This window comes from Phalacrocorax carbo, chromosome 14, assembly GCF_963921805.1.
Source record: "Phalacrocorax carbo chromosome 14, bPhaCar2.1, whole genome shotgun sequence".
Classification (NCBI taxonomy): domain Eukaryota; kingdom Metazoa; phylum Chordata; class Aves; order Suliformes; family Phalacrocoracidae; genus Phalacrocorax; species Phalacrocorax carbo.
In genome coordinates, this window is record NC_087526.1 from 13,450,980 (window position 1) to 13,589,492 (window position 138,513).

At 50.2% G+C, this 138,513-nt stretch overlaps 5 protein-coding genes across 14 annotated transcripts; 4 read left to right on the plus strand and 1 right to left on the minus strand.

Moving 5' to 3' along the window:
• Positions 1 to 3,465: 3,465 nt before the first annotated feature.
• SLC32A1 (solute carrier family 32 member 1) lies at positions 3,466 to 10,946 on the plus strand. The gene is made up of 3 exons (XM_064465773.1): positions 3,466 to 3,876; positions 6,866 to 7,651; positions 8,780 to 10,946. The coding sequence occupies exons 2-3, from the start codon at positions 7,274 to 7,276 to the stop codon at positions 9,965 to 9,967; spliced, it is 1,566 nt and encodes a 521-aa protein (XP_064321843.1). The 5' UTR covers positions 3,466 to 3,876; positions 6,866 to 7,273; the 3' UTR covers positions 9,968 to 10,946.
• A 4,214-nt stretch (positions 10,947 to 15,160) lies between these two features.
• On the plus strand, positions 15,161 to 34,578 carry SGK2 (serum/glucocorticoid regulated kinase 2). Of its 4 annotated transcripts, none has more exons than XM_064465774.1 (15): positions 15,161 to 15,304; positions 19,149 to 19,317; positions 24,521 to 24,590; positions 25,810 to 25,867; positions 26,700 to 26,749; positions 27,361 to 27,418; positions 28,020 to 28,103; positions 28,427 to 28,558; positions 29,391 to 29,503; positions 30,050 to 30,086; positions 30,647 to 30,733; positions 32,119 to 32,214; positions 32,499 to 32,654; positions 33,033 to 33,122; positions 33,201 to 34,578. In XM_064465774.1, the coding sequence occupies exons 1-15, from the start codon at positions 15,236 to 15,238 to the stop codon at positions 33,354 to 33,356; spliced, it is 1,425 nt and encodes a 474-aa protein (XP_064321844.1). In that variant the 5' UTR covers positions 15,161 to 15,235; the 3' UTR covers positions 33,357 to 34,578. The 4 variants fall into 4 exon arrangements, with proteins under 4 accessions (XP_064321844.1, XP_064321845.1, XP_064321846.1 ...); XM_064465775.1 differs by having other exon boundaries at positions 19,182 to 19,317; XM_064465776.1 differs by having other exon boundaries at positions 15,162 to 15,304; positions 19,149 to 19,251.
• A 427-nt stretch (positions 34,579 to 35,005) lies between these two features.
• On the plus strand, positions 35,006 to 46,760 carry IFT52 (intraflagellar transport 52). 5 transcript variants are annotated; one of them, XM_064465778.1, is made up of 13 exons: positions 35,006 to 35,331; positions 36,216 to 36,303; positions 37,067 to 37,196; positions 38,045 to 38,120; positions 38,181 to 38,279; positions 39,143 to 39,269; positions 41,477 to 41,563; positions 42,289 to 42,357; positions 42,743 to 42,897; positions 43,922 to 44,009; positions 45,110 to 45,218; positions 45,724 to 45,869; positions 46,436 to 46,760. In XM_064465778.1, exons 1-13 carry the CDS (start codon positions 35,213 to 35,215, stop codon positions 46,481 to 46,483), a joined length of 1,341 nt encoding a protein of 446 aa, XP_064321848.1. In that variant the 5' UTR covers positions 35,006 to 35,212; the 3' UTR covers positions 46,484 to 46,760. The 5 variants fall into 5 exon arrangements, with proteins under 5 accessions (XP_064321848.1, XP_064321849.1, XP_064321850.1 ...); XM_064465779.1 differs by having other exon boundaries at positions 38,184 to 38,279; XM_064465780.1 differs by having other exon boundaries at positions 35,007 to 35,331; positions 38,208 to 38,279.
• A 2,410-nt stretch (positions 46,761 to 49,170) lies between these two features.
• Positions 49,171 to 67,638, plus strand: MYBL2 (MYB proto-oncogene like 2). Of its 3 annotated transcripts, XM_064465784.1 has the most exons (15): positions 49,304 to 49,411; positions 52,825 to 52,898; positions 53,910 to 54,003; positions 55,184 to 55,255; positions 55,643 to 55,735; positions 57,473 to 57,693; positions 57,854 to 58,010; positions 58,730 to 58,999; positions 60,261 to 60,647; positions 62,251 to 62,390; positions 63,374 to 63,473; positions 64,116 to 64,229; positions 64,793 to 64,909; positions 65,144 to 65,290; positions 67,353 to 67,638. In XM_064465784.1, the coding sequence occupies exons 4-15, from the start codon at positions 55,199 to 55,201 to the stop codon at positions 67,479 to 67,481; spliced, it is 1,932 nt and encodes a 643-aa protein (XP_064321854.1). In that variant the 5' UTR covers positions 49,304 to 49,411; positions 52,825 to 52,898; positions 53,910 to 54,003; positions 55,184 to 55,198; the 3' UTR covers positions 67,482 to 67,638. The 3 variants fall into 3 exon arrangements, with proteins under 3 accessions (XP_064321855.1, XP_064321854.1, XP_064321853.1); XM_064465785.1 differs by lacking the exon at positions 52,825 to 52,898 and having other exon boundaries at positions 49,171 to 49,411; XM_064465783.1 differs by lacking the exons at positions 49,304 to 49,411; positions 52,825 to 52,898 and adding an exon at positions 53,037 to 53,138.
• Positions 49,784 to 50,977, minus strand: LOC135315748 (uncharacterized). Its single transcript, XM_064465787.1, has one exon. It carries the CDS (start codon positions 50,890 to 50,892, stop codon positions 50,137 to 50,139), a length of 756 nt encoding a protein of 251 aa, XP_064321857.1. The 5' UTR covers positions 50,893 to 50,977; the 3' UTR covers positions 49,784 to 50,136.
• Positions 67,639 to 138,513: the final 70,875 nt, after the last annotated feature.

Here is a 138,513-nt window from a genome sequence, read left to right on the forward strand (position 1 = left end):
AATGATGTACCTCACTTTGCCCTTTGGTTTTCCTTACAATAGCCTCACGCGGCATTTTTCTCAGCTCAGATTTTGTCTGTATCCTTTATGAGGCTTTTATTTTTGGCGTCTGGCAAAAAAACACCCCAAACTAATTGATGATACCAGAACGCAGAGGCTGCCCACCCAAGTCCTGCCCCTGGAAACAGCAGCCTCGATGCATGAGGCTCCACAGAGAGATGCGGGGGCCGGGTTCAAGACCCGAGTGCAATTTTGCTGTAGCACCAGACCCTGGCTTAGGGGTACCCTGTTTGTGTCACTCCAAAATATTGAGCAAGGTCCTATTAAAGGAAAATACCCAAGCCTGTGCTTGCTGCCTTCCCCTGTTAGCCTTGGCTGAACTGCCAGGAATATCGCAAAGTAGGGGCCAGGTTTTCCCAGTGTGCTGGTCTTGGCTTTTGGGTGGGGCTGGGAGATGTTTGCAAGAGACATGAACAACTGTCCCCATCGACCTGCCTTTATCAGAAATGGACGCAAAATGGAGAAGGGAAACGGACAGATGGGGGATGGAGCTGCCTGAGATTGAGCTCTCCTGACAAGAAACACCCCAAAGGTGAGTTGGCTGCCAGCGCTGTCCCTCTGCTCTGAGAGGCCCTTCCTCACAGCCTGCTCCAAAGAAAAAGAAAAAGAAAAAATAATTTTAAAAAGAGAGAAAAAAACATAAGAAAAAAAATATGGATGATATAAAAACTCTCCAGTACTGAGGTGTCATCTGACCACAGGCTGCTGTGGGAGAAATTTCCTGTACAGACCGGTCATCGTTCATTACAGCAGCTTTTACTCTGTGCTTTGAAGCATCATTTTCCAGCCAGGATACGACCTACGACCAGGTGTGGGAGCAGGAGGAGGCGGGCCGGGTCCAGGCAGCAGCCGCTGGGCCCAGAGGCCGCTGCGTGAGGAGCTGAGCACTCTGCGGGGAGCAGGGCCGGGGTCAGCAGAGCAAGCAAGGGACATAGGAAGCCTTTGCCCCTTGACCGAGCCGAGCGGCCGAACACGCGCCCTCCCAGGCAAGCTCCTCGTTCCTGCCCTGCCCGGGAGTTCGCCAGGCCGGGCTGGGCCAGACAGGCACGGATGCTGCCTGCCCGGTCACCGCCAGTTAGCCTATAGCTGTAGGTGATGCTCAGTTCTCTGCAACATGCGCTTTCAGCGCAAGTTGACTCCAATTGTGTTTAAAATCACAAAGAAAAAGCAAAAAAGAAAAACGCAAACCCAAAAAATATCTTCATGCTGGAGGAAAACACTTAATCTGAGACTGGGGAGCACAATAATCTGATTTTGAGAAACAGCACTTAGACTCTACAACTGCAGCAGGAGAGAAGGGCTTTTTATTTGCAAGTTGACCTTAAAAAGCTTGGCATGTATGAAGTACGCACTTTCCTTCCCCAGTCCATAATCATTTCCTATGAAATATAAGAGCACGTACATATATGAATATTTAATTTGACAGTGATGAAGCTTTATATATAAAGTCAATGAAAATGCTGTTAGGCTCATGGGAACAATACTACTAATGTAGTGAGCTGGGAATTTGGCATCACAAGTGACCAATGGCTATCACTTAATTTTTATGTCACCACTAAAGACAAACTATGAGTTAAATTTGATTCCAACTTATTGGAAGTATGTTTGAGACCATGTCATGGTCAAATTGCAACTGAATTTTTAGTTTATAGGTGATAATGGTTTATCAGAATCTTCCCTTCTGGGAAATGAAAATCATAGAAATGAATGTACAAACTGTCTCGCAGATTACAGATCAGAACTCGTCTATTTTAGGAATAGGGAGCTTAAATCAAGAAGCCTTTATTTAGTATTCATGTATTCTTCAGGTGAATTTTCTTATTGCAACACACGTTCATCTAAAATTATGATATTCCCATTCCTTTATATGCCCTGTCTTTGTTTTTATGTCTCTATAATTTAGGCAGCCATTTTGTGTTCAGGAAAAAAATTCAATAAGGGGGGGGACATCTATTGCGGTCTTTCTGCTGGAAACTTTGCTTTCGGATTTTACTCTGCAATGGTTATCTTACTGCAAAGTATCTGTCATTCTGGCCACAACTGTCTTTGTCTTAACACCACACTGTGCATGAATTCAGCCTCAAGATTTCGGAGCACTAACCGAACAGCAGCTTGAGCGAGAACTGGTTCTATATCCAGCGTTTTTACTTCACAGCCTAAATGCTGATGGCAACCTCTAAACATGGGTAGAAAAAGGAATAGGTGTAACCCAAGGCAGGGATGCTTGCTACACTGTGGTGGGGCTGCTTTCCCGGGGCGTTTCCAGGGTGCGTGCTGCAGACTGCAGCCATTCCTCCCCGCCAAAACCCCTGCACCGCATACTGACACCGATGCTGTCTCCTTCCCTCCCGAAATTCCCAGAGCTATTAACTAGGTCACAAGAGCTGGTCCCAGTCCAGCAGTTTATCTAATTGCCTTTTTATAGTATATTGTGCAACTCTTTATTATCCTGTCAGAGTTCCCCCGCGTGGTGCCGGAGGGGGGAACGGGGAGGCAGAGGTGGGATGAAGCTCGCTGCTGCGCAGCCACTCGTGATCGAGAGTGGAGGATCAGCTTGTGCATCGCTGGTGCTGCGGGGATGGTAACGGCCTGGGCCATAAACCGAGGAGGTGCTTTGAGCAACGGCTGGGGCAGGTGGACTGCTTCTGACTGCTGCGATCACATCTCTAGGTACACATGTACCTGTCTGGGAGGGGTGGCTGCTTCCCCAAGGGCGAGTGTCTGGGCTGACCTGCATTAGGTCTGCTCTGGGCAGGCTGGTCTTCAGGCAGACGTGGCCGGGGAAGCTTCTCAGCCGGTTAGGAAGAAGGTGCCCCCCCCCCTTCTTTGCAGCTGGCAGCTCTGCTGATGATGCCCAGCAGCAGGTTTTTAGGGGTGTGGGGAAATATTGTGGCATAAGCAAGGAGGCTGAGCAGGAATCAGAGGGTTACATGCCTGCATTCGGACACCCACGCTTCTCGTGAGTATGACAGAGGATGAGGCTGAAACGCAGGAATTGCAAGTCCCCTTTTTTGTATGGCTACGATTTGCAGCACAGTGTGTTTGAGGCAGTTCATAGCGCATGAGAATCAAATTCTTTGGGGTTTGGGAGCCTGTCTGAGCAGTGAACTAGGAGCAATGCTCGTCCTGCTCCCGAATAATCACACCTTCGTGCACTGCCACTGTACTGTGCTGCCCAGCAGCCTGGAGAGGGGCTGCCGGTGAGGGCTATAGAAAGGCAGCCCAGCCGGGGTTGGCCTTTCCTGCCTGCCTTAAATGATTTTTGAGCATGAATAGCTCTTTTTCCTCAGTTTATTAACCAGAAGACCCAGCCACAACCTCCCCCGCCCCCCGAGCCTGCTCTGCGGAGATAAGGCAGAGTCGCTCCTCCGGCTGGGTCTGCCAGTGCCTGGGGAGGATGGGGGTGTCTGGGCGAGCTGTTCCCCGCAGGAGCAGGGTTGCGCACCCCCAGCCCTGCCAGGGCTGCCTGGGGCGGGGGGCGAGACCCTCAGCCCGCCCCGGGGAGCCGCTGCAGAGGAGGCAGTTAGTGCCAGCACCCCCCGGCGCCAGCCGAGGGCGGAGGGGGGGCGGGGGCGCGTTTGCAGGCTCGCTCGCTCTTTTTAGCCCCCCCGAGAGCCGCTAACCTTTGGATAAGGCTTGGCACCGTTATCCTGCTTGGGTTAATTAGGAGTTAGGGGGAGCCCAGGAGTGACGCGGCTGCATCCATCCGTCCGCCCGTCCATCCGTCCGTCCATCCATCTGCCCCTCCAGCCTCCCCTGCTCGCTCCGCTCCGGCTGCCCGGCGGGGCTGCGGGCGCGATGGGGAGATAAGCAGAGGTAAATGTCTCGACCCTCCTCCCACCTCTCCGGGTTTCGCTTTCCTCTCTTCCTCTGCCTCTTTCCGTTATCCTCCCCCCTCCCCCTTTCTGTGCTGTGTGATTTATCCCCGGTTTTAGCCGCCGGTAGAAGTTCGGGGGGGTCTTTTTTTCCAGCCGCTGCTGCAAAAAGTCTTTTTCTCCCTCCTGTGGACACGGGGCAGGAGCGGGCCGCCGCCCGGGGGCAGAGGGAGGGGTCCCCGGGGGGTGTTTCCAGCAAGGCAGGGTGCTGCCGGGAGCGGCGGGGGGCGGCTCCCAGTTCCCAGCGTTAGAACCGGGCGGGGGAGTCCCGAGTGGGCACAGAGGCACCCTCGGCACCCCCCATTCCCCAGCGCCTGCATCCCTCGGACGCCCTGCAGCCCCTGAACTCCTCGGCATCCCCCCGGCATCCCTGCGCAACCCCCGCATCTCCCAGTATCCCGCTGGCCTCGGTGCCCGCCGAGGCTCTGCCGGGGGTGTTTGGGTGAAGGGTCCCTCGGGCAAGGACCCGGCAGCGGAAAAAAAGATCCCCCGCCCCCAGGGCATCCCTGCCTGGAGAAAGGGTCCGAGTAGGCGGGCGGGGACGGGGGTCCCACGGCCCACGCCGGGGAGACCCCGCCTCGGGGCGCGCCTCCCTGCACCGGCCCGCGCGGCTGGGTTTGTTTTCAATCCCCCTGTAATTTGGGGTGGGTTTTTTTGTTGTTGGTTTTGTTTCCGTTTGGTTTTGCGGTTTTGTGGTGGGTTTTTTTTTGGTTGGTTGGTTGGTTTTGTTTTGTTTTTGTTTTTCGTTTTGGTTTGGTTTGTTTTGGGTTTTGTTTTTAAATTTGGTTGGGGTTTTTTTGTTTAATTTTATTGGGTTTTTTCCTAAGAGATGTCTCCCCAGCCCACACACCCCTAACCCGCTGGATGCTCAGCCAGCCGCCGAAAGCCCGTCTCCTCCACCCTTGGCATGATGCCCGTGCCCGGGAACCCCTTCCCCTCCCCGGCATGGAGGGGTGCTGGGGGCCGGGGGGAGTGGTGTGTGGATGCGGCGCGGTGCCCCGACGGTGCCTCTCTGGGGCTGCCGGGGGGCTGCGGCTGTGCCCCCCCGCTCCCAGCTGGGGCAGGGCGAGGTTTGGGGGCGCAGAGGCGGGGGGGGGTGCCAGGGCGTTCTGAGGAAATATTCACGCACCAGACAGCGGTTTGGGTGAAATTTCGTTCCTTCCTCCCCGATGCCCCCTGTCTCCTTCATGTCTTCTTTCACAATGAACTTGCCTTGGGCTAAATTAAAAAACAAAAAGGGGGGGGGGGGGGGGGGGGGTAGGGGCAGAAAAAAGGGGGGAAAAAAGGGAAGTCGTTGAGTTAAGCCCCCGAGGTGTTCATCGCAGCAGTCGTTTTCCAGGACTGAAGAGGCGAGGCGGCGGCCGAGGGCGGCGGGGGCGGCCCGAGCCCCCCGCCTCCGCCGCCCGGGCCCTTCCCCGGTTCCCTCTGGCCGCGGCGCCGGGGGCGGGCAGGGCGCGGCGACACCCGGGGCGAAAGCGGGCCCCGCTCGCCTTTCTCGACCTATTTGTGCACTGACATGTAATAATTCCTCCGCAAAGCCAAGGATGCGCCCCCCCCCCGCCCTCCTCCCGTCGCAGAGGAGCAGTTGCTATTTAAAAAAAAACATTTTTGGGGGCCGCCGTGCAGGGAGCGGCGGCCGAGACGCCCCTTAGGGGTACAGCCCTCAGCGGGGATTGTTTTTTTTTTGACGCATCTCACCCGCTTTACACCCAATTTCCTTTCGGATTCTTGCAGGGGGAAAAAAAATAATAATAAAAAAAGGTGTTTAAGGGTTTTTCCCGAGGAGCCGGGCTTCGTTCCTCCGTGCCGCATCCCACCTGCAACCGCCGCCCGCTCTCCCTCCCCGCTCCCTCAACAACGATATTAGGAAATAATTCAGCGCTGGCTTTTCCGCCCATCTGTGGTAAAAAAATATATTTTTTTTCACCTTCCAAAGCCGCAAACGAAACACAGATTCCCACCCCTTTCTTTCAGGGAACACCTATTTTTCTTTTTTATAAGACAACGATTCAAAGGATCTCCCCGCAGCAGAGGGGAACGTGCTCCCGCACACACCGCCCGAAATGCCAACGCTCCCCCCGCACCCTGCGCTTGTCTTTGCCACGGCACAGGACAGGGCTTTCTCGTTGCCGCTGCTTGCTGTGTTGGCCGCTCACCTCGGAAATATTTTAAATAAAAAAAATCGTGAGGCTTTTTCATTTAAAATAAGTATCAGCGTTTGGAAGCAAAACGAAAATATCGTTGTTGTTTGGTTTGTTTTTTTTTAAAGAAAGGAGAAGCTCCACATTAGGTCGTGGGGACCAAGAGGGGCCCTCCGCAGCCGAGCCCCCGCGGGCGCCGGTTCCGCAGCTCCAGGGCGGTGTCGGTGCGGGTCCGCGGGGCAGAGCCGCTGCCGCCGGGCCCGGGGGGGAGCGGGAACCCCTTTCCCCCCGCTTTCCGAGCACATGGGTCGTACGAGTCGTTACAGAGCGCTCAGCCCTGGTTCCCTGTGCGGGGTTTTCCATGCACCGCAGCTGGGGCAGGACACGCTGTCCCCGCTGCTGTCCCCAGCCTCCGAAGGGGCCGCACGGTTTTGAGGGGACAAAAAAGAAAAGGCAGAGGGTGCCAGGAAGAAAATTCCGTTAAGAATCTGTCGAGAGCCGTTTGTCCGCCCCTTCAGTGGGGCTCTTTTGTTTCGCCGTGGGGAAGGGGCTGGCGGCCGGGGCCCCGCGGCGCGGGTGTGGGGCAGGGTGTGGGGCAGGGCGGGCAGCGCAGGGGCTGCGGAGCCGGGGGGTGTTGGGGGGGGGGGTCCGCGCTGCGGCGCTGCTGGTGGGGCCGGGCGGGTGTGGGTGGGTGGGGCGGGGGGGGGGGAGGCTGGGCTTGGCCGGGGAGGCTGGTACCTCCCCCAGAAATGCAGCAATTCTCTCCCCTCTCCCTCTTCTCTCCGCGAGGTGGGCGCACTGCGATGGAGACGCCGCGCTCTCTGCCAGGGGCTTGCGCTGCCCGCCTGGTGACAGCCGCCGGCTGCTGACAGCCCCCCGCCCCGACCCCCGCCCGACTCGCCCCCCGGTCCCGCGGCGGGGCCGGCGCTGCGGCGCGGAGCGGCGCGGCCGGGCGGCGGGGCCCGCACCTCCCCGCAGCGGTGTCATGCCCCTGGGCAGCCCGGCGCGGAGCCGCTCGCACTGCGCTGGGACGCGGAGGTAGCGGCTCGGAGCAGCCCCCGCCGTCCCGTCCCGTCCCCGTCCCGCAGCCCCTCGCCGGGCGCTGAGGTTCCCCCCGCCGCCTCGCCGCTCCCCCGCCCCGTCGGGTGTCTCCGTCCTCGAGGGTCCCCGAGCGGCGGAGCCATCCGAGCGGCCACCATGGCCACCCTCCTCCGCAGCAAGCTTTCCAGCGTGGCCACCTCGGTGTCCAACAAGTCCCAGACGAAGATGAGCGGCATGTTCGCCAGGATGGGCTTCCAGGCGGCCACCGACGAGGAGGCGGTGGGGTTCGCCCACTGCGACGACCTGGACATGGAGCATCGGCAGGGGCTGCAGATGGACATCCTCAAGTCCGACGGCGGCGAGGAGGGAGCCGAGCCGCCCCTGGAAGGGGACATCCACTACCAGCGGGACGGCACCGGGCCCCTGCCACCTTCCGCCTCCAAGGAGGCCGGCGTCTGCTCCGAGCTCTCCGGGCAAGGCAAGCCTAAGATCACGGCCTGGGAGGCGGGATGGAATGTCACCAACGCCATCCAGGTACGACCGCCGCCACCGCTGGGCACCGGGGAGCGCCCCCCGCTCTGCTCCCCGCTCCCGGCCCCCGCCCCGCTCCCCGCAGCCGGCCCCGCTCCCCGCTCCGCTCCCCGCTCCCGCTCCCCGCTCCCGGCCCCGCTCCCTGCTCCCGGCCCCGCTCCCCGCTCCCGGCCCCGCTCCCTGCTCCGCTCCCCGCTCCCGCTCCCGCTCCCGGCCCCGCTCCCCGCTCCCGCACCCGGCCCCGCTCCCGCTCCCGGCCCTGCTCCCTGCTCTGCTCCCCGCTCCCGCTCCCGGCCCCGCTCCGCTCCCCGCTCCCGCTCCCGGCCCCACTCCCCGCTCCCGACCCCGAGCCCGGCAGCCCCGGGGTGATGACAAACCCGCTTCAGAGAAAAGGGTTTAAAAACCAGCTGAAAATAGGAAAAAAGAGAAAGAAAAGAAGGAAAAAAATAGGGGGAGATAGAGAAAAATAAAAATAAAAAGAGAGGAAAAGAAAAAGAAAAAAGCGTCAAAAAAGGGAAAGACAAAAGCGTCAAAAAAGGGAAAGGAAAAAGCCCCAAAGCCAGTGCTCTGCTTTGCCACCCGCCCCGGGACCATGAGGGGTGCTGGGCCCCACGCCCCGTCCCGCTGTGCCTCCCCGTGGGGCCAGGCTGGCGGGTGTTGCTGCCCAGCACATGGGCTGGGGGGCGAGGGGGCCCCCGGGGGGTGCCCGGGCCCGTGGTGGGTCTGCGCAGGAGTGGGCCTGGTCTGGCCCCTCCGGGGGTCCTCAGCTCTGAGGGTCCTGGTGCACTGAGAGGGGCTGGGTACAGAGAGGGTAGGGACTGGGGGCACCAGAAGTGCGCTCGCTGGTTCAGGGTGCTCCAGGGTGAGATTATGCGGGTACGCATGAGCATGCGGGTGAGATTGCGCGGGTGTGCTGGTGGGGGGTGGTAGGTCAGAGAGAAAGCGGGGGCACGCAATTGTGTGTGGCCACGATTGCCTGGCGCGACTGTGTGACCAATTGCGTGGGTGTGATGGTGTGCAAGCGAGACAGTGAGCGTGCGTGTGACTGCGACTGCGTGTGCCCGGGTACCGGCGCCCGCCTGGCCCCCTCCATGAGACGAGCAACACGGTTTCCATTTTGTCTCTTTCTAGGGGATGTTTGTTCTGGGCCTGCCCTATGCCATCCTTCATGGTGGATACCTAGGACTCTTCTTAATAATTTTCGCTGCGGTGGTTTGCTGCTACACTGGGAAAATCCTTATTGCCTGTCTTTATGAGGAGAATGAGGATGGGGAGATAGTCAGGGTGAGAGACTCCTACGTGGACATAGCGAACGCGTGCTGCGCGCCCCGCTTCCCCACCCTGGGAGGCAGAATTGTGAACGTGGCTCAGATCATTGAACTGGTCATGACCTGCATCCTCTATGTGGTGGTCAGTGGGAACCTGATGTACAACAGCTTCCCCAACCTGCCCGTCTCCCAGAAGTCGTGGTCCATCATTGCCACGGCAGTGCTCCTGCCTTGTGCGTTCTTGAAGAACCTCAAGGCAGTCTCCAAGTTCAGCTTGCTCTGCACGTTAGCCCACTTTGTGATCAACATCTTGGTGATCGCCTACTGCCTCTCCAGGGCACGTGACTGGGCCTGGGACAAAGTCAAGTTTTACATTGATGTAAAGAAGTTTCCCATCTCCATTGGCATCATTGTCTTCAGCTACACCTCTCAGATATTTCTGCCTTCCTTGGAGGGGAACATGCAGAACCCCAAGGAGTTTCATTGCATGATGAACTGGACTCACATAGCAGCTTGCATCCTTAAGGGACTCTTTGCCTTGGTCGCCTATCTGACCTGGGCTGATGAGACGAAGGAAGTCATTACAGACAACTTGCCATCCACCATTAGGGCAGTAGTCAACATTTTCTTGGTGGCCAAAGCCTTGCTCTCTTACCCGTTGCCATTCTTTGCGGCTGTGGAAGTCCTGGAGCGATCCCTTTTCCAAGATGGAAACAGGGCGTTCTTCCCCAACTGCTATGGGGGTGACGGGCGGCTCAAATCCTGGGGACTCACCCTCAGATGTGCCCTGGTAGTTTTCACCCTGCTCATGGCTATCTATGTCCCGCATTTTGCCCTCTTGATGGGTCTTACTGGGAGCCTCACAGGTGCAGGGCTCTGTTTCCTGCTTCCCAGTCTTTTCCACCTCAAACTCTTGTGGAGGAAGCTCTTGTGGCACCATGTCTTCTTTGATGTCGCCATTTTCGTTATAGGTGGTATCTGCAGCGTCTCTGGGTTCATCCACTCTTTAGAAGGCCTCATAGAGGCCTTCAGAACCAACGCTGAAGACTAAGGAGGGGCCAGAGCCGGTTGCAGTTAGAGAATCGCATCGAACATCTGCATAGCCAAATAATTCTGCATCCCTTTAATGGAAAGAGTCATTATTTTCGTTACGTGCATCCAACAAATTCTATGTCATAGAACCTGCAAATTAAAGGAAGTAAGAAGAGATGAAAGTGTTCGCCCTGCTGTCTTTTTAAATAAGCTAAGATTTAAATATATTTTTTTGTTATTTAGAATTTTTTGAAGGAAATTATCCGGTGCCCCACTCCTATCTTCTCACTCGTTGCCTGAAGCTTGGCCCCCCACGAATGACCTGTTGGGAGACAGTCGCAGTTTTCAATACTCCTTACAGATATGCAATTCCGTGTTTCAGGAGCTGAAACACAGGTGCCGACCCGATGGGACTGGGTTACTGCGCTCACAGGCGGAAGCCCTGGAACACCAGCCGCGGGGGCTGGGAGCAGGGACCTTCGGTCTACCCTCTGTGAGATGGACGTAGGTGAGACCTAGGTTGTATGACCAGCCCAACAAGTCCAAGCAGCGGCTGATGACCAGCGAGGCCACTTGCCTGCAATGTTTACACCGTAGCCACATAGATGTCAGGACTGCTTAATTCTTCCATCCGAATTCACACTGAGGAACAGCGCTTCCCATCGATGACAATATATTGCCTCTGCTTGAAATTGCAGATGTGGAGTCCACTTCTTGGTAACATTTGTTTTATTTTAACAATTGTTATTTCTAAATTATGAGAAGTTAAAAAGATAATAATATATTGTTGGACTTGACGTCGTTCAGGATACAGGAACAAAACTACGACACGATTCATTCTGTGCCATCTACCAGATCCGTGGAGCTGTTTCCAATGTACGTGTGGTGTCATTGTGGTAAATAAGATGAAAAATGTATATCAGAAAAAAAAAAAATCTATCTTTAACATATAATGTGGTACATAAATATATCGAACAATAAAGAGAAAACATAGTCGATGAGGCTGGTCTGGTTCGTGGGGAGCTCGGAGGAGCTGGGCAGGGGCAGAGGGGGGTCCATCCTCCCCGCACCCACTTGCATCGGGGGGTGCAGACACCCTCAGTGGTAACGGAGGGGCAGCGCTGGGTTGTCACGGATGGTGGCGTTAAACCATTTGCAAGGAGAAGGACACTTGCATTTTGGGAAGGCGTTGTCCCAAGGTTGGGGGGGTGCTGCTTCCACCTCCTCTCCCAGCTTTGCTTTACCCCTTAGTGCTCAGCCCCCAGGGATGGATGGAGTTTGCAGATGTATCCTGAGATTTTTGTCCTTGTGAGGGAGGGGGGAAAAAACCCTTACAAGGAGTGTGTGTGTGTGTGTGTGTGTGTGAAATAAATGAAATAATGGGCTGGGGCTACCAAACCCACTCTGCCCTGCCCACGCTCCACACCCATAACCAAAACCACCCCAATTTAAACACCGATTTAATCACCTCGATTAAACAGTGTTGTCAGCCCTTGCTGCTGCACAGCGGGGATAGGGATGGGGATGGGGGGGACGGGACACAGCCACTGGCACGCTCCCGCAGCCCGGGTACAGCAGAATGCCCTCTGGGGCTCCTCTTATTGCCCCCAGTTCGTGTCAAGCCCCGGTAGAGGCTGGGGTGTCCCCCCCCACCCGGCCGCAGCTGGCGGAGCAGCCCCGACAGCAGTGGGCAGCTCCGCAATGCGGTACCGGGGGGGTTAGCACAAGCCGAGGAGGAAAGGGGCTGCGGGCAGGAGGGGGGTGACGTTCCTTCCCGCAGAAAACAGTATTTCAGGTGTTTTCCTGGGCAGCCTCCAAAAGGCAAGCGCAGGGGACCTGTGGGGTTTATTCTGTGTGGGGACAGGGACATGTGGCATCGTGGGTGAGTGTGAGGGGGCATCGTGGTGGCGCACCTGTCCCCCCGGATTAGCCATGTTTTTGTTCTTGCTGGCTCCCTTTCCTGGGGGTATCCAGCTGTGCCCCACCCCCATTCTCAACCTCATCCCCATCCTCATAATTTTCATCCTTATCCCCCTCCTCACCTCTATCCCCATCCCTATCTTCATCCCCATGCTCACCGTTTTCATCCCCATCCTCACCCTGACCCCCATCCCCATCCCCATCCTGGTGCAGCTGACCCGTGACCACCCGACCCGCCAGCAGGCACCGGCAGCCAAAGCCACCCTCACCCCCTGCCCACCCTCCCGGGGCCTGCCGGCACCCCACGGCCGGGAGCCATCGCCTCCCCCCGACTGAGATGTGGGGAGACAGCCCGGCTGGTGGAGCTGGGTGAGGAGCTCCTCCTTCATGGGTGCCTGCTGCTTCCTCCGCTGCCTCACGGCAGATCTCTTCCAGCTCTGTTTTCTCCCTAGGGTGCTGGGAAGGGACCAGCACGGGAGGAGATCTGGCCCAACTTCTCCCTGCCCTGCGTAGGGCTGAGATAACCCCTTGAATCCTGGGAGTAAGTGGAAAGCTCAGAGCCCTGGCAGGTGAACACACTATTCTGTGGTTTGCATCTTCTTTGCATGCAGTGGTTTTAGGGTCTTTTTCTCTCCGTGTTCCACATTCGGATTGCAGGAAGCAAACGGATGCGGCCGGGACAGCTGCCGTGCCGCAGTGGCAGCGCAGCTTGCTCCCTCTCCTTGCGGGCAGCTGCCTGTGCGTGGATGCGGGATGCCCGCAGACTAACCTGTCCCATGTCTTTGCATTTTTCAGGGGCCAAAGGTTCTCTGGTTCAGGGCACATGATGGTGAAACTGTTTTAGGAAGCTTTAACTTTGCAGAGGTTTTAAACCTAATTCACCAATTTTTTTTTTCCCCTTGTGAACAGAAATGGCTCCTGCTTTGAGTGTATTTGGGGCTGTAAGATGATTTGTGCCTTTTTTGTGACAGTTGGGGGAAAGTCAGGGCAGCCCAGGGCTCTTTGCTTCTATCCCTCAGGATGCAGAGCAGGGGTGCATGAGCAGAGAGTGCCCTCAACCCCTGCAAGGACACCTCAAATCCCCAAGTTCTGCCTGGGCACAGTCCCTCCAAGCCCCTGTTTCCTGGGGAGCGGAGATACCACCTGGCTGGAGCGACTCTGCAAGGCATTTCTGCCTTCCCTGTGATGCCTGGCAGCAGGCTGTGCGGGTCCCGGGGATGCCAGGGCATCTCAGCATCTGGCTCGCTGTAGCGTTCGGCTGTGCTGAAGGCAGCGATTATCCAGAGAGCCCCAATGGGCTTTGTCTCGCTGTCAGTTCTGCTCAAGCGCTTTCCTCCATGTTTCTGCCGGGTGCCGATGCACGCTCGTGGCTGACGTGCGACGAGCTCAGCAAGCTGGAGCGATAAGCCAAGGCTTTGTCCTCTAAACTTGTCCGTGGCTGGAACGAGTGTGGCTGCTGGTGCAAGCCTTGTGACTTGGACTTGAAATACAGGCAGCCCCCTCCAGCCTGCCGCAGCAGACATTTTGATGCTGTGCTGATGCTAGTGAAGGCTTACGTGAACTCGGTGGTACGGGAGAAGCACAGCCTTTAAAACAGGGGATGCGGCAGAGTGAGCAAAATGAAACCCAAAAAAGCATCAGGTTTAACTTGGAAAAAGCAGAAATCTTCTGAAAAAGCAGCACGATGGCAAAGTCTGATCTCTGTTCCAAATGGCTTTTGTCTGCAGCTTCGTAGCTTCTGGTCATGTGCTGCTGCAATCCTCTAAACCTTCTCATTCTGGAAAAACGAGGCAAACAAAGGCCCTCTATCCACTAGCAGGGAGCAGATTTATTTCTGTCTCTGTGTCTTTATGGTTCCTCAAGTACAATAGGGACCTCTATTTGGGTTTGTTCCCCGAGACATGAGGGTAATACCAAATCTCTGGTATTCTCACACACCTGCACAGCCGTGCCACCCGACAGGACCGTTGCTGGGAGCTGGAGTGAGGCGAGGGCTGAGGCTGCTCCTCTCCGTGTGCTGCTGCTGGTGCTGGGGCTCACGGAGGGGCAGGTATGGCTCTGCCTTCTCCCCTTGCACACAGAGCCGGAGACCTTGGCTGCGGTGGCAGTCGGCTCTCGGCCTCATGAACCTTGGATGCTCCAAATCATGTATTCCAGGCTGTTTCAGAAAATGGTTATTTTGATAGCGGCACCAATATTCTCCATCATCTGATTTTATACATCTTTGTATCCATCTGTGTATTCAAATCCTACTGCAGCTCACCCTTTTGCTTTTGTAATGGTCTCACCGTCCAGGGGCCCTTTGTCTTTCTCCTCTCTGCTTTGGGATTCACAGGCCCAGCTGAGACAGGCACGTGCGACAGTGAGAGGTCGGTAGTTTGACAAACGCTTGAGGACTTGTGCTGCCATCCATGTTTTCATTCATGTAGTTACATCGTGGTCCACCCCCATAAGAGGGGCAGGTGCAAAAGTGCTTCTGAGGGTGAAAGAAACCTTCTTGGGTAATCAGCAAATGCCTCCTGTATACGAAGTTTGTTCTTTGGGTGAGGAGCTGGAGGCTCCACCAGGGACCAGCAGTGACTCCACCAGCATGCCCAACCATCAAACTGTTATTTGGGCACCCACCCCTGCAGGGATGTGGTGACCACTGGTGCTGAGCTCCTGCAGAGGGGAAGGGAGAGGAACAGGGAGCAAATGGGGGAGGGCATGATCTTGGCTCCCAGAGGGCTCCTCTGGGCTCTGCTCTGATGTGCCCACGGGATTCGGTCCTCGTTGGCTGCTCAGGTGCTTGTTCCTGTGTATGTATGGCCCAGGATGGGGAGCCTGGAGCCAGAGGAGGGTCACACAGGAGGCAGAAGTGGGGTCGTAGGACTGTCGCACCTGCAAAGTTCAAGCACGTAAAAGTCCCTGGGTCTCCCGCCCCAGATGTAGTGCTGCCCCGGGGCAAGGCTCCACCTCACCCAGCTCCTTCCTTGCTGGCAAGCTCTGTGGGTTGCTGGTGGATCGGCAGTGGGTCATGTCCACATCGAGGAGGTCTTGCTGGCGTCTGGGAGGTGACCCATGCCTCACTACCTCTGCTAGGACTTGGCATGTGACCCGGCACAGCCTCTGGCGAACAGAGCACTTTGTTCTGACCCTTTGCACTTCCCTGCCGGCAAGCTGCCCTCTAATCCCCCCCAAGGAGGGATTTTCCTCCCCTACCCTGGCTCCTGGTGCCTCAGGCCCCTCGGAGACCAGTGGCAGGGTAATCATTTACTTCCTGCCACAAGCCACTCCTTCGGACTTTTCCTTTGACCTTCAGACCGAATTGCCAAAATAAAAACAACGGGACGGAGGTACATGGTACCTGCTGCTTTCCGCAGCTGGAATGCGGCAGTGCCCACCAGCCCTGCTGCCGGAGCCCGGAGCCCAGCTCCCTGCACCTTGCTCTCTGCAGGTAACGCTGATTTACTTTCTCTGGGATATCTCGACTTTCCCTTTTCTTCATGAAGTCCTGAACCTGTTTGAGAGAGGCAGAGGTTTTTCCGCTCATCCCTTGCTGCCAGCGACCCGGCGCACCCATGGGAGAGCTGCTCTGTGGGGGTCTGGCTCAGGGACAGCAGCTGGAAGTGGAGGGGGTTCGAGTTCCAGCAGTGGGTTTGTTTCCCAGCTGTGGAGGAATACAGAGAGGAGATGAACAGCCTCCTTGCTCCCCCTGGAAATATTGTACTAGGTGGAAAGGTTTCTTGCATTAACTGTGCCTCCCCCAGGAAACTGCCATCACCCTGCCTGTGTCCGCAGCCCCGCATCAGCTCACCTCCCTGGGTGAGCTCCCGTGGGGAGCAGCCACAAGAGTTCCTGACCCTGGGTAATTTCAGGAGCTGGCAGTTCAGCAGAAGTAGCTGGTGACTGACTGTGTGTGTCCCCATGTCCCTGAGCCACCTACACAGGGAAAGGAGGCTTGGGCCGGACTGGGGTTTTGCGGCCAGTACAAGAAGGGTGAGGTCTGCACCAGAAATTGCAGGTCGTTTTGGCTGTGGTCTTCCAGACTGTATCTCTGCGGGCAGGCTGGGCCTGGCGAAGCTTGGGGGGGCTGTGTCCAGCATCCCTCTAACGGGGCATCCCTGAGCCCCTCACTGGCAGGACAGGGAGGGGTGCTCCTGCTCGGTGCCAGAGCAGGGGAACAGAGATGGGCTCAGCAGATTTCAATGCAGATCTGCTGCTCTTGCATAGTGGCTCACGGGTCCTGACAACGCTGTGAGCAGGACCTTCAATTCAATCCCTTCAGTGCTTGTCCCAGTTTGGACTGGGCTGCCCATGTGATCAGTATATATAACTCTTCTGGGGACAATCTCCAGCTATGCCAACACCAGTTGCTTATGAGGTTTTGCATGTGGATAAAAAGGGGTGAAAACATGCATGCCATGCATGGAGCTGGAGTCGGCAGCTCTCGGGGATGGGGGTGGCATGGGGACAGAGCAGGGCAGAGGGCAGACATTCCCAGGGATGCTTTGCCCACAAGCTTTCCTAACAAATCCAGCACTGTGCCAGCAGCGAGCAGCCTGGTTTCGGGCAGTGCAGCTCCCTGAGCCGTCTCCAAGCTGCTAAGCCCTGCTCAATCTGGCTGGGAAACTGCCTCTCTGCCCTTGTCTCCACCAGGCTGGTCACACTCAGGGCTTGAGCTGTGAGTGGTGGCCCTGAGCGTGCACCCTACGTCAGACTGACTGCTCTACAGGAGAAAAGAGGCGCTCATCCCCAAAAAAACAGTTGTTTTTTTTTAAGAAAGGATCTAAGACATAAGGTGTAATGTGTCCTGAAGTCCTGCTGGGGAGGAGAGGAGAGGAAAGCAAGCAGGAGAATTGCACCTTCTCCAAAGGCAAGGCTGGCTAGCCAGAAGTGGAAGGGTTGCTTAGGGTCACAATGCTTCCAGCTTTGTGTTATTTATCCACTGACACTGTGCCTACACTTATAAAAATCTTGGGAGCAAGAAAGTCCCAGCTAACTAATTTAATGGCAATAATAAGATCAGGCATTTATTCCTCTGAAAATGTAAAGGTTTTACAAAAGATGGGTAATACTCTGCCATGTTCATATTTGTAGAAATGGAGGCACAGAAAGTTGCAAGAGTTGCTCAAACCCACTTCACCTCTCCTTCGGAATAAACCCCTGATCCCAAGCAGCCTCCTCTTGGCTCCTTTCAGCAAAACATGGGAAACATCCTAGCACCCATGTGGGACTCCTTGGCAAAATCAAGGGCAATGCCTGAGGCAAAGCCCTGGATTTTTGAAGCTAAAATTAAAATGTAGAGAGAAAAAAACCAGGAAAATATTTTAAAGAGCCCTAGTGGTCATCAATAATCTGTTTACTCTTTCATGAATCCTCTTAAGATGAAGAAATAGGCTCTGACCTTTTAAAGAACATGCTATTCCTTTCCCATCCTATCCTATCCTATCCTATCCTATCCTATCCTATCCTATCCTATCCTATCCTATCCTATCCTATCCTATCCTATCCTATCCTATCCCTTACCCAGCAGAGATAACTGAGTAGCCAAACATTTTAGGTCACCTTTCACTGCAGGTCAATGGAAACTTGCCTTGTGCTCTCTAAAGAAATACTTGTTTTAATCTTATCTGGACCCTTCCCTGCAATTCTGATTGCTCAGGGTTACGTGGTTCCACTTCAGTGATACTTTCATGATTACGGTTATGGCTATTGCTAGACAGGGAGATTAAGATAGTACACCTTTCCCTATAAAACAGCATATATGCATAACATACAAAATATTGTAAGAGAGAGGGCGGGGGCACTTCTCTGTTTGTAGAGCCAACAGGCTGGACGTGTTGTCCGCTGGATGTGTCCTGCCCTGGAGAAGTTGCAAATGTGGCATCCCCGGGGTGAGCCAGGGCTGGCACGGCTGGGAGGGACCAGGCTCAGCCATGGAGGGACCATGCAGCCCTCGACCCCTTAAAGGGCCTGGGGAAGTGTAGGCAGCTTTCCTCCCTTGGGGGAAAAGGAAAATATTTCCAAGCGCAGGCAATGTCTGGAGGCTCTTAGCTGTGCCACTGCAGCTGGAAATATCACCTCTCTGTGGCCAGGGATTGCTCCCACCACAGTCTGAACAATTCCAGCCCAGGGAAGAGACATGCAAAGAAGGAGTTAAATTGCCCGATAGCTGCTCATCACCTCTGAGCCCAGGTCCAGCCAGAGGTTTTCCTGATATAGACGTGCCCTCTGGAGGGCAGGGAAACCACCCCTGCACAGAAGGCCAGCAATGCTGGCAAAACCCAACACTGACACCAGCAGGTCTCTGGCTTTACTAGAATTGCTTAATTTTGTTTAGGAGCCTGTGGGTGCTGGGCAGGAAAACGGGCCACGTGTAAGGGGTGCATGGCCACACCTGTAGCACTTGCAGGGATGCATGCCTGCATGCCTATATATGTGCCCTGCAAGCGCTCCCACATCCAGCAGCACCTCCAGCATGGCACTAACGTGTCCTGTCGTGGGCAAGGGGCAGCACTGGCCAAGGGGCAAGAGCTGCTGCAGGCTGCTGCTGGATGTGGCTGTGGATGCACAGAGGCAGGGCAAGGGGGAAAGTCTCACCTCTTGGACATGGGGAGGGGCTGCCCGAGAGGGCAGCACGCTGGAGGCTAACACCGCTCACATTACCTGTCCCGCTCATGTCCTCCATCACGGGGACAACTGCCTGCCCAAAACACCCCTCCAGGGAGACTCAGGGGGCTTTCCAGGGCAGAGTCCTCTGCAGCTGCCGCAGGCATCTGGTAGTGTCTGATGCTGAATCCCCAGGTGAGGACCTGCCCTATGCTGAGGTTTACTGGTGGTTCATGTGTCCCCGTGTTTCCAGGGAAAGTCTTCTGCAGCACCAGGGCAGTCACCACCGGCACAGGGAGGAAGAATTGAGTCTCAGCATTAAAAAAAGAACACTTTCCTGAAAGCAGAAATCTGTGAATTTAACAGTTCTAGTGTAAATTTCTTCTGTTGTACAGAAGTCACACAGCCAACCGGTACCACCCAGCTCTCTTCACGTGCCCTCCATCTGCCAGTCCCAAAGCGCTTTCTAGAGGAGTGCAAAGAAAGGGACAGGGACACCGGAGTGGTGGCAGAGCCCAGAATGGCCTGAGCACCCGAACCCCACCAGAGCGAGCGCTGTGGGTGCTGGCCAGACGAGGGGTCAGGGAGCGGGCCCTGCATCCCAGAGCCCTGCCTGGCAGGCAGGGCTCCCCGGGCCGCGCCCGAGGGCTTGTTTCTCCTCTTTACTCCTGTGTCCTTTGCCTTTGCAGCTGGAGAAACATCTGCATGCTCTCTTTCCCAAGGACGCCTGGTGCCGGTCGCTGAGCTCCTGCCCCAGCTGTAAGGAGAGGGGACTATTTCTGCTGGCTTTATGTACGTGGCCTGGATGGAGCCCTCCTCCACTGCCCTGGGGAAGACGAAGGGTAATGCTCCTGGCTGGTACGGTGTCACTAACCCCCGAGGGATGGTGAGGGCATGGAGGAGGCTTCCCCACGGAGGTCTCCCACCAGCATTGGGTTGTGGCAGAACTGGCAGACGGCAGAGCCCCACTGCATGCCTTCCAGGTGGGCTGCAGCGTGGCTCGTGTCCCAGCACAGCCTCACAGGCTTGGACGGCTGGGGCTCACCCTTCCCAGCAAGGGCTGCACAGAGATGGCTCCCGTGGGACCCGCGGAGGGCCCAGGAGGTGGTTGCGTGCACGGGGGGCAGCAGCTTCACACCACATGCCTGGCCTGAATTACGGCCAGTGTGTGCACAGCCCTTGAGCATCAGCAGCCTGTACAAACAGAGGGGGCAGGATGGACAAAACCAACCCAACCATTACTTTGCCCATCAGTATCTATTACCATTACTGGCCACACTTCAGATTAGATATTGTGTGTATTTTAGCTGGTAAAAGTTTTTTCTTCCAGGTTCCTTATGCTTTCTCTTCATTGGATAGAAAATAGGTTTTTAATTACAGATGCCTTTCTGTAGAAAATAAAATCAAGCAGATATCATTGACAATACAGAGGTTTTTATTGAAAGAAACAAAAGCAGAAGATACTGATTTGAAAATGTAAGTTACCTGCTGAAAGTATTCTGAAACTTAACAATTTCAATGCAAGTAGAGGCAAAATTGGAGCAAATAAAAACTTAATAGGAGATATTTTTAAAAGCTGACAAAGCTGAGGATGTTGGCTGAGCATAAACTCAGGCTCTGACCTGAGAGAGAACAACATTTCAAGCAACGTGCTCCTTCCCCTCTCTCATTACACATGGCAATGACCACATCAGATGTTTTCCTCCTGGTAGCTGTAGTCTGAGGTTAGGGACCTGTCGCACAGCGATCAGCCCCTCTGCTGCCCTGGGGAAGCTGGATTTTCTCGTGCTGCAGCCGCAGACAGGAGATTTTAAAGGAAACAACAGTGGAAGCAAAAAGAGAATGCTTTATTTTTAATTAAGAGAGAGAGAAAACAACAGCCCTCCTCTAATGCCTCCTTTTGCTCAGAGCTTAGCCTCTGGTCTCTCAAACCACTGCATTCCTCCGACACCAGGTTTTTGCCTCCACATGTTTGTTTATGTTTGCATTTAATACTGCTGCAAAGCGCCAGCCTGGCTGCCCTGGGCTGCAGTCTTCCTGGGTCAGAGGAGGACACTGGAAGGAGCAACTTCTCTGTTTGACCTGAGCCAAATGACAGTTTTAACCTTCCTCCAAACCACAGGATAATGGAAAAATTTCCAGCTTACTACCATGAGTAAAAAATTATTCTGAACACCTGAGATGCCACTTAGGATATAATTGGCTTCTACCTACCACCTGCACCCTCATCCAAAACTACCACCCCCACCTAAATTCTTACTCATTGGGTATATCTAGCAGGTGTCGCTTCATTTTTTTTTTTGCAGCTGATCAGCTTTTCCTGCTCTCTTTAAAGGGCTGCAGTGAACCACCAGCAGTGCTGTAATTGCCCTGAGAAGGTGGGGGTGTTTATGGGCTAAATGAACTGCTGCAGGAAACAAAGTTATTCCTCTCTGAGTTTCAGGAGTGAGCCTTGGGCTTCTGGTCTGCCGGGGCAGTCAGTGGCAGGGTGGGCTGGTGTCAGGATGGGGAATGAGGGGTCTCTGTGTTTGCCAACTGTGGACTGCTTCCCATGCTTCAGGACACAGCCTCTGCTGGCAGATGTGCTCCCAGGTGTGTTTGATGTTTTGTTCTCTGTTTTCATGGGATTATTTTTTGAAAAATGCTGTAGGCTTTAGCCACCTGCTGGCTTTTATTCCAGCTTTGCATGTAGTTTTTCTCTAAAATCTGAAGGGTTGTTTGTCTGTAGGCTTTAGCTTGCTTGGAGGCAGGGCTGTTTGGCTGGGGTTCCTGCTCTGGTTTGCAGTGTCCCTGGGGTATAGGGGAAAGGATCCTCAAGAGAAAACTGGATAAGCCAGGAGATCTGCTGAGGGCAGCTAAGAAAGTTTCCGTAAGTGAGGAAGTCCTTTAAAGTTTTCCCTACCTTCTTTCTGGAGTTACTGTGTGCTGTGGTGCCTCAATAGGTATGAAAGTGGAGCTCAGAGCTGGCCTGGAGCTATCTTTTAGATCTGTAGCAGGGGAAAGCTTTCTCTTTTTTTCCAGTAAAAGCATGTATTTGCAGGAGCCCTCCTTCCTACCTCCCCTGTGCTCCTTCTCCAGGCTGAAGCTGGGGCATCTCCCCCTTATGCTGCAGGCAGCCCCTGTGCTGGCTGAAAGCTGTGGGCTGCCTTAGGTGCCCCTCTCTCAACCTTGTCCCTCCAAGCCCTGTGCTTCTTCCAAAACATTGCCTGCTGTCCCAGTGACAGCCTGCCAGGCCTCCTCGCCTCTCCATGCTGGCAACTAGCCCTTCCCAGAGCAGGAGAGAATGAGGCACTCGCTCCGAGGGGTTTGCAATCTAGGTTAGGTAGGAAATGATGCTGAGAGCAGTGACATCAGGGAAGAGGGTGGGAGGCAGCTTTCGGATGACGAGGCTATGAGGTTGCCTCTCCGTGCAAGGTACGCGTTGCATTAGTAATGTGTTTGTAGCAAATAACGCTGGGCCAGCATGGGAATGTGGGTCACTGCTGGCAGAACTGTTGAAGGAAGAGGGAGCTGCTTGTGCTGTGCTGGGAAGAAAACGTATGTTGCCGAGGGATGTTTTGGTTGGGGGGGAGACTTAGCTGCGGTAACTGCTCCAACTTGTAAGTAGCAGCTTTGTGTGAGTGGGTGCCTGCTGCCTGGGGGATGTCTCTGGCCCTGGCATTGGGGTGAAATGCTTTTTGAGGGGGTGTGGGGTGCAGTGGTTTGTTCCTGGTGTGTAAGAGTCATATCAGGAGACTCCTTGATTTACTTGCTGATGCTGTCTGTGGCCCTGGCTGTGTCTGGAGCATCCCTGCTGCCCCAGCAGGCACAAGGAGGGATGCAGCCGGGCATGTATAACCAAGGATTCCAGTGTATTTTCATGACCTATTTCTGATTCTGTTGTTTCAGTGTGTGTGCGCTGAATCTTTGTGCTTCAGGGGGAGTAGGGTTTGTTAGTGATAAGGAAAAGCCTGTTTGACTGCTTAGATTTAAACTAGAAACTAACCTGGCTTTGATGGTGGACTTGGGCTGGGGAAGGTGGCTCTGAGTCCGAATAGGAAGTGATACGGGAGGGGGATATATATGTATCTTAGAAATGTGTGTGGTACTTCAGCACAGAAAAAGACTTGCCTCAGGGCAAATACATTTAATGAAATAGCTTTGTTGGAAAAGGTTGCCCTTGGTCAGCAGGAACCTGAGTAGCCTCACTTCCAACAAAGAAGCGGTAGAGAAGAGTGGAGCTGGTGGAGGGAATGGGCTGCCAGGCTGTGGCCCTGGAAGAGCTGTGCAGCCTTTGCTCAGCAGCAATGCTCCTGCCTAGCTCCAGGCTGTGGAGACCCTGCTAAAGCAGCCTTGTCTAAGCCTGTCAGAGCAAGTCAGGAACTTGTCCTGCATCCTGTGCTGCCAGCTAATACCTCCAAGCCAGATGGATATGTTTCCATGGCTTGGCCATGTACTCCCCAAAATGCTCAAGCTGTGACGTGCCCACCTGTGCCTGAATGGAGTCTTATTTTCCCCGAGTCTGGTATCAGAACAGTGTTTATGGCAGCAAATTGACCCTGGAGCCAAACCCAAGCTTGTAAGTGTTCAGATTTGAAGGGTAGGGCTGATGTCCCTCTGCTGTGACTGTGATATCTGGCTGGTCTGTCAAGCAGCCTGTGGGACAGACACAGCCCCGAGGCAGGCATTGCATGACCTTCAGGAGATCTCAGTGAGCCAGGGAGAGACGGATTGTCAGTGAAATAAGGACTATGCCCAGTGGGAGGAGATGGGGATTGATCTGTCTGGGTGCTGCCTGGCCTGGACGCTGTCCCTAACTGGTGGGTGCCTGCTGGAACAAGCTCCCCTAGCTGCTACAGGGCAAAGTATTGGACAAGGTCAGGGTCTCAGACCAGTTTGATGTTTGGAAGCTCACTCACCGAATGGTTTCTGGGTTTTTCTTTAAATTCTTGCTTTTTCCTCCCTGTCCATTCAGACTCTAAAATGATAGCTGGTTTTTGGCTCCTCATCAAATCTGCCCCCAGGTCCCAGAACGGTTGGTGGTGCCTGGTTTGGTGGCTCCCTGGATGTGCAGGTCAATCCATCTGGCAGATCCCAAGACCTGTGCAGGAAGGGCTCTGTAAATGGCCTTGTGTTTACCTCAAAACTTGTTGTTGTCCTACAAACTCCTTGCCTGGTGAGATGGGCTTTGGCAGCCAGTGCTGCCAAGTCCTTGGTCTGTAGAAAAGCTAATCCAGGATGAAAACTTGCTTGTGTCTACAGAGGCACCTTTTCGGGGTGTGTGTGTGTGTGTATAGACTTCTGTGAATGTTTTGATTCTTTCTCTTTCCTTCCAGTAGCAAAAGTAGGGCTGAGCCAGGGAGTAAAACTGAGTCTTAGAATATTTTTGCTATCTACTCCTAAGCAAAACAAGGAACTCCTCCGTACAGGTTGCACTTCTCAGGCTTTTTTCTTTCTCAGCCTGTGCTGGGAGGAGCAGGCTCAGGGCTTTGCCTCTCTGTGAACGGAGAGGTGATGATGGGTGGTGGCAACCGCCTGTGCATCAGGGATGCTCTGTGGTGGGAATCCCAGCTTTTGGCACTGGCTGCATGTCCTTGGGCAAGTCACTTACTTGCTGTGTTCCCTGTGTGCTGGCTTACCTCCTGCAGGGCCCTGAAAGGTTTCATTCATGTCCCTAATTACTCAGAGTCCTGAATAAAAGGGGCAGTAGATGTGCCAAGGGTATGACGTATCCCAGTACAACATCGTCCTTGTGAGCATTCTCCTTGTCCCTCCTGGGAACCCAGAGGTGGCTCAGGGAGGCTTTGATGGTGGTGCTTGAGCCGGAGTCCCCTCTGCCATGGCAGAGTGTCTGTTTTGTGGCACTTCTCCCTGTCCTGTGAGCTACTGAAGGCTCCTGGCTGGGGTGGGAGGGGAGCTGTCCTGGTTCCTATAATTTCCTGGTTATTTTGGTATGTGGGTGGAAGGGGGAGGAGGGTGGCTGTGGAGAGAAGAGCAAGGTCAGTGAAGAACAAACATGCCTCTGTGCACTTGTGATTGTGCTGCCAGCTAATCGGCTTCGGTGCTCCAACTTTCTTCACAGACCTCATCAAGCACGGCCGTGAGAGGATAGGACAAACCATCAAGGCCTCCGGCTCCAGACTCTGCTCGTAGTGAGTATGAAAGCCTCCCAGTGGGATGAGAGCCCTTTAAAAGCTCAGCCTGTGCCGGCTCAGCGGTGAATGGAGCTGGCTGGCACCAGCCAGATGTGGGCAGTCCGTGGGGACAGCCGCCAGCACCCGCTGCTGCCCAGCATCTCCTACCATGGTCAGCCCGGCTGTGGAGGAGGAGGGCGGCCCTGGGATGGCCGTGGGTCTGTGCCCGGCAGCATGTGGGGGCGGAGAGGGGGAGCACCCACAGGTGAGATGTGGGGAAGGCTGGTGGGATCTTCAAGCCCCCTTTTTAGAAGGGGCAGGGTGGAGGGTGGCTGGGGGGATGGGAGCCTTCAGAGACTCCCTGTGGTGTACGAGAGCTTGGTGGGGCTGAGGGGGAATAGACAAAGCTCTTTGGGGTAGGGAAGAAGGGTACAGAAATCTTTCTTTCTTTTTTTTTTCTTCTTCCCCTCAACACCTTAAAACCAAGGGGAAGAATCCCTGGGGTGGCAGAACTCATCCCCCCACTGATGCTTGATTGGGGTGGGTCTAAACCAACAAATGTTGTTTAAGTCCAGCTTCTCCAGCCCCAGCAGCAGCTGCGCTGGGTAGATGAGAGCCCTGATTTAATGTCTCAGCTTATTGAGCCTGCTTGGGCTGCCATGTCAACAGCTCCAAACTGTGCTGGTCTCTGCTGGCTGTGGGGAACGGCCTCTAACTGCTGCCAGCCCAGCTGGACTTGCCTGGGTGCCCTGCGGGGACACTTGGTTGGCTGCAGGGCTGGGTGCTTCAGCATCCCCATGTGGTGGGGTGGGAGTTACATCTGCCTCACAAGGGGTCTGGCCGTGGCTGGGGTCTGCAACCTCATCTGGCCCTGATACTGTGCTGCTGCTTGGGCAGTGCTGATATTGTGTTGGTGCCCTGACTACTTTCTGCTGTTGCAAACCAAGGGCTAACTGTGGCATGTAATATATTTGTGCTTCAAACCACTCGTGTGCCCAGGAGCCTTTTTTGCCATCTCCTGCTGGTGTGTACCCACTGTCCCCTGCCTCCCCCAGTGCACGTGAACCCCTACCCCTTGGGAGTAGCAGTGCTACAAAGGGAGCAGCTGGGGAACTTGGTTGAGGTCACCTGTGAGGATGCACTGGGGTCTGTGCTGGTCCCTGGCAAGTTAATGGTGAGAAGCTGTTAGTTTCCTGGATTTTGTTTTCAATACTGAGTTGTTTTTTTTTTTCCCAAGTGCTGAACGAGTTGCTTTTTTAATGGATCGTTCTCGGAGCCCGGACAAAAGCACCCAGGTGAGATCATGGCTCTGAGACAGTAAGTCCTCACCATTGGGATGAAGAGAGAGGCTGGTGACTGTAGAAGAAAGGCAAGGAGGAAAGCCAGTGTTAGCCTGCTGGGAGGCTTACTGCTCCCTTGTCCCTGTGGGTGATGCTGGGTAGAGGTAAAGAACAGAGAAACCCTATATAGCCTTTTGGACAAGGCAGAATGCTCCCAGAGTCTGGGGAGGGGAAGATTCCTGGGGAGCAGGAACAGGAGGAAGACCTGTATGTACTTTCTTGTTGTTGCGAAGAGGGCTGGGCACCTCTGTGATGCTACGTGTGTGTAAGGCCACTTGCAAGGCTCCAGACTTGGCAGTTTTGGGGGTTAATGGGAGTGGACAGAGAGCTGCAGGGTTGGGGGAGGGGGGAAGGTGCTGATGTCTTCCTGCAGAAGTGTTCCTCTGTCTCAGAGCTGTGCACAGGACTTCTTGCCTAGCAGAGACAGTGGGGAGAACCTTGCTCTCTTGGTGCTGCAGTGAGCAACTGAGCCACACAGTGCCTTTCTTCTGTGGCAGCACAGCAAGTCTTGAAAGCCTCAAGTCAGGATCCAAGCAGTCTCTTAGCACTTTTTTCTTTGTGCAAGTATGGGATGAGACTCTAGCTTAGTACAGCCTCCAGCTGTTCTACTGCTTTAGTGCATAGCTCTGTTCTCCCTTCCCCATCACTTAGTTTAGCAAGGCATCCACTGTGTCTTTTGCTGATGGGTGTTTCTCAAAGGCTCTGTGCAAGGGATGCTGTTTTGAGGAAGAGAAAACATAACATGCAGCATGGTCCTTGTGACTAATATTATTGTTATCCTCTCTAGCCTCCAACACCAACTGACAACATCAACCTTGGACCTTCTGCTAACCCAAAGTAAGCTCCCTGCAAAAGCCAGGTAGGGTGTGGTGTGTGCAGTGAGGAGATCTGGCAGGGGAATGCAGTTGGTCCCTGTGTCTTGCATCGGTGGTGTCTGCAAAAGTCCCAACAATTACATTACTTGGCCTTTAACACATGTGTACCATCAATGTACCAGCCTTCAAAACATTCAGCTATAGCTGGTCCCTGGTATCATAATCATTCTCTCCTGTCTGTGTCTGCAGCCCCTCGTCCCATCTCCCTTGACAGGTAGCAAGGAAAGATCCTCCTCATTGCTGCTAGCTCTCTGACTATCTTTCTCTAGAAATAGCAATAAACTCTGTCCCTGGAAAGGTGCCACTTGGTCCTGACAGGTGCTCTCACCTGCTGCTGTGTTCAGCAGGTGGGTTGCTGAGGGATTGCTCATCCTCTGCTGTGTGCACTGACATACACGGTGCGAATGCCCTGCTTGCTGACAGCTGGCTGGGAGGGAGGGTCACCCTTCCAGTGCCCTTTAACCCCTTTCACAAACACTCGTGTTTCCAAGAAGGAACCCTGCTTTGATGGTAGTGTTGCTGTTGCATGTTTCTCTCCCAGAAACATTAACTTGCTTCATTCTTGCCCAACAGTGCCAAGCCAACAGACTTTGACTTCCTGAAGGTTATTGGCAAAGGAAGCTTTGGCAAAGTAAGTGGATATTTACAGGTGGGCTGCTGCTCTTTAGAGGCAGCTTGGAAAGAGATTTCCATGCTGAAGGAGTTTCTAACCATCTCCTTTGCTTGCGCTTCTCCAGAGGAGGTTGGCCTGAGTGGTACTGAGACCAGATGAGAACTGAGATGGGGTTTTCATAGTCCATTCTTTGAGCTGCCCTGGAGCCTCTCTAAGGACAGAAGCATGAGGTGTTTCATGCTCAGGGTGGTGATGGTGAGGGGCAGTAATTGATTCAAAATAAGCCTCAGATTTGTTCAGCTAACAAAAGATCTCTTGACAAATCTGTATGTTGTGAGATAGCAAGGATCCACTTTAAAGGGACTATCCCCAGATGCTCCACACCTACTTGCTATTGGGTGTGTAAGAGATGTTTGTAGAGATTGTGTGCCTTTTTCTGGCAATGTGAAAGTGCTGGTAAGTCAGTGGGCTGGAGCTTGGTCTTTAAAACTTGGTACCTGACCCTGTGAAGCTATACTCTGTCTTATAATCGCTCACAAGAGTGTTGAGCTAATGAGGAAACACTAACCAAGTGGCAGAAGGTGAGACTTATACCTGTGACCAGGACCTTCTGTTGCAGGTTCTTCTGGCCAAACGCAAGTGTGATGGGACTTTTTATGCTGTGAAAGTCTTGCACAAGAAAACCATCCTGAAGAAAAAAGAGGTATGTCTGCTCTCCTTGCCTGCATCTGCAGATAGCAGTCAGTATATGAGCCATCCTGGTAATGTAATTGAGGTATCTTGGCGCTGAGTGAGCATTCACATAGACAAGTCCTGTGTTAAACATGGATTTCTTGGTGCCATGGGAAAATGGAGAAGAACTCTGATAATCAGGCTAGAGAGGAGAGAGCGGTTCCCTTTCTGGGGCTGGAGATGACCCCCTAGAACTTCTAGCTTCTACTTGTTTTCAAAACAGCAGCGAGCCCCTACTTCAGGCTGGACCGGACCATTGCCTGAAACTCTAATGCCTTGCTTGCTTTTTGATAGCAAAACCACATCATGGCAGAGCGCAATGTGCTCCTGAAAAATGTCAAGCACCCCTTCCTTGTGGGACTCCATTACTCCTTCCAGACCTCAGAGAAGCTTTACTTTGTGCTTGACTATGTAAATGGGGGAGAGGTGAGTGCACATAAAGGCTTTATTTTAATTCTCTCTTTGGTTATTTCCAAACATGCTGCTTTGTTGCTTAAAACTCTTTCTTGTCAGAAGATAATGATGTTGAAGTATAATGTTGCTTTGACTGCTGGCAAGGACCAGCTAGGAGTGGCTGGCATGCTATATCACTGGTAAGTTGAGTGAAGATCTTGCTGGATAAGACCTGTGTCAGGTATTCTCAAGGCAAGGACACTGAGAAAAAACATGTGCTAGGGGCATCTTAAAATCCTGCGAAGAACATGGGAAACACTGATGTTGGTGAGCTTCAGGCAAAACCCATTTGTGGGCCAGCTCTGGATTCCAGTCTAGTGCTTGGGTCATTCCATTGCAGTATGTCAGACTTATTTTTCTGTCCTGCAGAAGCTCCTCTTTCTTCAGCTGTCTTTTTCTGTGCTATCTCAAACTGGGCGATATTGTTAACATGGATGTCTCTTCCAAGTCTAATTCATATCGGGGATCTGAGTGGGTTCACCTCTGCACGTGCTACTCCTCATGGCCATGCTGTGGGTTGTACTACGGCCTGCGGGTTGTAGCAAGCTAGAAAACTTAACTAGATCAGCAGATGTCCAGTTTTGGGGCAATGAATTAAGTGAGATGGTGACATAAGAGGAGGACAAAAGCAGTTTCTAGAAAGGTGTTTAGATTGCTTAAAGTCATTTGGTTTGGGTTTATTTGGTGCTGTTTATGTGCCACTTGCTGCAAATCGGTTTTAGCTCAAGTAGCTGGCTTTCAGGCTCATTCCAGATATCCTTCATCTTTTAGAGAAGAAATTATCAACCTTGTGATCTGTTTGCAGCTCTTCTTCCACTTGCAAAGGGAGCGCTGCTTCCGTGAGCCCCGGGCCCGATTCTATGCTGCAGAAGTCGCTAGCGCAATTGGGTACCTGCATTCCTTAAACATCATTTACAGGTAAGGCACGTGTGCTGCTGGGGAGATCAGGGGCACAGAGTCTGCCCAGCCAGGCTGCGTGCAGTGCTGGGGAGGGAAAAGACTCTTCTGGGGCTGTGCAAAATGCAGGACTGGCATAGCTGAAGAATCTCCTAACCAGACAAGATGGTACACTACTGGCATTTTATGCTGCAATATGGGTGCTGTCGGCATGGGACCTGATGGGCAATAAATGGTCCCAGCCTGATAGGGGGAAGGAGAATGGCTGGGTGAAAAGATCTAAAATAAACCTGGCACAAGAAGGAAGAAATTCTCTCGGTGCCAATTTATGCATAGATATGCAGGGAAATACAGGCTAACACCTGATCCTGTATGACAGTAGTCTTTCTATATTTGCATATGTTGTATGTCGATACCCAACAGTGATGGGAATCTGTGCTTTGGGAAGGTCTTGGTGAACTGGATTGTGGTATCCTGTTAACTCCTGTTCTCAGCTGATGCTGTTTCAGATCAGGCTTTTCTACATATCTAGCCAAATCTGCTCAAACAGCACTTTTTGTCTTGCAGGGACTTAAAACCTGAGAACATCCTCCTGGATTGTCAGGTATATTCACAGCTCGTGCGGCCTTCCTTATGGTTCTGATGCTTTTAAAGCCAGAAAGAGAGGGCTATGGTTCTGCGAGCTGGGCTATAGCTCACTTCATTGCATGGGTTTTGTATGTACGCACCACTGCATTTCTGTGCAGATCCTGCAAGAGGGAGTGAGCCTGCCCTCTGCAGACTGCATGTTTAGGGCCCTCTCGGCTCGTTCCCAAAGCTGGAACCTGACTTGTGGGCAGGGAGCAGGGCTGCTAAGAGCAAGTCACTGTGGCTACTCTGGTGGTGACCACCATATAAACTGCTTCTGGGATGAAGCAGCGGCAAAGCACAGCAGTGCTGGATCTCTTCAGAGCTATGTAGTTGTAGACAAATTAAAAAAAAAAAATCTAAACTCTTTCTCTATAGGCTCCTATACTTGTACTATAGGATGTCCAGAAGGTGAGGGAGGGGAAGTAGATGAACAGTGGGGAGCTAAAACATAATGAGACGCAATGTTGAAGGTCAATGCTTGGAAATCCTCTTTAGAAAGAGGCAGCCATGCTGAAATTTCCCCCTCTTCTTCAGGGACACATAGTATTGACGGACTTTGGACTCTGCAAAGAAGGAATGGAGCAAGAGGAGACAACTTCTACTTTTTGTGGCACTCCTGAGGTACAGCATGTGCTGGGGTTTCACTGTGGCCTGGGGGCTGAAAGCCTTCAGAGACTTGCTTCTGTGCCTCACACTTGCATGGGTGCTCAGAATCTCAAAATATGGGCTCTGTGAATTAGACTTTGGGCTCTTAGAGGCTGTCAGCCTGAAGCTGGAGTTCAGATAAGGTCTTCCCTACTCAGCAGAAACAGTTTTACCTGTAACAGCTGATTAGTATTATAAATTTGCTGTGCTGTCAGGGACAGGGATCCCTGCACTCAGAAATGGCCACTCTTGTGTAACTAGGGCTGCTCCAGGTGGCTGTGGAGACAACCTTGACCCTGGGACCCCATGAGCAAGCCTGTGAGCAGGCTGTTTACCTGCTCTGATACCCTGGAGCTGCAGAACAGGGACCCTGCTGGTACTGACATACACAGGACCTTGCTGTACCCTTCTACATGTCCTTGGTATGCAGGAGCTGCAAAACACCTTGTGTGGAGGAGAGGACCAGGCTCTCTGGAATGTGAACAGTGCTCAGAGGAGGGGAAACGCCTGTTCTTCAATGAACCTCAGATTGTTTTTTGATTAAAAAAAAAAAATACTTCCAATTGGGCTTATTGGAAGCTTTTTTCTTTTTCTGTGCCTTACTGAGCTGGGGATTTTGGTAGCACTTTGGCCTAGGTAATACACCTGCCCCACTGCCCTTCCTCAGGCAGGTTGAAGAAGGGTCTGTAAACAAGATACTTCTACTGAGCTTGAAAAGGTGTGCAGGAATTTTCTGGTGATAGCCCTTGGCTTTCAGTGGGGACCCACTTATGCAATAGTACAACATGAACCAAGCAGGAATGTTTGAGCTTTGTTTTGTGGTTTTTGGTGTTGGTTTTTTGTTTTTGTTTTTTTTCTCCCTGCCCTAGATAGGGAGCCTGATAGTACGCAGAGATAATCCTGTGCGAGACCAGGCTTGATGTTCTACAGGCTGCTTGAATTTTTCCCTGTTGCTCCTTCGTGGTGGTTACTGGTGGTGGTGTTGCTTTGAACAGACTTAATGGGACTGAAAACAGCAGCTTTCCTGAAACTACATGAGTGCTTCAGAGGTGCAATATGTCAGTGCAGGACAGGTTTGCTGGCTGAGTTGTGGTGTGCGGCAAACCCTTGTACAATCCTCTACAGGAGGAGAACCTTGTGTAACCCAGAAAAAAAAAACACTTTGGGGTTTTGGTAGGTGTCTTTCAAACCCTTTGCTCTAAAGCAAGTAGAAAGTCTATCAAAGCATAGTAGGAAATGCATCTGTGTGCTTTCTAATGAGTGAACTTTGCTTAGCTTGAACTGCAGCCAGGTTTGTGCGCTTATGAGGACAGTCCTTCCTTTAAAACTTGACTTAAATACTTACTCCTGGCTCTTCCTAGTACTTGGCTCCTGAGGTGCTAAAAAAGCAGCCGTATGACAGGACAGTAGACTGGTGGTGCCTGGGAGCTGTTCTCTATGAGATGCTGTTTGGTCTGGTAAGTTTGGAAGCTGTCTGTTTTAACCTATGTGGTGGGGAATTTACTTTCAAAAAATGTGATGAGGTTGGTCTGGCATTCACATGGTACCTGACATGGAGAATCTAGTCCTGAATTAGATGGCCTGTTTCAGTCATACCATTGCCCTCTGAACAGAGATATGTTTCACACTTGAGATACAGCAGGTGTCCCTCATTTACTTGCTGCAGGACTCATCCTGCAATGTGGTGTTCCTTATGGTAGCTCATGTCTTACCTGGCTGCTTCTCATCTCTTTCAAATTAGCCTCCATTTTACAGCCGGGATGTGTCTCAAATGTATGACAACATTCTGCACAAGCCACTCCAGATCCAAGGAAGCAAGACTGTAGCAGCTTGTGACATCCTCCAGGGACTTCTCCACAAGGATCAGAAGAGGAGGCTGGGTGCCAAGACAGACTTTGTAGGTTGCCTCTATTAGGATCAGGAGGGAGGATGGATAGGAAACCTTTCTTTTGTGATAACAGCACTGCTTTGGAAAAAGCTTTCCACACAGCTTGATGTCTCTCCAGCCTCCTAAAAGGGGCATATGGGGTTGAATTGGATTTCCAAAGGGAAAGGTGTAGTGGCAAGGACACCAATGTGTGCTGGTATCATCTCCCTTCAAGGGATTACTGGACCAAGATGCTCGTGTATTAAGATTTGCTACATGGGGCCTATATGGATATGTGGTAGCCCCAAGTCTTGCTTCAGTCACTTAATGCTATGAAACCAGCTAGCAGGTGCTGGAAAAGGAGGGTTGGGAAAAGAATTACTTTTTTCCCCTCCATTTTCTATGCAGCTTGAGATAAAGAACCACGTATTCTTCAGCCCAATAAACTGGGATGACTTGTACCACAAAAGGATTACTCCTCCATTTAACCCCAATGTGGTAAGTGAGTATTCCTGTTATAGTGGTTGGTTGGGGTCTGCTCACTTGAAATGACTGTGTCTTTGCTCCTTGGCTTAGGCCGGTCCAGCTGATCTGCGACACTTTGATCCAGAGTTCACCCAAGAAGCGATCTCCACCTCCATCACCCACACACCTGACCTAGCAGCCAGCAGCTCCAGTGCCTCAGATGCGTTTTTAGGGTTTTCTTATGCACCAACTGAAGAGGACATCTAGGTTTTATAAAGGCTTTGAGAAGCCAGATTTTAACTGATTGGGTTTTATGTTTGGGGTTGTTTTTTTCTTTTTCCTGAAAGGACTGGCACTGTCCTTTGCTCATGGTTTAAGGAGATTGGGATTAATACACTAACGGCTGGGATGCAACAGAGCTCTTAACTCTTGCTGTTTGGTGGATTTCCCTCTAAATGACTTCCTCTGACATGGAAAGTGGGACACTGATGATTATTATTTCCCCCCTGAGTATCTTGTGCTACTTAGCAGGATTGAATTCACTCTGTGGCTGTATTTATGGCAGAGGTGTGTACTATCATTCACATCAGCAGCTCTGTCCCTCTAACTGGCCACGTTTTGTTTTTTTTTTGTGTGTGGAGCTAACGCTGCCCAGCTATGTCCAACTGCTTTGCCCCTGTAACAGAGAAGGGAAAAACTCTTCACGCTTCCTTCTTTTAAGCAGACTGTCACTTATGCCACTCAAACTGTTTCACCTTTGGAGTAATAACTGTTGCTGCAGTTCTGAAAATCCTGAACTGAGCTGTGGCCTTTCATGCCAGCCAGGCCCTCCCTACAGTGAGCGGATCATCCCTCTCTGGGCCAGCATTGGGATGCTGCTGAAGCAACAAGAAGGCTGTTATGGAATAGCCAGTGTGTGTGAGAAAATCGCGGATTAAAAGGGGTGGGGGAGAGGCCAAAGGGCTCGGGCAAAATCAAAATAACCTTACGGCCAAAACCTGCTGGGGGTGAAGGGGTCTTTTCACAGCCTGTGTGTGGTTTACCAGAGGCACACCACCACCACTGCGATGAGCACGATCCAGGGCGCTGCAGCGCACGGGACCGCACGCAGCGAGGGGAGCCTGAGCCTGGCTCCACACCCCGGAGAGGGAGCAGCAGCCATCCTCCTCCTCTTCCAGGCTCTGGCGCCTGCCTGAAACTGCCTGTCACTGATGTAGAAGTTATTTATTCTGCCTTAACTTAAATGCTTGTATAGCCACTGAATGTCACTTTACACTTTTTATTTTTTAAAGTTATTTTGCTGTGTTGCTGTGTGGAGGAGAAAGGGGGCGAAGGGCTTTGAACTGCAGCACAAGAATAAACAACCTGTTCATGCTGTTGGGAAGCTTGTGCTGGAACAACTTTTTTTTTTTAATTGGACTTAATCTTGTACCTATTGAAGTCATCAGAACTGTGATATGGTTTATATTAAAGTGCATACACTGGTGTACTTCCATCTCTGCCCTGTGTGGAAGGGAGGAGGCTAGTGCTAGCTCTAGGCTGTGCCTGAGAGCAGCTGCACCTTATGCGTGGCTGCGTGCGCTTTTCTTGTTTAGAAATTAAATAGAAAGTCCCGATTTGTGATTAGGGTTTTTGCTTTTACCTGGGCCCAAGGCCCAGAACCGTGTTCACGGGGGGGTCTCTGAGGGGACACAGGCCGGCCCTGCTCAGAGGCTGGCCCGTGCTGCCGGCAGCTGGAGGCCGGTGAAGCGGGGCCTGGGCACACCGACGGCCGGGCCCCGGGCCGCGGAGCCCCGTTTCCCCCCTCCCCGCACCCCAGCCCGCCTCAGTGGTACAGTCCCGCCCCAATTCCCTGCCAAGGAAACGGATCAAAACCACCTCTGCGCGGGGGTGGGAGTGTCGGGCTCTGGGCATGCGCCCCCGCGGCCGGCGCGTTGCTGGGCGGGGCGGGTTGTGGTGCCGGCTGCCGTCTCCGCGCCGCGGCGGGAAGGGCCTGGCCCGGCCCCGCCCGGCCCGGTCTGGTCCTTCGGGGGTCCCGCTGGGGAGGGGAGCCCTGGGGGCTCGCTTCGGGTCCCGGGAGCTGGCGTCCTTCGGCGTCCCATGCCGCAGCCCCGGGTAGCCCTATGGAGAGAAGCCCGCGGAACGCCATAGTCTTCAACGCGTCCAAAGGGGAGAGTTTCACTCTCGCCAGCAGCTACAAATCCTTGCGGAAAAGGCTTCGCGGTAACTGGAAGGTGCAGAGGTGAGGGGCAGCTCTCCCCGTGGCTCTCGGCAGCGTATTTTGGAGTGCTGGCGTGGGGGGAGGCCGCGTCTTTCTGCTCGGAGGGTCCTTCGCGGGCAGGGCCGCAGGCACGCTCGGCTCCGGCAGGGAGGGGAGAAGAGGCTCCTCAGCCCGCCCAGGCTGTGCGGGTGCACCCACCGCATCCCCGAGGGAGAGGCCTGGGAGCCTCGCCCTGCCGGGGCCGGGGCCGGGAGAGGTCCTGAATTCTGTGTGTGGTCTGCACTGAACACCCCAATAGTCCTTGGCAACGTGTATCGTAAGCTAAAACGTTGTCTTCGCGTTGATTGCGCTCTGTGGCATTAACTGTACTTCGCAGCTGGATGCTGTGCACAGCTGTCTTTGGAGCTTTCGGCAGTCTTATCTGTGGGAGAGATCGAGCCTTGAGTTATAAGGATGAAACTCCTGATACAGGTTTTTGAGTTTGTCTCGATTTAGAGTTTGGGATAAAAAGAAATCAGCCGTCGTACGTATTGTACGGTCTTGTACATATCCTAATGCATAGGGTATTGGCTATCTGCCCACTGCAAAACGTGTCTAGAGCAAAAGAAAAGAAGAATAAGAGGAACCTCAGCAGGTACGAGGTTTAATAGCAGCTATGATGGGTTCTACCAGTTCTAGATCTGCCACAGTACCCTGTTAGAGGGGCTTTATTTTTTAATGGGTTGAAGTTTGTAAGGATTATTTTCACTTGAATTGTCAACTTTAACCCAGATAAAAGGATGTGAAGTGACTGAAGGATTTGCTTTGTGTTTATCTGCTAGATCTTTAATAAAAGAAAAAAAGTAAAAAAACAAAAGTAGTGATTCAGGACTATATTCAATAACATAATGTTTCTTTATCTGTAGCTTAAAAGATGAGATCACATCTGAGAAGCTGTTTGGAGTAAAACTGTGGATTACAGCAGGACCAAGAGAAAAGTTCAGTGCTGCTGAGGTAAGAAGTCAATAATTGTTTGCAAATTAGTTATGTTTCAAGATTTGTTTAATGCGAAGTAAAAAAGAAAAACACATAAGAACTTATAACAGCACCGCTTTATATGAGTTTACACAAATTGAAATTTGAATGGTTTTTTGATAGGGTCAAGTTCATTGCAAGTAGTCAGAATCATTTACTTCCACAGAATCATAGAATGGTTTGGGCTGGAAGGGACCTTTAGAGGGCACCTAGTCCAACCCCCCTGCAGTGAGCAGGGGCATCTTCAATTAGATCAGGGTGCTCGGAGCACCGTCCAACCTCACCTTGAATGTTTCTAGGGATGGGGCAACCCGTGTCTCTGGGCAACCTGCTCTAGTGTTTCACCACCCTCATAGTAAAAACTTTTTCCCTAATAACCAGTCTAAATCTACCCTTCTTTAGTTTAAAACCATCACCCCTTGTCCTGTCACAACAGGCCTTGCTAAAGAGGTTGCCCCATCTTTCCTATAGTCCCCGTTTAAGTGCTGGAAGGCCACAATAAGGTCTCCCCGTAGCCTTCTCATCTCCAGGCTGAACAACCCCAACTCTCTCAGCCTGCCTTTGTAGGAGAGGTGCTCCAACCCTCGGGTCATTTTTGTGGCCTCCTCTGGACATGTTCCAGCAGGTCCATGTCCTTGTGCTGAGGGCTCCAGAGCCCTTTCCATCATTTCAGTCTAACTTCCTGCAGTCTTGTGTGTAGCTTCTTTCACGTGTTTTTTTCTGGATCTTTGTTGTCTTCTAGTTTTCAGTTCTGAAGAAATTCCTGGAGGATGGTGGAGCCATCCTGGTGATGCTAAGAGAAGGTGGAGAGGCCCGATATGGCACAAATATTAACTTTCTGTTAGAAGAATATGGGATCCTTTTCAATAATGGTAATGGGGATCACTGATACCTTTTATTCCTCCATTTTCAGCAAAAACTAAAGAGCAGGTTCAGCCTTTGTTGGTATAAGCCAAGCAGATCCCTCTCACAAAGTACGTTTTGGTCCAAGAGATGTTTTTTCTTGAAATCTACAGGTACGTGGCAGTGTAATACTGGAGCACGCCAAGGGCTTTCCATGGACACAGTACCTTGATAACAACTTGGTCATCTCCGTTCCTTTGCTGCAGTTGTCAATTTTAATGGCATTTACTAACAAAAATTAATTCTAGTTTCATTTCAAACATTCTTCCATGTGTTTTAATGGATTGAATCACTTCATTCTCACCCTGAATAAATAGTGGCACTTTTCTTTAGCAGTAGGTTTCATTAGGTTTTGTACTGCCAGCGTGGCAAAAACCCAACTGTTTCTCAGCGTACATAAAATATTTTTAGGATTTTTAGTGGCATCTCTAGACTGTGTCTTTTTTTTTTTTTGATTCAACAGTATTGGATCCATCATGCTTTTGGAAGATGTGTAAAAAAAGCATTTGAACCTGTAAAACTTGATCCATACTCTTTTAATTGGATCATCCTTTTGCCTCTTCTGGTTTGCAGAAGACGTGGAGATGTGCTTATTTTTATTTGAACTTGCAAATATATTCCTGTTCTAAATCTGTATGTCCAAAAGGAGACAATAGAGAAGGCTGATGTGAATTCTTTTGGGAGGCACATGCCAGCTTTGTGGTTTTAGAAGCAAGCACCCAGGGAATCCAAGAGCTAAACTCATGTTTCATTGCTATATCTAGCATACTGATCAGCTAAGGTGTAAGTTTCTTTTTTTTTCCCTTCTTTCTCCAAGATGCTGTAGTACGAAATGTGTATTACAAGTACCACCATCCAAAAGAAGCACTAATCTCTGATGGAGTTTTGAATAGGTAAATATTTGGGGTACATAAATCTTTACAGTAAACTCTTACAATCCATATTGTTTTCAGTAGGTTTTGCTTTTCAACATCTTGTAGGGGAATCAGTGAAGCTGCAAGAAAAACAGTCCTTGAGACAACAGATGAAGATGCAAGTGGACATGACTCACAGTAAGTGTTTTGCTTTGAGGAAGCTGATGCAAAAATATTTAGAATAACTCAGAATTAGCAGGCTTGTAATCTAGCAGGGGTATGTTGTGCTTGGTTTGAGGTTTTCTAATGTATTTCTTGCTCCTCAAGGTTATATCTGGAAAGGAGAATCTGTTTCGTAGTGCTTGATAACTAATGAAGGAGCAGAGGGATACGTTTTGAAGGGAATTGTTACTCTCCTGACCAGATCTTCTTTGTCCCTTGTCTGTGGATTAGAATTGGATTCAACAATGTAAATAGGAATAACCCCTAGATAGTGAGTGGTCTGGCTGCAGGCATGAGCAACCCTACATCCTTCTAAAGAGTCTTAATCCAGGATAAAATAGATATTTATTGCAGTTTTTAGCTTTCTGTCCCCCTCTGCTGCAGAGGAGTGAAAAAGCATTGAGAAGAACACAACTTTTCTGTAAATAACTATAAATGTTTGTATTCTTCCTGTAGCTAGTTTTTAGACTAATAAACGACCATGTGGTTGATTACAAGGAAAAATATAAGTGTAAAAAACATTTCAGGTAGTTTTGTTCCAGAATATATATCCGTCTGTGAGTTAAGTATCCCTATCCTTCTCATAGGTACAGGAGTGTGCAAACAGAAATTGAGAGTGTTCTTTGTTATTTAAAGACAAATTGTCAACCTGGAAAAACCTGTAGGAGGAGACTAAAATGTCATTATAATGATCTGAACGTCTGAAAGCGCGCCACTTGGCGTTCCACCACCAGTGCACGCTTACAGTTTGCGGTTCAGGCAGACACACTGAGTGTTATAAATATGTCGAGCCTACCTGATACATGCAGATAGTTACAGAGCCTCTGTATTTCCTGCAGAGCGCTCACTTTCGTGTATCCATTTGGTGCCACCCTGAACGTGATGAAACCAGCAGTGGCTATTCTATCAACAGGATCTGTCTGCTTCCCGCTCAACAGGCCTATTCTTGCTTTCTATCAGCATGAGGTATGACTCTGCATGTAACAAACCACGCATTCTCCCCCTACCCTACACGGGAACTGTGGGTGTATTTTCTGGGAGTACTTACAAACTCACTTCTGTTTTTGATGCACTTGCAAACTCCAGATGAGCCTAGTGACTCCTGCCTCTTTTTATGGAAAACTTCTTCGCGTGGGGTTCAGAGGAGAATTAATTTGTTGGTCAGCAAAGATTATGTATTTGTTTGGTTGACAGATAGATATTTTTAGTTCTTTAAAGTTTCATTGTTCGGGGTTTCTTCCAAAGTTTTAGTGATCATTTAGTAAGTGGGATTGTCGTCAGCTTCATAAATGCGCCGTATTGAGTTAAGGAAGAGGATTGTCACCTTGGAGCTGGTAGATCTTTGTTATCTCACCTGTCCAGCCTTGTTAATTTATAAAAAGAAAAATTTAGAAATCTAGTAGTAGTTGATGGATACAAACAAAGAATATTGTTAGTGAATGTAAACACATTAACACATTTTTTACTACATAGATGAGTTTGTAACACTATTGTGTTTTGTTGATCTCTTTGGTAGGAAGGTGAGGTTTTTTTTTTTCCTGAGGGTGCCCAACTTCATACCCCCATATTGAGGCTGAAATAAACCCCATAAATCAAAGACCATACAGCAGCATGAAATGAACTTACAAGTACACTTACTGCTCACACTTCATCTACATCTGTTGGAGAAAAATATAATAAAATCTCTCCACCTGCACAATATTTGCACATAGATCCAATGAACCCATAGACACATGCCTAGTTTTGCAGCCATGATAACATTGAGGTTATCTGCATTAATGATAGAGTTGTCTTTTTGCAACATAAGTCATCTAAGTTATGTAAAGCTATAACTTTACTGGGATGATAGCCTTGCTGGCTGGTGTTCTTGTTTTGAGGCTGTGCTCATTTATGTGGGGGTCTCATGTGCTTCACCTAATTGATGTGGAGAGGAGTGTTTTCTTCTCAGAATTATAACTACTAAATTATGCTGTAAGTGAAATCCATATAAGTTGCCTGCATCTCCACAAAGTGTTTTGTATGGGTTGATCCCTGAAGTGTGATAGGTTTGTGCAGTGGAAACTGTTACGCATCATACTGATAGCTCTTTCCTTGGTATAATAATACCGCAACATGAATGTCAAATAGATGGCATAATTTTTCCTACCTAGCCCAAGGAAGTTATAGACACAAGGGTAGAAGATGAAGCCAGAGACAGAAGTTATCTCTCAAGCAGAGCAGAGAAACTTCATAGAAGGAAAACAAGATCTCTTGGAGTGGAAAAGAGATACAATAAAGAATAGTAGCAGAGAGTGAAGGAATGGAAAGTAAGAGCAGAGGATGCGACCTAGTTATGCTGTGGCAGGTAAAGCATGTAGAATTCAGGTTAAAACCTTGCAAAACACGGAGTATGCAACATCAGAAATTTGTTAAACAAACTGGAGGTTGGTTTGTTTGTATCTCCAAATTCATTGTAGCAGTCTTCATGGTTATGTTATGCTATGAGTTTCACAGTTGGTGCAGGGAGCATTAGAGTGTTCTTTGTTCTGTCGAAAACTTGCTATTTCTTATGTATGTCCTTGTGGAAGGATTAAGGCATTATCTGGGTAGGGAAGGATGTTTCATGAATGCACTTTCATGCATGTTTAATTTAGCTAAATTAAAATATGATGTGCATATTTTGCATTTTATCTTACAAATAATATAATTACCAAACTCTTCTCTCATTACCTGACATGAATATGTGCTTTATTGACACGCGTGCATGTCACTGGCCTCTGGGTTTGCATTCTGAGCACTGAAGAATGAGTTGCTGGAGGTTAATAATGCATTCACTTAACTTAATTCTGTTTTACTTGATTGAAAGAAAGGGTGTTCTTTTTTTGCAATAGTAGCCTAAGTGCAGCTATTGTTGATGATATTCTCTGTATTTTCTTGATTGCCAGCCCATTGGCCTGTCTGCTCTTATGAAATGCAGACCAGTACTTTTAATAAATTTACGAGCCTTAAGAGCATATACTCTTGCAGTAATGCTGTGCTCTTGTGAGCTTGCCAAGTTTGAAACCTCTTTTGCCACTCCTTATTCCAAAATTTCCTATTTCTTTCAATCACTTTGTAATTAGAGGCAATTGTTAATGCTGTCTAAAATTGCAGTTTGGAAGGATGTTTTGCTATATGTTATTCTTTGTTGTTAGAATCAAGGTGGAAAGATGGCAGCACTGGGATCTTCCCACATGTTCAGTGACCAATATTTAGATAAAGAAGAAAATGGTAAGATCATGGTAAGTTTGCTGGGTTTTTGTTTGTGGTTGGTTGGTTGGTTTGTTTTGGTTTTGTTTTGATTTCTTTTTTTTTAAAAAAACACCTTAGTGGATCATCGCAGCACTTACAAAGCAATCCAAGCTCACTAGCTTCATCTTAGAGCAAAACAGCTATGAAGTGGATTCGGCAGAGAGATTCTAACCCAATATTAACATCTGAGGAATTTGTTAGAGCACAAGTAAGAGGAGGGAGTTCTAAAAAATATAGTCTATTAATTATGTTACAGGTCTCTGAAAAGCTTTTCCTACTTCTGTTCGCCACTTCATTGTTATTAGTATTTAAATATTCAGTAGAGGCTTTTTTGTTTACTACTTTTTCTTAGCTTTTTTAGCATTTGACTATGGCTACGGATTAATAATGAACTGTTGCATACGTAGCTCCTGATACTTGGAGACTGTAATGCACTTTCCAAAGTGAGGTACCTAACATTGTTATGTGTAAGAAGGGGAGTTTCCTGCTGAGGTGTTCCTGAAAGTATCACCTCATACAAAGTATGCTCATTGCCACGAGTCCATATGTAAATGCTAATGAAGTTTGTATTTTCTCCCTAGATGTTCTTTGATTTATTACCCATATTTTTCTTCTTTTTCATGATACGTTATTTAGATTTAGTTTTAATATGAAAGTTTAAGCATAATGTAAGATTACAGGGACCCTCCAGAAATTAAGGTTTGCCCTTTTCCAGGATGTGCTTTTCCAGTGGCTCACAACATCAGATGTCCGTTTAAACCAGATGGATATGGAGGACCCTGAGGTAAGAGAGATCCATCACAAGGAAGTATGTAATAGTGTGATCCAGCAGCACCGTTTTTGGCAAACCGTGTATTTAGCACAAAATGGTTAACAGCTTGATGGATGCTGTTGTTGTTGCAGACCCTTTATTTGGGGTTTGAGGTTGAGTAGACAGGTGGATTAGGCATAAAAATAATTGCATTGTATCTCTGTCAGACTTAGATTGCAATTCATTATCAGATTTCATTTGTGAAAGTCTCTCTCCAATTTTCCCATGTTTATGACATCATCTGCTGCTCCAGTTTAATAACTTTGTACTTCACTCAGAACTAGAAAGAGACTATGTCAATGGGTTAGTCTTTTCAAATCCTAGGTGTGTGTATCTGTCTGTGTGTGTATGTGTTCAGATTTCAGACTATACCATGCTCCCAGATACAGCTGCGCTGTCTGAGCAACTGCGAGTCTGTCTGCAAGAAGGAGATGAGAACCCAAGGGACTTCACAAAGCTGTTTGATACATCCCTTTATCAGCTGGATACAACTGCCCTCCCTTCAGTTATCAAGTCAGCAGCTGTGATTTTTGTAAAAAAATATTTTTCCATTGTGTATTCTGCCTTTTCTGTTTGTGCTTAACTGTGTCCGCTTAAGAGTGGGAGGGTCTGAGCTGTAGGCAGCATTCTGAATATGGATATACCAGATTGATTTGTACAGTGTGACAGTGATATTTTCTTTTGCTTCTTGTCTTAGCTGTAGTTTCTGACATTGTTTTTTCCTTTTTTTTCTCACTACTGCTGATGCAGTGAGCTGCTATTTTTAGTAGAACTATCGTCAGTGATGATGGGTACTTTCTGGAGTGATAAGTGATTGTTTTTCCACTTTGGAATTACTTGGCTTTTATTGAAGCCGCATTTCATTCATCTGTACATTTCCCAATAACTGTGTCTTGAGATTTATCTGCTGCTCAGTTTTACCAGTTTGGTGTTGCTAGCAGCTTTGTCCCAAATAACTCATCTGCTACCCGGATCATGGATGAATACATGGAATAGTAGCAGGCTTAACACGGAGTCCATGAAACTCCACTCTGTTGTGGACACTCTTTCTTCTTACTCTGCATTTCTTGTGCCTTGGCTAGATGTGAATTCATACTGGGATCTCCCTTCTCATCCCATAAAAATAACTTATTTTACAATAGCTTTTGGTTATGGACCTCCTGAAAACCCTTTCCAAAATCCCAAGTCTGCTCTTTTCGAACTGGATCACTTTTTCCTCATGCACATTCATCCCTTTAAAAGTTGCTCGAAGAATTGAGGTGTGACTTCCTTCTCTTTTATCATCTTATATATCCACCTATCATTATCTTATTTTCTGTTATCATTTTAACTAATTTGCTTGCTGTAGAAGTCAGTTATTACTGATACGTAGTTCTCTGGGGCCCTTCTAAAATTAGATGTGCCATTCTTTTAATGCTATGATTGTGCATAATGTTGACCCTGGTACCTTCATAAAAATTCATCTCTATAGCCTTTATTGCATGCAAGTGGAAACGGCTCTTGTACCATTTCTTCTCTCATACTTTCTGTGCTGCAGAGCTTATGAGCAGCTGAACGTGAAGCATGAACCCCTGCAACTCATTCAGCCTCAATTTGAGACTCCACTACCTGTCCTCCAGCCAGCCGTGAGTGATCTCCTTGCTGATACAGCATGAGGAGAATCCTTCTGTTTTATGTAAAAGCTGTGTGACAGTTCCATAGTTCTTAACAAAAAAAAAAAAAAAAAAAAAGTAAAAAATACTGTTGTAATAATTAATTGCTTAGGAGCTGAATACATTGCAGGGACTGTCTTTTAGGAACAAGCACTTATTTATGCTTCTAATTTTTATCAACAGCACTTGAAAATGTAGCATGTGGTACCAGAGCAAAATGCCTTGTGTATATAAGCCTTCAGCTGAGTAGCTGCTCCCAGTCCTGTGAGCTGCTGGGGTACAGCCTTCGCAGAGAAAACAGAATGTGCTATTTCAGAAAGTGGTGGTGTAAGTAATACACTGACTGCTGCCAGGGGAGGAGCCAGTCTGTCCCACCCCTCCCTCCCATAGCCTTTGGGGAAGTAGGAAGTGGAGCATTGGTCGTTTACAGCAAGGGCTGGCCAGACTTTTACCAGCAGAGGTTTGGGCTGGCAGCAGCAGCACAAGCTACGGCTCTGTCAAACTTATTTTGAAAAGGAGGTATCTTTGCGTTTTCCATCATGGCTCCATCCTTCTTTACCTTGGCCACCAAGGAAGCGTTACTGGGATCCTTATAGCTGCAGGGGTGCAACTGAAAGTAGTGTCGCATGCGCTGTTCTTTAAAAACACAAGTACAACTTATGGCATAAGTGGTGACTGCACGAAAAAGAAAATACTCTTGTCAGAGTTAGTGTGAGTATGTTTCCAAGGTGAGCTGTTATGGTGAGCTTCGTATCTCAGCTATCCCAGCTATCACCTGGATCTCGTGGAGCAAAACTAGAAACAAACTGCAAGTGCAGTATGCCTAGTTGTGATGCTAGGTGATAATTCTGGCATGCTTGTGACTAAACTCTTTTGGAATATTCAGTTATTTTTTACAAAATATAAATATAATTTTTAAAAAGGTGTACCTTTGTACTGTGGGCTTTGGAGCTGCTTTTGACTTTATAAAAGATTTCTTCAAGCCCAGTCCAAGTCCAAAACTGTTGTTTTAAAGATCTGTAAAGTGTAAGAAAAATATTTGGCAATGAACCATGCTAATTCTTCTCTTCAAGGTTTTTCCACCTGCTTTCAGAGAATTGCCTCCTCCCCCTCTGGAGCTGTTTGACTTGGATGAAACTTTTTCCTCTGAGAAAGCTCGTCTTGCAGAGATAACGAACAAATGTAAGCAGAGCAGACTGATTGCTTACACATTTATATATAAAGTGCAAGTTTTTGGAGTAAAACTGTTGTTATATTTAATTTTACAACATGGTCCTCATTTATGGAAACCCACTGCTCTCATCCTGGGCTAAGAAATTGGAAGGCCTTGGAGACTGATAACTTTATGTACCATGGCATTTTATTCCTTACATGACATTTTATTATGTTCCTGCCTGCTGTTTCCCATATCATGCATAAATTGCTTTGCGTATTCTTGCTGATTTATTTCACATCTTTTTATGCTTTGAAGTTAAAATGTTAAGGTTGTTCTAAACACACCTTAAATCTGAAAACGATGAGACAGCACTAGCTGCAAGAATACATCACAGCTAGTCCCACTGACATTAGTTATAGGACTTAACCTCCCAGAATGCCAACAACAAATCAGACTCGTAGTACGTTTTTGCCCTGCTGATAGGGATATGTGTGATATTCAGCTGCCTTCTTCTGTGGGATGCTTGTTTAGGTACTGATGATGACCTGGAGTTTTATGTACGAAAATGCGGCGATATCCTAGGAGTAACAAGTAAACTCCCAAAGGATAAGCAAGATGCCAAACATATCCTGGAGCACATCTTCTTCCAAGTGGTTGAGTTTAAGAAACTGAACCAGGTATTTTTAATAACAGAATTACAGGTGAATCGTTGGTAGTATCAGCCCTGAGGCTGCTACGTCTTTGTAGCAGCTACTCTTGTCACAGGCAAGAGGCACAGTGATGTGTTAAGACATTTGTTGTGTAATAAATTAGACCAGTGAAGTGTGATCCAGAATACGTATGACTGCTAATCGGTATAGAATGTGTACAGTGCTCAGTTTATTAAGTCTCTCATTTATTTTAATTGCGGGATTAATACACGCAAGTGTAGTTTCAGTAATTTCAGCGTACAGTTCATTAATGGTGCATAGTGTAACAGCAGTGTGCCCTCACGAATGTTCGCAGCGCCTGCTAGCGCTGCGGTGTAGATGTGAAACTAGCATTGTTACTGACAAGCAGTACTGTGCTGAAAGAATGCTTTCATAGTAAATTTCATGCTTCAAAGTCTGTTTGGAACATGTTGGCAGATCAGCTGTTTCTACTAACAAGTAGCCCCTATTTCTCAAGTAGTCTAGTTAAGACAAAAAAATGACATTTCTACCTTATTGTTAAAATTTTTTTTCCCCCTTTTCCCATACTGAAGGAACACGATACTGACACAAGTGAGGCTGGATTCCAGAATGGTAGCTGAGACCTGGCTTCTCCTGTTTGAGATAGACCTTTTAGTAAAAACATACTTTTCTATTTTTTTCAACTGTGTTCAGCTTGTTGATTGGGACTGTCTCCGTAGTTCAGTGACTGATTGGATTGTTTATGTGTAGTAATTTGGATAATCAATGCCTTTGGAGGAAGTGCTTGTATTTTGCAAGCACTTTCCAAATAATTTCCTTTTTTTTCTACTTCTTTACTGAAACTGTGATTTTGTAATATATGAAAAATATACTAAGAAAATGTTGGTTTGGTCCTTCTTTCTGGCTCCAGTATTTATTTTCTTGTAGTAAGGCTTACTGTGGGTTCTCCTGGTGTACATGGAGCCCTTAACTGCACTATGGGAAAGATTGTTGTTTTGGTTTGTGAACTGTGGAAAAGAAAATACAGCCATAAATACAGGAGCTGCTGAAAATATGCTCAGCTGCCACCCCAAGGCAGTCTCCTTCTGTCGCTCTGCCAGAGTGAACCAAGGAGAGGTGGGCTTGTTACTGTAGAAGGAAAATAATTCTTCCAAGGGAGGGGAAGATTCAAAATAAAGCAGTAATGACGTTGTTGCCTCATATAAAACTGGAAATACATCATTTGGAAAAGAAGGGATAGCATTTGGATGAAACAGACTTCAAGATTTAGTGGACCATTATTAAGAAAATGTGATACTGTGCAGAAACTCGGGAATATTTTTACTTACAGTTCTTTGATATCTAGCCTGTTCCCACAGATAGCGAGCTAGGGAATGCACAAGAATGGAAATTCAAGTGAAATTCATTGATCATGAAATGTTGAAACTCAATGCACAGCAAAAATAGAGCCGAGGATGCGAGCGGTGAGAAGAAAAGATTTGTCAACATCATTAACGCTGTGTGTCTCTGTTGCAAGGACTTTCTTTTTTTATATCAACGCTGAGATTGCACTTTGACATTCAAAACCTCTTGTATTTAATCTGACACTCAAACCGTGAAACTTAAATTCTTCTCCCACTCAAGCCTTCTGTTCAGCCTTTGTGACACCTGCGCTTTCTCTTGCTCTGCCATGGTTTTTTAACGTCAAGGCTGCTTTTCCCAAAAGATCTGTTCATCTCTTATCCCACAAAAAGTCGTACCATTTTACATTGCTTCATGCTTTGGATGGCAGCTTGGCGCAGGTTTTTCAAGAGGAGGTGCCCCGAAGCACCTGCTAAGTTACTGACCAGCTGAGATCTGCAGGGGTGGCTGCGCTCTCTGCCTTATTCATAGCAACATGTTTGACATTTTTCATTTTTTCCTCTTTTATTTATTTTTCTCTAAGGGCATGGTTGTGTTTGTCACACCGAGTACTTCCTATGTTCCAGCTACTGATTTACACGATAAGCGCACCCTTTCCTCTGCAGTATCAATGCCAATCACTCAACCGGCACAGACTGCAGTTGAACCAAACAGCTGTGTGATCTTCTTCCTGATGCTAGATCTGGTTTGTGCTGTTCTGTGGTGTTTATACTTCAATCTGTAAATACTTTCTCTTTCTGGGCCCTCTTTCTGAGTTGTTTTGTCACCTGTTCTGATGTTGTAACATGGTTTAGAAAAAAGTGAGCTGAGCAGCCAGAGAATACAAGCAGCTCCCTGTTCACTGTTTCTCGTGCCATGCTGACAGCTGAAGTAAAAGAACAGATTTTTTTTCACTGAATAGATGTTTTTTGGCCAGAAGCTCTAGTGTGGCATATGTGTGGCGGCAGTAGCTTGCATCTCCCTTTCAAAGCCATCTCTTTAGCCCTGTGGAAGTATTTAAACTGTTACTTTATAAACGGAAGTGCTTACTTTGGTCATGGGAATGTGATACGCATAAACTTTATGGCTGATTGACAGAATTTTGGAGGAGTGCAAGGGGGTGAGGGCTTTCAAGAAGCGAGGCTAGGCCACTGGAAGGTTAGGCACGCAGCTGGGCGCCGAGTTTATGTGTTAATGAAATTATTGCTGGACTTCACAAAAGTTGGTTCCAAGCACCTATTGCTGCTTTCCCTTTTTTGTCTCTGTCCTTTCATGCACCATGACTTCCCCTCCCTCACTCTCCCTAAAAGAAGAGGGGGGAGCATATAACGGGTCTTTGGCAAACTGTAAATGCCCTGGAACGTGGTTTTAGCAAGTAATTCTCTGTGTCGTTGTGTCTGCTGTGAGCGGCCATGGGAGGGGAAGATAAGGAAGGAGAGCAAGTGGCCGTGTGGGGCGGGAAGCTCTGGCAGCAGAGCCAAAAATCTGTAGCGGGGCTGGGGTGCGTTTGGGGGGGCTCGTTTCCTTCCCTCGGACCGGTTTGCGGGGGTGTAGGGCGAGCTGCCCCTGCGGCTCCAGGGTGCGGGGGCGGCGGGCGAGCTGCCCCTGCGGCTCCAGGGTGCGGGGGTGTAGGGCGAGCTGCCCCTGCGGCTCCAGGGTGCGGGGGCGGCGGGCGAGCTGCCCCTGCGGCTCCAGGGTGCGGGGGCGGCGGGCGAGCTGCCCCTGCGGCTCCAGCATGCGGGGGTGTAGGGCGAGCTGCCCCTGCGGCTCCAGGGTGCGGGGGTGTAGGGCGAGCTGCCCCTCCGGCTCCAGGGTGCGGGGGTGTAGGGCGAGCTGCCCCTGCGGCTCCAGGGTGCGGGGGTGTAGGGCGAGCTGCCCCTCCGGCTCCGTGCCTCCCGCGCGGTGCTGGGGCGGCGATGCGAGTCGCACACGAACCACCGGCGGGGCCGCACGGCGGGCGCTGGGGCAGCCGCTCTGTGCCCCGCCGCTCCCAGGCTGTGTTTCTCCCAGCGTGCCAGAAGAGGGATCCCCAGCCCCGGCGGCGCCTCCTGCCCGCGCTCCCCGTGGGCAGCGGCGGGCCCCGGCGGCCGCCATGGCCCGGCGGCGGGGAGCAGAGCCGCGCTCCGGCGCCCCTCCAACACCGAGACCTCCCCGGGCCCCTCTACCAGGTAACGGGGCTGGGCGGGCGGGGCGGCCCGGGGCCGCGCACCCGGGAGCGGAGCGGGGCCGGCGGCGGCCGCGGGGCTCCCCGCCCGGGCCCCGGCCATCTTGTCGCGGCCTCTCACCCCTCCTCAGGCGGCGGCGGAGGCCGGGCCCCCTGCCCCGGGCTCTGTGGCGGCCCCGCACCGGGGCGCGGAGGGGCCGTGGGGCTCCCCACGCGGGTGGGGCGGCGCTGGGGATGGCAGCGCTCGGTGGGGTTTTACCGGCAGCCGGGCCTCGATGCGGCGGAGCCGGGCCCGGCCGGCCCTGCTCAGCCGGCGGAGCTCAGCCGCGGCCGGGCGGGCGGTCAGGGAGCACCGGAGACCACGCACACAGTGAAATGTATATCTTTATTGCATTAAGACAAGAGACAGCGGTCGGGGAAGGGAGGGGGGAGCCAGGAGGGCTGCTGCTGAGCGGGCGCTGCCTTCCAGGGGTGCCGTGCACAGCCTGCGCTTCAGCAGGGCCCCGAGCAGCTTGCCATTCCGGGCACCCCCGGCTGGAGCATTTAGCCTTTCACCGGTGTGCCATCAGCAAGCAAGCCCCTGGCTCAGGGCAGGGCAGGGGGGCGGCATCTTCTGTGCTGCAGCAGGGATCCGCTGTGCGCATCGTGCTCCTCGGCAGCGCGGCAGGTCCCCGGGCGGGCGCCCCGCAGCCCGCCGTGCTCCGGCGCGGAGCCAGGGCAGCGGCAGCCTCACAGAGCGGGGGGGAAAAACTCGGGGATGGGCTGAAGGTCGTTCAGCTGGCTCTCAGGGGCAACAGTCCTGTGGATCAGCGTAGGGTGCCTCCTGAACCCACCAGGCCACGCCAGAGGAATTACTACAGAGGTCTCCAGGGATGGAGTGTCCAGTTTGGAGCATCCCAGTAGCCTTAACTCCTCACTGCTGACATCAAGGGACAGGCTGGTATCCAGAGGGGCTTTTATTGCTGAGATCTCCCATCCGGGTGCTGGCATCTTCCCAAGGGTTGAGACGTCACCGATGAGCTCGATGCTCTTGGAGAGCAGGCTCTCCAGTGGTTTCGGGCACTTTTCTTTCTTGCATGGCGTTGAGGTGTTCTGCGATGCCACATCCATCAGGGAGCTGGCTCTGCTGCGGTGCTCACAAGGCAAATTAGACAGGTCAAAGGCAGCCTGACTGTGGTTGGTCTTGCAGAAGCAGACGAGACTGAGGTCAGAGACACCCTGGGTCAGGCTGTTCAGGTCAGTCTTCACACAGCTGCTCAGAGACTCTGACTGCTTGATTACGCAAGGGGAACTGCTTTTTGTTGCATTGTCCAAGTCCATGAGAAACTCCCAGGTGTCCGGTTTGGAGGCACTGCTATCATCCATGTAATAACTCTGGACAGGAGAAGAACGTGTATGGCTAGAGACCCCAGCCACAAAGCCATTTTCCAGGATTTCCTTTACGGTCAGGATGCTGGTACCATGCCTCTTGGTGGACAGCATCATGCAGAATCCCACCACGGTCAGGCTTATGGAGACCAGGATGTCCCTGTTAGAATAAACAGGTTATTGTCCATCAATGAGTTGCAAACTTACAGCAGCTGAACTGATCTGCTGCAAAATCCTGTCTCAGTCTTGCTTAGTAAAGCAGAGCTGAGCAGGATCCAGAACAGGTAGGTGGGTGGGTGTCCACCCTTTGTCTTCTGGAGCAACACAATTGCATCAAAGCCTTTTTACTGGCTAGAGGTCATCATGGACCCTCCCTAAAGCAGTATTTATTCAGCCTCAGCCTGTGTCCCACTATTAGCTTTGTACCCCATGGTATAGAGTCTCAGTAAGCCTCTCCATCTTAGCACTAGTATAAGCACTTAGTACTTCACAGTAGTGAGATGGAGCTGGTTTTCCCCAGAGATACAGAACACTTTATCCATATTCCTTGAGTCAGAGGACCATTAACCTCAGTTAGAGTTGGGTGTCTTTGAGATGGAGGTGCTAAAACCAGGCTCTGGTTAGGATGGGAGAGGTTGAGGAGCGGCTCTCACCCTACCTTTAGCCCCACTGCAGACCTGTGGGGTCCCCCAGCCCACACAGGACACTGGGGGGAGGTCCTTGGGAACAAGCCCTCCTGGCTGCTCTCATGTCGTGTTGTACACCCCTGCCTTCCGCTCCATGGACAGGAGCTTCCTTCATGCTCCCACTCTGCCTGGGAGGAGATTCCCACCAGCGGCTCCATGGGCAGCTGCCTTCCAGCGACCCCAGAGGGAGCAGGGCAGGTCAGGGAAGGCAGCTGCTGTGGTTTGAAGCCATTTCTTACACTAAATATGTTACAAACAGAAATAAAAAGATCCTGAATTTACTATAAAGGGGGCAGCTGTGTGGTCAGCCTAGAAAGAAAGTTTTCTTTAAGAGATTAAAACACTTCAAAGATTATTTAATTAAATTAGCAGGTAAGAAATAAAGAATACATACTAAGAGGATAGACTATGAAGCACTACTCACCTTCAGCTTCTACAGGGACCCCCTCAAGATCTTGAGCCTTTGTTGCTAGTGTTGCTAATAGTGCTTTTATAGTTCTGGTAATTAGCAGACTCATTTCTAATTAAGCTAATTTGGGAGAGGGCGGGGTTTTGTTTGCTTCTGTTTAAGCACAGGGGCAGTGACTGGGGGCTGTGGCTAGCTACTGAACATAAACTGAGCCCTGCAAGGGCTAGGTTGTGTGTGCAGCCTGTCACGGGCAACCCTGGAGAGCAGAGGGGGGTTTGCAGGGGCTTTGGTCCTCTGCTGTTGGAGGAGGAGGAGGAAGGCACACGGAGCTTTCCAGCCCGGACACGACACTCGGGGAAGGTCCCCTTGCTGGGGACCCATCTCTTCAGTTTTGTGTGGTTTGCTCCAAAACGCTGGCCGGGAGCATCCACGTGCGCAGGCCGAACACGGACATTATGGATCCTGTATCGGCGCTCGCGGGTGTGCGTGCTGTGTGTATGCAGGCAGCGAGAAAACAGCGCAAGTCGGGAGCACACGTGTGCAAAGAGCTGGCACGCTCGGGGCCAGCTGTCACCGGGGTGGCTGCTCCGGCTGCTTTTCCGCTCCCGCTTCCCGTGTGTGGTGTGACAGTGCCGCCGCCCGGCAGCGGTTACGGTTTAACCTGCTTTTTCATAGCACTTTAACAAAAAAAAGTAGACTTTCTGCTGTGAGGATACGATTGCCACAGTGTCTTTGTTACCGATTACGGTTCAGGTTTATTGGTTGGTAGAAGAATTTTTCATATAGTGATGGGCAGTTCAGGTCACAAGAGGAAGATTGTACTTTTTTTTCAAGAAAGACAAATGTCAACAGTGGTTGGACTTGATGATCTTAAACATCTTTTTCAACCTAAATGGTTCTATGGCGCAGGAAGAGCCGAGCTTTTCCATGCTGACCGCCTCTTTTCTCTTCCAGGCCGTGCCAGACCCGTGCTCTCCTCCTGGCACCCCATAGTGCACCCCTGGCGCGGCAAAAGCAACGCGGGGAAGGTGGTTGACTTTAATTTGCCCGTGTGTGTGTGTGTGTGTGTGTGTGTGTGTGTGTGTGTGTGTGTGCGCTGAGGGGGTGCAGGGCGGGCGGGCGCCCTCCCGCGCGCGCCTCTTTGTGCGGGCGGGAGCCGGCAGCGCGCATGCGCGGCCCGGCCCCGCGCTGGGGGGGGCGCCGTTGGCGCGAGATAGGAAAGTGCCGCCGCCGCCGTCCGGCCCCGCCATGGCGCGCCGCAGCCGCGGGTGAGTGCGGCTCCCGCCGCCGCCCCCGCGCCCTCCCGCCGCGCCGGTGCGGGGGGGAGCCCCTGGGGAACCCCTGGGGGCTCCTCCCGGCCGCGCGGCCCCCCCCTTCCCCGATCACATCCCCCCCCCCACCCATCCGGACGGCCGTTCCCGCTCTCCAGCGGGGCGGCGGGCTGCAGGCAGGGCCGCGGCCCCGCACCCCCGTGCTGCGTGTTCCGCGGGACCCGCTCTAAAGGTTCCTCTCGGGTCGCCCAGGGAGCTGGGCGCGGGCCTGGCTTTGCCGGCTCGGGAGCAGGGGGGCGGCGGGGGGGGTCTGGGTGGGTGATGTGTGGAGCCCCGCGGGGCTGTTCTCCCAGTGCCAGCCGGCTGCCTTCTGGCTGCTCCTCGCATCTCTTCCCTTTGCTCCAGCAATCCCCGAGACTGGTGAGCTGTAAGGAGGGGAAATGGTGCCGGTCCCTAGGTGCAAAGTCTTCCTAGAGGGACAGGAGGGAGCAGAAATCGAGAGAAAGGCTCCTTCCCCTGCTCTCGGCAGCATAAAAAATGCTAGCATGCACCGGGATTCCAAAGCTGAGGGAATCTGAGGGAAACTGGGGTGCCTGAGTGAATGTCTGTGAGGTGTTGGGTCTCAGTGGTGGAAGAGAGTAGATCTGGAGCTCTGCTCTGCACAGTGTGGGTTGCTCTCTCGAGCTCTGCTCTGCGTAGTGGAGGTCGCTCCCCCTGCTGCATTTTTATCAGAGGTAGAAATTATAATCTTCATTTATTCATCTCTAGTGAGGACCAGGATGAGCTGCATTACCAGGATACTGACTCAGACGTGCCGGAGCAGCGGGATGGCAGGTGCAAAGTCAAATGGACGCAAGAAGAGGTGAGTGAGAGCCTGGCACTTGCTGAGGGCAGGTGCCTTGGGGTAGGCCTCTGGCATGGCACCTGTGGTGCGGGTACCTCCACCCCAGTCCTCACCTGCTGGCCACGACAGCACCTTCCGCTGTCTTGCTACTGGAGAAGACCACGTGTCTGTTTTGCTGATGTGAGCGAAGCTCTTAATGAGGCTAGGAGGTTCAGGGGAGTCTGAAGCGTAGCCTGGAGAGCCAGAGCTCCAAGCACTTTAGCTTAGGCCTGAGAGCTCTGAGTGAGGCATCTGCTGCCTGCAACTCTCCTGTGAGGAAAGAGGGGTTCCAGAGGTGGGCTGAGGCCTCCAGCAAGCGGAATTGCACAGTGGAAACGTCCTCCCTTTTTTTTTCTAGCAACAGCAGGGAATGTTGAGACTACTGGGATGACGACTTAGTCATCCTGGCTGAGAGCCTGAAATTAGTTGGGATATTCTCTTCCCTCCTCCCACTTCCTCAGTCATCTTTATTCTGTTTGAAAAACTACAAGACGTCCTGTCTCCCCCTGGGTTCTCAACTCAAAGTAAGGTGCTCTTTGTACAGGGATCAAAGATTTGGGCTTACATTGGCCAAGGAATTATTTCATGCCTCTGCCCTGCTAGAGCACATGGGCAAGGACACCTATAGCAGGCTGTTTGTGAGCTGTGAGAGCAGGCACACCGGGGCTATAGAAGTGAAAGAAATGAAGGTTCATGAAAGAAATGCCGTAGAGCCCAGCAGCACTGACAGACAGTAGACCACTGGGCTAGTGGTGATACACTCAAACCAGTCAGCTCTCTTGGCCAGGCAAAAGCGGTGGCTGAGCTGAGGGATGGACTGTCTGGCCAGTGGTGTACTGGGGCTGGATAAGCAGGTAGCTTGGCCACAGGGTTTGAATCAGACTCTACTGGAACAGAGCTGAGCTCTTGCTTTGTTCTCAGTGTATGAGCTCTCCCTAGTGCAGAGCCCAGAAGCAAACAGTCTGTTCCAGCTGAGCTCCACATACTGGAGCGCTGCTAAAGGGTGGTGTGAGCTACCTTCCTCCCCTGAATGCGTATTGCCAAAAAGTCCTTCCTGACAGTTGAAAGTAGCTTGTTCTCTTGATGCCATCAGCCCAGGGATGCCTGTGGTGTGTGTTGCCCCAGTATACGTGAAAGTCTGTGTCTTTGTTCTTTGCAGGATGAGCAGCTGAAGATGTTAGTAAGACATTATGGGCAGAATGACTGGAAGTTCCTGGCCAGTCACTTTCCTGTAAGTGACCCCTTGCCCAGTTGGGAATCATAACATTTGCATGTTGCTTCTTGTGTTCATTGCTCTCGTTCTCTGTGTCTGTGCAGCGTCTTGCACAGTGGGACTCAGTTCTGTGGCTGCAGCTCCAGGCTGTGAAATGGTGCTTCTTCAGGGCAGGGAGACATCCTTCTTGTATAGAGGACTTTCAAGGGCGAGTCTGTTGAGGTGGGGTGAGAATCAAGGTTCCTGCCCCTGTTTCTGTGCCCAGTGCCCTAGTCATACTATGTTTTGTCCATGTGCTTCTGCAGGTTTTCTGTGGGACAACCTGTATGTGTGGGGACTGCTGTTGCTCTAAGGGTTTTTGGAACCTCTGGTCTAATGCATGGCTACTCTCGTTCCTTGTCCCAGAACCGCAGCGATCAGCAGTGTCAGTACCGGTGGCTGAGAGTGTTGAATCCAGATTTGGTTAAGGGCCCTTGGACCAAAGAGGAGGACCAAAAGGTAAGTCAGGGCCGTAAGGACCTGAGTGTTGGACTGTGACTGTCTGTGGAGAGGATGGAGGTGTCAGACCCTCAGGTCTTTTTTGTAAACTGTGGGTGATTCTTTCCAATGGTGGATATCCACGAGGGCAGCACTCTGACCTGTTCTGAGCAGACTAATGCAGCTGTGGTCATGACAAGCAGAAGCAGGTCTGGGACTTTTTAGCTAAACCCCTCCCTTTCACACAGTACTGCTACAGGAGGGGGCCAAGGGAGAGGGCAGAAAAGGGAATTAATTCATCAGCCTGCTGGCAGATCTCTACTTGGCATGGCCATGTGGGACCCGAGAGAAAAGTGGCATTTCCTGTGCCACAGTAGACAGCCTAAAGTGGATGTCTGAGGTCAGCTAGATGAATCATCATATCTGCAAACCTATTTCTCTGCTGATTCCAGAGTCAGCTGAGAGGGGCCAGCTCAGATAAAGTGATCGTCTTGATGTACTTAAGAAAAGTTGGAATGAATTCCAACCTTCACCAAGGTTTTCTGCTGCAAAATTTCCTAGTTTGTCAGATTCTCTGTAACAGTTCTGCTCCCCCATTTCTTTCCCTTTTGGTCCCATTGCAGGCTGTTATGGTACCTTTTGCCTCCCATCTGTGTTATGTCAAGCACATCCTGAGGAAGCTTTCATGATGTCCTTCCACCTTCCTACAGCAGAGCAATAGCTGCCTGCTTTCCCCTTCCCTTTGCATGTCCTGACTCTGCCAGCCTACTCAGTCACGATGCCACTGCCACCCTGGCCAGGCTGGGCTCCAGGTTTCTCCTCCTGACGATGTAGGTTGCTTTGCCCTGCAAGCACTCCAGCTCCTTGGCCTGTACCTCAGCTTGGTGTCTCTGGTCCATTTGTTTGTGCTTGATAGTCAAAAGTCTGTAGTAGGGACATTTGTTTTGAGTCAAGAGCACTGTGAGCATCACCTGTCTGTCTGCACCTTTCAGCTGAGCGCAGCTGGCAAGGGTAGAAATGCTCTTTGAAGGGTTCCTTCAGCCTCCTTTCAAGATTTTGGTGTGCTGAACAGTGCAGGCAATAGATTGTTTTGTCCTGACTGTGCTGTGGACATATCGCAGGGGCTCAGAGCAGACTCAGTGCCCAGACATTTGCATTGAGCCTCAGGCAGAAGTGACAAAGCCCTGGGTGAGGGAAAAGTGGCAAAGTGGATGGCTCTGAAGTGAATATTGTTTGGTTTTGCTTTGGAGCCCTCATTGTGTGTCCTGGTGCTAGCAGGGCATGGAGTTGCAGGCCCTGGCATGTTCTTGGTGTAGCACCTCTGTTAAAGGGAGGCCACGCCTCTGTCCCAGTGGGCAGACCAGTGCAGAGCTTATGGGGACTGTTGTCATGCGGCCAGGCCCTTAGCAGGAGAGAGGGCAGAGGAGGCTTGGAGCGCATGGGACTTGGCCCTTGCTCAGACATAGGCATGTGTTTCTAAACCTGGGTCCCCCTGCTCTTGGTGCACCTGCCAGTCTCCACCCCGTCTTCTGGGAGCAGTTCTCTGCATTCAGAGGTGCCATGTGGCAAAATGTCTGCGTAGAGACAGACTCTTTCAGAAATTCAGCTGGATCCCTCCAGCTTTCTCTCCTAAGGGGCCTTTCTCTGCCCATACCTGGTCCCAAGAGAGGTGAAGAGCAAAGCAAATCCTGAGGATGACTGTATTGACCTTCCCCTCCTTAATCCCGTTTCCTTATTTTCCTCCTGTTCTCTTCAAAGGTAATTGAACTTGTCAAAAAATATGGCACCAAACAATGGACCCTGATAGCCAAGCACCTGAAAGGGCGGTTAGGGAAGCAGTGCCGGGAACGCTGGCATAACCACCTGAACCCTGAGGTGAAGAAGTCCTCATGGACAGAGGAGGAGGATCGCATCATTTTTGAGGCCCACAAGGTCCTGGGGAACCGTTGGGCGGAGATTGCCAAGCTGCTGCCTGGGAGGTAGGACCTCTTTGCTCACTGTTGCCATTGCAGCTGGGTGGCCTGTGGAGATCCACGTGCTGGGCTCACAGAACAGGGCTGGAGAGCATGTAGGAGCAGTTTGCTGTCCTTTAAGGCTGCCGTAAGTTGTGATTTCTGTTTTCTTCTGCTTTCTCTGCAGGACCGACAATGCTGTGAAGAATCACTGGAACTCCACCATCAAGCGAAAGGTGGACACAGGAGGCTTCCTTAATGAAACTAAGGAGCCCAAGTCGGTGTACTTGCTGGTGGAGGTTGATGACAAGGAGAGCCAAAGTCAAACAAGAGCTGGGAGCCAGGTACTGCACCAGCATGTTTGGAGCAGGCAGCTGGGTTAGTCCCCTGCCCTGCCAATGCATATCAGAGCTGTTCGTTCACCCTTCTGCTGCCTCTCATGCTGCCTTTGCCACAGCCTGGTGTCTACATAGACGGTCTGTGCCTTCCCCCAGTGTTCTCCAACAGAATGACTCTTGGGAGGTCTCTCTGTCCAGGAGCTAGAGGTGTAATGTGAGCCCAAGTGTGTTATCCAGGCAGAGGACAGCAGTCGGCTAGTGCTGTTACCTTGCCAATCCCAGCATTGGGTCTGTCTTGGAGACCAAAGAATTGTTTTTGGCTCTGTTGTGCTGTTGCTGGTGGGAGAGGGAGGCCGCTCCAGACAGCGTAGGGGGCATGGTGAAGAGGTGTTGTGTTCCCTTCCTCTAAAAAAGGAAGCAGGGGAAGTACATCCAATTACTCTTTCTTCAAGAGCGTAGTTTTCAAAGGTAAGCTCTTGGAAAGGAGGAAATGCAGTTAGTGCTACCTGCTCAGCCTTCATTCAGCTTCCTCCTGGGATACTGTTAAGTGAAATCTTCAGTTAAACAGTCCTGTCCTCATTACGTTACATGGACCTCTGCTCACATGGTGTATGGTGTGGGACAGAGCAGTGAGGAAGGATGGGGATGTGAAACAGACTGTCCCCAGGACTTGACATGTTGTCTTGCTTTGTACTAACGACTGGACTTCCTTTGTTTGTGCAAAGACTGTCCTGCCGAACTGGCCAGTTGACATCTCTGAAATAAAGGAAGAGGATGTCAGTGATGAGGAAGTGACGGGTGTGCAGGAGTTACCCCCGGAGCTGCCAGCTGCCAAACTGGCAGAGCATAACGCTGAGGGGACCCCAGATGATGTGGTGCCTGAGGATGCCTCTTCATTTGCTGCATCACCATACAAATGGGTTGTCGAAACTGCCAACTATTTGTACCCAACATCTGTGCCAGCCTTCAATGAAGCTCTGGACATGATTGAATCTGTAAGTAACAGACCCTTGCTCCTCCAGCTAATGTATGGAGACCGATCCCCACCCTTTTCCCTTGAGTGAACATCCTGGGTCCCCTTCCTCATCACCATGGGCATCCTGAGGAGGGCTGGGTCTTTCATTGGCTTGTGGCTTCCCACCATCTCTTTTTCCAGGGCTGGATTAGGCCTTTCCAGCTCTGCCAATGTTGCTCTGGGCTGGAAGATTCCCCTAGGTGGGCATCCTCATGCATGGGCTCTGCTGGTGTGGGAGGCTGTAGACGCTGGCAAACCTGATCTCAAGCCCTGCTTTTTATCAGCCAGAGTGTCCCCAGCTCTCCCTTTTATAAAAGTTCAGGCCCATGCTTATGGGCTTTTCTTTCCCTCCTGTTACGGGATGGGATAGGACAGGACAGACTGGGAGTAGGCCAGGCCCACTTGTATGCAGGACAGACCCCTTCACACTGGGATCATGCCACCATTTGCTTTCAGTGGAGGTAGCTTCACTGAAACTAGTAATCTGGGCCGGTCAAGCAAGGCTGAGTTCCCCAGTGTGGTGAAGGCTTGCCAGGGTGAGAGGCTGGCTAGAATCAACAGAGCACTTTGCTGCTGTCAGAGGGAAATGTCTCTGCAGCCCCCAGCCTGCCAGAGGAGCTTATGAGCTGATTATCTGTGAAGAATCCACTTTGCATGAGTATAGGAGGATAGTGAGTCTGTGCCCAAGGTTTAATGGCCCATCTGTGGGTTCTTAGGCACCTGCCTGTATGGTACTTTGGGTATTGGTGGGGTTGAGCTGCGAAGCAGCCAATCTCTAAACTGGTCTGGTTATTTTTAACCTGCTTCCTGCAGTGAACGATACAACAGAGCCCTGTGTCCAGCTGTATCGGTGTACCCAAGACTGTGGTTTGGTGTTGGGTGACAGTCACTTCATTCAGCCCCTGTCCCCAGCTGCTTTTTTTGTCTCCTCTCTGTGGGGGTGCAGCTGTTTGTGCAGCTGTGCTGTGAACTGAACTGGGAAACCAACCTTGCATAAATATTAAAATCTGCCCTACACAGGAGCAGTAGCTTTCAGCTGGGTCAGTTCCCTGGTCTGGTCCTCAGCTGTGCTGGCAGCAGAGGGGAGGAGGGCTTGAGCTCTCCTCTAGCCAGGCTCCTTGCAAAAGCTGGTGCAGTCTCACACCCACTTATTTCACCTCTCAGTTCATCTCTGCATCTGCGGCAGTTGGCTGCTCAGCTTTCCTTCCTGGGCTGCTTCTGATGGTTTCCCTTGTGTGCAGGATCCAGATGGGTGGTGTGATCTGACCCAGTTTGACCTGCCTGAGGAACCCTCTGCCGGCAGCAGCAGTAGCAGCAACAGCCCGATGAGGCAAACCCCCAGCAAGCCAACGGCATCCCTGCCCAATGTGACTGAGTACCGCCTGGATGGCCACACCATCTCTGACCTGAGCAAGAGCAGCAAGGGGGAGCTCATCCCCATCTCTCCACACGCAGAGGTGAGCTTTGGCACGCCACCCTCTGTGCTGAAGAGGCAGAAGAAGAGGAAGATCTCCCTCTCCCCTGTCACAGAGAATGCCACCAGCACCAGCCTTTCCTTCCTTGACTCCTGCAACAGCATGACACCCAAGAGCACCCCTGTCAAGACACTGCCCTTTTCTCCATCTCAGGTACGGAGCAATGGCAGAGCCCAGTCTGTGCTCCTCTGCTTGGGCTTGGTCGTGAGCTAATAAGCATGTTAGTGCTCTATCTGCTTGCCTTAATGCCATGTATTCCCCTCAGCTTTGCCAGATTTGTGTTTTTCCTCCCTTGAATGAGGTGGTGCCAGTGCACAAAGTGAGTCTCTGCTGAAACAAGGCACAGAGCTGGGTTCTGGTATGGCTTGTCTTCAGTGCTGCCCTTCCTGTGGGAGCAGCAGCCCATGTCTGCCTTCAGGAGTGCTTGCGTTGGTGAAGCCCATCTGCCCTGTGTGAGGAAAGAGCACCACTGTGCTGATCTATGTGCCTGCCCTCCCCACAATTGCTCGAGAGCACGGTGCTTCTGTCCTCACAGCATTGCTGCCCCAGCTGTGGGTAGCAGTGTGGCAACAGTGAAACGTGGCTTTCCCTTTTTGTTTCCAGTTAAGTCACGCAGGCAGGTTCGGCAGTACACGTCTCGTGCGGATCTCTAAGTTGCTGTGCTTAGGAAAATGCTCCTGGGCTTGTCATCTTCCCAAAAGGGTCTCAGGATCTTTCAGCCTTTGTCATGACTCCTGCAGTGTCCACGCGTGCGCACACATGGTTTCCAACACACATCATCTTGGAGCACTACGGTGTTCAAACCCACTGGTGTCTCGTATGTTGACGTGGTGGAGTTCTGTCTATACAGTAGAATAAAGGCTGCTGCGTTGTTGCATTCTCCAGCAGAGTTTCCACAGCTGCTCTGTTGTTCAGATGCTGTTTACCTGTGCCTTCCAGGCCTTCATTTCTGCTGTTCTTGCAGCCCTGGGTGACACATGGGAAAGCACTGCAGGACAGTTCGACACCCAAAGGCCAGCAATAACTGGGAGGTCAGAGCAGGCCCTAAAATGTACAGCTCTGCAGAATGTGGAAGGCTGGAAGGCTTGGAGTGAATCTGAGAAGGCAAATGGCATGTGCTGGCTCTCGGGCTGAGCTTTAGCCATCAGTGACCATAACACACAGAGCTTTTCTCTCCTCATAGGCTCTTGGGTGCAAGCCTTGTTCCTTATGGGAGTGAAGTTGTCACTTAGTAGCCTCATCGCCATGAAGCAAAATCCTAGCAGAGATGGGATGGTTTGTCCTTTTCCCACAGTTTAGGCTGAAGACAGCTCAATACAAAATCTGCTACTTTGTACACTGTTGTGTTACATCGACTTCCCTCACATTGGCCAATCTGAGGTCAGAATAGACCTTTGGTGGGCTGGCATTAGCTCTCTTTCACTGTTCTGCTTGGCCTTATCTGGACCAGTGCCAGCCAAGACTTCCCTCCCAGCCTGTTGCTGCTTATAGTCTCATAGACTCATCGCTTATGGGAACTGAATAATCTTTATGGGTATGAGGCACCTTCTGGCAACTTTCACGTGTGTGTCCCTGTACAGGACTGTATGAGCCTGTAAGAGTCATCTTGGTTTGTACTGGGACACGTCCCAGTTGAACTGCTCATATGGGAGGATTGTCCTTACTTCCCCAATATTTAGGAAAAAGTAATGACTTGTGGTACTATGCTGGGATGCTTGAGACTGAGTGTCTTCTCTTTCTTTCCTGTGCTGTGCAGTTCTTAAACTTTTGGACCAAACAGGACACACTAGAACTGGAGAACCCGTCTCTGACCTCCACGCCTGTGTGCAGTCAGAAGGTGATTGTCACCACCCCTCTGCACAGGGATAAGACCCCTCTGCTCCAGAAGAACTCAGCGTAAGTCCTTTCCTCCTCTTTCTCCCACATCCCCACCTGAGCACTGTCGTTTTCCACACAGGAGCCTGGTCCAATTCAAAAACAACTCCCCCAATAGTTTTACTGGCACTACTGAGAGAGGGGCAGGGCAGGCTGGGGATTTCCTTAAATCAGTGTTTTCCCTCCAACAACAGTTCCTCTCTGAGCTGCAGGGAACAAGTGTCCCATCTGACTGGGGCTGCAGCCAAGTGACCACCGTTGTGCTCAGCTGCTGGGTGGCCTGTTGCCTTCTGTGCATGTCTTTGGGAAATGTTGCTGTGCTGAGCCCTGTGCCAGCAGGGAGGGGATCTGATTTCCTTAACAAGAGCTGTTCAGATCCATGCCTCTAGCTCTGCACCCTCTGCTTTGCCTGACCCGAGGGTGATGACAACCCAAGGCACTGTACCAGGCAGGTGAGAAGGGGTGATCTGCACAGGGAGTGTTTTGCTGGAGAACTGAAGCAGCATAGTATTTGGGGGTGCTGGCTGTGGTAGCAAAACCACTCTTGTTGGCATGGTCCAGAGCAGCTCCCCTGTCCAGGCGAGCTGGCTTGGCTGCTCAAAGTGCATTTGCACCCAGCACTTTGAGTCCAGCTGTGACTGTCACAAGCCCAGGCTGGGCCTGAGCAGATCTGCCAGCAGAAGCATTGCAGAGTAGAGCTGGCCTGCAGAGCTGCATGTTACCTGTGTCAGGGTGCTGTACTGCTTTCTGATAAGGGTGCTTGGTAGCTGGCAGGGTGAAGCAGCATAGCTGGCATGTCTGAAGGATATTTTCCCCATTAAAAGTTCCTCCATGCCTGTTCTCCCGGCTCACACCCCAGTAACAGTCCAGCCAGGCAGGTGGCCTCTGTTACTGCCACGTGAGACTGCAGGTGGCTTCTGTAATGAGGGCTTGGAAGGATGGAAGTTACTTTGTGTGGGTTACTGTATGTCTGATCCTTCGTCTTTCCCACTCTCTGGTACCAGGTTTGTCACACCAGACCAGAAGTATGTGGTGGACAACACGCCTCACACCCCCACACCTTTCAAAAATGCCCTGGAGAAGTATGGACCAATTAGACCTCTGGTAAGTGTTGGGCAGGTCTGCTGCTTGCTGGTGGCAGAAACAAAATGGATGCAAACGGGACATAGAGTAGGTTGCAGCAGAGCTGTGAGCCAACTGTTATCTGTTCCATAACAAAGTGCAGTTTGGTAGTGCCAGGCTGAGACGGGAGGGATAAAGGGGACTTTGTCATGGTGAATATGTCATGGTAAGTAGCCACAGGACTTCCAGCTCCTCTATAAAACAGGTAAAAACACCATAACCTGCCCTTGAATCAGGCTGCAGTGCTTGGCTACTGATGACCTTGAGGAAAAGCAAGGGAATGATCTACCTAGGCATCCCTGAGGAACTGGTTCTCTTAATGCAGGTGGTGTGGGGATGGCAGTTTCTAATATCCCAGGCCTTCTGTGCATACTGGTCTCTTGACAGCATGTTTGGGGTTCAGCTGATAAGTCTTTCTCATGCCTGGAGATCCTGTAAATCTGTCACGCTTGCAAAAATCTTGTAATATCTTTCCTAGCTGGGAAGTAAATAAGTAGTCTTTTGTGTTTGTCTTCCCACTGTGGGCTCCCCTGACCCCATTACCCCATGGGCGAAATACTTGTGAGTCTGCCCAGAATACAGATTGGGATTATCTTGTGCTCTCTCTCTGCCTTTTCACACCAGCCTCAGACTCCTCACCTGGAAGAAGACTTGAAAGAAGTGCTCCGAAGTGAAGCTGGCATTGAACTTATCATAGAGGATGATGTGAAGCCTGAGAAACAGAAGAGGAAACAAGGGGTGAGCTGATTTTGCATCCAGTACCTGCTGCTGATCTGCCCGGTGCTACTGAGTGGTGTTTTGGCTGGTTTTGTTCATCCTACTGTTGATGCCAAAAAGATTCTTGGCCTGTGGCTGCTGTCTTCTAATCAGCAAGATGTGCCTGAGATTAAAGTCTGCTTAAAATACTGCCAGCTGTGTCCTGGATTATGCTGAACTCAGGGTATGCTAGGAGATGCCATGTCCCTAACCTACAGGAGAGACTCATGGCACCCATGGAGCACCTGTGGCAAGTTGGGTTCCCAGGAGGCTCCCAGGGTGGTATGCAAAGTCTATTGCCTCAGTTGCCTGGTGGCCATCCTTTCCTTCTGAAAGGGGCTTCCTCTTCTAAATCAGCTCTTGGTGCCGGGAGAGCACTGGAAGCTGCTGTGCCCTGTAGTGGGGAAGGCTGCTGCACACCTTCTTCCTGAGGTGCTGGTGCAACGTGGCCCGGGGTGGTGTGGGCTTGGTGCGCGCCCTGGGCCCTTAGGATGGCAGTTCACTGTGTTGATTCATGCTGATGCTTGTTTTCCTATGTCCCCCAGCTGCGCAGGAGTCCTATCAAGAAGGTCCGGAAGTCTCTGGCCCTGGATATTGTGGATGAAGATATGACACAAAATATGCCTGCCCATCCCAAGACTGTCTGTTTCAAAAGAGCCCAGGTGGGGTGTACTGTGCTCAGAGCAGGGGCAGAGCTGGTTTCTGTTCCAAAGAAACCCTCTGCAAAGCAGTGGTGGGAGCTTTGCTACTTGCAGCTGCCTTTGAAGAGTACGTGTGAATGTGGATGAAGGGCTGGATTTGTTAGCTGGCCTTTTGGCCAGGCCATGTATCGTCACTGTTAGGGCAAAATGACTTGTTTCTTTATACTTGATTTTCTTTTTTTTTCCCCTTTGCAGCCTATGAATTTCCTGTCGAGGTCCTTGAACCTATCCTCCTCAAGCAGGAAGAATGACAGTGGTTTGCTCAACAGAGCCTTCGTGCAAGTGCAGCCAGAGAAAATGTCCTACAGGAAAATGCCGAGCCATTTCAGACCACCAGCACCTGTAAGCCCTGCAGCCACTGCCCTCCCCATCAGGAGGCTAGCTGGCGGTAGTGCAGCCCTTGGGAGGAGGAGCAAGGGGACAAAGCTCTGCGCACTCCTGCGTAGGCATCCGCGTGCTGTCAGGGCTGTCTTTGCAGTCAGGTTTGGTGTTGCCAAGCCAGTAGTGTCACACTACATCTTTCTCCCGTCTCTTTGCAAACCTGCCCTTCTGCTGAGGGTCAAAGCCCTGTGGCTGATCAGAGCTGTGGCCTGCTTGTTTGGCCCTGGATTTCCCCATGGGAATCTGCTTCCTGACTCAATCCATCAGGGAATTTAGAGGATTGACCCTGCAGCGAAGTAACTTTGCTTCTTCCAACAAGCGCTCCTTGAGTGGGCAACAGTAGGGTCATCAGTTTTTGCTTCTCTGTGCATAGCAAGTCTGAAGTGCTGTGTGAAGGCTAAACAAAAAGGTACTTCCCACCTCTGATTTTTAGGGTGATTCTAGGTTGTGATGAAGGCTCTGTGCCGTAGGCAGCATAGGCTGGCTTTATCCTGCAGTTTACATGAACCCGTGGCAGTACGGAGCTCCAGCTGGCAGCATACTACCTCTGTAGCTTGTGCTGAGGTTGGTGGTGTTACAGCTACCCTGTTCCTCAGCTCCACACTGTGAAGCACATCTGGGTTGTGCGGGAGTCACAGTAGCCTACAAGTACTCTCTGGGGCATAAATGGTTTCTTGTGCTTTCCTTAAAAATCTTCACCGTTTGGTATGTTTGCAGGCAGAGTGCACCCGTAGAGGGGTGTCTCTGCTTTGTTAGGCAGCGTGGCTTAGAGAAGGGGATTTGGACCATGATTTTGCAGATATTTGCTTGGGAGCTTTCTGGTATCTGTCCTCATTAGAGCTACATGCTGTCCTTGGCCAGGGGTGAAACTGCAACTGGGGGCTAGTGGAGGGGTATTTTCAGATCCCAGGAAGTGCCCAGGTACAGTGTTGTCTTTACTGAGCAGCCTTGGCTCAGTCTTCACAAAACACTGCAGCAAGGAGGGTTGCATCTGTCCCTGGATTAGAGCTGTCCGTTGTGAAAGTTCCTTCTGACAAATAAATACTCCTCAGCTAGAGTAATTCCTTCCCCTTCTCAAAATAAACCCTCCTTAAACACTTCCATTTCTTCTTCTGTCCTAGGCAGGGTCGTATTGCTCTGAGACCTAATAAGTCTATATAAATAAAGCTTTGGGGGAGTGACTTGAAGGTGACAGTAAAGCAGCTTGCGTGGTGACAGAGTACAGGTGTGCTGTGAAATCCTGTTGCCCAGAGACAGCAGAGCTGTCTGTGGTGTTGCTGGGCTCTCGGGATTTATTATGCTGGACTGGTGATGCTAACAGTGGCAGTTAGTTAGTAAGGAAGCTCACCTAGACGTGGGCTGAACCTAAATCAGCCCAAAGCCACGCTGTGGCTGCATGGGGTGTTGTCACTGTAAGCAAACACTGAAGCTTGAGCTCTGGTTCTTTGCAGTGCATATAAACGGGTATTTCCAGTTCAGGGCATTGTGTATTTCTTGGCTGCATTTATCAGAGGATTCGCAGGGGTTTTCCTGGAGTGTAAAAACACCTCATGGCGGGACCCTTTCTGCACACAGTGACTTTCAGCTCTTCCTGTGTGCTGCAGGGCCCTGCTGAAACTCCAGGCACCAAATTGCTGTTAAGTATGGTACTTTCATCCTCTGGGATCTCTTTAGCACGAGGAGCCTTAGTGGGTTTGTGCTTTGGGTTTTTTGTCTCAGATCAAGTGAGGGAAAGACCTGAAAGGGCATGTGGGCCATCCTGAAACGGAGCGCTCGCCAGTGGAACTGCTGAATGTGACCCGCCTTTGCTAGAAGCGACCTTCTCGGCTATGATGAGTAACTGGTGGTGTGCAAGTTCCTCCTCGTTGCAAGCTGGGTGCTCCTAAGTCTGAAGTTTTACTTCCCTTAGGTAGCAGATAGTTGTTAGCTTTATTGATTTTTCAGTCTTTTAAAACAGTATGTCGACATCGTGTTTGTCCTCTCCCTGAACTGTGGTGTACTCACGCTTTCTTTCCCTCTCTAGATGACCAGGGCTTGGAAAGCGGTGGCCTGTGGTGGAACCAGAGACCAACTCTTCATGCAGGAGAAAGCTCGACAGTTTTTGGGCACGTTGAAACAGAGTCACACATCAAGGACCTTAATCTTATCATGAAGGATTGTTCTGCTTTATTTTAATTTCTTTTTGTATGAGGGGAGGGGGAAACCACAGGGAAAAAGGTTCCCTGCCAGGCCTTAGTCTGTGTGAGTGGATTTTGTTTTCTGTCTGTTCCCAGGTAGATCTATATTGTAATAAATTGGGCTAACTGCTGGCTAATGTGTGGAATGCAAGTTTTGGGCTCACTATGGAAAGCCAAACAAGGGAGAGTTGGAGAGCTAACAGCAAGACCTCTCTCTGCAAGACCTGGGTTCTGCAAAAGTAGAAGCACGCAGCCATATTTCACCTTGGAGTAGCATGTGCAGCGGCTGCTGGAGACTGGCCTCACAGCCTGCCTGGATATCGTGCCGGCTGCTCTGGTGCCTTGGGAATGGCTTTTGCGAAGGTTCCTGCATGTCTTGTGTCTCCCCTTCTGGCTTTTCTTGCGAGGTGGAGTGGTTCCCCTTCACTCTAGGAGGAGGGAGGGTGTTGTGCTCTTGTGGGAGATGTGCTTTGGGGTGACCTGTGCTGGGAGCCAGCCCCTTGCTCCCTGCGGGGCTGTTCTTGTACTGCTGTGCTGCAGGAGGGGAGCAGTGGGCGCCTCTCCCCAGGGCTGTGCTCCCTCTTCAAATAAATGATGGTGCTAACATCACCCTGTCACTTGGACTCTCACTCTGCCTGGGGCCTCACAACACTCGGAGGGTGGCGAGATGCAGCAAAGCACTGGTTTTCCCGTGGGTTCTTGTCTTTCCTGGCAGGTTGCTGAGTTCCTGTTAGCCTCTCAGCACGGGGGAGAAGGGACGGTTTCCCCCTCCCCTCTTAGTAGTTTTATCAGCTGTTAAGAAATTATTTTGGCTACTTTATGGGAAGGTGGCACAGTGTGTGTGAGCTCAGCGTGGCTGGGATCTGCAAAGCTGTGGGAGTGGATGGAGGCTGCAGAGAGCAGTGGGCTGGGGAAGAGCGCCAGCAGCGTGTGACGTAGCAGAGCCTCTTCTGTCCTTCCTTCAGAGGCCAAAGCTGCATCCACGTAGCTGTTCCAGTGCCATAACAGTAGTATGGTGTCCTGTTTTGACATAACCAAGGATGAAATGTGGTGATTGTAGCAGTGTGTTGTTAACTCTTGCAATTGGAAAGGTGCTGGAAAAACTGAAGTTGGTCTAACTCACCAGTTAGACCAGCACATGAACAGCTCTTCAGATGAGCTGTGTTCGGGGCTGTGCTGTGACGTGCTGTCCTCTGCAAGCCACCAAAGCTGTTGTGCCAGATCTGCCTCTGGCTGGGGTGGCAGCACAAGATGCGGGGAGGCGGTCTCTTCACCCCTCTGCCTCTTAACGGGGTCACTGCCCCCAGTTCCTTTGCAGGGTGGAAACACAGAGCAGGGCTGTATAAATCTCATTTCAGATTGTGGCTTACATTAGAAATAAGAGTAAAAAAAAAATCCTTACTGACAAACTTGTTAATAAAACCTTGGAGCCTGGGAAATTGAGGGAGTTTTAGAAGCCCAGCTCATTTTTCATTTGTACAAGCTCAGGGCCAAAGTAAATCCATGAAGTAATTTTTATTTCTATTTATCAGTGCTGCAATGTTTGCTTTGGAAAGATGGCTGGGACCACTTGTCTGAACGCCTGGCTTTAGCTGCTTCCATTCTGTTGTTATTTTAAGAGAAATCGTCATAAAACCATCCTTCTCTGCTGGGGATTTAGCTCGCTCGGCCATTTCTGCACTGGGTGACTTTATAAAACCAAGCCCAGAATTGCATTTCCTTCCTGGAGCCGACGTGAGCTGGGACTCCTGAGCAGGCAGGGTCTGCCGGAGAATAAATTGGTGCGTGAGCCCGGCACATAGGCTTGGGAGCTGCCCCTAAATTCAAGGATTATGAGGCTGAGAAGTATTAACTGCTGCTCTGATGCTGTAAATCCAAATAGTGCTGGGTGTCCTGCATTGCAGAGTGCTTATTAAGAAAGACTGAGGGGCAGAAAAATACCAAGGAAAATGAGCAAGACCTGGCATGGTTAATGAGTAAAAAGACAATTAACTTTTAATTGGAAAATGGAGCTCCTTCTGGTGTGGATGTTACCGGCCTGGCTTGGCTGTCCTGGAGCTCAGGAATAGGTGTTGCTCTGCAGGTGGGGAGAGAAGGCCCCTTTGCTTTGTTTTCTGTTAATTCAGATGCTCTACTTTACTTCCATTAAAACCTTGTAGAGGTTGAACTTCCCACTGGGAACTTCCCTCCGGCTGTGGAGTCCCTGCGCCCAGCTGGGCTGGAGCTGGAGAGCCTGGGAGGGGGTTTTGCTGGAGACTCCTCTGAGTTGGGGGCTTTGTGTCCCAGCTGTGCCCCGGCTGTCCCTTTGATCCCTCTGCTTTAACCCAGCCCTCTCAGGATGCACAACCCTCATTCACAAGAAGAAACCTGGAAATGTAATATAGCTTTGAACAAGAGTCCCAGGAGCCGTGGTGCCCCTGCCCTGCGGGAGAGGGATCCTATCCTGTGGCTCAGCTCTCTGGAAAGCTGCAGAAACCCTGGGTTGCTGCTGTAAAATGTGTTCATCTGATTCGTGTCAATATGGAACAATGCTAGAGTCACACGGTGAAGTGTGACCTTCTAGCATTTGACCGTTCTGTTTGTGCTTGTGTAACCGAGGGCCGTTCAATTGACTTGTTAACTGTCTTAAGGGTTGGAATGTTGATTGGCGATTTGGGTTGATGGTGAAGACAAAAGCGTGACCCAAAATTGATCAGATAACTAGGGGGGCTGGCGCCTGAGATGGTGCTTGGGCCAGTCGGGAGGGCGTCCTCCTAAAAAAGATACAATTCAGTTGACCTTCAGGGACTAACACTGGAGGCACCCTGCTGCAAAGGGGAGTGACCAAAAAGACTTGCCCCCCACACCTGTAAAGAGCATGCGGGCTAATCTACATGGCAAGCGTGACTAATTTAACTACGGCTGACCAACGGCAAGTGGGATGCTTATCACTGACCAATGAGTGTAAACTTAGGCGTGTTTTTATTAATTAAGTAACTGAATATAAACCCTGTAATTTTGTATGACGGGATGCACGTTAGGCGGAAGGATCCCCCGTGCATCCAGCGCTGCTTGCTTGTCTCTATTCAATAAATTGTAAACTTTGATTGAAATTCCGTTGAAGGCTAAATTAATTATAACACTGCTTTATTTTAAACTTTGTATTTGCTTCTGGTATTTTGCATTGCTCAGCAGAGCAGATGACCCCTTGTTTGAATCCAGACATGGTAAAATGATAGATTTTGAGCAGGGATGAGAGGGGATTAGCAGAGGTGGAGCTCCTGGGGTCACGGCAGTGCCCAGACTGCAAGCAGGATGTTGCTTCCAGCTGGGAAAAGCCCTGAAAAAGCAAAAATATCGGGGTAAGGGAAAAAAGTGAGGACACCCAGGGTCTTTTATTGGCCAGCTTACTTCTGGATGGAGCTGGGTGATGCCTGGGTGGGCAGCAATTGGGCAGAGTAGTGCTGAGCCCAGGAAGCTCCGCAGCCGTGTCCCTCAAAGGGCCCTCTGCTGCTGGGCTTGTTCCTGCTGGCTGGAGGGATTTCACAGCCTTTTTATCTTGTTTTCACAGCTAATTCTGCTAAAGTGCTGTGCAAACAGCAGGTTGCTCACAGGGGGCTTTTTGGCAAGGCACCGTGGGGAGAGTTGTCCCTGCATGCAGCCGTGGAGGGATGCAACCAGTGAATAAACTATTTTTTTCCTATTTTGGGCATTTCCTCTAACTAAAGGAAATAAAAGAGAAAGGCAACTGAAGCGATGCACCCTGTTCCCAGCTCACCCATGAAATCAGCCCTGGTAAAGCGAGTGCTTTGCCTGCTCCCAGGAAGAGGCTTTCTGTCTGTGCAGCTGCACTGGCCCGGGTGGCACCGCCGAGCACCGCAGCTGCGGCAGGGGAAGCTGCAGACCTGGGGTGTAATTACTGGCGCAACCCAGACTTGCCCCGCTGACCTTGCTAACGCACAGTACTTAGTGACTAGCGCGATGGCATAGGGCAACATGAATTGCAGAGCATGAAATGGTGAATAATCGCCTAGCGGTGATCTGGAGGTTTGAGTCTGAGCATAACCTGTTTCTGGCTGATGTCTCCATGAAGCACAGCGAGGCTGGGGCGTGCACAGAGGTGTCCGGTGGGGTTCTCCTCCCGGAGCAGCGATGTGATCCTGTGCTACAGCAGGGCTGTTGGTTCTACCGGGAGCGTCTCGGCCCCCAACACTTCTAAACACTCCTCTTCATGAGCCGTGTCTGGTCCGCAGAGGGTGCGCAGGTGTGCTGCTCCATCCCTGCTCTCCTGCCTTCCTGCATGGGACAGTGGGGTTTACCTGGGCTGTTCGTCCGCTGGGGTTGCGGGTGTGCTGCGTTGGGGCCAAAAAAAGTTTAATTTCCCACTGGTGGCTGAATTTGAGCTGGACAGCCCTTGGCGATGTTTCATAGACTTTATCACAGCTCAGTGCAGGAAGGGGAAGGCTGCTTTAGACCCTGCGTTGGACCCTGCGATGGGGACAAGGGGGTGCCGAGGTCAGGGTGGATGGCCGGGGCTTCTGCTTTGACCCTGGGTATTACTCAGAGCAGCAAAGTGACTCCTGTCCTGCCTTTGCTTATCGTATTTATTGAGCAGTTGCTAAGCAATAACCTTGTAAAAGTTCCCATGTGCTTTTTTTTTGACGCTAACCTGTGGGTTTAGAGGTTTAGGAAATTAAAAGGACAATTTTAGCCTGGTAGATACATGCTGAGGATTAGCTGAGCAGCTCCTGGATTTTGCGAGAGATGGAGACCATTCCTGTTAAGAGGTGGCTGCAGCTGCACAGGAAACTAATTATGCTTTGGAAACATCAGGGTTTTCTCCCCTTATTTCTTCAGCAAGGAAAGTGCAATTCGTCATGTCTGCTAGTACAGAATAATAGATTAAACTATGGTATGAGGTCAGGGAAAACAGTTTGCTGTGGAAAACGGAGAATTCAGAGTGATGAGATGAGTGCTTCCGTGTGGAAAATGTTAGAAAGGAGAAGTTTCAGGGGGTTAAAAGCCCTGCTGTACAAAGACTCAGCAGAACTGCCCAGGGGACAAGCGCAGGCTCACCTGCCCTTGCCACAGGCAGCATCCAGCTTGTACGTGCGTAGCTGGCAGCGATCAAAGCTGTCACCTGGATCATACGTGACCTAGTAACATAACCGCTCTTGAAAGGCAAATTTAATACTATGTAGGGGTTTTTATTTGTAAATGTATCAGTTATTTTTATTTTTTTTAAAATACTAGACAGATGTTGTAGGAATGCATTTTCTATTTCTTTTCCTAATTCCCCTTGGGATTTTTGTTTGGTTTTGGAAATCTTACCCAAAGCTTTGGCTTCGAGTGAGGCAGCCAGCCCAGAGGGACATCTTACAATCACTGTTGTACCGTGACGACTTTTAAGTTGTGAATTTTTTTTTTTCTTTCTTCTGTGCAAATGCACTGTGTCCTGTCCTGAGTTCGGCCAGGGGCACGGAGCTGCCGAAAGCGCCCGCGTCTGCCTGTTGTGGAAGGGAGAGCCCAGCGCCTGCTTCGGGCAAAGAAGCATCTTTCTTTGGACAAGGAGATGCTCCAGCGCATTGTGCTAGTGTTCACCACCACCCTGCAGGTGAGCGAAGCCACCTCCCTTCCCGCTGCTCCCCTCCTCATTGGGGCAGCTGGAGCTTGAATGCAAAGTCTGGTGCATAAAACTCTGTTTCTACCATGCTGTGGTTGCAAAGCTGTCACAGCACCGGTGCTGGCGTGAGTGGCCGGGCACGGTGCTGCCAAGTGGCTCCGTCCGGGGAGACTGCTGGTCTAAAAACTCCGCTATCAAATTAGTATCTGCAGTCCTGTAAAAATAAAACCTGTTATCTGTAATTGTGCAGCAGGTAACAGGTGCCAAAATTGGTGTCGGATCTGCCCAAAAGACTAGATAGATAAGGGGGGAAAAAACCCAGTAATAATTTTAGATTCAATTCTGCTGATGTACCTGTCTATTCCTAGGGTTAGTGTAAATCAAGGTTTGAATTAAGCCAAACAGCCCCAGTTAATGTCTAAATCTGCCATTTCTCAGGCCCTGCAGAAGCAGACAAACACAAAATCGATATTTGCTCTAACTGTTGCTACATTTTCTTTACAGATTAATTTCTGCCTAATAATCCCTGCAGCCACGGCTCTCCGGAGCCCTCCCTGCCACGGGGCCGTATCCTGCCCTGCGGCTCCCTCCCGGCTGGTGCTCCTGGGCTGCCGAGGCAGAGGGAAGGTGTGAAAAGCCTGCCTTACCCCCAGGACCCGGGCTGCTGGGCTGCAGCTTGAATCCCTCCTGCAAAACCAACCCTGCTCTGTGTTCAGGGGAGCACACAGCATCCTTCCCTTGCAAGGAAGAAAATAATTTTTTCCCCTCTCTTGATGTCAAGAATCTTTTTTTAGAAGGCGTTGATAAGTACCATGCTGTGGAAATGCAGCCAGATTGATACCCAGAGTTACACGCCGGACCCACATTGAGCCAGGAGATCATTTTGTCCCTTATTATTTCTGGTCTGAGGGCTTATTCTCGGCTCCTGCCGCTAAGGGGGAGTGTTGCCACGCTGCAGAGCCGGCCCTGGGACGGGACCCTTCCCTCCTCGCAGCTGCTTCTGCCTCTGGGAGCGTGGGAAAGGCAGACGCGAAGGGCTTGCCGCAGCATCGCCCGGGGAGGGCAAATACCCTCTTGTTTGACATCAAAGCGGGGAGTGACTCAAAGTTCAGACCCGATTTGGACAATAAGGGCAAGTACCATCCTTCCTCTGCAACCAGATGGGTTTGACAACACGGACCCACAGAGACTGGTTGACCCACGGAGCCCTGTGAGGCCCAAGGAGGACGGGTGCTGGTGAAAAGCTGGGAGAGTGTGGTGAGGATACAGGGGGGTGGATGAACACTTGGCAGCCTGGTGAAACGGGCTTTCCTGCCACGGGAATGAGTGGATCAAGAAGAGAAGAAATGCTCCAAAGTCTGTTGTGGAAGTGGTCCCTCCCCACCTGGAGAAGAGAGGGAAAAATGGGACTTAGTGACTTGTTAGGTTAGGGCTGTTCAGGGTCTCAGCTTTTGGGCACTTTCATATGGTCTGATGCTCATGTCATAGCTTACATGCGCAAGTTGACCTCAAGGTTATTCGCCTGCCCTGTGAGATACAATAGGTACATGTGTGTAATTCAACCCTTTCCCTTGGTAGGACCCCAGTCCCTTTGCCTATGAAATGCAGATAATCCTGTTCCTCTAACATTTTTACCTTTCTGTGCAAAGATTATTGGGATCTACAGGTGCTAAACACACTTGTTTATGGCTTGCTGGGGTTAGAGTTGTGAGTTTACTTTAAAAATGCATTTCATTTTTAGTTTCTTATTTCATTTCAAATGTCACCCTTTTCTTCCAGGGCCACCCAGGCATCTTATTCACAGAATTGGAATGAGTTGCAAAAGAGGTGAAGATCATTCATGGGAACCTTGAAAGAATTGTCTGAGCTCTATGAAATGAAGATTAAAAATAAAACAGGTAGGTGAAGTACAAGCTCCAGCACAAACATCTTATAAATACTTGTCCATGAAACTTAGAGCTCTTCCCACTGCACTGGGCGGTCTGTGCGGGAAGGAGCTGCCGTCTCCGTCTCCCAAGCAGGTAAATGGGAGCAGAGCCTGAGGGCAGGAAAACAGCAGGTTAGAAAATCTACCAGCTCTTTGTGACACACATTTCTGCTGCTTCATCCCTGTGAAACTGGACAGGTGTGCTCTGCCATGGGTTATTCCAAATCTGACATGTGTGAGCAGTGGCACTGGCAGACACCTCCAGCTCCTGGGGAAGGCAAGGCAAGGAGGAGGAGGGAGAAAGAGCTGTAATCCCATGCTGCCTTCAAGCACAGCCTTTCTGGTGCTTTCGATGCTAGTGTAAAAAGAAGGGCCGTGATGAGCGCTGCTGCCCCGTGTGAATGAGAGACCTCAGCAGTGGTTGGGTTTCTGTGTCGGGCAGCAGTTGGCCCAGGGCTGCTGCTGTTCATGGGTTGGCTGGTTGCATCTGGCTTGCTTTTGGGTCTGAGCACCCAGAGGCTTTTTAACAGTTGTGAGCTGGTGAGCAGACCTGGCAGGGCTCTGGCTTGCCTCCCCCTTCACACCACCTGGGAACCCACAGGGTTACGGGCCAAAGACCTGCGTCTGATCGCTTCCAGCCCTTGTCCTGTGTCTGGCTGGCATGCATGGCTCTCATTTCTTCCTGTCACATCAACCATATTCTTAGAAAACACATTCCTCCAGACTGGTATTACCAGCGTTTTCCAGGTCAAACCCAGCCAGACCTCACTCATCCCACAGTTCTGCATCCAAACCCCTTCTCCCATGGCAGAGCAGCAGTGACTGCCCAGGATCAGCCGTCAGCACTAAGTCCAGCCCCCGCAGGCTTATTTAGTGACCTGCTCCTGCTCCAACACTGTTTGCCTTGAGCTTAAGCCAAAGAAAGGGGTTTGTGGAAGGTGTGAGGTTACTTGGCAAGGGCACACACACATTTATACACAAGGCTTTTGCCTTGCAAGCTGATGAAAGAGAGAGTCCTGTAGCCCAGCACCTCCCATCCCACAGCAGGATGCTCCTCCAGCCCCAGAGGTCTTGCTTGTCGGGGCTCATTGGCAGCCCCAGCTGGTCTATCGAGGGCCCAGGGTTCTTCCTACGTGCTCTGCCTCTCCCAGACTGTAAAACAGTGGCAATCGTGTTTGTTCTGCGTTGGAAACTGGATCTCCCCCCGCCATGCATACACCTCCATGTATCCCCACAAAAAATGGCAGGACCTGCAATTCAGCGCAGTGATGTGTCTGAGTGGGAGGACAGCAGCTGCTCCTGTGTGTTTGCACTAGATAGGCAGGAGAGGCAGCCAGAGATCAGATCATCACCCAAACACAGGTTTGGGAGCTGGATAACCCTAGTACAGATGTACAGGGTGCAGTTCCTGGCCATAGGTGGGAGAGATGGCTGGTCCCTGTGCCTCCAGTCATGGAGCGGCATCGTGCAGATGGCAAGGGACTGATTTGACCCAAAAAGGCTTTGGTTGGCTTCAGCAGACCTCCGGGCAGCCCCTGTGATGGAGCTGCATGGTGTGGTAGGCAGCAGGTTGGGCTGGCATGAGCTGGGGTGGTGACTCCCTAGCTGCAGGAGGTAGAACATGGATGGTGCTGTGGCTGAGGGTGTCACACTCTGCTGGGACCTGCTGGGTTTTGCAGGGCTCCGCTTTGGTCGGTGGCAGTGGGGTGAGCTCCCTGGAGAGGCTTTGTACCTGTGGATGACTCTTGAGCCCCTCTGTGTCTTGGCTACCTGGCTTGCTCATGTCTGGTTCTTGGCCATGCGGGGATTTGGAGCCTTTCTGGTGGCCCAGTGAACCCAAGAGCAGCTTTGTGTTGGTGCCTCCCCATGCATTACACAGGCAGTGTGAGCTACGCTGCACATTGATATCCTACATCCTCTACCAAAAGCTCTTCTGTGTTGATGGACCTTATTTAAAAGTCAGGCAATTATGCACAAGCACAGCAGTCCTGACACCAACACCTCAGATCAGCTGAGCTCCCCTGTGAACTGGTTCTGCGCCTGCATGGCAGATACCTCCATCCAGCCCACCGCCCACTTCTCCTGGCTCCCGTCGGTCGAGCCCAGACCGCCTGGGAATCTCCAGCTTTGCATGTCTCTGGCACATACCTCTCATCAGTCTGTTCCTCAGGGCTTTCTGAGACCAGGGCTGTGCTCCGGCCCTGGTGTTCTGTGGGAAATCTTCCTTTGCCCAGGTAGATGTATCTGTTACATGGCTGGTGGCTCTGAAAGGCAATTGGTTGTGCTACGTATTATTTACTGCTTCTTAGATGAAGTAGGTCACCAATCCATCATGGATTTATTTTGTATGATGCCAAGAGAAGGCAGTGAGATCCTATTTCTTCCCGGTCCTCCCCCTCCCCACCCACAGGCGATAAGCAGGAAGACTGTGAAATCCCAAGAAGGGCCCGATCTGGCACTGTGCTGGCTCTTGGTCTGCCCGAGCAGACGCTGTGACCCTGGGGAGGATGGCTTGTGCCAGGGGAGCTGGCTAACCAACTGCCCATGCGGACTTTGGTTTGCTTTGAGATGTTGGTCTGCAAATATAAGTGCCCTGGGAGATGCTCTCTGGGTGCTTTGTGCTGGTTGTCCCCAAGCAATCTGCCCTGTTTTTGCATCAGAGGCAGGGGTATTTGTGTTAGAAAAGGCACGCTTAAGCATAAAATGTTTGTGTTATTCCGTCTGTTGTTTTTTCTGGGTAAGTGACCTCAAGAAGTGAGTTTCAAGGTAAAGTGAAGGGAGATGATGTCTCTTTCTGCTTGATAAAAAGCCATGCTCTGTCGGTTTTGGGTGTTCTGGAGTATTCTGTGGCTGGCTGGAGACTTGCTAAGTTTCCTCTGTTATCAGGAACAACCCACAATGAAATATGAAATCTCCCTCCCTTATCTTGTTTAAGATTCTAGTTGGGGGTTTCACCAGATGGTGGTCCTCTGGCGGTGGGCTGGCTGCTTCCCTCTCCAGCCCCTGGGGCCACATCCTTGGGACAAGGGCGGTGCCACGACATCAGAGAGGCTTTAGGAGGCGGAGATGACCAGGAGCTAAGTCGGGGCAGGAAGCTGGTGAGAACATAGCAGGATAACTCAGTAAGGACGAAGAGCTCCAGCTCTGCATCAGCCAGCAAAGGTGAGGAAGGCAAAGCTCTTGTTTCTGAGGATAAGTGGAGTCCTGGTCCTCCTATTGAAAAAAAAAAAAAAGCCATTTTGGCTGTTACTGATAAGGAATCAACTAAATTCCTCCTTTCTGTGTCCCCACCTCTGCAAGAGATCATTCAGCTATTTGGCTAAGGCTTAGCACACAGGGCCTTCGACAGCATCTTGGTGCAAGAGCTTGGAAAAGGCTATCATTTAAATCCATAATAGCTCTGTTCAGAAACATGCCCCAGGCATTGCACATCAGCTCTTGGTGTCACAGAGTGTATGTCTGGTAAGGCTTTGTATCATCCAAGCTGTAAATAATGTGAATCAAACGCAACATCAGCCTGCCAGGGCTCACTGGCAGCCTCAGACCACGGGCCAAAAAGTGGTCCAATGTGCCCAGATGGGCTCCCAGCGAAGGCTGGGGCTGTGTGACAGAGCCTGGTGTCCTCGGAGGCAGGAGGACCACCCAGACGAGCTTCCCGGGGACACCTGCCTGCTGCTGGTGGGTCTGTTTGCCTTGCTCTCCATTGGAGCTTGGGTGGGTGAGTTGGGTGGTGGGACAGGCAAAGCGAGGTGGAAGGGGATTAGTGCATGTTTGTCTCGGAAAGAAGGAATACAGTTTCTGGAAGCAAACCTGGGAGTAAACAGCTGAGTGCCATTGACTGTGTAATGCTCGGACAGCCACCCGTAGCAGGAGGTGTGAGTAAACCCTGCTCCAAAACCTAGACTTTTGGAGGCAGTATCAAGGTTAGAGAGGAAGGTCTGTTAGGTCCTCCACTGATGTCTCCCCATGTTCTTCTGATAAAATATGGAATTGGGAGATTTTGAAAGCGCTGCTGCAGCTACTGCAATGCTTTTACATCACTTAGTGCTTGCTTCTGCCCACACATGCTTCTGAATAATCATAAGTTTCTTCTATAATTATGTTTATTACACACTTGCCATGGTGACACACTCTCCTGTGCTGTGGCTGAGACTGCAGCCAAGCAGGAGTTCTGCTCTGGGCAAGCAGCTGATTCCTGGGGTGCTGCCGGGGCACGGGGGGGAAATCCTTTGGTACTCTTTCTGCCAAGCTCCCCCTGCCCAAGAAGTCATCACAGCGGGTTGCACAGAAATAATGACATGATGACCTTTTTTGTGTATTTTGGTACCAGCAAGCTAATTAATAATGATGGGTCAATAGTTTTTAGGCTTTGAGGATTAACACCAGGTTTAGAAGAGGATCACATGCATGTCTGAGCTGCAGTGTGCAGACGTAGGCGGATGGGTTGCAGTAAATGATATATGACCCACATTTTGAAGTTCTTTTTTTTCCTTTAAATTTTTATTTCTGGGATATGAAGGTTACAGACATAATCCTTTTCTTTTGCACCTGCCCCAATTTATTTAATCCCTCTTATTTAGGACAAAGACTTTGGCTCTGTCAGGTAAACGATGTTTTTTGGGTGAGACGGCCCAGTCTCCGAAGCTTCATGTTATTTTGAGAATTGCCTCCTTGATGCGTTGCAGGGGCAAATCGGCAGCTGAGGCATGGGCGGCGTCTCATGTTCCAACAGAGGGTTGCTGAGACTCAGAGATCAGTGGAGCTCCGTGTGTGAGCTGTAGTTCAGGAAACCCGTGATGTCCAGGTGGCTTTGTCATGGGGCAGATCCTGGGCTGGACAAGCTGTAAACTCTGCTGTGGTGCAAGTCTTCACATTTCAGCTTCAAAACTCCGCTGTTTGGTGTTAGATACTTTCAAAAGGCTTTCATTTCTACAGATGTGATTTATTGCTAGGGAAAAAGAAAAGTCTGCCCTGACCTCCCTCCTTTCTAGAGGTGCCTATCTGCCTCTTCAGGTGGGCTCCTCTCAGAAGGCAAAGTGAGCAGAGAGTTGCGAAGTGCTGATGTGCCGGTTTGCAAGGGCAGCTGTGAGCAGTGGCCCGTCTTGAGCTCTGGCTCCCGTCGTGGTTGTACCTAAAGGCTGATTTGCAGGGACCTCACTTGGTGGTCAAAAGAATGGAAGGCTCACAAAGTCTTTCATTCTCCTCAAACTTAGGCTAAGATCATGCAGCTCCAAATAACTTATTGGGATTGGCACCCCTCAGTCTGCCTTTCAACCCGGGGTCCCAGCCCTGTAGCAACCGCAGAAGAGGTGACTGGGATATCTGCCATGTCGAAGGCTGAGAGACGGCCAGCTCTGCCTGCAGAGGCATGCCTGGAGAGCCCCTTGGTCTCAGGTGGCCTTCTTGCAGGGAAGTGGTGGAGTAGGATTGGTTTTAAATGTATTTTCTTATCTGAAAGTATTTGTTGTGGGGACAAGTCATCTGGATGAGTTGGCCAGGACTCTGCATCTAATTGCTGAACCAGGGTATATGTCTTCCCACCGTCTTGTAGTACACAGCAAGGTGCCTGCTGTGGGCTGGGCTCTGCAGATGGTGTTTGTTTAAGGGTAGAGCACCTTGTAGCTGGCACAGCGCCTTCCTGACGTGCTTGATGCTTATACCAGCCTGGCCTGCTCTGAAGCCAGTGCTAATGCTGTGTTGAGCAGGAGGTTGGATGAGACACCTCCAGCCTGACTTACCCAATCATTTCCCAACACTGCAAAGGTTTGCCAACCTATCCTGGACATGGATAATTGCTCTCATCCTGCTGCCTGGGCTGACGTGGCTAACACAAGCCACTACTCCCTTGGTGGGTGCCCTGGTTTCAGCTGGGATAGAGTTAGATTTCTTTGTAGGAGCTAGTATGGGGCTGTGTTTTGGAGTTTTGCTGGAAACAGCGGTGATAATGCGGAGATGTTTTAGTTGTTGCTGAGTAGCGCTTGCACTGGTCAAGGACTGTTTCAGCTCCCCGTGCTCTGCCAGGGGCACAAGGAGCTGGGAGGGGGCACAGCCAGGACAGTGACCCCACCTGGCCAACGGGATATTCCATGCCATATGGCGTCATGCTCAGCACGTAGAGCTGGGGGGGGGAGGAGGAAGGGGGGACATTGGGAGTGATGGCGTTTGTCTTCCCAAGTCACCGTTACGCATGACGGAGCCCTGCTGTCCTGGGGACGGCTGAGCACCTCCTGCCCATGAGAGGGAGTGAATGAATTCCCTGTTTTGCTTTGCTTCCGCGGGCAGCTTTTGCTTTACTTGTTAAACTGTCTTTATCTCAACCCGTGAGTTGCCTCACTTTTACTCTTCCGATTCTCTCCCCCATCCCGCCAGGGGGGAGCGAGCGAGCGGCCGCGTGGGGCTGGGTTGCTGACTGGGGCTAAACCACGACAGTGGGCTGTGGGTGTAGGGCAAGGAGTCCTCTCTCCTTGCTGCACTTCAAGCTGCTTCGCATAACAGAGAGATGGTGAGACCCTGCCTCCCTCTCTCCGTAGATGGAAAAGCATGGAAAAGCATGGAATCCTTTGTAATGGTGACCTTTCCTACCCCCTTCACCTCCTCATCATCGACTCTTCCTTTCACCTATCCTTACCGACTGCTTCTTTCTTTTTCTCTGAATACTCTTAATCTCAGCAGCATGAGGATAATCCCTCAGACAGCGTGCTCAGCCCCTCTGAGAAAGCTCCTTCCTCCATCCCCAGCAGAGACTGTCGGCCTGTCTCATACTGCTGCTGTCCTCCACCCTCGAGGAAGAAGACCCAGAGCAATGAGTGATGCATGGCAAGGGGTGCTGTTAGCACCTTGCAACGATTGCCACGCAGTGAGCCTGGCAGCCTGCTTGCCTGCTGGTCTGCCTTCCTGCCTGCTGGGAGCGAGCCAGCCACATTGCATAGCGTGCTGGATACCAATAGGGTAATCAGCCCATAAGCTGCTAATTAAAATATACGTATACTGCAGTGAGAAGGTGCTTGTGCAACGGACCTTGAAATGCACAGTCTGCTTAGTTGATGAGAGTCGATGCCTCTACAGCAGCTCTGCGCTGCTCGTGTGGAAAGCTGTGGGCCTGCCCCACTGCCTCCCCGACCTGCGGCGCTGGTGGTCCTTGTGCCGCCGTAAAGGAAGTCCTGCTCCTACGTAGGTTCACCGCAGCGGCTACAGCCCTTGCAGCAGAGCTGGGGATAAGCTCTCAGCTCAGTTTATACTGAAATTGTGCCTAAAGGTGCCAGTTGTGATGTTTAGGGAGGGAGGAGCAGGCTGATCCAGCTGCTCCGGAGAGCAGAGATGAGGGTGTGAGCTAGCAGCGGCGAGGGGGTGGCCAGGGAGCTGCAGCCCCTCGCACTCCTCGGTGACTCCTCTCCGGCAGTACCTCCTCTAAACTGTCTCTTTGCTCACCCCCACCTGCATGCCAGAGGCGAGGGGGGTTCAGGTTAATCACTGTTTGCCAAAGTACTTTGAGATCATTGGAGGAAATATGTAGTCGTAGAAGGTTTGTATAATGAGCCAGACCCCAATTTGCTCTTTCCTTATTCTTGCCCATCCATGAGGTCTGAGCATATTCAACATTTACTCAGGTGGCAAAGTCAAACATGGTCAGTACACCTGTTAGACTGGCACACAAACGAAGGGTGAACAATAGATAATTCCTCTTACAATGAGCATGGAAAATTGAACAGAGAGGGCAGGAATTAGCTGGTTCTCTGTTTACCAGAGATTATTCCCAAGAAAGTTTCTTACTTTACCTCCAGAGGTATAAACATCCAACCATCTGCTGTTTTCCTTTTTCCTCCTCCAAGCAGTTGTGCTTGCTCAGAGTGCCTCTTTCCCTCAAGCTTCGGTCTTGCAGCGAAGTCTGAGTTGTAGGTGTTGGCATGGTGGACTGTGGCAACAGGAGCCCAAGGTCTGGGTGCTGCTGAAGCTCGGTGTGAGTTTTGGGTCAGGGGTTGCTCTAAGTCCCCAGTGTTGGTGCAGGGTTTTTTTTGTGGGCAGCTTAATGGAGTTGTTCTCACAACTACTCGATGAGGCAGAGTAATCCTATAACAGGGGAGATGCGCTGTGTGGTGGTCTGCACTGGTCTTCAGCTCTAACCATGGAGCAACACGTCTGCCACTCTGTCACGGGGCAGAAAATCGAGTGTAGGGAAAACTCTGTGGAAGAAAACTTGAGTTTCCGCAAAACACCATCTCCGCATTCAGATGCTGCCGCAGGGTCTGTCCTGGGGGGAGAGGGATGTCCGCTGTGCGGGAAGTGGCATCGGTGGTGGGATGGGCAGAGAGTGAGGGGCGCACAGGGGTCTTGGGCTCACAGAGGGTCCCTTCACAGGTATCACCTTTTCTTGCCTAGTTTTCTGAGAAAAGCAGCACTGGCGTGTGGGAAGAGGTGCTTTGGCTTTGTTTTTATTTGATGAAGGAGGGTTCTTCCAGCAGTTGCATACTTAATGGCTTCCTAGGGCCATTCATTAACCTGACAAGTCAACCAGCGAACCCAGAGCAATGATTCTAGCTGCTTGCCAGGATGTCTCTTTTTACCCCAATAAACTTTCCCACTCCCTCTAGCTCAGCTGATGAATCTGCCCTGAGATGCAGAGAAGGGTATCTCCAAAACAATGAATCTGCGTCAGAAGATTTGTGAGCAGCCAGCCAAACAATTCAAGCCGCAGAAAGACAGAAAGAACATCATTCCCGAAAGCGCTGCATTATTGATTAGGCATTTGTGATCCATAAAACAGAGTAACAACGTGGGGCTGGATGCAGAATGAATTCTACCAAAAAGCTCGTCTTTTACCCTCTCTGATCCTCAAGGACGAGGGTAAAGTAAGTTTAGTACCAAGCAGGAATTCATTTGTATAATAATGGTTTTTGATGACTTGCAAAGGTTATTTTATGATTAGCCATCTAATTATAAAATGGCCAACAATTTCATCTTATCCAAATCTGCATCAGCTAAATTATGAAATGCCCTTGTTTTATGCAAATTCTGGAAATATTGCTTCTCTAACCTCCCAACCCTGCTGTCTGTCAATAAGGCTTGCATGGAGCATAAATCTTAGGGCAGTGCCAGAACTTGATTCAACTGCAAGTAAAATGTGGCAAATTAATTCTGTAGGAGTACCCAGTGGGTGGTGAACGATGGTGGAGGTGCGAGCATGGGGCTGACGTGGGTGCCCAGCCCCGTGGCGTGGCTCAGGCTGGGCTGCCCAGTCCAGGGAGGCGCCGGCGTTGGCAACGGGAGGTGGGGAGGGTGTGTATTGCTAGGGAAGTGTTCATCGATCATCCAAGGGACTGGAGATGTGAGACGTCCTCACGCTCGGGCTGTGCCAGGTGCTGGAGGAGAGCTGTCCTGTGTTGGCTCTGCTGCACACACCATCCTTCCTTGCTCTTTGAACCACCCCCTGGTTTCTCTCTGCTTTAATTTCTCTTGGTCAGCTGGGGTCAATAATATTTTTCTCTGTCTCCTCCATGTTGCAAGTAGATGGCTCTGAGAAGCATTGCTGAAAGGTCCTGCTGCAATGGGCCATGAAGTACAAGTTCCTCCTGTGGCTTGTCCCCTCCCAGTGCTGCAGGGAGGGAGGGCGGGGGAAACTGAGGCACAGGTCTCTGCCCTAGGGTCCCACCTCCTGCAGGGCTCGTGCACAGCTGCATCCCTGCCTCTGCTTGCAGGCAATACTTCATGTGGACAGTTTATGGTCTCTGGGCAAAAGGGCAAGTTCCAGAGACTATCAGATAAGGAGACCTGAGTCCGTGCTGGACATAGGCTTATTTAACGCTGCGATGGCCAACGAGCTGCCAGATAACAGCTGCGGTGCAGGGTGGGCTGCAGTGACCGCCGGGCAGCCTCGGGGTGAGCTCGAGAGCCCATCTTCCCCCTGCGCATTGGGATCCAAAGCGGCACTTCAGGAAATAAGTCAGTCTCTGCAGAGAGCGGTCGTGTTAGTGGGAGAGAGCGGGCTGGGCAGGGAACGAAACCCATCCAACTTTCTTCCTTGTGCTCGGTGATCCACAGCCAGCTGAGAGCTCTGGGGACAGTAAACTTTATGGCTTGGTTACTGTGCCCTTCCTTAGATGTGAGCTGTGCTAAAAAGAATACTTGACCTGTGGACAGCACAATTTAAAGCACAGTCAACACAGGTATTAAAATTGACTATTGAAGCTTTTGTAACCTCAGAGGTATTCTGGAAATGGATGCCAGCAGCAGAGAGGCGATGTGAGGGTAGGGCACGGCAGCTGCTGGCGCGGCCCCTGGGACCCTTCCCTCGGTTTGTACCCACCTAGAGCACAGCCTGTCATAGCTGTCAATGTGAAAAAATTGTAGTGCGGCCTCGTGGTTTGTGTTATTTTGAAGGCTTGGATTCTAAGCACATAGAAAAAAGTGTCCTGGAACATCTGTGTGTAAAAGAAACTACATGCACGGATGGGATGACTTGCGTGCCTTGAGGTCCTGGCAGGTGCAGTGTTTCTGGCAGTGTGATCTGAGGGGCTTTGCTGTCCTTAGGTGAGCACATCTAACACTTGGATGTAAATGGGCATGGGACTATTCAGAGCTGCTGCAGAAACACCATGTGTGTGTATTTATGGCTTCTTTGCTTGGAAGAGATGCTGATTCCTTGTGCCTGAACTTTGTGAAATAGAGTTGTTTTTTTAAAAAAATAAAATAATATTTTCCCACTTGACAAACGAGGGTGCAAAAGAAATAGTTGCTTCAGCCTGTTAGTTACAAGTCTCTGAAACTGAACATCTTGGCTACTCCTGGGAGAGGAATTTCCTTCCAAAAAGTGCAATTTCTCTTATAGCACCGGGGAAGGCAATACAAAAAAAAAAAAATAGTCTGAGGCTGGTGATTTTTGCAGAGCAGGATGGAAAACCCCCACGTCTTCCATTAACCAAACCAGATGTTTGGGATTTTTTGCTACTGTTCATGTTCCTGTTAAAACAAACTTTTAATGATGGGCTTGTGCCTGTATCCCTGGGATCGGCCGGGTCTGGGCGAGCTCCTGAGCAGGAGATGGTGAGAGCAGAGGGAGTGCAGTGGAAATTAGGAGCTGGTCTGGGAAATCCTGGAGTGTTTTCAGGTGCTTTGGGATGGTCCCTGCGAGAGCAGCTCGTGGCTCTGGTGGGGCTCCCAGCAGAGGCAGGGATCTGCCACAGCAGGGATGGGGGTCTTGGTGCTGCAGGGAGGGAGAGCAGCGAAGGAGAAGAAACACCAGAAAAGAGGATGGAAAAGAGGATTATAAAGATTAGGTCCAATTAGATACATGCACTTTAAACATCAGATCTTATTAAACACTCCTGTTTTAAAACCAGGCCATATTATATGGTTGCAGCTTCAGACAAAGTCCTGTTAAGTGGAGCTGCTTTGAAATCCAGGGCCTCAGATGCAGCCATTATGAAGATCAGGCCCTATTAAATATATTCAGTTTGAAGATTAGGCCCTGTTGAACACAGGCAGTTCAAAGCTGGGCTCCAATTAAGCAGAGGCGGTTGGAGAACCGGAGCTTGTGGGGAGAGGGGACCTGTGGAGCAGCTCTGAGCATCTGCAGTTCCTCCGTGGTGGGAATGAGCCTCTGGCCAGCCGTGGACAGGATCCTCATGGTCCTGCTTGCACACAGTCAATTACCCCAGATTGATTCTTCAGCATGAAGGAAGGTGGGCTGGTCTCCAGGCTGATGGAGACCAGAGGCTGGAGGCTTCAGGAGAGGTTTGGAGGTGACGCTCACTGGACTGACTGGGGGAATATTGCTGACTGCATCAGGGGCTTGGGAAATTGGAGGAATAAAAGGGTACCCCCTGTCCTCCTCAGTTTTCTCTGATTTTCAGAGATGTGTCTGTGGGCTGTAACACCTGAACTCTTTGGATCTGGATAGGACGAAGGGCTGTGCCGTAGGTGGGGTGGTTGCGTACGTGGGGAGGTAACTCCTGGATAGCCCCAAGGTGTCTGAGTGTCCAACAAGCTGTGGAAATGTGGGCACTCACCTGTTTTCTAAAATCTAATTAAGCAGTTTTAATGTAGGATTCCACAGTTCCTCTTGATTTCTTGTGCGGGCTGCATGGCTGCTTGCCTTATTAAGAAATACATCTCGGCGATGGCCTGGGGGAAATGATGGGGACAGCAGTGGTGTGTGATCCAAACCCACTGCCCCAAGGCAGCCGTCCCTTCTCTGGGGCCCCGGCCCCCTGCAATGGATAGTCCAGAGCCGCTCAGCCTTGGCTGGAGGTGACTTGCTTACGCAGCTATCGTTTTTCCTGCGAAATACCATCAACCGTCCTTCCTCGTCCCATTTCTCCACGTGTTCGCACAGTGCCGCTCCTGCTCCGCTTTCACGGTGTGTGACGCACAGAGGGGTGAAGGGCAGGAAGGGTCGTTTCCTACCTGGTCCCCACGTTGGTGCAGGTCAGGGCAGAGCCCCTGAGATGCTCTTGCAAACGTTACTGGCATCACTGCGATTTGTTTCCAGGGGATTTATTTGGTGCCACTTCTGGTCCTGAGCCTCAGTAACATCAGATAACTTTTAATTAGTGCTGGGTGCTTTTATCTTTGATGGAGCGAAGGGATTTTGCCATTTGGATTTTAGCTTATGAAATATTAACTTAAATATATATATTTAAATTTTGTATTAAATATTATATAGCAGCACAGTATTAATATTAAAACTTTAAGACAATGTAAATGTCAGAATGAGTTGTAGTGATAAAACCTAAATGAAATGTATTTACTTCTCTGCTTGACTTAAAATAGCAAAAGATTTTCAAGTCAAAACAGATTTTTTCACTTTTCAACAGAAGTGCCGTTTCTTTGTTCTGCAAGAAACCATTCCATTAGAGGCTGTTTTGGGTTTTTTTTTTACCAATTCTAATTCGCGTGACTTGAAGACCCGGGGCTTTAATGAGCTCTGAGGCTAAGACCTGTGGTGATAGATGAGAGTGCTGTCAGCTCTCATATCTCCTCACCCTGATCTTTCCTCTCCTATTTGTTCCTCTCCCGCCCCTGTTCTGTTCCTGTGAAGGAGACGCGTTACCTGGCCCTGGCTGATGCTCTCTTTGCAGCAGGTGGGTGCCCATGAGGGTTAGCGGGGAGGGTGGCAGCTCTCTGATGCTCAGACAGGCCAGAGAAAACAGGCAGCCCCCTTTCCTGTGACCTTTGCTGGGCTCAGAGAGCACGTACACAGGCCAGGGTGTTGCTTGAAAGCTATGGTGAGGATGAACTTGATGCACGCGTGCTTGAAACCCTGCCTGGTGCATGCGGTGTGCATGGTGGCGAGGTGGAGAAGCTGCCCCAGGCATGCAGGGAGGAACGAGAGGATGCTTTGAGCCCTCACAGCCACAAAAAGCATGAGAGGAGACTTTGGGGCGGGGATGGTGCCCTGCTCTGGCCCGACCCACCTCTTTGTGCCGCTTGGTCCTGCTTGCTCCACTTCTTAGAGGAAGGGGGTTGAAAGAGCCTCCTTGCAACCCCCAGCTGCCCTCTCCTGCCTGTGAGGCTGACCTGTTAATTTTAGACCTCGAGGAAAGAACTGGGGAAAAATTACTACAGATGAGTCCCTGAGAGGCTGCAGGGGAAGATGGAAGGGGTGAGGGACTGGGGGTCCCTGCCCTGCCCCGCTGCCGAGGCATGCTCCCTGAGGGAGCAAGGCTATGCTGGCAGGGTCCAGGTGAGCTGAGATGCTGTGGAAGTGTCTGAGCTGGCTCACGGTGGGACCACAGTGCCCAAAAGCCCCCGCGTAGCTCTATTAACGAGGCAGGTTGCAGCAGAGAGTTGCCTGGGGACCTCTCCCAGCAGGACAAGTTGGCTGGCCTCGGCCCCAGCCTGGCTCTACTTTTGATGTTCCAGGTGGCTGTGATGGAGGAGCCCTGTCCTACAGGCAAGGACCACCAGGATGGGCAGGGTGCTGCCTCCCCCAGCTCGGAGAAGCGAGGTGAAATCGTGACGTGTGAGCATGCGGGCCGTGCTGGAAGACAAGTGCAGAGCAAGCAAGTCTCTCAGTGCAATACTTACGTACACGAGGCTTCCTTTTCTTTCATCTTTTTATCTACATCCTTTTTTGAAGAAGCAGCAGATGAAAGAGCCCACCACTCGCATCAAACCCCTATCAAGTGCGTTAAAGGAAATGTTTTTGGTGTTATGGTTTGCTTTGAAGGAACCAATGGCAAAATGAGCTAGGAAGTCATGAAAGACACCCTGGCTAGTTTAGCTGCAAATCAGTGTCAGAATTTGTTCTCTGAAGTAATTAAGGCACAGGTGTTTGAAAAGGATGCGTGAGGCCACATCATTAAGGTAAACTTTAGCTCAGCTTCTTGACTTTGCTGCACCCCAGGGAAAGCTGCAAACTGCCCCAAATTACCCCTTCCACTCAAAACAAGTCGCTGGCTTTTGAGATGGTGGGGACAAAGGTAGAGATGCAGAAACATTTCAAAAGCTTGCCTCTGGATAGACCTCCTGGTTTAAATTCCTTCTCCTTTTTGAATGCAATGAATCAGATTCAGTGGCTTCCTGTATCAGGAATAAGATCGTGGCCCAGACCGGTGAGATAGCTAAGCAGGGTGATGTGTGGAGGTGTTGCAAACAGGCCAAGGGTGGTGTGCTGAGTGCAAGGGTGGAGGGTTAGCCGGGCTCTTCCACCTTCTCAGAAATTACTTCCCCTGTATCGGTGGATTTGGGACCAGCATTTAATAACAGGGCGGATTGCACATCGTGATTGCAAATATCTTAAACAGGGCGATGTGGTGATTTCATATTTTACTGTGTATGAACTCTAAATTGTAGTCCTTGTGTCTAGACGTGCAAAGGTTAATAAAACTGAATAAAAAATGAATTTTGTTCAGCAGAGATGGTTGCTGACAGCATGCCAGCAAGCTCCTTGGGGCGGGACTGGGCTGCTCAGTGCTCTGTGCATGGGGTCCTTGATCTTGTGGCCCTGAGGTACATTCTTGGGCGTAGGAAATGACAGCATCTGTTCCCCTCCTATCCGCCTGCCAGGAAGGAGGTGCTGCTCGGTGGAGCTCCCCAGTTCTTGCTGGTCCTTTTCAGTGGGCACGTGCGCAATCCCTCGACTGACTGAGTGGACTGTTTTAGGACAAATCAATGGAAGGACCTTTTGCTGCAGGGTGTCTTTAACCCCAGTTTTCCCATCCTGCTGAGGGAAATCAAAGCTCTGTATAGCTGCTTCTTCGAAATGTGGAGTAATTTTACAGCCAATAAACAACCTTTCTAGATGTTACGGGCTCAACTGTTTTGGCTCATCTGCAGCCCTTTGAAGCATCTGTTGTTGGTTATTTCCATTTTCCAGATTGTTTTTCCCTACTATTTTTCATCACATCCCATACGTCTTTTCGGGAAGCTCTTTGCTCCAGTGCAAATGTAGGTAGTGGAAAGGAGACTATAGGTATGTCCCGTGGGACATGGGTGAAGACCAGGGGGACAGAATCCTGGGCACAGAGGCAGGGCCCTGGAGCACACAGCGCTTTGTTTCTGTAGCATCTCCTTGCCATGAAAGTATAATCATGATGAGTGTAAGGCTGAAACATGTTGCTGTGTCCGAGGAGCTTTTGTCACGGCCGCGGCTCCGTGTGCAGTGGAAGCAAACGCTCCTCGCAAGCAGGGGGATGCCACTGTGGCCAGTGCAGCACCTGCAGCCACTGGGGATCTACATGCTGCATTTCATTGCTTCTGGACCACAGAGGAATATAAACATCTAAGTGATAGCTGGACTTTGGTTTTACAGGTACATGGGGAGCATTATACTTTTTGCCACTAGCCACAGAGGGGCTGAAACTAAATTGAACCCAGAACCTTAATCTGGTTTTAACAAGCTGGGAAGAGCTGACAAGGAGAAGCGGTTAGCGGGAGCGGGTGACCGGGATGCTGTCTGCCCGGGGAGGTGAGCACCAGCCTCTGGTTTCAGCCTGGCCTCCGGGAGCAGGGACTGGCCCCGGCTCCCTGTGCTGCACACTCAAGGGGCTTGTGTGCCAGACCCAGAGTTGATCCCCCCTCCGTGGGTTGTGCTGTCCTTCTCCATGTGACGCTGGGTGGCACCTTATCCAGCTTCAAACCGAGTTTGGGGATTGGATGCTGTGTAGCCCCACGACTCTGGGCTAACATAACCTGGTGAGCAGCAGCCTGGCTGAAACAACTTGCTAGCAAAACTGCTATTTCCTCTATGCGTACTCTTTCTTTTTTTCTTTCCCCCAGCGCTAACGTAGGTAGTCCGTAGATGGCCCTGCGCAACGTGGGCAGAAGTAGCTCTGCGCAGTTTCTGGCTAAGAGGCACCAGGGAGGGCTGAGCACCAAAGTACAGATTGGCAGGAACATTAGGGTTGCCTCCAGCTTTGTACTTGGTTAGCTTTGGGAACCACTGGGACTTCACCTCTGCAGCTACAGCTGCTATTTCTCTTGCAGCCCAGGCAGGCAATGGCCATTCAGTAGGAGCCTGTGCCTTGAGGAGTGGTGGCTGCTGAGCTGATGAAAAATCTGCCTTTAAATTGGAGGCATTTGTAAGCGTGGCTCGCTGGTTTTGTAGGGAAACGTTATTGAGCTGCTGTGCTATTGATTTAGACATTCACCTGGGGTTCATAGTCTCACTCCTCTTCCTTTCTGTTTGCTTTGGGGCTCTGCTGGCACGTGTTGACAGGAGCTATTCCCGCATTGCCCTGGGAAGGAGAGCCGGGTAGCGCTGGCACGGCCGCAGCATGATCTCCCAGGCGGGCCTCAGATCTTCAAGGTGAAGCCAATTCATGGAGCTTGGTGTGGCACAGCATTTTTTCAGCAAAGAAATTTCTTTTCCTCCTTTCAGGCTCAATTTTCTGCTGTGGTGATCCACAGGAGACAGAGTACACCTGCTGAAACCTCCCTAAAGTCTCACTTTGCAGTCGTATGCAGAGAAAGCAAAGATTTGAAGGAGATGGCAATTTTTAAAGGAAAATTCCAAGCTCCCCTCTTTGCTGGGTGAAAGCATGTCTCAGAACATCACTAAAAGGAGGTGTCATGAATGCTGATGATCTAAAAGAGACCACCAAGAAGAAATTCCTTCCTCCAGACGCTGCTTCAGCATCTCTTGCTGGGCAGTAATCCCTCCAGTCCTCACCTCTTGCCCTGCAGAAGGAGCTGGCAAAGCTGCCGAGCAGCTCAGGGCTCTAAGCTGAATGGACAGGTTTAATTCTGCTGGCTGGAGAACCCACGGCCAGCTGCCCACAGTGAGCCCCTCTCTCCAGTGCCGTCCTCCCCGATGGGGCTGGCTTGTCACCGCCCTGGCCCCAAGCCTCGTGGGACAGGGTGCTTCACCCAACCCCACCGCGCCTGGGGTCGCCCCAGCCTCACAAACCCATCTAAGGCTGCCCCTATGCCTCCATCGACATGGCCAGACTCTGCTGGGCAGCAGTTTAACACAGGGATGGTGTCCCTCCTGTTTTCCTGGCTGTGTTTCCCAGTCCACTGGGAGCAGGGCAGGTGGGTGCGATGCAGCGGGAATTGGGTCACAGGTGTCTCCCTGTCTCAGCTTTGGAGTTCCTGGGTCTGTCTTGGCACCTTAAGAGCAGGTCCTCAAGGAGCATTTGGGGCACAGGGTGGAGAAGCAGATTTTTTTCCTTTTGTGAGGGAAAAGTAGATCCTCTGCGGTGGTGTGAAATGGCATAGAAAAGGAGTTGTCTGGATTACAGGGAGAGAAATACCAATTATATTGAAATAGGAGTAAAATCAGGAAGGCTTTATCAGGGCCATTCACGGACAAAACTTGCAGCTACAGGCTGTGTATGAAAAGGCTCAGATTTGAATCCACAGCAATATTTTGGTTATAATAACCCTGCAGCATTCAGGCAAAACTCCTGCGGTTTCCTGAGGAAAGCGACGTGTGGCGGCAATGCCAATGCCTGCGTGGTACGGCGAGAACCAGCGCACGGCATCCCCACAGGGGCGCTGGGTCTTTCTCTTTGTCCTTTCTCATTCACTGTACAGCAAGAGGAAAGGGATGAAAGCGAGAACCTATAAAGTTTCTCTCTCCACACTCTGTCAGCTCTTTTTTTTTTTTTTTATCTCCTTTATTTCCTTTGTGCTTGGCTGGGCTGTAAAGTCCTCTTTGTTCCTGGCTGCCCTCTGCCCTCGGTGTTCAGCGAGGGTGCGAAACGGCCAGCGCGGGGTTACTGGAGGAGCCGTCCTGGGACACGCCGTGCTTTGTTAGTGGTGGCCCTGCCGCGTGTCCCTCCCCAAAGGCTGAGGTGCTTGCGGTGAGCTGCACAGGCACCAGTGCGACCCGAGAGGTGAAGCTTTTTGCAGCACTGGGTACTAAAATGTCCCCGTGTGGCTGTATTCTGCTAAGGAGCCACCGAGCTGTGCCGGCACCTTGCGGATCTGGTCTCCCAACACATTGCAGTGGGATTCAGGCACATGAGGGCTTTTAAATACCAGTTAGTGCTGCAAAATGTGGTCACTGGGGACAGTTGTCACTGCCCGTGTCCCGGGTCGGTGGGAGGTGGCAGGCTTTGCTTTTGTGCCACTCCATTCCCCAGACTGTTTTCCCCAGGGTCTGCTGCAGCGCAGAGCTGCCCCCTGCCCCTGGCCTCGATGCACCCCGGGCACTATGCTGGCAGGAAGAAAGAGGCTTGAAAAAAGTGTTCATTCACCTATTTCTGTTTTCTGGCTGCTGCAGTTATTTTTGGGCCCCATCTCTTTCCCACGTGACCTGAGTTTTACCACTCAAGGCAATTGGATTGATGAAAACCCTTCTGCAAGGTTGTATAAACCCAAAATAAAGTGGAATGAGGAGGACTGCTGAAAAGCAGCAATGTCTGATTTTTCAGGATCTCTGCTTTCTAATATGTGATGGGGAGAAAAGCCAGCTGCAGCGTGCTGTGACCCTGCTGTGCTGGCGTAGGTGCAGCTCCTCCTGCTTCAAAAATGATGCCTTCTGGAAAGCAGGAGACAAAAGGGCATCCTGATGTTGAAGAAGGAGCTCAGGTGAGGAGCCTCTGGGGACTTGTTGGAAAATCAGAGATGAGATGTACGTACTAGGCAGCTTGAAATACGGGGGCAGGACCAGCCGCTGTGGAGGATGTTGTTGCTGCCAAACGTGCTGGCAGCTTCAAGGGAAGGAAGGGAAAAAATGGTCACTGTTGATAAAAGAGAAATTCTTCACGTGCTCGATAACACTCAATGACCTGAAGGATAAACCTCTGTAACCTAAATGGCATTTTTTTCTCTTGTTCTTCAGGTGGCCGTGGCTTCTTGCCATCAGGCTGAACATCCGATCAGCTCGAGCCCGGCACCACTGAAACCTCAGAGACAATTCACGGCAGTGTCTTCCAGAGGTTAACGATACATTGTGGGAAAGCGGTCAGTTTTAAATTCACTGTTGTTGGATTTTACTCTATATCCTCTTGTCTTTGTGCTGCTGCAAAGAAAGAGCCACCAGCGGCTCATTGCAACAGCATCTGCCTTTCACCTGATTGTTAAGCTTTTATTTTTTCTATGTTGGGATTCTTTTCACTTCCTGGTAATTGGTGCTCTGTTGCTGGGGGGAAACCATCTGCGTGCCGGGGAGGTTTAGAGAGTCAGTAACAGAGGGAGTGTTATCAGAGTCTGGTACTTTAGAAGACTATGGTAATCCAAAGCTGATTACAGCTGGGCTGGTGGTGCAGCGGGAGATTTGGGACATATTGGACACCAACGCTCTCCAGCAGCATCAAGCAGCGTGGGCCACCTATGTGTGTCAGGGGCCTGGGGGCTCTCCTCCATGTTTGCATGGTCCTGGGACAAATAGTGATGCTTTTCCTCTGAGATCACAGCTGCTGGTCTCCTTTGCCAAAGGAGGTGGGGGGGGAAAAAAAAGGACATAGGGGAAAAAAAATAAAGGATGCGGAAAGCACTTGCTGGGCTGGTGCTGGTGGTGGGTGCCAGTGCTCACAGCCCGTGCTCGCGTCTCCCTGTCCGGGGCTGCTGCCCACAGGTCAGTCCTGCGCAGCCTTCCTGAGCACGCAGATTTATTTTCTTGTGTTTGGCCACACTTTTGTGTTGCCCCCGATGAGTAATGCAGCCTGTGCAAATCAGCACATAAATTCCAGGAGTCAGAGCGAGTGATGATGTATCCCCGCTGGGGCAGAGAGGTGTCTCTCGCTTCTGTTGGGCTTTATTAACAAATACTGGGGATTTGATGACCTTCAGTCCCACAAATAAATGCCAAGGGGAGTTGCATCGGTGCTGTCCTTAGAAGAGGGTTTTGGGTCAGCCCTGGGCAGGAGGGGGCTGTGGCTGCGGGATGCTTTTTGCTCGTGGGGCAGCCCTTTGCACAGGGAGGCAAAGCCATGTGCGCTGTGAGGGGTCTTTGCAAGGATGCTGTGGTCTTGCTTGACCATGGCAAAAGGGACAGGCTCAGTGCGGGGATGGGAAACTTTAACTTGGATGCTTGCGGGGCACCTTTCTCCGTGGTGGGAGGCCTTCTCAATGCTCCGTGCTGGCCGCTGCGCCTGCATGGGGAGGGTGCAACAGGTGAGCCTTTGCGGGAGTCTGCAAGCTCTGCAAATTGCAGTGCGGCTCCTTCCCTTTACGCTGGGCGGGAACGGCCCTGTGCCAAGGGAGGCTGCAGCAGAGGACAGCTAATAGGTTCTGCTGGTGCTTTTGTGAGCAGAAAAAGGCTTGCAGTGTGCACGTACTGCCATGACGAGGGGGCTGTATTGCAAAAGAGGCAACGATGGGGCCTCTGTATAAAGTGGGATGTAAAAGAGAGCAAAGACCCCTGAACCACTCCTATCCCAGCCTGCTCTCATCTAGCTAGTTTTTGGAGTATTTATTGTTCTAATCTCTGCCCTGCTCCTACTCAAAGACCCGTGTGATGGGGTGCTCCCCCTTTGGCTTTGGCTGTGGCACCTGGCTTTGGTAGCACCACGGGATCACACATGAGGCTGTTCTTAGGCTGCCCTGGATTGAACTGTGCTATCGATTGCCGCTTTGATTCCCGCTGCTTTATTTACTTGCTCAGTAATAATTTGCTTAATAAAACCCTGCTATGGCGATTACTGAGTACCCAAACCTTTTGATTTCCGATTGCATTCCCAGCCCCAAAGTCACCAGAGTTTCTGTATTTCCTGTGAGGGACGGTCTAGGATTTATGTTGTGTAATTTGGGCTGTATGGGCTGACCCGTTGCTGCTTCATCAATAGGTACCAGTAGATTGGTGCAATCTTGGTATGTTTGGGTGGTTTGAAGAGCCCACTGGCATCAGTGCATGCAGGGAGACCCAGTCCTGGGAAGCCTTCACATGCGAACCCCAGGGGGAGAAAAGCAGCAGCAAATCCCAGTGACCCTAATACCCAAAATGAGAGTGAGGGCATAAAAACTCAGCAAAAGCCCTGATGCCCTCATGTGCCTGTACAGGCGTGGGTCTTAGCAGCCTGCTGCTCATGCAAACACCATTTGATTTATGTAGAAATGCCGCACGGTGAGCAAGGCATCATCCTTCTCATTAGTCCAGCACCCAGCACGGCAGGGCGCTGGCTGTGGGCAAGCTGGCAATGGAAATATGAAATAGTATTAATAAAAGGAAGCAAAATTGGAACTTGCCGGATGCAGCCACACTGAGGGTTGTCAGCAAATGACAACACTGCGTGCAGGCTCTGTGCAAGATTAGAAAGTGTTTGGAAATTGTCCCCCTGAGTCTTTAACCAGGAATGGACAGTATGCAAATACAGTTAGTTAATCATTGCAAAATAGGACAGGGTTTCCAGGGATAGAAGGCAATTTTATTCTTTCACTATGCAGGCTCCTCTCTCTTAAATATATTGAAGAGAAATTAATATTTTTTTGAACAAAGAGGTGAACAAAAGTTAATGGAAAGGTTTGTACAGCGGAGATGCTTTTGGAGACCCTCGCTGATCCTGGGGGGACGGAGGCGGGGACTGCGGCGCCATGCTGGAGGCTCCTTTGGGCTTGATGGAGGCACATGGTTTGGTCCCAGTTTTGGGGGTTGCCCACCTGTGGCTGGGTTTGGTGCAAGCCGTGTCCTGACCTTATCTGCAGACCGGCTATAAACCCCGGGGGTGGCTGCAGCCATCTTGGGGGGGTTGCCAGGCTGGGGGAGCCAGTTTGGTCCCATGGATAGATTTGTCACATTGCAATAAGGGCAACAGCCATAAAGGTGTGTGAGTCTGAGGCGGGAGCCGATAGTGCCCATGGGGCAGGGTGGCATGGGCAGATGCACCCCACCAACAAGAAAGTTGTGATATTTTCTCATCTCTCATTTTCTCATTTGATATTTTTCCTGAACTTTCCATCAGTGAAAAAAAAAATGTTCCTGTTTGGCTGTTTTAGTCTAATTTGGGATGAAAACGAAATGCTGAAATATTCCTCTGGCCTGAGGCGGTGTTTAGCCAGCTCTATTAATACAGCTGCATGCATATTAACAGCCAGGCTGCCTGTGAGCGGGGAGCGCGTTCGGCTACCCCTCGATCCCGCTCGCAGTGGCGTGGGGCCGTCGCTGCCCTCGCTGCCACGCCGGGCAGGGCAGGGATGCGGGATGCGGTGCTGCCAGCCTCCGGTGGCTCCCCACCTCTGTGTCCCAAGGGGCAGCAGCCGGCGGGACCAATGGCTCTACATCACAGGGGCGAGACACAGCATCCCCCTCTTGGGTCTCTCTCCCTGGGAGCCCCGCGGCCTCTGGGTGCTGCATGAACCCCAGGCTGTGGGTGCTTTTGGGTGCTTTTGGGGGCTTTGGGTGCTTTTGGCTGGTTTGCTGCCTCTAGATGGCACTGACCCAACGTGCATGGTTCGGGAGCAGGACAGCTTCTGAATTATATCTTTTTCCCTCCCTTGGGTTATTTTTGTTTTGGAATCCTGTAATAATGGATGTTCAGTTTTGGCAACGAGGTGCTGATTACAGAAATAATTGATGCCGTTGAGAGAAAGGAGCCTGTTCACGCCAGGCTCTTCCCTGTTCTCCTCCTACGGGAGCTGGGGTTTGGTGGGTGCCCATCCCCTGGGTGTGAGCTGAGCGGGGACACCAGGGGAGGTGGGTGCTGTCAGGTGGGCTGGATGCCTTTTCCTTCCCCGCGTCTTTGTTGCGCCGATGTGAAATCCCCTGCACGGGAAGGCGGCAGCACACTGTGCTCCCAGGCAGGGTCCTCAGCTTTGAGAGGCATCCTCTGTTCCGCTCTCAGTTATCCCTGCTAACAGCTTTGCTCTCTAAATCCCATTTTATGCTTATTTCCACATCCCTTGAGTCAGGCAGCAACAATCTGCCTTAAACCCTGGAGCAACGTGAGATCTGTGGAGCTTGGGGATGCGCCACAGACTAAAGGCATGAGGAGAGAAGAGGGAAAATTCCCATTCCTGCTTGGTCTGCTGTGGAGGATAAAATGCTCCACCTTGGGTGGGAAGGGGGATTGCAAACAGCGCCCAGTCCCTGCACAGCCCCATCCCGTCTCCTCCTTGTGGCATCTGTGCCCCCAGCACCCTCCTCCTCCCCTGTGGGGACAGGGATGTGCTTTTCCCGCAGTGGGGTGAGACGCCGGGGAAGACTTTATAAAGAGTCCCAGATGTATGGGGTGCTACAGGGACTTTAACAGCCGATCGATATCAGAAGGGAGGCTCATGGCTGCAGAGCCGGAGCCCGGCAGGGTAAGCCAGGGCCCCTCCATGGAGCGGGAGTGTCTGGGCCCCTCGCTGCCTCCCTCCAGCCAGGGGGGATTACTTATCTGAGGGAAGATAAAGCCCCTGCGGTCACCCAGGCTGAAAGGCAGCTTATGCACCCTCCTAGGAAATAATCAGACATTTTCAGTAGTGTTTTGCCTGACCTTCTGGATAATAACGTGCGGAGAGGGGGAGCAGGGATGAGGCTGCTCAGGGCCAGCGTGTTGCAATGGAGCATCTCTCTAAAGTGTCTCTCTGGGATCCTGTGGGGGTAAAGAAGGGTTAATGGCCTGTCCCACAATATTCATTTGTAGGTGTTTGAAGACTGGTGTGATTGCCTACCATGCTTGCTGGGCAGCTTGAAGGAGGGTATTGTATATATATTTGTGTATGGGTATGTATTTGTTCGTATTTCTTAATATTTGCCAGCTGCCTAAAGGACAGTCTGGCATTATTTAAGATTTATTTAAAGGACACGTCAGGGGAGATTTCTGGGAAATTGGGGCTATTCCCCATGCAGCAAGGGAGGGGAATAATGAATTCCCTTCTTTCCAGTGCAAATTAGCAAGTGTGTGTTGCCTGAGCAGGAGGGAATACAATTTGGTTGGGAAACTTGTATAATGCAGGAGGCAGCTCTTCTCCCAGGGACTGCCATCCTCACTGTCCCGATTTCTCAGAGTTGGATGTGTCACTGTGTCTGGATCCCTCACTGGGATGTGCCCCTGAAGCCGCTTCCCCAACATGCTTGGGGAAAAGCAAATTTTAACCTATGGCTTGTGGTGGGTGTTGTGTTGGGAGGACTCCCCAGCATGAGAAGCAGCTGTGGGTGCTTAAAAATCAATAGGGGAGGGTTAGAAACTACACACGGCTTGCGAGATGCCTTTGCCCTTCCCTGTAAGAGGGAAGGATGAGGTCTGGCACGTTCCCATCTCCCCAGCCGGTACCCGCAGCCGGCACTGCCCTTGCAGCAGCCCCACTGCCTCCTGCCAGCACTGCAGTAAGGATGGGGCATGGGTCAGGGTGAGAGGGGCCCCGGCCGCTCCTCTTGGAGGGGAGCCTGCGGTTGCAGTGGCAGGGGGAGAGCATTTATTTAAGTTAAATTCTCACTTGGGAATGGCTTGCTACCAAACCCATGGTGTGTTGAAGAGGAAGACTCGTGAAAGTTATGTGAAAGCCTCCTGGTTTTGACCCCATCCTCTGCGCTTTGGGGAGGTCTCATTGACAGGTTCTTAGCTGCTGGAACTGGCATTATTGCTTCCAGCAAGGCAGGATCACTGAAATGCATGTTTTCAAGGAGATTTTGGGAAGGGTCATAATGTCATTGAATGGAAGATGGGTGTTTGGTTTGGATGAGAGCTCATAAATTGTCTGGGGGATGGTGCATTTACTGGGAAATGTGAGTGTGGATAAAACATTCACACTATCTTCTATTTGCAGAGATATCAAAGCTTCCAGAAATGTTGCTTTTAGGACTTGCAGTATGTATTTAACTCTTCCTTTAGCAAACATTTCTGGATTTTATTCTTATTTACTAAATGGCTGGTGGACTTGCTGCGTGTCCTGTTGCAGGAATACGGAGCTCAGGTCCCCGTTCTAGTCTTGGTAGGACCCTGTTTGCTCTTCTGACTTCCAGCTCTGAACTTTTTTGCAAGGCTTTTCTCCTCTCTGGAGAAAAACATGTGGACAAGAGGTTCTGGGAGTAAAAAAAGAAATTTTTTTTTCTCTTGCCATCCCAAATGGATGGTGTCTTCTGGGTGGTCCCACCACTACCCTGACAAGGTGGCAGATGCTTAGTTACTTGCAGGGCAAGGTGTGAGAAGTGCCCTTAAATGTTGGAAGCAACCAGTGATCTATGGTTTGCTCATAATTCTGCACAGCCAAGGAATCAGTAAAACAGTAGAAGCAGTGAGCTTGCCAACCTGCCCAAATATCGAGTGGCTTTTGGGACAGGATGGCAATGGCAGAGCTTTGCATTCCAACGTGCCCCTGGGGAGGAGGGAGCGAGGTCTAGTGCCCTGGACTCACACAGAGAAAATAAATCCTCCAGCCACAGAGAGATAAAGATGAGGAAAATCAATCCAGAGCATTTATAATGAATAGTAAATAAGCAAACATGGACTAGCTGTCTACACAGGTATATAGCTTCATCAAGAGATGCTGGTGACATCCTGATAATGGCCTGCATTTAATAACAGGATTTAATGTTCCCGTAAAGGGAGCAGGCAGTCAGCTGTCGTCAGAACCATGAGATAGAGTTTTCTTGTATTACACTTTCAAAAATTGCTTGTGAAATAAGGTGAGGCGGTGGAGCGAGATGCTGTCCCTTCCCACTTCCCAGCAGGGGCAGGACCCGCTGCCGCAGACGTGTGGAGAGCAAGGGGTGTCTGCCTGGCTGTGGCAGGGGGCCCGAGTCCCTGCCTGGCCCCATTGTGGAGAGCTACCCTGACCCAAAAGCAGCATGGTGGCTGGGGCTGTGCCTCTGTGGTGGGGTCCGGCTTTGAAGCAGGACCTTGCCAAGGCTGTGGTGTGCATCTTCGAGGTCATGGTGCTGCTCTCATGGGGATGCTTTTGGACCCGCTCCCAGGCTGTACAGCCAAAAACCCCCAGCACAGCCAACGCGGAGCTGGCTCGGTGCTTAGCCCAGCAGCACGGACCATCCACCGTAATTCCAGACCTTCCCACCCCATTACAGCCCTGCAGTGCCCCAGGATGCTATTGCAGGCGGCTCCGCTTCCCTGGAAGCTCTGCATGCTCTGGATGTGGAGACAGCCTCTGGGGGCCTGTCGGGAGACGGGCTGTGCGGGGGGGCATCAGCTCTCGCCCCCTCCCCAAATTCCCGCTCAGCAGCCGGCAGGCTCCCAGGGCAGAGGGGAGGGGAGCTGCAAGGCCATTCGCAGGCTGTATCAAAGGGCTCTGTTGATATCATGGTAACCACAGGGGTGAAACTTGATTAGCTGGGGTTGTGATCAATAATTAATGATGGTTATTTATTATTTGTTAAGTGCCAACACTGTGTTTGCTTCCAAATCCCCCAATGGATATATAGCCTTGTTTGGCATCCCCGAGTTGCATTTTTATACTGCTCGTAGGTCACAAAAGATTTCACAGAAAGAATATTTTTAAAAAGTGTAATCCTTTGTACGGAGAGAACAGAAACATCCCACTGCTGTAAAATTTGCTGTAACTAGAGAGAAAATTTCTCTTCTTTTTCCTAGTGGTTTGATTTCAGGACAGCTCTCAGCCAGCTCAGGACGGCTTAATCTGCAGGTCAGAAGTCAGTACAGGAGTAGTGCGAGTTCATTTCTGCAGCTCCTCTGCTTCACACAAAGCTGGAGCTGTGCTGAGTGCATCAGAGCAAAGAGAAGTGAGATGTAATGCAGCCAGGTTTTAAAAGATTTGAATAATTTAGTTGGCTGGGTCATGGGCAGAGCATGCCATTGAGGTACCCCTGAAGCTGTGTTAATGCCTGAGGGCTGCAATTCATCCCAGGGTGGAAGGTGGGGGAAGGTCCTTGGCTTTCCTTTAGCTGCTTAGAGGGATGCTGGCACAGGCGGTCCCTATGTCAGCTTGCAGTGGGTGTGGAGGGGGAGAGACGCCACCCAGGTGGTTTTAGCTCTCAGGAGAGAGGGGTGTGTACCTTGAGTTCAACTTCTGTACAATGGCAAGGGATTAAACAAGAAGAGAGGGCCACATGATGGAATGGGCAGGCAGGTGGTGGTGGCAGCATGACAAAATACTTAAAGGTTCAGGAATTCAAGCGGATGCAGTAATTTGGACCCCCATCTGAAAACCAGCTTCCTCTGGGCTCCATGCATTGGTGGGAGCAGCTTACGGTGGGCAGGGAGGGAGCTGTGGTGCGTCTGCCCACCTCTGCCCTTGCCAAGCAAGGTGCGGCTTCCTGTGCCCCTCATGGGGACGACCTCCACCATGCTGAGCACCATCACCTTCCTCCTCGAGCATCAGGTGAAAACAGTGCTGTGTTTTTTTTTTTAAAGGAAAAAAAGGTTTTCAGAAAACACCACAAGTGGTTATTTAGGACTTTATAGACCCCCTAGGATGCTCTAGGACTATAGAGCCCCTTTACAGACCCCTTCCTAGAGATCCCTCGCCTGCCCTGGGAGATGACAACTCGCTGTTAGCAGGACAGACGGGGAAGTGCTTGTGGGGACTGGGGACCTGGGGCTGGGGGACCTCGCCGGTGGAACTCCCATCTCTTCTACTTGAACATACTGGCTTGTGTTTTATTTTAATGAACTTAGCAGCCTTTTAAAGCTAATTATATTTCTTGCTTTATTGCTCCAAGGGATTAGGGAACCTCTCCTGATTTCCGACCTAGATCTAAGATCAGCTGAATCCCCCTGCCAAGGCAAGGCTGGTGCCCCCCTGACACCCACAGGAGCTCCCTGCACAATCTGCAGGGCAGGGGGTCCCCCCACAGAGCCCGTCAGCGCTCTCTGCAGTGTATATATACAGGTTATCTGGGTTAAAACCTGCCACCGAGGCTGCGCTCCCCAGAGCACCGTCCAGGCTCACTGCTGCTGACCCCTTGCAGCAGCCTGTCTGCTCCATGGCTGCCTCGTAAATCCCTCCCATCCATAATGCCCCCATTAATTCTACCGTGCTTTAGCTCTCATCCTTTCACTCCAGGCTTCACGGTGTTGGCTTAAACCTTAGAGCGCACAAGTATGGGCGGTGCGTGACGGACGTCACCGCGTGGCTTCGGAACAGATGTGCGTTGGGTGTCAGTGTTATTTGTTGCTGTTTGATGGCTACAAATCAGATTTTTAAGCAAACTCTAGATACTATATTGTTATCTTGCTGGGCCTGCTGACTTGGACAAATCACTTAAGCCTTTTGCTTGTGTTTGTTGTTTTTTTTTTCCAGAAACCTTTGTCACTGTCCTATCCCAGCCTTGTGTCACACCAAGTGGCGGAGTTTATCTCCCGAAGCTGCAGAGAGAGAACTTGGGATGTACAGAGCTTTATTTCATATGGAAACACTCTCCAGTTAATCCCTGTTTCGATGCAACAAGAAAGGGAATGAAGGGTTAACAAACCCTCCCTGGAGAGATGAGTCTGGAATTTTTAAGGCTTCTTTAGTCCCTCCATGTTTATTGAAGGCACTTTTTTGTTTTATTGTTATAATGCTCCATTCAAAGAAATCCCTCCTGGAGAATTCTTTCAATTTGGTCTCTGGCACAGAAATAAACTGGCTTATCTGAGATCTTTTAATATCATATTCAGGGCTTTTAATAAATGTGAGTTTCATCAGTGCCTTTTTTTCACCCCCCTTTTTTTTTTTTTAAACTGGTGAGATAATTTAATATTAACACATCCACCTTATCACCCAATAACACTTAGTCCCTGTAATCTTATGACAGGCTAATTTCTGTAGCAACATCCCTTGTGTCAAATCTGCTCCGTTCCATTACTACCCTGGCTGCTTGTGGAGCCTGGGCTGGTAATGAATATTCTGGCTTCCAAGCTTTTATCTAAGGATTATGAAATGAATTTGGAGTTTAGCTTGAGGGAGTTACAGCTTCATTTTGCCTAGTGGAGTTCGTTCATATCATTGGAATAAATCGTAGGGGTTTTTTATGCTAAAAAAGTAAGATGGAGAACCAAAAATACATATGTGCAAAATCCCCTGGATGGGTTGGGGTATTAAGTGCAGGATTTGAGAAAAAAAAAAAAGGTTAATTGAAAAGAGAGATGAGGAGATGGGGAGAAGCCGATGCAGCGCTGCCTGGCTCCCGGGGAAGGGGGAGAGCGGCAGCGCGGTGGCTCTCGCAGCTTGCACGGTCCCTCCGATGGGCAGTGCTGGTAGATGTTAGGTGGTGGCTTGAGTTGGGGGAAGGAGAGGTTTTGTCCCCACTCTTTTAGGTGGGTCATCCGCCAAGGCAGCGGTGGTAGGGACCCCATGAACCCTGTCCCGTCCTCGCTGCATGGTGGGTCGGTACCTCTTCCCTCCTGCCTCTCTCAACTGCGACGCTAACAGCTTTCACTTAATTTAATATGTGCAGCTCAGAAGGCTGAAGATGAGGTGAGCTCATTTGGCATAATTATCGGATGTGTCAGGAATGTGAAATCCAAGGCAATGTAACTGTCCTGGAGCCATCACACCTCCGACAGCCTGTCGGCTGTTGATGCTGCAAGGACAGGAAACGCACCTGCTTCCTCAAGCAGAAAATAGACTGTTAAAAAAAATTGGTGAAGGCTAAACTGCTATCGTGTTTTTTATGTTTAGCATATGTTCCCCATCCCTCTCTGCCGCCCCCTCCGAGCATTTCCTCGGGCGGCTCTCGCGAGCCCCTTGGAGCGGTGCCGGGGTGGGTGACGCCGCCCAGGGCAGGTCGCGGTGACGGCAGGCTGCGAAGTGGGGGCAAGCTGTAAAGGGAGCTCTCCCCCCTGCGTCCGGCCGAACGCAGCTCTGATCGCACGCTCCTAGCGAAGGTGCAGGTGCTCTTGCTGACATGCAAAACCCTTCCTGGGGTGGGAGAGAGGGTAAGGCAACACACTGCACACAGGCTGCGTGCTCAGGTCAGGGACTGGGGCATCCCTGGCTGTCCTCATCCCCTCCTGCCTGTCTTGGGCAGCTACAAGTCAGTTGTTCAGGGCAAACTGCAGCCACTATTCCGTGGTTCTTGTACAGAGCAGCATAAGGCAAAAATGTGGCTCTTGTGAGCAGAGGTGGGCGCCTGTTTCATTTTTGTCTGATTTCTGCCTGGGTCGCTCTGTTACTCCTTAGTTTATCTTTTGAAAATCCCCTCCTCTCAGTAAATCTCCCATCCCTGCTTCCTTGGCACATGCCCTGGAGCAGTTAGACGAGTCCCTAGCCCAGCCCTGGTGGGGACAGCTTTGGTGGGCTGAGTGGTGGCGTTTCAAAGACTTTTCCAAGCCCTCTGCCAGAGATGCCTCCAGTAAGGAAATAAGTAGATGGCACTGGGATGCCTGTATTAGGAGTGGGATTTGGCAGGAGGCAATGATGTTGTGCCTCCTCTGGTTTACACCTGGGGGGTGGGAGGGCATTACCTGGCTCAGTCCTGCCAATCCACACTGCAGAGTGCCAAAATTCACCCGCCGCCCCCCTCTCTCTCCCTCAATGAACGCCGAATAATAAATTTGACAAAAAATAATTACCTTGCCATAAATTGGGTATTAGCATATGAATTAGAGTTTAACATATGAAAGGGCTTTTGATGCCACACAAAATTAATATAGAAAATGACCATAACAGAATAACAAATCACACCTTAAAAGTCAGCTCCATTGAGCCCAGCTGACGTTGCAATGGCAGCACAAGGATGCCTGAGGTGGGATGGGGGAGAGGCTGGGAGTGGGGGCATCGCCTCTGACCCCCCGGAGCAGGCTGGCCCCAGTATTCGGTGCCAGCCCCAAGCCTCGGGGCTATCTCTGCCCTGTTATGCTGGGGCTGAGGCAATTAGTGCAGGTAATCCCCCCCATTTATATTCTGGCACTTGCTTCTCGTTTATATGGGCAAGGGATGGTTTACTTTTGGTCCGTGGCTTTTGTCCAGGGTGATCATTTAGTTACTGATGATTAACCTAGGGCTTTTTTCCACTTGAGGTTTAAATATCCTGGCCAGGCTGGCTTCCAGCTGCATCGCTAATATATCCAGGATAGAGAGGATTTAAGACAGCTGTTGAGGCATGTTGTGATATTGTTAAAAACAATCTGTGGATATAATTTACTATTTGCAGGCAAAAAGTTTTCTAGGACAGAGTTAAGCTGGTAAAGACAGGCCATTTATTTTCTGAGGAGGGGGAAAGAAAACCGAGTGCTTATTAAAATATGAAAGGTATGAACATGATTAAGCATGGTTTAGATAACAGCAGCTCAATGAGCTGCCACTCACGGTGCTGAGCTGCCATGTGGGCTCTGTGCACGCTTTTAGACTGATCCAACTACAAAACCCAAGGTATTGGCTTAAGCTGCCTTTCCTGAAGTTTAAATCAACGTGCTTTACCTTGTATTTGGAGCAAGAGCACTCAGCTGATGAATAGCAGCCCACTGAAACGCCATAACATGTTTGCACGTTGTCAGCCATCCCCCAACGCACAAGGTCTTGGAAAATATGAGTTGGAAAGCTTGAAGATTTTTTCCAGTCAAATAACTGGAAAAACCCTGATGGAAGCACAGCCCACCTCTGCAGCGAGCAGCGCGGGGTGGTGGTACGCAGCAGCGTCTGTCGGCTGCTGCCGTGTTCCCTACAGGCAGTTTTTCTTTGCCAACAGTGTCTACATGGTGGGGGGGACTATGGCTTGAGCGGTTTGTGCTGGAGAGTAGGAGGATTTCTAGCCAGCAGCCACGATATAGAGGTAGAAATCAGAGATACCAGTATTTTCCTGCACCTCTGGCAGAGGAACAGAGCAGGTTTGGTGCCCTGTGCACAGAGAGGGTGGCCATGAGGCTGGAGGTTGTGCTTTCATCCCGACTTTTGAACTGCCTGTGCAGCTCCTGCAACTGCAGGCAAGCAGCGCCAGTGTGGGCTTTGTGACCGTGCTTAAATACCACAGGCAGTCTGTGGCTGGTGTGGGCAGAAAGGCTTATGACTAAGCATGCAGGAGAGACAAAGCTGGGGAGGGCTGCAGGGGACGTGGAGAACAGGGTTCAGAATGGTGGTGGGGGAGTCAGCTGAACCTGGGAATGCATGGCTAGAGGATTTTCTCCTTTGACCACCGTTCTTTCCCAGAGCCAGCCGGTGCACAGTAGGCGCCACGTTCCCAGTCTCAGTGAGTGACTAATCTTTTAGGACAGCATCATGCAGGTGGGGGTGCATGGCAGAAAGGGGAATGCAGACTCCCCCAAACTCAACCCTTTGCCTGCAAAACTTTGCCTCCTTGCTGTAATCCCGCAACATGTGATCACGCTCTCCACAACTTTTGTGTCTTTTCCAAATTCCCTGAGAGGACCCTCAGACATTTAGGATTTCCAGGGAAATCCTGGTGTTTCTTAACCCCTGCAAGGTTCTCTGCCACATTTTGACCGCTCTTGCAGTTTTGTGGCTAGTGGTACTGCCCCATTAGCAGTACTGCCCTTGGAGCCCTAGCAGGTGTCATTCTCCTTCCAGCAGTGGGTGCACTGTCTTTGCAATGTGCAAAGCCCTCCACGCTGGCCTGGGTCCAGCAGTCCGGAACACAAGAAGTCCATGGCTTCATCACTGTCCCTTTTCTTTCTCTTTGGTTTTTTTTTTTTTTTTCCTCTTTCTTTTTTTTTGTCTGTGAGCAGAAAACCTTTGGATCGTGTGTATGCCTAATATAGTAACATAATTGTACCTTCCCAGCTGCTGTCTGTAAATGCTCTTGCCATGAGTGCCAATTAAAATAAATGCAAAATATTGGGAACTTAAAGGACAAACAAATCGCATTTTCGTCTAAATATCAGCCTTACTGCTGCGGCCATTAAGGTGTTTTGTGTTAGTGCCTGCATTTATGACCTCTATTGGTTCCTTTTAGCAGTGAGAGGACCTCAGCCTTGTTACTGGAGCAGGCAGGCAATCATGCCCAGGGTTTTTGCTGGGCTGGCTTTTGCAGCCAAGGGAGATTGAGGGAGCATTTTGCTGCCCTGACCAGTGAGCTTTCTTTGGACTGAGGAGCAGAGAGGGCCGCCTGCTCTGATGGCTCAGCAAGGAAACACTGATCTAAAGAGCTTGCTCTAAATTCACAGCCAGGCAGAGCAAGCCAAATAGAGACAACTGCGCTCTGCCCTGAGGGTTAACTACCTGCTGCTGCAATACTAATTGCAGTGAATTGTGTCCATCAATTATAGCAAAGAGGGTTTGCTTCCTGCGAGGATGCAGTGGGAGGGTGAGGGAGGCAGAAGCCCCGATCCTCTCAAGCAAGCTTTCTGTTAATCAGCTAAGACGTGGGAGGATTCAGGAAACTGCCAGTAAGTGGGATGTGAGCATCCCTCTCCAGTCTGTAACTAGCACGCACTTGGTCATCCAAAGCACCCCTTTGCCTTGGGTATTCGTGCTCTGCTTCATACTCGTGGGTCCCTAGTTGGCCCCGGCTGCCTGCTTTTGGGAAGGGCTGAGGTGTCCATGGTCATCACAGACTGATGTCTTGGAGTTTTCTGTAACTGCCTTGGCCAGGTTGCCTGTTGCCACCACAGAAATCACCATCACTTGGGTCCCTCGGTGCCTTTTCGAGGGTCTGGATTTCCAGTGAGACCCCATGTCCTGCTGGAGCTGTAGAGTATAACCCAACAGGCTGGGTTATATCTTCCCTTTTCTTCCTTCAGGCAACTATTTTAATTGCAATACTATGATACTACTAATAAAAAGAGGGATTTCAGACTCTCACCAGCTTTGGGAATCTATTGTTCAGGTTGCTTACCTCCGTTTTTGTTCTGAGGAATGATTAATTGTCTCCTTGGACAAGGTTGTCCTCTAAATTATACTAAATTGGTGGTAATTTATGTGATATTTCTCACTTCATACAGTAACGATTTGCTGTTTACAGTTCCTCCTGCCAGAGGCTGCTTTTGGGGATGCTCAGCCCTGTAGCTGAGCAGTCCTGGAGGGACCAGAGCAACCCCAGAGCCGCAGCTCTGCACCCCGAGGTGGCCGGGCTCCTGGGACCTGACATCCACTGTGCCCTTGTTGCTTCCCAGTGCGTTCGGCTCCTTGGCAGGCCTGGGGGAGCTTCAACTTCTGGCATCTCCGGCTTATTTGCAAGGAAGAAGGAGCAGGTATCTCTTAGAAGTTATCTTCTTTTTTGCTACATGCATGGCCTATTTTCCTAAACTCATAAGTTACTTGTAGTAGAGTTACCAAAGCACTGCTTAAACGCGGCATGAAGCACCACATCTCTGAGATACCTCTTGGTGCCACTTGGCTTAAATACTGCAGCTGTTAATTTTTCCAGACTTTTTAACCAACCTCCTGGTTGATTTATTTCATGGATGTGTTCGGTAAAAGATAAAAAAACGATAAAGAAAAAGATAACTGAAGTTTTGTCCAAAGAAGAACAAAGAGGCTGGGGCAGGGTCTGGAGCACAGGTCTGATGAGGAGCGGCTGAGGGAGCTGGAGGGGTTTAGCCTGGAGAAGAGGGGGCTGAGGGGAGCCCTTCTCGCTCTCTGCAGCTGCCTGAAAGGAGGTTGTAGCGAGGTGGGTCTTGGTCTTTTCTCCCAAGTAACAAGCAATAGAATGAGAGGAAATGGCCTCAAGTTGCACCAGGGGAGGTTCAGATTGGATATTAGGAGATATTTCCTCACTGAAAGGGTTGTCAAGCACCGGAACAGGCTGCCCAGGGGAGCGGTTGAGTCACCATCCCTGGAGGTATTTAAAAGATGCATAGATGTGGCACTTACGGACATGGTTTAGTGGTGGACTTGGCAGTGTGAAGTTTATGGTGGGAATCAATGATTTTAAAGGTCTTTTCCAACCTAAGTGATTCTATGATTCTATTAAGTGTTACCTAGAAGACTCTAGCCCAATCTCCTGCTCAAAGAAGGACTCCCACCACCACTAGATCTGGCCAGATGTGGCTGTGTGTGGCCAGGTCATGGAAACTTCCAAGGATGGAGACCTGTCCCAGAGCTGCGCCAGTCTCCCAGGGGACCCTTTTTCCCTAGTATCTAGCCTCACATTTTATTTTATGTATCAATATTTACAGACTGCCACTACTGTGAAGAACCCTTTTCGAAACTGCCTTTTGGATAGCTGCAGGCGGCTATTCAGAGCAAGAAGTCCTGTGCATGGCGTATCTGTGAGGGAAGGAGAGGCCAAGAACGGGGCAACCCGGCCCCCCTGCCCCGGCACCCTTGGGCGAGAGTGCAGCCAGCGCTGGGCTGCGGGCCAAGGGCCGAGGTCTTGCTTCTTACCACCGTGGCAGGTTTCTCTCTCTGGGAAATGAGGGGCAGAGCCTTGAAGCAGTGTGTGCCTTCAGCACCGACACGTACCTTTTCCCTGCCTGCCTTTTTTCTTTCTTTCAGCTTTCCACTGAAGTTTCAGGTTATTATTGTAAATTTATCCCAGTTGTATGGATTCCCTCTGAAAAGAAAAGATGCCATTCTTTTATTTTTCACTTCTTGAGGCTTTTTTTTTTCTTTTGGCATAAGTTTTAGTTCTGTCTTGTTGTTAAAAGATAACGCAAATTTTGAATGTCCTTGTTGAGTCTGTTCAGTTTGGGGGTGACTAGCTTTTTGATATTATACTGCCAGCATTTTCTTTAGTTTGAGTTTTAATTTTTCTTGCCAGTAAGTACTGAAGTTGGATATTCTGGACTGGAAGAACTCAGAACATAGTTTTTCTTGATTAGCCACAGGGGCATATCCCTAAGCAAAAATCTTTCAGTTTGGGAAGAAGGGAATGGTGCAGGTGACCTGGAGAAAATGCTAGGGTGATAATCGATTTTTTCCATGGCTAAATATGCCCCAATCCTTCTCACTGTTATAGTTCTGATCTTAAACCTGGGATTCACAGAGCATCACATTCATCTACTATAAACCTCCACAGTGTGAGGAAGGAGCGTTGGCTGTGTTACAGGCAGCCTCCCCAGCAGAGGCCAAGAGCATTTTGGTATGTGTTTTTACAGAAACACCTACGTAAAGCCCCCAGGGGCTTAAGTTAGGCTTAGAGCAGAGGGAAAACGATATTTGCTGCCTTTTTTTCAGTTTTGTTGTTTGGCCAAATGTTCCTTGTGGAGGATATGGGAAGTTCTCTCTCTTTTGCTGCTTTGCCGTTAAGGTTTTTTATTTCAGGTCAGACTTATTCATCTAAATGAAATGGGTACGTGCTTTTGAACAAATGCAGGCATTAGATTAAACCAGTGCTGCAATAAAAAAAAATAAAAATCCTTATTCTCTGCAAACATTCTCAATACTCTGCAATTATGTATCTTGTGAATGCGTGGCAGCACCCTGTGTTCGAGGGACACAGAGAAGCATATGAACTGTCTGAATGTCCGAGCGGGAGTTTCCCAGAAACCTCATCTGATGGCAGAGGGGTTGTTTTCTCTTCTTTGGCAGAGCGTTTGTGTTTCATGGTCCTCCCTGGGCTGGGCAGGGACTCATGGATCACTGGAGGAGTTGTTCTAACCATGTCAGGCATGCAGGTGTGGTTGGGTGGCAAAGACACAGAATTGGCTGGAGTTTTAGGGTAATTCCAAAACTCTGGATTTTCCTACCGCTACCTCTTGCCTTTTGCGGATAGATCATCTTGCAGGTAGGTCATCTGTAAGAGCTAAGGTGAGACAAGCACCAACACCCCACCAATGTCGCAGGGTCCTGGAGCCACTGGGTGACAACACAGCCTTTTCCTAACACACCCTTGCCCCATCCCATGCAATCAAACATAAACACCTTCCCTCCTCTTCAGTCTGCCAGCTAATTATTGCCCCTTTTTAAGCACATGGAAATAGTGCAGAGAAGGAACTTTGCCATGAGCCTTTGGATGATGAGAGGGCAGGCATCAGGGCTCCATGTGCTATAGGCATCAGCTCATCTTCGATGAGGAGAAGCTGGGGAAGCGGAGGGGCCCCACTCCTGCAAATGCAACCAGCCCCCCGCCTTGAAGATGATCTCCAGCTTAGACTCCAGGATGATACTGCTTTGCTATCTTCCCCCCCTGCCTTTTATTTCTGTTTTCCTTGTCGTTGGAGGCATTTCTGCATTTGGGGAGTGTTACAGGCCTTCCAGCTCTGTCACTTCAAAGCCTGTCACCGTTAATGCCATTTCTCTCCAGCCCATTCCCACCCGCCTCTCCCATTGCGGTGCAGTCCCCCCTCCCTCCTGCACCCACCGCCTTAATTCTTATGGACAAAAGCTGACTTTAGCACAAGTCTCCTTTGATCAAAGGGAGCCTTATCCGGTCCCAGAGACAAGCCCATCCCAGGGAGAAGGCAGAAACTAGGTCAGCTCTGTGGCGCTCAGCATCGGGCAGATGGGGCTGCCCCTCGCCTCCCCTGCCGGCACGGGGCTGCCGGCCACCCTCCTCCTGCCTTCGGGGACCCCCCGGGGCAATGCTTTGCTTGAAGGTACCCAGGGTCCCCGCAGCCCTCCCACCAGGGTGAGCAGCCTGTCCTCGACACATCGGCCTCCCCGTGCTGCCTCCTGCATCCTCCAGCACTGAAGCCTAGCCAGCAGCTCTTTCCCTTTTATCTCAGGGTGCCCTGAGATGTCTTGGGGCAAACATTTTGGTTCAGGATGATGCTGGCCTCTGTGATGCTGTCAGGATGGGGTTCGTCAGGCTGGCAGCAATGAGCACGCTGGGCTGGAGGAGCCTTGGTAGAAATGGAATTAATCCCCTTGTCACTCTTGCCAGCAGAGCTCGGCCCCTTATATGCCACTATAACATACACATCAACTACATGATAGGATCAAACCTCATGGGAATGGGATGCCAAATGAACTGCTAGCAGGACAGGACTCACCTTTCATCTTTGAGGTGACTTTGGTCTTTTGGGTGCTCAGCAAGCCAGTGGGATGTGCGGCAGGGCAAGGAGGGACCTGCAGCTCAGCTTGATGGGCAGGATAACACCGCAGCCCCGAAGCAGCATTCAGCTCAGGCCCCTGACCTTTTGTACAGCTCATTAACAACAAATGCTGAAGAGAAGGAGGGCAGAGCCATTATAGAGCAATTTATATGTAAATGCCTAAAGTACCAAATAAAAGCAAGCCCACTGGCATTTATTAGAAAAAAAACGTTATTGAATTTTCTTGTATGTGTCTGTGCTCGGTTTATTTTTTTCACCTTGGCAAGACAAAGCACACGGTCAAATCACCTCTTTGGCGTCTTGATTCTCCAGTTGCATCTTTGCTGCATCCAGTCACAGGTTAGGGCCAGGTTTTCCCCTGCCTGGGTGAGGTGGGGAGTGAGACAGGGAGGCTGTGGCCTCTGGGGTCCCCAATAACCCCTGGCAAGGGCATGGCACCTCTGCTGCCCACCTGAGACACTGAGGCAAATCCCCAGTGAGAGGCTTTGCTGTCCCCACACCAACAGGGGAGCCCAAGGTGATCTCCATAACCTACACCATGGCACAGATCAAGTTCCCCTTGGAAAGACAATCCAAAAACTTTGTCCTGGAGGGATTTCCAACCAAAGTGAGTTTACCTTTAGCTAAAACCTGAATTTTCTCTGCTGTGAGGTTTTAGCTCTCAGCTGAGGGCTGCTTCTGCCAGCAGCAATAAAAAAAAGGTAAAACACACATATAAATTCTTTATCAAGCTGTTATCTATAATGGCCCCAAGTCATACAGCTGGTGGCACTGCTGCTGGAGAATGTGTTGGTGTCTTTGCATATTGGAAGAACAAGCTGATTTTCCCTTCCTAGTGCTGCATTGTCTCTTGTCAAGCTGAGACTGCACCCAGATGAGTTTGCTGGTCCCAGGGTCTACCAGAACACCTTGCTTGTGTCACAAGCCTGTATGTAGTTGGATTTGAGGCAGAAAAGCTCAGCAAAGACTATTTCTGGACTTGAATGCAAAGTGGAAGAACTGCCTACAGTGAAAGTTACACCCCTAAGCAGGCCTTTTTGCACCAGCCCTTCTCCCACCCCAGCATCCTTCCAGCCTGCCTCCTTCACAAAGCTGCCTGAGCCTGTGAAAACCCTCCCTGCATCAGCTCCACACCCATCGGTGGCAACCATAGCTGTTTTCATGGGCATATGACCCAGCCGTGGAGGCACAGGGAGGCTTTTTGGCCACCCACTTGCTGATCTGGAGCAGGCTGTTTGTGCAGCCGTGCTCATGCACCTCCCAGACCATCTGCAGTGTGGTACCTGAGTTTGTCTGGCTTCCAGCTGGCTGCTTGTGTGTTTGTGGGGTAACAGCAACGTTACCCTGTGCTTGGCATTCTGGGTAACCTTGTGCAAATGAATGTAAATACAATGAGACCTACCCCATTGACATAATGATGGGATTGGTTTCTTTGTCAGGTGTTAGCTCAAACACATTTCTATCATGCCTCTTGACACAGAGCATCTGGAGACTTCCAAGACAAACCTTTGGCAGCTGTGCAAGGGAAAGCTATTCAAACGGGAGAGAGGGAAAAATGGAAAACAATCCATGGTACAATAATCGCTATCAAACGTGTAGGAACCCATGTCCTGGAAGAGGTGTGTTCACTGTCTCTCAAACCGTTATTGTTATATCAAACACAAGATCTCACTCTGGGATGCTTTTACCCATGGCCAGGCATCACGCACCCAAAGCAGGTGCAATGAGCAAATGTGTTCTTGGCCTCACCCCTTCCTCTCCTCCAAACAGCCAATTTACTTCTTTTTTTTTTTTTTGTACCTTATATCAGACTTAGAATTAATCCTTAGCCTCGTGATGGGGCAAATAAATATTAGCTCTTTCTTCTCTGCATTAGCGAGGAGCTGAACTGTTGGCAGCTCCAGCAGAGGACGGGTCTGCAAGGAGCACATCTCGCCACACTGGGGTTTTGTCTGCTGCAGCTGCGCGGCTGGCCTCGGCGAAGCTTTTGCCTGTGTCTGCCAACATGGCGGTGGCATGGTGGCATCCAGCATCGCTGTCACAGCAAACTATCACTGTGGCTCCAGGGGTCCAGTTTTGAGCCAGTGCTCTGGCCTGGAGGCAGCTGAGCATGCTGAGAGCTGCAGCAGAGCAGAATCACTGTCAGGAGCTTCAATTTGCTCACAGGGGACTCCATCTGTTGGGAAAAACAGTGAGGGGTAAGTTAAAAGAGATTAAAAATTGCTGTCTGTGTGTGTGGAGTTGGGAGGTCTTGCTGGAGCAGGAATGGGAGCTGCTATGGCCCCAGTGTGAGCAGGAGTCAGAGCAGAGTGCAGACCTGGCATGTTAATGAGCAATTTAACGAGGAGCCACATTGACTGGCAGCTGTTGGCTGCCTGAAGGAACAGAAAACCTCACTCTGGTTCTTGTATCATGTGTTTTGCTGCTTCCTCATGTGCTTTGGTACCTCAGCCTCAGAGCAGAGGACTGCCTGCCAGCTCTAGCAGCAATCGTTCTAGGTACTTGGCTGTCTCTTTGTTTATCTGAAATGACTAGCTGGGTGGGTTGGGGCCTTAATCAGTAAGTTCATGATTGGACTAATGGAGAAAAAGACCCAGCTGCTAGATTTCCCAGTGACTTGGGCAGCCTGTTCCTTGTGCATCTGTGCTGGCCCTCAGAAATTAACTGAAAAAAAATTGTGAGAGTTCAAAAAATCTGTCCCAGAAAGGGTGTGTTCAGGGTAAAAGACTAAAACAATGTTACTTAATCATGTCGTACTAGAAGTCAATAAAGAATAATGCAACACAGATCTGACATGGTGAATTCATATCTGAGCACCAGACTCCATTTTTATTATGTCCATAATGTTTCTCCGTTGATGCAAGATAAATACGATAATAACATTTCGTCTTAATCTCTAGGAGGTAAAAATAATGCCTGTTGGCAAGACGATGCTCCAGCTGTTTTTCCTGGCTGTTAGTCCATGGGAAGCGTTGCCTCATCCCTGCCGGGCACACGCTTTCTAGTCCTATAGCTTCCACTGAGCTCAGCTAAAGCTAAGTTCACCCCAGTTGCATGGAGTATTCATTTAAGCTGAGCGACTGCTCGCATCCTGCTCTCTGCGCCTGTTCCTGTTGGCTGCAGAGGTGTGTGGTGACCTTCTGCAGCATCGCGCCCTCCATCATCCCTTGGCTGCAGGAGGGCTGAGCTCTGGCAGGACTCAACAGAAGGTAACTTTGCCACCAAAGATGAGGAGAAGGCTGAGGTACTTAATGCTTTCTTTGCCTCAGTTTAATAGTCAGACTGGTCATCCTCAGGGTTGTCAGGCCCCTGTGCTGGGAGATGGAGCTAGTATGCAGAATGAAGTCAGTTGTTGAAGAGGTGGCAGTCACCGACCTGCTCCTTCACCTGGATGTTCACAAGTCCATGGGACCCGAGGATACTGAGGGAGCTGGCAGAGGAGCTCGCCAAGCCACTGTCCATCCTTTATCAGCAGCCCTGGTCAACTGAGGAGGTCCCAGACGACTGGAAGCAGCGAATGCGATGCCTCTCTACAAGAAGGGTTGGAAGGAGGATCTGGGGAACTACAGGCCTGTCAGCCTGATCTCAGTACCAGGAAAGGTCATGGAGCAGATCATCTTGAATGCCATTATGCAGTGTGTGTGGGACAACCAGGGGATCGGGCTCAGCCAGCATGGGTTTATGAAAGGGAGGTCCTGCTTCACTAACCTAGTCTCCTTCTATGATAAGGTGATCTGCTTAGTGGACGAGGGGAAGGCTGTGGACGTTGTCTACCTGGACTTTAGTACGGCCTTTGACACTGTCTCCCACAGCATTCTCCTGGAGAAGCTGGACGCTCACAGCTTGGACAAGTGCACTCTGTGCTGGGTTAAAAACTGGCTGGATGGCCGAGCCCAGAGAGTGGTGGTGAATGGAGTCACATCCAGTTGGCGGCCAGTCACGAGTGGTGTTCCCCAGGGGTCAGTGTTGGGGTTGGTCCTGTTCAATAGCTTAGTGAAGATGACCTGGATGAGGGGGTTGAGTGCACCCTCAGTAAGTTTGCAGATGACACCAAGCTGGGTGGGAGTGTCGATCTGCTGGGGGGCAGGAAGGCCCTACAGAGGGACCTGGCCAGGCTGCATCATTGGGCCGAGGCCAATTGTGTGAGGTTTAACAAGGCCCAGTGCCGGGTCCTGCCCTTGGGTCACACCAGCCCCAGGCAACGACCCAGGCGTGGGGCAGAGGGGCTGGGAAGTGCCCGGCGGAGAAGGCCCTGGGGGTGTGGGCTGACAGCCAAGGAGGCCACCAGCCCCCGGGCTTGTGTCAGCACTGGTGTGGCCAGCAGGAGCCGGGCAGGGATGGGGCCCCTGTGCTCAGCACTGGGGAGGCCCCACCTTGAATGCTGGGCTCAGGGTTGGGCCCCACAGGACAAGAAGGGCCTTGAGGCGCTGGAGCATGTCTGGAGAAGGGCAGCGGAGAAGAGGAGGCTGAGGAGAGACCTTCTCGCTCTCTACAACTCCCTGAAAGCAGGGTGTAGCGAGGCGGGGGTCGGTCTCTTCTCCCTAGTAACAAGCGATAGGACGAGAGGAAACAGCCTCAAGCTGTGCCAGGGGAAGTTTAGGTTGGACATTAGAAAAAACTTCTTCACCGAAAGGGCTGTCAGGCATTGGAAGAGGCTGCCCAGGGAGGGGGTGGAGTCTCCATCCCTGGAGGTATTTAGAAGAAGGGTAGACGTGGTGCTTGAGGATATGGTTTAGTGGCGGACTTGACCTCGATGATCTTAAGGGTCTTTTCCAGCCTTAATGATTTAATGATTTTATGATTCTATGACCCCGGGGACCACCCAGGTCCCAGGAGGGAAGGAGCGAGAAGTCCGCAGGATGTACTTTTCCCAGCTCTTTTCCAGCCCATGGTGGAAGATCTGAAGCAGGTCTTGTCTCCTGCATGGTACCTCCTGGGCATAACAATTATTCAGTCCCCAGCTGCTATCTACCTGGGAATTAGCTAATTTCCTGAGGATTAACCTACTTGTCTAATTATTCATTATATTGCCTCTCCTCCCACTCCTCATTCATTGTTTGATTGTTTTATTTGTAAAATATCTTTAGTCTCTTTTATTTGAAGACATTCAAGAGACTTATTTGGGTTTTTTTGGCATGCATTTCTTTTCTGAAGATTCCTGCTGACACAAACCTCTCCTCAGCCTCCCTGAGAGCAAGGACCAGAAGGTTTGGCTCTTACAGTGTGCCATCTCCCCCCTGCCTACATGAAAGACCTCTAATCCATTTTTGTTCTTGTGTTTGCCTTGCATGACTGGATTCTGAGACAATATTACACTGCAAAAGGGATGTGTCTTGAGAGAAGCTGCTATAAGAACTCCTTGACAGGAGTTTTAGGGTTAGGGCATAAATATAATTTTCTCCTTCAGTGGGTGTTTAGCTAATTGAGTTTGTCCTTGCCTCTAAAGAATCAACCTTATTTGCAGAGTCTGCTCCTGCCTCTGAAAAGCGGTTGTGTGTTGACACCTTGGTCTTTGTTCATAGGGCACAAATGGTCACCCCCAAAAAACCAAGGTAACAAAAAAAGACAATCACCCACAGAGCAGCCTTTGTGATTGTGAATGGCTATGTTTGGAAGTGAAAGGATGTATTCTTATTTCCCTATTCCCTCTGCCTTTGCAGAGGGACTTAGAGGCCCTTTTAAAGAAGTAGCCAAATTGCAGAGTCCTCTGCAGGACCCTCCTGCCCTGGGCTTACTACCTGGTGTAATCTCCAACCATTTAGCTCCAGGTAGCACTTACCAGCTGGTGTAAGCTCCAGTTGGCTTTTACATCCTTCACCTGCAGCAATGTGCAGGGAGCTCATCTAAATTTTTGTTTGGGGCTGAAACACCCCTGGTTGTGTCCAGAGTTAAAAGTGAGTAAAAATATGCCTTCCTTGATGAAAAAGGAGTGCTTGGTCTTTTCTCTCCACTTGGGTACTAGAGCTAGGAGCCAATGTCGGGGAGGCAGGAGCAGTCCTGCAAAGCTGCCACCGTCACTCAGGCAGAAAGTAACTGAATCACTGCAGATAATAATCCTCTATTGATTTTGCCTTGTTTTTACAATAATTTGAGAATTTTCACTAAGCAGAATGAGAAAATCTTCTGATCCTCCAGAGGGTTCTCTTGTCCCTCTTGTTCTCTCAAGGAAATAACAACAACAAATAAACAAAAAGCAAAGCAGAAAAATTAAACCCTTGAGTAAACCATGAATAATAGGGTAGAGCTGGCTGAGAGTGCTTTGATGTTCAAATGCATCAGTTACTTGTTTTGGTCCTTTTCCTTGCAGTTTTCCTGTACTCACTTTCCTAACATTTCATAGGCAGGATTTCAGTACCAGCACAGCTCCTCAGCAGTCCATGGGCATTTCCAGCCTTGCATGGCGGAGTGTGAACCAGGCTGGTCATGGGTGGTTTGTTTGTTGGCTGCATGCTTATGTCAGGGACTTTTGGGGACCTGTTCTGGGGGTCATCCCCATGGGACAAGTCTAGTCTGTGTGATAAGGTCTTAGCTATATTTTGATGAGCTCCCAAAACATGTGTGTGTGTTTGTGCCTTCACTCATTGTGTATGTCTATGCTGGACTTGGGTGTCAGGACTGATGTAGGCTGGAGTTTGTGCCCATGTGGTGATTGTCTCTGGGGCTTCTTGTGGATTGGAGGTGACTCTGAAGAGTTTCCCTTGACAAGGAGGGAGGGTGTGTGTGTATGTGTGCATGAACGCATGTGTGCTTGGGGATGGGCGTCTGCACATCTTGTCCGAGAGCAGCGTTTGCAATAGAAACCAATTCCAAGCACTAGCAACGCTGCTGCTCGGAGGTGCTTGTTGGCTCACACAACTGAAAAGTTTATGACATTCAGAAGAAATAATTTATAAACAGCAGATGTTTCATAAACCATGATAAAAAAAACCCAACAAGCAGAACACCAGCCCACCCAGTATGTGCATGTGCCTCGACTTGGAAAAAGGTATCTAGACAGAGCAGCTGCTGAGAGCACCAAGGGAGGTCGGCTCTGGAGCAGCACTGAGATACACATGATGCCGAATGCCTAATAAGACATTTCAAAGTGATACAAAGAAGGCATCTGAGGGAAATTAAACTCATGCATTTTTTTATAAGAAATAGGGGGAAGAATGATATGAAGTGGGAAGATGTAAAGTGGGGCATGGGGAAGGAAGAGGGAAAAACAACAATGAAGGTGCAGCAGAGCCGAGCCACACTTTGACAGTGAGATCTGGGCAAAGCTGGAGCGCTTTGCAGCTGGCAGGCAGCAACGTGACCCTGTCCTCTGCCTTCCTGAGCCTGGCAGGGGTGAGAGTGGGACTGCTGCTGGGGGACAGGTCCTGACAAGGGGAAGGGGCAGCAGAGGCTGACACTGCCTTGTACTCTTTCCCAGAGTGCTTTTTGATACAAATGTAAAAAATTCATTTCAACATCAAAGCCTGTTTTAATTTGAGCTTTCAGTTTGATTGATTTCATTTCTTCTGTGCCTGCTAAATAATGACATGAGCATTTTCAGAAAATGCCCTTCTAGTGCTTTCTAATTACTTGTTTTTTGTACTGTAATCAGCCCTTTTCCTCCTCTTGGTCCCTGCAGCCCCTGCCCAGGCAGTGGCAGCAGCCAGGAGGAGAAGGTGGACGTTTCCCTCCTCCTTGTGCTCCAGCAGGGCTGGGCAGCTGGGCCAGAGCACCCCTCTGGGATACAGAGCTTCTGGGTGAAAGGCTCTGTCCGGCTGTGGCTCCTGGGGACACATCTGCCATGCACCCCATGGACTGACTGCAGGTCGTTGCATCTCTCCCTGCTCCTACCACTCCACCTGTGCCCACCGCTCTGCATCTGTACACTGTTGGGAGCAGCTCCTTCCTTACAGCCTTTTCTCCACGAAGCCACAGATCTTCTGTACTTCTCCAATTCTAGTTCCTTTCACGTACAATCAGAAGACATCTCGTGCAGCCACAGCCTTGGTGACAGCCTCCCTGGTATCATTACATAGGTCTCCCTAAGATGTTATAGGGATGTAGCTCATCTGAAGAACCTGGACAGTTCATTCCCAGCTGACTATTAATCGTTGTGTTTGCCCTTTGGCAGAGATGCACATCTCTTGACCAGCTCTTAGCAATCACCAAGACAGCCCCCAGGGTAGCCAGTGATGTATTTTCCTACAAACATCCATAAGTACCATCTGTGTAAAGATCTGGATAAAACAGATGAATGTCTGGTCTTGTCACCCAAAAACTACTGGGCAATGCAAATGAAATAGGGAGTATAGAAACGTGGAGTGAAGGAGTTCTCAGGAAGGATCTGGTCAGCCCCTCCTCAGGGAGGCCGGGTCAGGTAGCCCTGGCTGGCAGGAACCTTTACCCACCGTGCAAGAAGGATGACAAATTTGGTAGGTACCAGCCCAGAAGCCTTAGCTGGAAACTCCATCTCTCACTGGCTAAAGGTGAAGCTTTCATGGCTCCCATTTTTGTGGTTGCCATGTTCATGCCTCCACGTTGCACTGACTGCCAGAAGAGACAGTTCACAGCAGAGTGTCCAGTTATCTGGCACATTAAATCTGGAAAACACAGCCCAGCGCAACCGTAGGTTATTTTATTTGTTAAAGACTTCTGATAGCTGCTCCTCCTTCTAGCTTGCATTTCCTTTTGCTTGTTCTTCCACTTTGTCCCTGTCCGGGAGCCAGTGGAGTTTCTGGACTCAGGGAACTTTTTCCCTGCTAGATGTGTAATGGTATCCGCAGCCTGGGTTTATGCAGTGTTGCACAACCAGCTGAAACCAGTGTGGGCATCTTGAAAGAGGGAGTCCACATTCTGGTTTAATAATAACTTGGTTTCCCTGGAGATTATCACATGTACACAAGCTTCAGAAAAGGCTCATAAAGGACCTTAGAAATCCCCTAATTTTACTCCCTCTCCTCTTTGCCCACCCCAGGTCCATCACGGTTGAGTTACTTAGGCAGACCAGGCTGTGCGTTTGCAGGTGGCTTATTTTTCCCTAGAAAGACAGAGAATTCATACAAGCCTGGTGCTGTCTCATCCTCCGGGTCAGGGCTGAGGGCTCATGCCCATGTTGATGTTCAGCATTGCTCATTTGTTCCCAATTCCATGAATGAACTACTATTTAGAGGGTCTCCTTGGAGAGGTGCTGTGCATTAGAGAGCTCATTCAGATAGGATTAATCCTGTCACCATTTCCTGCATCATCCTAGAGTTTCAAGCTTGCACCACTCACGTGGTGCTGCGTCCTTATGGACAGTATCGAGGAAGACAGAGGCCCAACCTGAAGATGTCTGTCATAGTTATGTTGAAAGAGCACAACGGGCAGCCCTGCCCGCACACAATGCCCATGTGCAGGTGGTGCTTTGCAGAGCTGCTGCAGGAGCTGGACAAGCCACCCCAAAAGTGATCTTCTCCAGCAGGTCTCCCTCTTGGTGGGAGCTGCCTTGTGGCTGTATGAAAATTTTAGTATTTTCTTTATAGAGTGAGGGGTCTGAAAGGTCAGCCATCCTGGGCTTTTCCATCAATATGAGATTAATTTGGGGATGGCGGTTACCCGTCAGAGCAGAGCAAAGGCCCATCTACCCCAGCACCCTCACCTCCAAAAGCAGTCAAAGGAATGTGTTGAATTCAGGGAAAACAGCGGCTGCACTTCCCCAAACCGCAGCTGCTCTCCCCGCCTGCAGCTCAGGCGCTTTCTTGAGGGGCTGTGTTTAATAATGTTGATGGACTTTTTTCCCCATGAATTTGTGTAATTGCTTTTTGTATTTCTGAATATCCATTTGCTGGTCTCAGCCAAGGAAAGGTTAATGAATTAGAGCCCTTAAAAGTGCCCAAAGGGTTTTAAAAAAAATTATCTAAACGCAAAGCCTCATGGTCTCATACTGTCATTAGGAGCTGCAGGATTGTTTCAAGGGTGGTTGATGCAAGTGTGGGGACCCCAGCCCTCTCATCCTCCCAACCTGTTTTCCAACCCAGAGAAATTGAGATGGTTTCTCTGGGTCTGCCAGAAACTTGCTGTTCTCATTAAACTATTTTGCTCTGTGCTTGGAGGGTTTTGTTTCCTTTTATTTATTTATTTTTTGTTAGAGGAGGAGGGAGAGTTTGGACTGGTTTTATTTCAAATGTGCAGCCTGAAAAACAACAGCTGCTTATTATGGATGAGTTTCACTGGGCCCAGAAAGCGAAGGAGAGAAGAAATGTAAAGGAGCAAAGTTTGGCACAAGTGGAAATGATCAGCATGAATAAAAACCTGCTGGAGGAGAGGTGTCCAGAGGAGAGAGGTTTCTGCAACATGGCGCTGCTAGCAGAGCCCTGTGGAGTGGGATGTGTGGCCATGGGGAAGGGGGGATGGGGGTCCTCACTTTGCTGCTCTCATGCTGGGCCAGTTGTGCTGGTGGGGCACTTAGACATCTGCTGGGAGCTGAAGCAGCTGCTAGCCCCAGGGAAGCTCTGCTGGTTCCCTCATCCGCCTCGCACCAACCGTGGGTCTGTGCTCTCTCCCATCTAGGCTGGTAGAGGACATCTGGGTTTGGGAGAAGTGTGGCTTTGCATCCGTCCGTGCATGGGCAGGGAGAACAATTGTTCCAGCAATGCACAAGGTCAGCAGAGAGACTAAAAAGGTGCCTGGGGACCACCCCCTCCGTTTGTGGGGTATTGCATTTAAAAGCAGTGCTGGTCGCCCAGCTGGGACATGCTGGTAGCTCTGGGGTGACGGCAGTGGCTGGGGAGCAGCAGAGCGATGTGCTCCTGTCCAGGCAGCGCTCTGGGCACGGCTTATGCAGGGAATGCATTGATAATTACACAGCTCCCAAACTGGAATTTGGGGTGTAATAAGGGCACATAGGTTGTAATTAACCACAGAGGCTGAGCACACAAACTCTCATGGTATAAAAGGAGTTTAATGGCCTCATGGAGCCTCCTACAACGGTGGCTGTGGTACCCTGGGAGAAGGTACAGGAGTAAAATCCCATCTTGCCTATACAGATGTGGGACACCTCTGTAATATCACTTCTAAGTGCATTTTATGCAGAGGGTCAAAGATAGGGCAGGTGAGGTTACACACTGCATGGTTGGTGTCTCATACTGGTCTGGAAGGACGTCAGTGAAGCCCCAGCATCGGTGCTAAAGGGGTAGGGCCAAGGCCCCAGGACCATGAAGGAAGCTCTCCTGGAGGTCTGCATGCCAGGCTCTGATCACCCAGACCAGCCTCACCTGGGACCTGTTCTCACCCACCCACACACCTCCAGCCCATAGGCGGGCACTGCATTTAAGCTCAGGTCGTTAGCTCTATCTCCTTCTCCTGGCTGGGCTGTATGGGTACTGTGCCTTGCCTTTGGCCCTGGCTTCAGGATTTTCCTTGGACTTTCTTCATTGCTATGGACCTGTGTGGTGACAATGACTTGCTACAAAACCAGCTCTCCTTGCTCTGGTACTGAGCACCTTGTTGGTGAGATTGCTGTCCCCTTCAGCTCCTGGCTCATCTTCCTTTGCAGAGCAGCCTCTTCTTGCTGCTTCTTGACACTTTATCCCCTGGTAGGTTGGCTTTTATTTTATTTTTGTTTAATTCTTTTTATTAATAGAACTGCTATCAAGATGCAGTGTGGTTTCTCCCTGAAGTTGTCTCATCTGCTGCTTGGATGGATGAACAACCACCCCTCAGCAGTAAAAATGTCAGTGCAGACTTTGGGAGGGGGAAGGTGTGTGGGCTTGTGTAGGGGAAAGGGGTTGTTGCAAGGTCGGTGTGTTACTGCCACAATTCTGGCAGCTGCTGGCTCTCTCAGCAGTACTTCCAGGTGAGCGATGCTTGCTGTGCTGTGCAGACCCTGCTCTGTAGGAGGTGGGAGTTGCTCAGAGTAAAGAAATGCTTTTACTCAGCTTTCCCTACATATTTTCTTCCTTCTGTTCCCAACCTCTGAAGGCTGAGGGACTGGCTGTGCCAGGGTGCTGCAGGATTTAGGAGCTGATTTTAATGGCTCAGAGTGAGATCGCACTTTCCGCTTCCAGCTGCTGACAGCGTTTTAAAGCACCAGAGGCTGTCTGCAATACATCTGCAAAGCAGCTACTGATGGGGGCATGGGGAGATGAGTACAACAAGGGAAAAGAGCTGAGGAAGCACAGAGTGTGAAAATAAAGATGAACTGAGGGGAGGGAAGGAAAACTGGAAGCAGCTGGTGGAGGGTTGTAATAAGGTGACAAGCAGCTAACACTTCAGCAGCTGCTTGGTACACCCGGTAACCCAACACATTTAATGAGATGCTGCCTGCTGCTAACTGAAAGGGTTGGTTTCTTTAAATAAATATTATAATAATACATGGGAGACTGCTCTGACAGTTCCCCCAGCTCTCCCTGTTTCACCTGACAGTGCTTTATTGAACCTGCTGCTTTCCCACATGCTGTGGCTACCTTCTGTGACCAGCCACACTCCAAGGTGGGTGCAGGCTGTGGGGGGGACACCTGCTTCCCCAGTGCTGCTGGGAGCACTGGTCCTGCCTGTTCTCGTGGAGGTGGGCTATGGCCTAAAGGAGGAAGGTTCAGGCAGGCTGCTTGGTTGCATCTTGCCCAGGTTGAGTGAATGTAAAGCAAGGGTTGGGCACGGGCCCTGGGCGGGCAGTTGGGCTGCTGCACCTCCATGAGCTCCTCTCCTCACCAGATGCGTGGTTGTCTCTTCAGGGTCCAGCCTCAGATGCATGTTGCCTTGAAGGATACCCACAGTTGCTGTTATCAGCTTAAATCTGACTCTGAAATCCACTTTAATTCCCTCTCTCCCATGCCAGCCTAATTATTAGTTACCAAATCTGGCTGCTGCTGGTGCTGCACCTGCTTTCTGCACTGTCTGGGTATTTATGAGAGCCTGGGATGCTGCTTTTGCTGATCTGGGCTTGGAGAGAGAAGGGAAATGAAGATTTGATGGGCAGGGTTGGGCTGTTGTTTTTTGTGATCAAACCCGGTGGGGAAGAGTGTGCAACAAGTCTAATACAACTCTGTAACATGTTTAGAGCTTTATGTGAGATGCTGGTGCTCTTAACTGGGATGCCAAGTGGCTTTTTGCTGAAACCTGCTGTGGTTTTAATGGATGCATCAAGATGCTGACCAGTGCTTGTAACCAGCCTTAAGACTGGCTAAAGAAGCTATGTGTAATGGCAGGGCAAATCCCTTCCAGCAGAAGCAGCAGGTTGGCAGATTCCCTCTGCTCCTCTGGAACAGCCCAGAGCTCTCAAGGAAGATGAAGAGCCAGAAACAGTGGCCAGGTGACTGAAATCAAAGGAAAAGGCTAAAAGGCCCAGCTGCATGGCTGTGGTAACAGGAGCACCGAGCACTTTGCCGCTGTGCAAGTGTAAGATCGTTCCAGACTTTATTGCTCCTCCAGGCCCTGTTGCAGCTGAGGTCCTCCTCCTGTGCTCTGCCACCAGCTGCAAAACAAACTGCAAAAGGAAGGGGTGAGAGGAGCTGGGAGACCAATAATGGACTAGCCGGAGCTCCTCTACTTCAGCTCAGCAGCTGCTTTGCTCATAAGTGCAATGATCTGTAATTCTTTCCATGAAAAGTACTTGTTTTTAAGCTACTTATTCAATAGTTCCTCTCTAGCCTTTGTGGCCAAATACTCACTGGTTTTATTTCCCTGAACAAGACAGGTGGCAATCCTCCTGCCTCTGCTTTTCCTAGAGTGTTAATTTTCTGTGTGGAAATAATACAGGCTTATGCTGTCAGAAAATGGTTGGTAAGCTGAGTTGTTCGTGGGTTGCAAATGTACTGTGGGTTGGCCTCCACCCCAGCTGGGCAGGAACCATAACAGCCTCTTCCTTCTTCTAAATCCCTACTTAATCCTGAAAAATTCTGCAAAAGGGCTTCATCCATAAGTTCGCTAGGTGTGGAGAAAAGCTTGTGTTATGCTCCTTTCTACATTGGGAAAGGTCTTCAGTCATGAAGAGCTCAAGAGATGTCCAGGCCGTGGGTGGAGATATAAAGTCACTGGGGGTGAGGGTTACTTTGCCCTGTGACTTGAGAGATTCCAGTCTCGTTACTCGCTGCTAGCTGTGGAAGCCCCATGTCACTGAAAGAGACAGCAAAAGAGAAATCCTGTTTGCCTAAGGCTGCCATGAGTGAGCACCAAGGTGACAATGGGCTTCTGCCCCTGGTGTAGGCAGGGGCTGGAGGACTGTGTCTGCCCATACTGAGCCTGGAGAGAAGCAGGGTCACCATCTAAACCAAACCTGAGCACTTCAAACTGCGGGCATTCACCTCAAGCCTGTCTCTGGGATATGAGCAGAAGCTGTGGGTCCAGTTCTGGGGCCCAGGCTCTGACCTAGAGGAGTGGCTGTGGTCTGGGCCACCAGTGGCCTTGCCAATGTGAGGCAATGTTCTCCATCCACCCCATAGCCCTCATCTCTTTTACCCATAGCTTTGAAAAGTGCTAGAGCAGCCTTAAAATAGATGGTAAAAGAGAGAAAGTGCAGAAACAGTTGAAACCATTTGTGCATAGTTTGCTCTATTTTTAGTTGCAATTTGATAAATGAATGTAGGTCAAAAATGGGGGAGTTTGCATTTTTTCTTTTGTACAAAATTCAAGAGAATTTTGGAAAACTGGAGCAGCTCAGGAAAGGACTAAGCTTGTACCGAGCACAAAGCTTGTTTCTGCCTGAAGAGCAGGATCCTTGTGTGGTTGGGAAGGAGGAGTTAATTTTTATTTTATTAGAACACTTATATAAAATTTTACCTAAACCACAAGTTTCTACCTCACTTATGGAGATTGTGCAGCGATGCAAAGGCCACTGCCTCAGGTGTCTGTGCTCAGTTCTGAGGAGAGGAGGGTTAGTGCCGGCCTGCACAGTGCCTGTGGTGAGCAGCCCTGCTCAGCCACCCCCAAGCCCCTCAAAGGTGGTCCCAGATAATGCATGGACCAGCACGGCAACCCTGAAAAGGGAGGTGAGGCTGGGATGCAGTGTGTGATCTGATGGCTCTGCCTTAATACGGCACTGGGTTGCCGGTCGCACAGCAGATTTCAGTATAACAAAGCACTGGGGGTTGGCTTCGTTAGCAGCTCCAGACACCTCATGGGACAGCTGGGTTTTTGGGACATTTCACTGAAAAGGAACAGGACTAAAGCTCCAATGTTCTTGGCCCTTTGGAGAAGGTGAGAGCAGGGACTTAAATTTATTTCTGACTTTTTTTATATGGCCAGTTTGCTCATGACAAATGAGTTGTCCTCAGTTTTCATATCCTGGTTTCCTTTTTCTTCCACTGAAGCTCTCTGAACATAGGTGCTGGGTGTCCCATGAGGCTGTGCTCCATAGCCTGGGCCAGAAGGGAGCACTGACAGTGTTCCAGGAGCAAACCCCTCTGCCACAGGGAGCAGGGGAAACCTCTCTGTGAGCCACCTCTTCCAGGTGGTCAAGGCATTAGTTTGTACCAGCAATAGCTTAATTTTCAGAGTTTAAAAAAAATGAAAATTAGGTGTTGACTGCCTGTAAGCAGCCAGATCGCTCCTCTCCAGCCTGCAATTGCTCTTGCAAAATAGATGTCAGGCTTGCTCACCAAGTTACTGCAGGAGTGTGTACAAACTGGGGAGGATGCTTAGTCCTCTGACACAGGGGTGAGAGATGCTGCTGGATGGATGTCAGCTAGTCCAATTGCTTCTGCTAAGCTACTAATAAGCTGATGCCCATGATGAGACATTACGGGTTGTGTATCTATTGTAACAGAGATGTGTTTTAGAGGATAAGAGGTTGATTTCTGTGTTCCTGGCACTTCTGCAGACATCAGGGACTGAAATTGCTCCTGGACAAATTGTTCCCCTGAGCTGCAGGGCTGGGTTCTTGGGTGCGGAGCCAGGCTGGGAAGGTTACTCAATCTGAGCAGCTATTCAATGGTTAAGGAAGAACAGCAGACATCCCAGTATGCAGAAGTGTTTTGTTCCTTATTATAGCTGCTATAGAAGTTATAATTTAACCTGCACTTAAAAAAAAAAAAAAGCTCCCCAGAGTGGAACTAGACTTGATATCTTTTTTCAACATATAATAATACAGCAGGTGTTGGCTGTTTGCTGCAGAGTCTTTGAAATATCTGGTAGAGTTAAATGAGAGACGTGCTAAGGGGCAGGGAGGTACTGAAGTATCATCTCAGTGCTTAGCGGGAGGGCTGTTGGGAGAAGGGCTGAACTTCATAGCAGAGTTAAGAGGCCAATATGGTCTCCCCCTCTGCAGAGCAGTGAGAGGGGTCCCCTGGGTGTATCAGGCCTATGAGATGACAGCTGAAGATGTGGAAAATAAGCACCTGGTGAATACAGATGCAAAATCTAGTTTATTCTATCATATGTTTCTGTTCCATGGGAAGTCTTGGAGGGCTGGGTTTGGGCAGTGAAAGACTAGGTAGAGGTAGGTGGGAAGGTGAACTGCTTTGAAATGAGATATAGACTTGGCCTAGTCCCAGCTATAGCCTCAGCTTGGTTTAGAGAGGGTTTTTCACCAGGTTTTCCTAATCTCAGGATCCTTTGAAGGAGAAGCAGTAGTAATATAAGGAGAGCAGTTGTATGAAGGACATGTGTGTTTTGACAGAGGACACCTGAGGCTGAATGTCCTCAGTAGCATTAAAGGTGTTCCCCTGTCTGCCCCTCAGAAGGCAGATGACTGCTGTGGGCTGGATGGGTCCCTTTGCTGCAGAGGCTGTACCCCACAGGGATAAGCCTGGAGCACTCCTGGAGCTGCAGTGTCCTGGAGGGATGCTCTGAGCTGTGCCTCTGAACAGCGCTTTTCCCATCTTCTACCTTATCACACTCTGCAAAGAAAAATCTGTGAAAATTACTTTCTTGTTGTAGTACTCAATTACCTTCAGGACACTTGCTCACTCCTCTGCTAGCTTTCAGGCATATGCAAATGTAATTAATATGTTCTAAATTAATCTTCAGCACACAGGGGAGTAAAAAGACACAACCTTCCCCACTTTTCTCCTAGTCCCCATTCATCCTAATGATGGTGTGGAATAATAGGACTGCAAGAAAGAGCATTTAACATCTACCTGTGCCCTTACGAAGGTGTGCTTGCAGCTTTCTGCATGGCAGGATACCTGCTGCTGCTGGACTTACCAGTGTGAGCAGGGGTGATTGGCACCTGCAGGCAGCCTCCCTGGCTTGCTCAGGCTTCAGTGAATGTCACTGCTGCATCACCGGGGAAGCTCAAGTGCCCCCTCTCCTTTCTGGGCTTCTCAGGTGGTACTTGGTGAGGGATCATTGAAGTGCTCAATGCCCTGGTCCACCGTGCTCCAGCTGGGGAAGAACACTGCACACCAGAAAACCAAAGGACAGAATAACCATAATGAAAAAAAGTGTTTGATAGGGGCTGATGCAATCCTTTCCCAGCCTGACTCGCTGCCTCTCTGCTGGCACATGCAGTGCTTGGGTGGCCACGGAAAGCGTGCTCAGCCTGGCCCAAGTCGCTGCTCCCAAGTCAGTCTTGCTGCTGCATTGTGCCTGAGCCCTGGCACAGCTTTGCCCCAGGCTGTGTGGGGGCTCTAGGAACGCAGAGGCATTAACTTTTGTGGGAAGCTTCAAGAGCAGCAGGTTTTTACATTACTTCTGTCTCCTTTGTCTCTGGCCATTTAAAAATATTTATGTATTAGTGGGAGATATGCCAAGCTGCTTGTGTGTGCAAATCGCATGCTTAATTATGCATTAACCTACATTAACAGCTTTTTATCTAGAAGCCTCAAAGCGGTTGGTGAGAGGGGGAGATGCATTGTTCTCATGGTGCAAGCATGCGGGTGCCTGTTCCCACACCATGTGAGAGGCTGTTGGGGACGGCTGTGGCCTTTTCCCACATGGCTGGATGAACCTGTCTTCCTCTGTGTGTGTGCATGCAATGACCTGGCTCTGGATTGCAAGGAGACGTGTTTGCAGAGTCCAAGAAAAAAGCCAGCCCTTCCTTGCTAATCCCTGGCTTTGAACACTTACTCTTGCCCTCCACCCAAAAGTGCTGTTTTCCTTTGAAAGGGCATGTACAGATGATGGTGCTTATGTGTCTGCATTTGAAAATCTGGTCTCTAATGTATCTTTCCAGTGTTCTTCTATAGATACACTCACATAATATCAAAAGCCTCTTTTGCTTATGGGTTTTTGTTAGCTACCGGTGGCCAGCAAGTGGTCTACAAAGATCTCAGTTATGCTGCTAACAATTTTATGTGCTTGACTTGTGGCAGAAAAAAGTGGCTTGACTTTTTTAAACTTGGCTAAAGCAAGATTAATGGAAAATCGATATGTGCTGTAAATTCTGTGTAGTTAATACATACAATATTTTTAAAATACCAAATAATAGAAAAGCAGGTAGGGTAAAAAGACAGTAATTGATGGATTGCCTTTGATTTTTGTAGAGAGAATAATTGTGTGTGTAACTCTGAGATGAGGCACTTAGCAAGCTGACATCATGTTCTGCAACTCTTCCATCCATTTAGTCATGAAAATCACTGTTTTCGGTATACCTGGAAAGCTGCACCAGCGAACAGTGCAGCACATTTATTATTCAGTCTCAGAGGTATGTTGTACATGAGAAGCAGCTGGGAAGGCTGCAAATGTGAATTGTCAAATGCTAACCTTGTGTTTTGTTGGATGCGGACACTTTCTCATGTGCTTTGTGCGCTGGCTCTTTCCCATCACTGCTTCTAGGCGGCAGGTCTTGCTTCTCTTAATGGGTAAGAAACTGTGCTATCCTTGGCACTGTTTTTTGCAATGAATGTCTGGTAAGAAATTGTTTTCTAGCTGCTAACTGTGTTCCCAGCTCATTAAATATCATGCGAGCAAACGCTCCCCATGCTTAATACTTTGAATGTATCCTGCTGGGGAGTGTCTGCCTGCCACAGCAGAGCTCAGCAAAAGCCTGCCATGGGCTGGCAAACAAGAGGGGTCCCCTGTTTCTGGCTGTCTACAGAGAGAGGGAGTACCTCTGATCTTAATAGCTTGTAATCTGTGTATGAGACTGAACAAAGTGCAGAAAATAGGGATGACATGGGGCTTTTTGCTTGTGGTCTCAGGACCAGAGGGATGGGGCAAAAGCAAAGGCTCCCCAATTGCAGCTCTACCTGCTCAGTAGGAAGATTAGGTAGAGGGGGACCCATCAAGTCAGGAGCCGTCCTGAGATGGACAGCAAAGCTCCTTCCGGGGGTGGTATGTTATCACCCTTAACTGCTGCGTACTTTGACGCCCTGCAGGGGTTAGCGGCTGTCAGAGGGGCTCCTACTTTGACTACTTTACAGCTGCCCTAGTGACAAAGTAGTATTTTCCAGAGTAGGAAACCTTTGAGTCTGCTATGACACAACTGCATCACCAGCCTAGCTGAGGGAAACATGGACATAGGTGCAGGTTTGCTATGTAATGAATGTTTAAATTTGAGGACGAAGTTTCCCCTGGAGGTCCAATTTAGTCTCCAAGAGTTAGTGTACAAAATATCATATTCTGTGATGGGTGGGGAAGAGTTATGACAGCCTGCAGAGGAAGGAGGTCTATCAAGGAAAGAAGTGGTACTTAACTTTCACAACCTAAATGGGTTGCCAGACCTTTTGGACAATAGTCTCATTAGCTCAAGATACACAGGCATCTCTCAGAAGGCAGTGCTATGTCCTGCTGATCATTCCTTAGATGGTTTATTGGATGAGGTCTTGACCAAAACCTTCTCACAGGAAGAGAAGGGTTGGCTGATGGCAGCAAAAAGGCGAGGTTCCTCTGTGCTTCTCTTTAGCCCAGGACTGGGTCTGTGGGAGTGGAGCCGCTTGGACCCATTAAAATATCCAGTATACTGAGCACTTGTAAGCAACTGATGGCAGTTGTGGACGCTAGGAAGACTTGTCAAAGGCACAGATGGCAGGTCAGGGCCTGATTCAGATTGCTGTATGAAAGCTGGGGTCCTAGGAAACTCTATGGGGGTGGGAGGACCTTTTTCTGAACAACTGAGTAGCCCACCCTAATCGTCTGACTCTGTACTCTCAAACCCAGGTACTGGTTCTCATCTTTATTCCCCTGCAGGTGTTAGGTTGTGGATAGATGTAGTGCTAGCTTGCACCCATGTAGCAGGAGTGTGGGATGAAGCCTAGCTGTAAATTGTACCCCAAGGGAACACTTCTAGAAAAAATTCAGGATACTCTGAAATTTTCAGGCATGAAGGCAAGTACTATGCAGACATAGCTACTCTTGGAAAGGCTGGTCTTTTCACTCAAGATTGATTACTCTGCCTCAGCATCTGTTATTAAACATAAAAAATACAAGGATGCAAGGGAATAAACTGTAGTATAAAAACTCAAAGATTTATGCTTGAGCTTTTCCACCCAGCTTCTCTATTTGTTTTACTGCTTACTTAAGGAGCTCAATTATGTCTTGGAAGAGCCAAGAGGCAGAGGGTGGGGAAGAAACCTGTCACCTAAATGACAAGGCACAGTGCTTCAGTGACGTGTAATGCCTCCTGGCTGCTGGTGGAAAGGGAGAGGGACTCTTCTGGATGGCAGCAATTGAGCAGTGCTATTTCAGCAGTAGCCCTCTTAGTGCGCGCGTGGCAGATGAAAATCTAGGTCTAAGGACAGGTCGGATACGAATGCTCTTGCTACTTGGATGCTCTGCTGTTCCAAAAAGACCTCAACCTCTTGCCTGCCTTCCCCCTCAGTAAACCTCAAAGAACAACATTAGCGGCTCTTAGTGGAAAAGCATGAAGAATAAGACTCTCTTAGGGAGTTTTTATTTGAAAGTAGAGAAGTTGAACTTTAATGCAGTTCAATAGGCAATAGGATCTGAGTCATGGTTGTCTCCTGGATTCAGTACGTTCCTTACTGTCCTAAAACTCTTCTCAGTTCTCCCAGCAGCCTCCAGGGGAAGGCAGTACAATCTTTTTCAATCACAAAATGATCCCACACAGGGGGCAGAAATGCCCCTGCAGTGTCTCAGTCTCAGGTGTGTCAGAGTGGGGTGCCAGCAGGAGGGAGGGATTGCTTGGGTAGCAGTGGCTGCTTGTGACAGGTGGGTTTAGGATGAAGCAGGCAAGTGGTGGGGCTTGGGGAGGTATTTGCTGCTTCAATGATCCTGGCTGCCTTCTTGGTATGTCAAATAAGCATTTTGCCAGAAAAGTAGCATTTTCTAGAGGTGGAATTGCAGTGACTCTGGCATGTCCTTGTTAGTCTGTTAGCCCTGGTGCGCACTAGGGATCCTGGACTTCTGGTGCTGATGGGTGCTTTGTTTTGGGGAAGGCACCTGGGCGTTTCCCTGACATGCCCTGCTGCCGTCCCCCATCATGCAGAGCTGTATGATTCTTGTTTGTTCACTTTCCCTTCCTCTGCCCCAAGAGGCACTAGTGACGCTCTGGCTAAGCAGTGCCTGGGGTCTCCAAATACAAAATGGGGTTGGGACCTGTTCCCCTGCTCAGGACAGAGCCAATTGCCAAGGACTTCAGATTTGAAGTCTTTGGTACAGCTTTGCTAGGCTAAAAACATAAACAAGGCAAGTAATATAGTCAGCCTAACTGATAAGATTTAGAAAAAACAAACAAGTGGTCAAGCTTTAAAACTTTCTGTTACTGTTAGTCCTAAGAGCAGCTGGATTTTGTTCCATATTCTCCAGAATTCCACCTCTTTCATCCAGCAGCAATTTTCCTGGGGTTATAAAGGTGGTTGCTCTTACTCTATACAAATACACTTCTGTCTTTCCAACTTTCACTTTTAAAAATATATTCAATGGAGAAAGCACACTGAGTAATTTATTGCAGCTGTTTCTGTCCTGTCACCAGGGAGATACTGAAAGAAGAACAAGTCTGGCATTGCAAGAAGGTGGGAAGGCTGGGGGGGAACTGAAATGGGAGATGGAAAAAGAACAGGCAGAGGGAGGACAAGAAGCCCCCTCTCTGTGTGTATAGATACACATATGCATCCATAACGTGCGTCTGTGCATACATTTACATACACATATGTACATATAAATACAGATCTATATTTGTGTATGACAAACCAGCTCAGAGGGAATTTGTTTATTATTGCTGTTACTGGCAGGAACTTTTTCTTCCTTTGCCTGAATAGCAAGGAAAAAAAAATCTATATTGTTTCATGCCATGTTGTACAAGATGCCAGTACACAGGTTAATGAAAAAAAGGCATGAATTTGGATAGATATATAAAGGTCCCTTGGGTGTTCAGTCATAAATCTTTGTAGCTGGAAGGCAGACACAAATAGGCCTGATATAACCAACTGTTTTACATACAAATGAATGTTTGCCTTTTATTTAGTTGACAATATTATTATTTCGAATCCAAGGAGAATATTAAATGAATTTTGTTATGTTGTCTCCATTAGGAGTGATCCTTGATCTCTGAATTGACTGTAGTGCTGGCTTTAGGCTCCACGCAGGGTTGTATAGAGTGAAGGGGTGTGTGCACATATGTGCATTATTTCATGTAATGGGGCAAGTGTCACTGAAATGTACTCAATTCTTTACAAAAATGTGCCTTCCTCATAAAGCTCCGCTGGGAGGTAGGGAAAAAAGAAATAAATTGGCTTATGATGGCCCCATACTTGTAATTAAGGGTTCTGCACAATGGACTTCTACTGAACCGACAGCAGCAGAGTGCTTATTTCTTTTTAAATATAAATCATTTCTTCTTTCTCATTCCAGGGAATATGGTGCTGGTGTACGCTGCCAAGTTGGCAGCATTGGGATCCACCTTTGTTTTTACTTGTGGGACACTTATTACCTAATAAGTGCCTTCTCCTTCCTCTGCCTGACAGCAGGAGGGGATGCACAATGATGCATTAACCCCAAACACCCCTCTGGTGCTCTTCCCACTGCAGACAGAGACAGAGGCCACCGGTTTATTGAACCCACCGATGGGGTGGTTTCGTGCTGCAGCCTGCTTGGTGTCAGACTGCAGAAGGGCCTTAGAAGGAAAAGACTCTGTGTGCTATCACTCTCAGCCTCATTTGGTCCCTAGAGTGAAAAAATACGAAATGTGGGATTACCCTGAAAATAGCACCCATTCCCTTGTAATTACTGGGCAGTATTAAAAACATAAATAAAATAGATATTTTTTTCTTGTTGTCTATTGACTGCAAGCCTAGCTTGAAGGGACTTACTACACTTCACTGTGTAGTAAAATGTATCTGGAGTGTGCATGCAAAGGGCAAGCAAAGAGATGAGGCTTTTTGAGCATAACTAATTTTATGAAGAATAGCACTTACCAAGTAAAGGGGAAAAGTGTTGGCTTATTGGCTTTATACAGCTTGTTCTTTAAGCCATTTCTGTGTTTTTTGCTTAAGCAATATTAAAATTACTCTAAACACTGAGATGTTTTTCATAGCTCACTGATCACTGCTATCAGTATTTTTTAATTCCAGGGCATGGCATCTCTATATGTTTTTCTGGGAGTTGGGGTTGATCACTGCTGAACCCATTCTTTCGCTGATGAGCAATCTTGGTACAGCTTGACTTTTCTGAAGCTATTTAAGGTCTGTGGCTCTGACATCACCTCCAAATGCTTGAATATGTTATCTCCTCACTGGTTTTGTGTCTTCATGCTCACAGAATCCATAGTAGGTAGGAAAGTGTAATTATACTTCGGACACTGTATTGGGGCAAATAATTTAATTGATTTGGTGAAGGTTGAGCAGTGTGTAGCAAATGGAACACCTGGGCCCAGTTCCCTCACAGCCAGGACTCCGTCGCTGCACACGAGCCACCCTCCATCTACAGCGGTTAGTGCAATTTTAGTTTCCCACCATCTTTCCTTGAGTAGGGGAGACGGTATCACAGTACCAAAAGGTGCCTCTGCAAGGGTTTAAGCAGCCTGAGGGAAAAATCCAACCTAAGAATGTTGCTGGATGTGTGAATTGTGTGCTGAGGGTACTGCCACGTAAAAAGGACCTTGGCCACCCCTCCAAGTTATTCCTTTGTTGTTGGGTAAAATACAAAAAAAAGCCAGGATGCCTGAGACACCTCAAATCCTTCATTTCTGCCCCATCTTGCCTGCTTTTGGCTGCTGTGGCATCCTGACTTCTCTGCTGGCCCCAGCTCTGTGCAGCTCTTCTTGCTGAGCTGATGCTTGAGGGAAGGTGAGTTATGCAGGAAACACCCTCCCCAGTGCATCTGCATTTTTTACCCGTGCCAGACACACTGTCCTGCCTTCCTTTCCCTGAGCTTAGTTCCAGGCTATTTCTTGCTTCTTCAGGCACACAAAGCAAAACCCAGCTTAGTTTGCTACAGGTCTTTGGGGTCATCTTTGCTCTTGAATCACCTAGGCCATGGAAATATTGTAGTTACTGAAATCTGTATGAAGGGGAGTTTAATTTTAAAACAAAGCCTTCAAACAGTCAGAGCCAGCCAGCTCAGAGGATTGTACTTTCAAAAAACAAAAAAAATTAGCATTTGAAAGAAAATCTTCCTCATTCTATATTAGTATGGAACATTAAGATTAAAAAAAAATAATTGTGAAGCACTGTAGTATTCTTATTCTGTCAGAGATGAGAAGCTGAAGTCCAGAACGGAGAGTGCTCCTGAATCTAAAAATTCTGATACTTTTAAATTTTTATCTGTGTTCTCGCTCCATTCTTGGACAGAGCTGTGGGAGGCAGTGGGGGCCTTGGCCACCCTGCCCCTGTGTTGAGTAGCTGAGCAGGTCCATTTCTGGGCTGGGTGCCCTGCTAGTAAACTGTGAGAGGTTTTCTTTTCTTGTTTCATGGGGATGTGGGAGGAGAGGGGTGGTGGTGAAGCGTGGTGTCTGCCTTGGCACGTGGGGAGGTGCCATCTGCCAGTGTGGCTTTGAACAAGCCACGAGACTCCAAGACTGCTGGCCTTGTGGATGGTTTCCCTGCTCAGACCGGCTCCGCATCAGTGCGTGGTTATAGGCTGGTGATAAAAGAGCTGGCAGGAGAAGAGGGCAGGGGAATAGGCTTTTGACAAATATGTGTATCCTTGAACTACAAATGAAATAACAAGGAATAATGTGTGCCCTTTGCTTCTGTTGCTGGATCCTCTTATTGCCTCTGTGCCACAGTGAGATTTGTTGCAAAGCCAAAGTTTCCTTTGAATAATTGTATTTAAAAGCAGCCTGATCAGCATGGGGGTGGTCGGTATCTGGCCCCACAGACCGAGCCGGGCAGAGCGCTGCTGATCTGCTCCAGGGCCAGCTGCTGCAGCTCTACAACAAAGCACAGGCTGGGTAATCATGGCAGTGTGCAGCAGATAAATGTCTCAGAAATTATTTCTGGAGTGAATTATAATTAAAAATAACTGCAGGACAGAGAGCGAGCGCAAAATATGCAGAAAAGATGTAGATGTGCTTGCAAGTCTTTTTTTTCTGTTCTGTTTTCAAATACTGCTGAACTGGAAATGTTTGGGCAGCTGAGGGTGTTATCTGTTGGCTG

Bases quoted from the DNA above. Each gene is read 5' to 3' on its own strand.
- IFT52 (XM_064465778.1), top strand. From the start codon at position 35,213: ATGGAGAGAAGCCCGCGGAACGCCATAGTCTTCAACGCGTCCAAAGGG. The intron at 37,197-38,044 runs GTAATGGGGATC...TCTTTCTCCAAG, and splicing joins TGGGATCCTTTTCAATAATG to ATGCTGTAGTACGAAATGTG. The intron at 42,898-43,921 runs GTCAGCAGCTGT...TCTGTGCTGCAG, and splicing joins GCCCTCCCTTCAGTTATCAA to AGCTTATGAGCAGCTGAACG.
- SLC32A1 (XM_064465773.1), top strand. From the start codon at position 7,274: ATGGCCACCCTCCTCCGCAGCAAGCTTTCCAGCGTGGCCACCTCGGTG. The intron at 7,652-8,779 runs GTACGACCGCCG...GTCTCTTTCTAG, and splicing joins ATGTCACCAACGCCATCCAG to GGGATGTTTGTTCTGGGCCT.
- LOC135315748 (XM_064465787.1), bottom strand. From the start codon at position 50,892: ATGATGCTGTCCACCAAGAGGCATGGTACCAGCATCCTGACCGTAAAG.
- MYBL2 (XM_064465783.1), top strand. From the start codon at position 53,119: ATGGCGCGCCGCAGCCGCGG. The intron at 54,004-55,183 runs GTGAGTGAGAGC...TGTTCTTTGCAG, and splicing joins TCAAATGGACGCAAGAAGAG to GATGAGCAGCTGAAGATGTT. The intron at 62,391-63,373 runs GTAAGTCCTTTC...CTCTGGTACCAG, and splicing joins CTGCTCCAGAAGAACTCAGC to GTTTGTCACACCAGACCAGA.
- SGK2 (XM_064465774.1), top strand. From the start codon at position 15,236: ATGCGGCAGTGCCCACCAGCCCTGCTGCCGGAGCCCGGAGCCCAGCTC. The intron at 19,318-24,520 runs GTACGGTGTCAC...CTTTCTTCACAG, and splicing joins AAGGGTAATGCTCCTGGCTG to ACCTCATCAAGCACGGCCGT. The intron at 32,215-32,498 runs GTAAGTTTGGAA...CTTTCAAATTAG, and splicing joins ATGAGATGCTGTTTGGTCTG to CCTCCATTTTACAGCCGGGA.